The 123,366-nt window shown below is 37.0% G+C and overlaps 6 protein-coding genes across 7 annotated transcripts in view; 1 reads left to right on the top strand and 5 right to left on the bottom strand.

The window, feature by feature from the left end:
- Nucleotides 1–2,012: 2,012 nt before the first annotated feature.
- LOC112049400 (carbonyl reductase [NADPH] 3-like) lies at nt 2,013–2,900 on the bottom strand. The gene has a single exon (XM_024087275.2). It carries the CDS (start codon nt 2,898–2,900, stop codon nt 2,013–2,015), a length of 888 nt encoding a protein of 295 aa, XP_023943043.2.
- A 13,191-nt stretch (nt 2,901–16,091) lies between these two features.
- LOC112049367 (carbonyl reductase [NADPH] 3-like) lies at nt 16,092–16,952 on the bottom strand. Its single transcript, XM_024087228.2, has one exon. It carries the CDS (start codon nt 16,950–16,952, stop codon nt 16,092–16,094), a length of 861 nt encoding a protein of 286 aa, XP_023942996.2.
- A 2,446-nt stretch (nt 16,953–19,398) lies between these two features.
- On the bottom strand, nt 19,399–22,094 carry LOC128198889 (craniofacial development protein 2-like). The gene is made up of 2 exons (XM_052886366.1): nt 21,973–22,094; nt 19,399–20,712 (listed from the first exon to the last, which is right to left on the bottom strand). Exon 2 carries the CDS (start codon nt 20,464–20,466, stop codon nt 19,399–19,401), a length of 1,068 nt encoding a protein of 355 aa, XP_052742326.1. The 5' UTR covers nt 20,467–20,712; nt 21,973–22,094.
- Nucleotides 22,095–23,245: 1,151 nt separating this feature from the next.
- On the bottom strand, nt 23,246–24,130 carry LOC112049359 (carbonyl reductase [NADPH] 1-like). Its single transcript, XM_052886365.1, has one exon. The coding sequence runs from the start codon at nt 24,128–24,130 to the stop codon at nt 23,246–23,248; it is 885 nt and encodes a 294-aa protein (XP_052742325.1).
- Nucleotides 24,131–59,199: 35,069 nt separating this feature from the next.
- On the top strand, nt 59,200–65,510 carry LOC128198902 (uncharacterized). 2 transcript variants are annotated; one of them, XR_008251609.1, is made up of 2 exons: nt 59,200–60,173; nt 64,374–64,585. XR_008251609.1 is itself a non-coding variant. In XM_052886500.1 (2 exons), exons 1-2 carry the CDS (start codon nt 60,029–60,031, stop codon nt 65,189–65,191), a joined length of 738 nt encoding a protein of 245 aa, XP_052742460.1. In that variant the 5' UTR covers nt 59,200–60,028; the 3' UTR covers nt 65,192–65,510. The 2 variants fall into 2 exon arrangements, 1 of the variants encoding a protein (XP_052742460.1); XM_052886500.1 differs by lacking the exon at nt 64,374–64,585 and adding an exon at nt 64,599–65,510.
- A 41,039-nt stretch (nt 65,511–106,549) lies between these two features.
- LOC112048616 (limbic system-associated membrane protein-like) overlaps nt 106,550–123,366 on the bottom strand; it is a 193,835-nt gene continuing 177,018 nt past the window's right edge. The window contains exons 7-8 of the mRNA XM_052886364.1: nt 107,529–107,690; nt 106,550–106,686 (exon numbers count right to left, since the gene is read on the bottom strand). Coding sequence (XP_052742324.1) covers nt 106,550–106,686; nt 107,529–107,690 — 299 coding nt within the window. The remainder of the gene's footprint in view (nt 106,687–107,528; nt 107,691–123,366) is intronic.

Genomic DNA, 123,366 nt, shown 5'->3' with positions numbered 1-123,366 from the left:
TACAGGAGCATCACTAGCTTCTTCTATAGTTAAATAACCAGCTTTCTTTGTCATATCTGTCTTCACGAAACCAGGATTTAATGAATTTACTGATATGTTACGTCCAATTTCCTTTTGTTGAACTCTTGTTAAAGCACTTACAGCGATTTTAGATATTTTGTATGCTAAAAGAGGCATTTCCTTAAAATCATCTTCTTTAAGAGTTCCATTCTTAACAGAGTCCAGAAACCAAATTACGAATGCCTCTATATCTTCTTTTTTAATATTTTCATTTGTAAGTCGATCAATCCAATAATTGTTTTCTAAACACGAAATATGGCCACTATCACTTGACATATTTATAACTCGGGCGTTATCCTTCAAAATTGGAAATATATACTTTTGAATAGTCAAAATACTGTAGTAGTTAGCATCAAGTACACGAACAGAATCTTCATAAGTAGTCTCTGTAAAATTGGCTGTAATAATAGCAGCGTTGTTAATAAGGATATCCAAGCCTCCATGCTTTTGTTTGAGGTGTTCTGCGAATGATTTTACGCTTAACTCATCTGTGACATCGAGTTGGTGAAAAAGAGGCTTATAACCTTCTTTGTTCAATCTTTCAATAGCTTCATTTCCTCTTTTGACATCTCTTGCCGTTAAATAAACATATTTTAAACCACGTTTGCATAATTCTCTGACTATACCAAAACCAATGCCTTTGTTTGAGCCTGTTACGACTGCAACTTTGTCTGTCATGTTGACAACTTAACTGATGTGCGTTTTGACGTTTTGTGAGTTTTATGCTGGCAAAATTAAGATAACGTAAGTAGAAATAAACACAGTAAAAGTTATCTTAAAACTAATTAGATCCTTACGTAATCGTAACAATAATGTGAACGAGAAAAATTATGTAATCAAGAGTCTAGACATAGTTTTTTGTAATACCTTTAATCGTTTCAGTGATCAAACAAAGCGAATGAAATAATGTAATCTTTATATAATACTCGTTTATCAATTTGGTTTAACCTAATTTATATACACAACATAAAAGTTATGTGTTAGTTTGCTCATATCTTAGAAACTGTTAACCTTAGTCTCAAATCTCTATAAACAAAAACCCAATTTTTTTTAATTTCATACAAGTGTAGACAACCTACCCACCTATTCATTTCTTTATAATATTAGTAAAGGACAGGATATTAATGGATATAACTATAGAACTAAAAATATTGTATCGCTGGATCGATTTTTATATAACTTTTTCTGCATATCGGGTAGGTCTGAGAATTGGCCGACGTCCATTTTTCATATATCTAAGTTATAAGGGTGGTGCACCCTAAAAGTTTCTAAGCCCTAAATATAATGTATAAGGCAAAATAAAGTTTGCCGGGTCAGCAATAGCTTTTGCACTGTGCCATTATTCCAAAAATAAAAAGGGAAATAAAATTCCAATTAATGCAATCCCCTTAGCTAATTATACAGTTATAATTAAATCTGCACTGCTTTGTTTCTAGTCTCAGCTAATCTTTCACAAAGCTTATTATAAAGTCAAAACGACAGCGCTGGGTTTAAGTGTTAAAAACTGCAAGGTTCTAATGCAAAATTCAATTTATATAAAATATTTACAAAAAGATGTTTGATTATAATAATATAACAAAGAAAAGACGATATTTTGCCAGGAAGTTGGCTTTAGAATCATTACATTATATTTCATTATGTCATTGTTTCTAGGATTAATTTAACAGAGATTACAAAAAAATAGCCCAATTATTTTTTTAAGATTTTAAAATATTATTTGAATTGATTGAAATATTATAACGACAATTGTTTGAAGTATCGGAAAAACACAATCCGCATGGGAGTTTTCTTTCACGCCAAATTTTTGGCGTTAGCAAAAACATACGGTGACATGCAATGTTATGTACTTATCTATATTTTAAAGAATAACCTACTATACTCATTTTATCTTCTAAAAAATGGTTACGCACGATGAAAATTTACATTGATCCTTTTGATTCTTTGATTCTTTGTTAATTTTCTTTTGATTCTTCTAAATATCTTTCAAGTAGTGCATAAGGGCAATATAGATTTTGCGCATTCGTGTCTGCCCAATCTTTTTCAGTTTTATCAAACCAGAAGTATTTTCCTTTGACAGATTGATCAATATCCAGAGCTAAGTAAACAGGAGCATCACTAGCTTCATCTATAGTTAAGTCACCAACGGTCTTCACCATATCAGTCTTCACGAAACCTGGATGTAAGGAATTTACTGATATGTCACGTTCAACTTCCTTTTGTTGAAGTCTTGTTAAAGCACATACAGCAATTTTAGATATTCTGTATGCCAAAAGAGGCATTTCTTGAAAATCTTCTTCCTTAAGAGTTCCATCTTTAACTGAATTTAAAAACCAAACCACGAATGCATCTATATCTTCTTGATTAATATCATCTTTTGTCAGTCGATTGATCCAGTAGGTATTTTTTAAATTAGTAATATGACCACAATTACTTGATATATTTACAACTCGAGCGTTGTTCTTCAATAACGGAAATATATACTTTTGAATAGTAAGTATACTGTAGTAGTTAGCATTAAGCACTTGTACTGAATCTTCATAAGTTGTTTCTGTGAAATTTGCTGTAGCGATAGCAGCGTTGTTAATAAGGATATCCAAGCCTGCATGATTTTGTTTGAGATGTTCTGCGAATGATTTAACACTTTGCTCATCTGTGACATCGAGTTGGTAAAAAAGTGGCTTATAACCTTCTTTACTTAATATTGCAATAGCTTCTTTTCCCCTTTGTACATTTCTTGCTGTTAAATAAACATTTCCTATGCCACGTTTGCACAATGCTCTCACTATACCAAATCCTATGCCTTTATTTGAGCCTGTCACAACAGCTACTTTATCAGCCATGTTCAAAATTTAACTAACGATATTTTTACCGATTTATGAATTTTATTTGACTGATAAGACAGTGTATTGAACAATAATTTGTTGGGCTGATTTCCTTATCTAAGTAAACAATTAAAAGTTATCTCAAAATAGTATATTGAAATAACATTAGATAGCTACAAGAGTGAGATACTGAATTAAATACCACAGAAACGTGTAAACTTCAATTTTAATAAATTAAATTGCATAGTAGATGTCTTATCACTCTATCATTATAGGTGTAGATGCACAAATCATATATACTAAGAAGAGTGAAGAGTTTGTTTGGTTGAACGCGCTAATCTCAGGAACTAGTAGTCCGATTTAAAAATTTTTTGTGTTAGATAGCCCATTTATCGAGGAAGGTTATATGCTATTTATACGAAAATGAGAATCACGCGGGTGAAACCGCATGGCGTCAGCTAGTAAGGTATATTATGGGCACTGACGCTGGAAGGGAAATTCACATCTTTAAGGGCCCATGTACAAAATATTCATTCAGGGCTACACTGATATGTGATGTTGTATGTTTTTTATGTGATATTCTTTATCTATTCTACAAAAGTCGTTTGTTAATTTAAACTCAGTAGGCTTTGAAAGTACAGGGCCAATTTGAGAAATTCGTTCACCCTTAGAATTCAACATTATCCCTGATGAACCACGGCAACGGCAACTACACGGGTGAAATCGCGGAGCATATGCTAGTATTTTATAAGGTTTGTATATATGCTAGTATTTTATAAGGTTGGTTTGTTTAACAAATAAATAATTTTACAACCTTATAGCTGACATTTGATATTAGTTTGAAATAAAATATTGTATTTCTTAATCATTGTATATTATTTTAATTGTATAATTAATTTATTCGATTGAAAATAATTATAAAAAAATTTAATAGTGCAGAAAGAAGAATAAGCAAGGCAAGCGCGCTCCAACCTAGACCTCATCACTGCTTTCCACCAGGCATGATTGTAGTCAAGCGCAAGTCTATTAATAACAATAAATAATATATGAGAACAATAAATTATTGAAACTTCTGTCTGTTACCGAAATACCTAGCTTTCTAGCAACCGAAATAGACGTAACAAAAGAGCTTGTACCCAATTCTTTATATAAATAATTTTGTTTTTACCACTCCTTACAGATGTATAACGTGGAGAGCAACATTAGCGGTACTAATTGTCGCGTTGACTAGCATTATCACCTGAGTCAGTGAGGCGATAGATGTTGATAAGTTGATAAACATAGCATATTCGGCCGACAAAATTGATAACGCGTACTATGTGTAGGTACTTAATAAAATACTATTTGGTAGGAATATATTTATTACTGTTTCAGTAGAAACACTATTTTATTATTTTTATAAAAACACGGCTGAAACCTATGTGATACAACGTCGGAGTATGCTTTACTAGTTTCAAACCCGTACGGGATCCTTAGTCATGAGCTGGTTATTGCAACGTGGCACGAGTTTTAGCCGTGTTTTATAATAAATTGATATGAATAGCACTCACGATAGTTTAATTTCTAAAGCACTATTTTGTATAACACATTTTATTATTATATAATAAAGAAATTTTTATGTGATGAATTTGCTTACTCAACTACGGCAAAGTGAAGTGAAGGGTTATGATTTTCAATATTCTGAATGAATCTTTATGATCTACGTTCACCATTTATCTAATTTCATGTAATCAGCTAATCATAATTGTTATTTTTGTCCCAGTTATTTATTTAGTTCTTTTTATCAGTTAATAAATTCAAAACAGAAGGACATAACTTTAGATTCCAATCTGCCCAATCTTTTTCGGTTTTATCACACCAGAAAAATTTCCCTTTTACAGATTGATCGATATCTAGAGCTAAGTACACAGGAACATCACTAGCTTGGTCTGTAGTTAAGTTACCAGCAGACTTGGTCATATCAGTCTTGACGAAACCTGGATGTAAGGAATTCACTGAAATATTTCGTCCAACATCCCTTTGTTGCACTCTTGTTAAAGCACACATAGCTATTTTAGATACTTTATACGCTAAAATAGATATTTCCTCAAAATCGTCTTCATTAATAGTACCTTTTTTAACAGATTCCAAAAACCAATCAACAAATGCATCTACGTCTTGTTGCGTAATATCTTCTTTTGTGAGACGATTGATCCAATAAGTATTTTTGAGATTAGAAATATGACCAACAACACTTGATATGTTTATAACTCGCGCGTTGTTCTTCAAAATGGGGAATATATATTTTTGAATATTAAGGATGCTGTAGTAGTTGGCGTCAAGCACACGTACTGAATCTTCATACGTAACGTCTACATAACTTGCTGTTGCAACTGCTGCGTTATTAATTAGAATATCCAAGCCTCCATGTTTTTGTGTTAAATGTTCTGCAAAACTTTTTACACTGAGCTCATCTGTGACATCGAGCTGATGAAATAAGGGCTTTAAACCTTCTTTGTTCAATTTCTCAACAGCTTCTTTTCCTCTTTGTAAGTCTCTTGCTGTTAGATAAACATACCCGATCCCACGTTTGCACAACTCTTGGACTGTAGCAAATCCTATGCCTTTGTTTGAGCCAGTCACGACCGCTACCTTTTCAGCCATGGTTGAAACCTAACTATCGGTTACATTGAATTTTGTGAGTTTTTATTCCAATTAAATGGAGATAAGAAATGTACAAAACAAGCAGAGCTAAGGTTATCATCAATATGTCAAGATTGATTACAATAGATACAAAAAAAGATTACGACTTTACTTATCACGATAACTATTCAATAATGTGAAAACCTTAACAGAAACTCATGACAGAATTTTTTGTTTGTAAGTTATTGTATATACCTACAAATTAAAATTTTTGAAGTATATTTAATTTACTTAGTTATTTTTACCAGTTATTAAATTCTTCACAGTAGGACATAACTTTAGATTCCAATCTGCCCAATCTTTTTCGGTTTTATCAAACCAAAATAATTTTCCTTTTACAGATTGATCTATATCTAGAGCTAAGTACACAGGAGCATCGCTAGCTTGGTCTACAGTCAAGTCACCAGCACCCTTGGTCATTTCAGATTTTACGAAACCTGGATGTAAAGAATTCACTGATATACCACGCCCTATTTCTCTTTGTTGAGCTCTTGTTAAAGCACATATAGCAATTTTAGATACCTTATATGCAATAACAATCATTTCCTCAAAATCGTCTTCACTTACAGTTCCTTTTTTAACAGAATCCAAAAACCAATCCGCGAATGCATTTACGTCTTCTTGCGTAATATCTTCTTTTGTGAGCCGTTTGATCCAGTAGGTATTTTTTAAATTGGAAATATGACCACCATCACTTGTTACGTTTATAACTCGAGCGTTGTCCTTTAGTATTGGAAATATATACTTTTGAATAGTTACGAGGCTATAGTAGTTTGTATTAAGAACGCGAACTGAATCTTCCAAAGTGATGTCTACATAACTTGCTGTCCCGACTGCAGCATTGTTTATTAGAATATCCAATCCATCGTGCTTTTCTTTCAGATGCTCTGCAAACTTTTTTACACTCTGCTCATCTGTTACATCAAGTAGGTGAAACAAGGGCTTATAGCCTTCTTTGTTTAATTTTTCAACAGCATCATTTCCACTCTGTAAATCTCTTGCGGTGAGATACACATTTCCAACACCTCGTTTGCACAATTCTCGGACTGTACTAAACCCTATGCCTCTGTTTGAACCAGTTACGACGGCTACTTTGTCAGCCATGTTTTAAATTTTAATGATAGATGTTTGGCGATTTGTGTTGTTTTATTCTATTGATACGTTTCAGTTGAGATAAACAATGAAGTGAGCTGAAGGTATCTTAACTTATATCAAGATGTTACGATTTTATCAAGATTAAGATATAAGATGAAGATTATGATTTTGCTTATCATCATTACTTTGCAGTGATATAAAAATTGTAATAAACGTTATGATGCTGCAAAATCATAGCTAACATAAAAGTTCATTTGAATATCACCTTAATTAATGTATGCATTAGATATATAGATAGATTTAGCAGAGCCTAGAAACTTTTCTTAAGTATATTACTCAAGACACAGTACAAAATGCAAGTATTATAATAAAACGGCTTGATGAGAGTCGGACTTGAACATTTACGGTTCTTAAAAAGTAAAAATTCTTATATTAGCATTCCACAAAGATGCCGGGTCAATCTCTTACCAAAGAGAGAAACGCCCACAAGATTCCGAGATCTGTGACTAGTAAGGGGTTTCCTGAGGAAAAGCGTCTTTAGAATGACGTACGGAATCCTAAAAAGAACAAAAACCATGTATCTGTTCATGATAATCTCCAGAACTACTAAGGATGTAGTCACGTGGTTTTCACAGATCGATTAAGCTTATCTTGGCAATACTTCTATTCTTATTATCAATGTAACAGATAATAATGAACTTAGGGAAATCACGTATCCGATAAACAATATAGGTACTACACAAACGTTATCATGGAAGTTCGTTTTCGTATTTATTTATTACCTAGAACCATGGATTTTACTGGGATGAAAAGTAGCGTGCGTGCAACTGTCGATTAAGGCTTCACAGTGAGAAGTCTCCTCATAATACGCGCCATCTTAAAAATTACTGCCTTCTGTATCTGACATTCAGAGGATCCTTGGGTACTTCGGTCACATTGCCAGGAGAGAAGAAGATAACTTAGAGTAACTTGTTATCACTGGCAAAGTTGAAGGGAAGAGACCTCGAGGACGTAGCCTGATGCGTTGGTCAGATCAAATCCGCACCACTATCGATACAAAAGCACACGAAGCTCTACAAGTCGCGGGAAAAAGCCAAAAACATCGTGCGGGAAAAAGTCGTGAATGTATGATAGGTCACGATCCTCAGTTACGAGGAACACGACGCGAAGAGAGTATCCGAAATTTGTTCCAACAGATAAGCGAAAGCATCTTAAGGTGTTCGTCGATGCTTTTGCTATAAATTAAATTCAAAATATATTTATTTCAACAAATGCATAACCACGCTTGACACAACAATCCAAATATAATTAACACCTGCCATCCGTCGCGAGTGATATTAAGTTTAGTTAAGAAGCTTTCGCTTAACTGTCGGATCAAGGGTCGGATACAGAAGGCAGTGATTCTTGAGACGACGCGTATTGTGAGGAGGTACGAGTACTGTTCTCTGGAACCTTGACCCGGTCGCTCAAATGTCACGCAACGGGGGTTGAATTATATGTTTATTTTTGTAAATTTTTATTTTGTATTTTATTAACATTATTAAAAATTAAAAAAAGACTAATAAATGAATTGAGATGAGATTGAGAAAGAGAATTAAAAGAAATCGTTCGGTTCTAGTAGAGAAATGTTTTAAGTTTTCAGGTACTGACGCTGACCTATTACCTCAAAATCAATAAGGTCATGAACGTTTTATCGTATTATCATCATCATCATATTATTATCACCCACTGCAGGACATAGGCACATATCAGAACCTCTCAGAATGAGAGAGGTTAGGCTAATAGTCCACCACGATGAATTACATAGAATGCACATAACTGAAAAATTGGAGGTGCAAGCATGGAACGGATTCGAACCTACGCCCTCTGAATCAAAGGCACTCTGGTTACCTGATTATTGTCTCTATGCAATAATTCGCTGATAACAGGATGAAAACAGCCGGGTACAATATGCCTGAGAGCTGATAAAATTGAACAATGGGCTTAAAAAACCAAGACTTATTTTTAAGTACCTTTATTATATTTATACCCTATATTACATTTATATGGGCCGATGACATCAAAGCCGTGGCAGGTGGTACATGGACAAGAACTGCACAGGATAGAGAAAAATGGAGAAAGTTGTAGGAGGCCTTTGCCAACAGTGGCATACAGACAGACAGAGGGATATTGATGCAAAACAAATAATTAAGTGTGTAATAGAGTGTAAGGAATTAAATATAATATGTCGCCGGGGAAGCTTGGCTCACTGAAGGCTCTATGGCCTCAGACCTAATAGTTGTCATGTTTGCTCTGTGGTTATTTCGAATCGACTTGTTATCTAGTGGTCTGATCATTTTGCAGTCGAAATACTATTCCGTTTTGATTTAATTAATAATTAGTCTCTCAAGTAATGATGACAGTTGACAGCAGTAGAAAAGAAACTCTTTAGGTTCTGTGTTGAGATTTTGCTGTCGTAATGATCAGCAAAATCTACGTTAATTAATTTAATAAATTTAGAATCAAGTTTTCATGTAATTAGGTTTTGATTATTTACTCTTGAATTAATTAAGATTGTAAAACGATACCACCATAACGAACGTGGCGGCGATCGACCAATAGGAAATTATCACGTAACTCTCATCCAATGGCATCGTGTCCCAAATGGCGCGTACGCGTGTACCGTCACTGTGTATTCACTCTAGTGAGGCATCCTGCCTCCGTCTGTCTCCGTAGTCTGCTGATTTAGTAATTCAGTTCTAATCGCGTTTTTAAGATGGAATAATCGTCTTCTACTTGTTAAGTATAGTGAAATAGTGAAATGTTAAGTAGTGTTAATAAGAAAAGGAAAGTGATTAGTGACTTGGGCTATTAATTGGTTCAATTCTTTGTTGAGCAGCTTGAGGCGTCATGCTGCTTGTCGCGTTAGTGATTTTGTTCGATAATGTTTCGTGATGAAGTAATTATTGATCTTAAATTGTTTACTGTGGGCATGGAGAGCATGTCGGGCAGGGTTGGTGAGTGTTTACTAGTATTAAAAGGCGCCTTTAAACCACACCCAATGGTCACAAGTCCTGGGACTTGCTCGATGTACTTCCTCTACCACAACTACCAGGGTAAAATAGTAAAATTAAGAGTAGTATTGTGTAAGCGATTAGTGTGGTTAAGCATAGCATACCTATTGTAATTGGCAGAGCCGATGACCAAGGTTAGGTCAGTGGTTCTGTCCATATTTTTATTAATGAATTTACGATTTCTACGACATCAGAAGTGGTATCGCTCCAGCGATCCCTTTCTGCCGGTCAATCTGTACCAAATCCTGACATTGACAATGAAAGTGCAACTTAATTTGTAATTTGTGAAATCCCTGATGAAATTAATTTTATTTGATAACTACCCTCAGTTTTTCTTGTGGTAACTAAGTTGGACTTAAAACCGTAAAATAGTTTTGACAATTTAATATTGATGCGTCATTGAGTTGAATCGGCAATGGTTGCCGTGATGCCCGTGTCGCCATATCGCATCCAAATAAATAATGTAATAACGTAAAAGACAAAGAGAAAAAGAAAAAAGAAAAAGAAAAAGAGAAAAAAAAAAAGAAAATTTGAGAAATGTTCATTACGTTGCAATCTGTATTACTTTTAAGATTTATCGTTTGCAAACGTTATGCGTTTGCGAGTCAAGTACTTTTAGTTAAAAACCGCGACGGTTTGAGCCGAGTGTGCGAATCTTTTACCGATAATTTCAAAATAGATATTGCGTTTACGTGGCGTACGGCATTTTCCTTAGTTAGATTGCGTCTCTTACTTTTCATTTAATTCAGATTGTACCAAGGGTTTACTTTAAGAACTTCTCCGCCTCTTTACATCCCCAAAATAAATTATTGATGATGGAAGACAATTCCTCAGAAGCTTCCAAGACTTATTGTGACAGGCATTGCAACGAACTACACATAGTGACTCCAGGTAACGAAATACTATCTTTGGTTATTTGCAATGCTCTTTTTACTGTAAAGTACATACAATATTTGGTATAGCTTCGTTAACACTTCTTGTATAGTCAAAATTGTGTAGTACCTAAACTTCTTAATCTAGTTAACTTTGACAGTAGGGTCATCGATATAGAAGCCCTGCATGTTTACATCCAAAGTAGAATGGCCGAGGCGGTGGTAAAAAAAAAAAAAAACCACTATTAGTAAGTACACTACTTGGTTTTAATTAAAAACAACCAAACGTCGCTTCACCTTTGTTTAGCAATCCTTATAGTGAAGTACACAGAGTGCTCAAGAGCGGTATCTGGTCGTCATTGGAGGCCTTGCAGGGTAACAGATAACCAATTGAGGCGACCTGCTCGCCCTGGTGATCTTCTGGCGGCCGTACCGCCTCTGGTATCAACGGTGTCAAACGTGTAACGCCACTACAGCCGCGCAGCCCGCTACTACTTCTGCAGTCGTTTCAGCCTGCTGCTATTGCGACCGCTGGAGCTGGCGTGCTGCCTGTGTCGTCTACTACATCGACCACTGCGTGGACTATTTATTCCCGGTGAATATAGTTTCAATTATTTTAACATTTACACAAACATCATCACAAACACTTTAAAAGAAAGAGTAATGAGAATACTTATAATTTTACTTATTGGCGGCGTGGAGTCGTTTATAACTAATAAAAGATGCCATGTGGCACTCAAAGGACACAGCATCGACCTTCCCAAACTCCCCTGTAGCCTTCTACGTGGATCTATCTCACCTGATTCCCTACCTATACTACACACCACGTTATAACTGTATTCATATGAAAATTATGAGCAGTGTCTACGTGTACACTTAAAACACAACATACTTACTTATTTTATAATTATAATATTTACCTGTTGTCGCGTGGAGCGAGCAGTGTCAATATAAATTATTATTATCTGTTGTCGCGTGGAGCGAGCAGTGTACATATGAATCATTATCTGTTGTCGCGTGTAGCAAGCAGTGTCAATATGAACTTATAAATATTCTCTTTCTCAACATTCATAGCAAGTTTGTGTTGTCACACGTCTTATAGTTCAGCCTTGTCACGTTCAGCCAAGATAACTAAACGTTTTAATTTTAGATACTGAAGTTAAGCCTTGTTTAAGGTAACTAACTATTCGAAAAACACAAGTTTCTAGATTCAAACAAAGCCTAGGTTAATTGTGAAAGTACCTAGCTTCAGAATTTTTTTTTTTATTTACAGAAAAGAACTGGAGGCGCTGCAGAGCACGCACCGCACGTCAGTATGGCCGTGTCGCCGGGGAAGCTTGGCTCACTGAAGGCTCTATGGCCTCAGACCTAATAGTTGTCATGTTTGCTCTGTGGTTATTTCGAATCGACTTGTTATCTAGTGGTCTGATCATTTTGCAGTCGAAATACTATTCCGTTTTGATTTAATTAATAATTAGTCTCTCAAGTAATGATGACAGTTGACAGCAGTAGAAAAGAAACTCTTTAGGTTCTGTGTTGAGATTTTGCTGTCGTAATGATCAGCAAAATCTACGTTAATTAATTTAATAAATTTAGAATCAAGTTTTCATGTAATTAGGTTTTGATTATTTACTCTTGAATTAATTAAGATTGTAAAACGATACCACCATAACGAACGTGGCGGCGATCGACCAATAGGAAATTATCACGTAACTCTCATCCAATGGCATCGTGTCCCAAATGGCGCGTACGCGTGTACCGTCACTGTGTATTCACTCTAGTGAGGCATCCTGCCTCCGTCTGTCTCCGTAGTCTGCTGATTTAGTAATTCAGTTCTAATCGCGTTTTTAAGATGGAATAATCGTCTTCTACTTGTTAAGTATAGTGAAATAGTGAAATGTTAAGTAGTGTTAATAAGAAAAGGAAAGTGATTAGTGACTTGGGCTATTAATTGGTTCAATTCTTTGTTGAGCAGCTTGAGGCGTCATGCTGCTTGTCGCGTTAGTGATTTTGTTCGATAATGTTTCGTGATGAAGTAATTATTGATCTTAAATTGTTTACTGTGGGCATGGAGAGCATGTCGGGCAGGGTTGGTGAGTGTTTACTAGTATTAAAAGGCGCCTTTAAACCACACCCAATGGTCACAAGTCCTGGGACTTGCTCGATGTACTTCCTCTACCACAACTACCAGGGTAAAATAGTAAAATTAAGAGTAGTATTGTGTAAGCGATTAGTGTGGTTAAGCATAGCATACCTATTGTAATTGGCAGAGCCGATGACCAAGGTTAGGTCAGTGGTTCTGTCCATATTTTTATTAATGAATCTACGCATTTCTACGACAAATATATAAGTAAAAAAATTACAAAAATAGAATAATTAAGATAGATAATAATACTGTCTGAATAAAAGGCTTTTATTATATTATTATTATATATTATACATATACATTATATATTATACATATTAGTCCTAAAATGCTTATCATAACGGTGATTTGTTTACCGGCTCTGTTTTATATTTGGATATTTTTTGCAATTAATAAATTTTTAATGCAAGGAAATAATTTTTGATTCCAATCAGCCCAATCTTTTTCCGTTTTGTCAAACCAAAAGTATTTTCCTTTTACAGATTGATCAATGTCTAGAGCTAAGTATACAGGAGAATCACTGTCTTCGTCTTTAGGTGAGCCGCCACCAGAATCTGGATGTAAGGAGTTCACTGATATACCCCGCCCAACTACTCGTTGTTGAACTCTTGTAAGAGCACATACAGCAATTTTAGATATTCTGTATGCTAAAATATACATTTCCTCGAAATCATCTTCGTTAAGAGTTCCATTTTTGACAGAATTGAAAAACCAATACACAAATTCATCTATGTCTTCTTGTGTGATATCTTCTTTTGTGAGACGATTTACCCAGTACATATTTTTGAGGTTAGAAATATGACCACATTCGCTTGTTATATTTATGACTCGAGCGTTGTCCTTGAGTATTGGAAATATATACTTTTGAATAGTTAAGAGGCTAAAGTAGTTGATATCAAGTACACGTACTGAATCTTCATATGTGGTGTCTACTAAACTTGCGGTTCTGACTGATGCGTTGTTTATAAGAATATCCAAGCCTCCATGCTTTTCTTTAAGGTGTTCCGCAAACTTTTTTACACTGTACTCATCTGTGACATTGAGTTCGTAAAAAAGGGGATTGAAACCTTCTTTATTTAATTTTTCAACAGCTTCTTTTCCTTTCTCTAATTCTGTTGCTGTGAGATAAACATATCCAATACCACGTTTGCATAATTTTCTGACAGTATCAAATCCTATGCCTTTGTTTGAGTCTGTTACGACCGCTACTTTATCCGCCATGTTCGATATTTTACTGACTATTTTTTGATAAATTGTCCGTTTTTATGCTACTGATACGTTTTCATTGAGATAAGAATAAGTAAGCAAAGTTACGGTTATCGTAAAATGTATCAAAAAACCATATTAAAAGTGATTTTATCTTATTAAGAGGAAGATTACGATTTTACTTATCACCATTACTTTTCAACGATGTACAAACTCATGATGATGTTACAAAATCATCAATAACCTAAATAATTATTTATTAAAGAAGCGCATGACTTTAAGTCAGACTATACGTAAGGCAAAGGTACACCTTTCAATTTTATTCAGTCAGCTTAAACATTACTCTATTCACACGGTTAATTACTCAGGTTTACAGGTATCGAATACCAGTGAACCTGAGTAATTCATCCATCACTAAGCCAGCAGGCTAATTTTTATGACGTGACGTGACGTCACACATCAGAACAGATTCGGTATCATACATTTTGTATGGCAACGTTTACACTTACGTGTTGTGACATGTCGTGATGACTTCTGATGACGCATCAGCATACAAAATGTATGAAACCGATTCTGTTTTGATGCATCACAACACGACACGTTAGACAAATATAAATCCGGCTTTACTTTGACATATACTTGTATATGTTGATATATACGAAATTGACATTCTATGTAACAAATGCTATTCGATGCCTACTGAAACCCTTTGTGGATATCTATATATTTTGTGTTTATTAAACGCAAGCTTTTAGTAAAGTCTTATTATAGTGTCAATGAGTATTTAAATGAAAATGATAAAAAAGCTTGGTGTTAAACTTTATTATACGAATACGCTTAATTTTAAATAAGTTTGTAAAATAGTGATAAATAAAAAAAAATAAACCTTGGCTGAGTTTGTTGTGGGATCTTCTCGGACCAAGGCGCGTTTGGAACCCTCGTAACTTTAATTTTCAGTATTCAAATGATTATTATCACAATTATCTTAAGTTTAATATTATTACCTGACGTTTCGAAAGAGCTTGTAAACTAAGCCTATTCGAAATAAATGAATTTTACTTTTGACTTTTATATCGACAAAGATATAGATGAGTTGATTGACGTTTATTATATATTAGGTAGTTAATAAAGACTAAATAAGCGAATAGGCCAGTAGATTTTCTCCTTTATAGGTGAGGAGATTTGGAGGTTGGATCCACCCGTTGCTCTGATGTTAATTGGTATACTTAGTGTGACCATGTCTTACTCTGTAATGTTCATTATAACATCCTCTGTTATGATAATGGTTAGGACTGATGGCTTATCGTGCTTAAAGGTGAGTTCATAGTCGTTGTCCACTTTCTAACTAGCTACTGAGAATTTATTGGAAGAAAGAAAGGCAGGTGCTCACCATCCAAAGAAGCATAAGCCAACCGCGACTATTAAATGTATAATTTTTGTACTACGGTTTATGTATTTGTATGTATATTACATACAGGGTCACTATAAACGTATTATGATTCTTTTAAGGGGTGATAGTAGGGATCATTAGCTAAATAGAATTGGGTTACATAGGGCAGAAATGTACCGATTACGAAAAAAAGGCTTTTCTCTTTTTTAAGAAATGTAAGTTACTCTCAAAGAAATGTAAGAAACGTAACTCAATTCAATTTGATAGCTAATGACCCTTATGATCACCTTTTAAACGGATCGCTTTACGTTTCCAGTGACCATGTATATCCTACTAATATTATAAACGCGGAAGTTGGTATGGATGTTTACTACATTAAAAAATATATTCTACTTTTTGTTATTTTTCTGATTCGATTATATTCTAATTATAATGTACAAATACAGAGTAATAAACGAAATAAATAAAAAGTATAGACATGAAAAAATATTTATTTGGTAATAATATTGTACAAAGAGTTATTTTCTTCTGCGCAATTAAGATTCAATGTGATTTACCTATAACTTTTGTATTTTATTAACTTATCAACAGCTTAATAGATAGTAACTTTTAAAGAAGCATAATAGAAAACATGAAAGCTATGATGGTCAACCAGACTTCACTTATGTAACTAAAATACCACGTCGGTATTTTAAGGTTAAAATATTATGAACTAATTAACCTATTGTGACTTTTGCGGTACTTTATTTATTTAGCAATAAATTGCTAGCTAGTAAAATCCTTAGCGCGAGGGTGTAACTTTTGATTCGCATCTGCCCAATCTTTTTCAGTTTTATCAAACCAGAATAATTTTCCTTTTACAGATTGATCGATATCTAGAGCTAAGTACACAGGAGCATCACTAGCTTGATCTATAGTTAAGTCACCACCAGATTTGGTCATATCCGTCTTCACGAAACCTGGATGCAAGGAATTTACTGATATACCACGTCCTACTTCTCTTTGTTGAGCTCTTGTTAAAGCGCATACAGCAATTTTAGATATTTTATATGGTATAACAAATGGTTCTTCAAAATCATCCTTGTTAAGAGTTCCATTCTTAACAGAATTCAGAAACCAATCCACAAATGCATCTACATCTTCTTGCTTAATATCTTCTTTAGTGAGACGATTGATCCAGTAGGTATTTCTAAGATTCGAAATATGACCACAATCACTTGATATGTTTATAACTCGAGCGTTGTTCTTCAAAATAGGGAACATATACTTTTGTGTATTAAGGATGCTGTAGTAATTGGCATCAAGCACACGTACTGAATCTTCGTAAGTAACATCTACATAACTTGCCACTCCAACTGCTGCGTTATTTATAAGAATATCCAAGCCTCCATGCTCTTGTTTAAGGTGTTCTGCAAACTTTTTTACACTGAGCTCATCTGTGACATCGAGTTGATGAAAAAAGGGCTTATAACCTTCTTTCTTCAATTTCTCAACAGCTTCTTTCCCTCTTTGTAAATCTCTTGCTGTTAGATAAACATACCCAATACCACGTTTGCACAATTCTCGGACTGTACCAAATCCAATGCCTTTGTTAGAGCCCGTCACGACCGCTACTTTTTCAGCCATGTTTGGAAATTTACTGATTTTCGTTAAGAAATTTGTGAGTTTTTATTACACTTCAATTGAGATAAGAAAAATACTAAACAAGCAAAGCTAAAGTTATCCTAAAACGAATCAATATGTTAAGATTACAATAGATAAAACATAAAGATTACGATTATACTTATCACCATTACTTTTCAGTAATGTGAAAACCCAAATAAATAGAATTTGTTTTAAGTTGCACAGTAGTTGTTGGTTTGATAAAAAAATCTATAATTTAACTAAATCTTCTCTAGAATTAAATCGAATGTGCAGTTCTGTGTCCATAATAAAATATAAGTATAGGAATTGCGTGTATGCTTTTTCTTAACTCTCAATGTACGTATTTTCATGTTTTAGATATTTGTACCTCAAAAGTTAAAAACTAGCCCTAGGATTACTTCAACGACCTTCACCTATATATTTATTACCGAGATATGAAACACTTTTCATCCATAAAAAAGATAGGTGAAGGTTGTTTCTAATTCGGATCTTCTACTTTGATGTCAATCTTACTTTCAATCTTTATCGCGGTAAAGGTATCGCTATCGAGTTAAAATTAAAACCATATACTCAGGTCTACAATCCCTTAAAGCTATGAAAAAATATAACTTCTAAGTTGAAGTAAAGAAAGGATACGGCTATTTATGTCGCAAAAAAGTAATATATTTGTTTTATTCTTTACCAGTTAGCGCTTGATTGCAATCTCACCTATCTAAGTGACGATGCAATCTGAGATGGAAGCGGGCTAACTTGAATCCAGAACGCTAAATCGTTTGTCGGTATGGTGGTAACTAGCCACGGCCGAAGCCTCCCACCAGCCAGACCTGGACAAATTAAGAAAAACTCAATCTGCCCAGCCGGGGATCGAACCCAGGACCTCCGTTTTGTAAATCCACCGCGCATACCACTGCGCCACGGAGGCCGTCGATGGAATGGAATAGAATGGATGAAACGCATGTTATTAACGCATTTAGAGCAGAAGTATCTCATTTTAGAAAGTAAGTATTTTTGCCTAATTTTAACTAATCGTGGATTGTTATCTATATTAATATTATAAAGCTGAAGAGTTTGTTTGACTGAACGCGGTAATCTCAGAAAAAAGAAAGAAGAACGCCCTGCAATATGTGTATCAGCCGTGTCAATGATACGGAGCCGTATTTTGACGGCCGGCCTCCGTGGCGCAGTGGTATGCGCGGTGGATTTACAAAACGGAGGTCCTGGGTTCGATCCCCGGCTGGGCTGATTTTCTTAATTGGTCTAGGTCTGGCTGGTGGGAGTTTTCGGCCGTGGCTAGTTATCACCCTACCGGCAAAAACGTACCGCGAAGCGATTTAGCGTTCCGGTACGATGTCGTGTAAAAACCGAAAGGTGTGTGAATTTTCATCCTCTTCCTAACAAGTTAGCCCGCTTCCATCTTATTCATTCCGCAAGTTGTAGTGAAGTTTTAACTTGTAAAGAATAAAAAAAAGCTTCCAAACTACAAGGGCCCCTTACGTGTAAATGCAAAAAATAGTAAAAAGTAATCCACAATCTCATCTAATTTGGTGCTTCACGTCTGTGGTGTTCACTTCAGAAATGACAAAAGTCGAAAAAAGCAATCTCTCCAAAACTAAATTTTTCTCCCGGGTTAAGGGTGCGCCCGAAAATTGTAAACGTCCTACTTTAGTAGTAGGCTATTTATAATTATTGGGCGCTGAACTACCATATAACTAACTGTAACTATCATATTTATATTGGATAGAAGCAGGCGTTACTTTGCGGAAGTTCATCATGATTATATAATGATTTATTTATTTTGCTATCATCCGCGAAAAGTCGACGAACCCATGTGACAACGTCACCCAGGTCCGGCGAAATACTCTCTACGTACGTTTCACCCCGAAACCGGAGCATCCTCAGGAGATGTTGACTCTACAACGTGCAATTGCACGTTGTAGAGTCAACATCATAGCAAAATAAATAAATCATTATATTATCATATTTATTTTAAGCAAGCGTTTTTATTTTTTTTTTTGTGAGGAATCTTTACCGGTTCAAGTTTATTTCACACACGCAGATAATTGAGAAAAATTTCTGGTATGCAGGTTTCCTCACGAGTAAGTATCTTTCACCGTTTTGAGATACGTCATATTTAATTTCTTAAAATGCACACAACTGAAAAGTTGGAGGTGCATGCCCCTGACTGGATTCGAACCCACCCTTCCGAAATCCGAGGCAGATGTCATATCAATAACAAGAAAAACTACTTATAACTTACTTTACTTACGCCATATACATAGTAAAACTTCATATTTAACTACCTCCTTAAATTCCGAAATATTTTTGGTCTCGTATTACCTACATAATCCTTAAATTTTCCATAAATTACAAAATCCGTATGAAAATTGGACTATTTGAAGTAGAAAATGTATTTGATAAGAAATAACACCTATTGGGTCTTATAGAACTTAGACCCAACGGAATGGACAGTTTCCACGAACCTGTTGTTCAGATCGTCCACAGTTTCGCAATTTGCTAGGCAATCAAAGCGGTTCTGCAGTTCTAGTTGAAAGGACTCGGGGTTTTGAATATGGGCACGAGTAGGTCGGAGCGTAGACTTCACCAGTCGATACCGTTCCAGCTGAATGTTGATATTCAACGTGCCTCTAACCATTCGGTGATCGCTACCGGTTTTCACCCTATGGATCACAGAAACATCGTTGAATATTTGCCGTCTGGTAGACAAGATGAAGTCGATCTCGTTTTTCGTGGAACCATCGGGGCTCATCCAGGTCCATTTCCTGTGTGGTGGCTTCTTGAAGAAGGAGTTCATCATAAAGAGGCCCTCCTTCTCCATGAAGTCAGCCAACATTTGGCCCCTATCGTTCCGTTGCCCATATCCAAATCGTCCCACTTTCAACTCTGAACCGCTACGTTCGCCCAGCTTTGCGTTAAAATCCCCCATCACAACATTGTAATAAGAGTTTGAGGCATGTATGGCTTTAGAAATATCCTCATACAATACCTCTACCTCCTCGTCGGGATGTGTCGAGGTCGGTGCGTAAACCTGTATAACCTTCAACGAATACCGTTTGGTAATTCGGAGGACCAGGAACGCTACCCTGCTCGACACACTCTCGACTTTTACAACATTGTTCACGAGGGACTTGTGAACGATAAATCCGACACCACCCTGGGACTGTTGGTCGCCCTCCCGGTAGTAGAGCATGTTGCCGGATTCAAGGATTATCGAGCCCTCCCCCTCTCTTCGGACTTCAGACAATCCTATGATATCCCAGTGCAACTTGCTCATAACTTCTTCCAGCTCGATGACCTTTTCGTCGGACCTCAAAGTGCGTGCGTTGTATGTTGCCAGGTCTAGTCGTCGGGGTTGGCAGCGGAATCTCTGCCGGAGATTCTTAACACCCCTTGCCCCGCCGTTACCATAACCGCTGCCAGAGCCAGGAATAGCGGGGCTGCCGGGGACTAGGGGCTGTGTTTTGTTTTTGCCGTCCATACAAAGTTTTGCCCAGTACTGACCACGCTGGGCATGCGGGTTGGTCAGCGCAGTGCTAGATTACTCGCGCCGGTGTCGCTGCTGCCCGACACCGGCCTGAGGCATTTCGTAATCTAGCCTGTGGGAATGGATATACCGCCATTCGTCGGTCGCCAGAGCCTCGTCGGTCCATCTGCAGGGTGCACCACGAGCAGGTGAGGTTGGCAGTTGGGGAGACTGACTGGTACTAGCCTCCCCCTTACACCCCTTACACCGTGCGAAAAGAACCAAAAAGTTCTCGGACCAAACACTTAAACTCATGGAAGAGAGGCAAGAAATGAGATTGCAGTCTTCAGCAGATGCGTCAAAATACCGACAAATCAGTAGACAGATCTCTAAGTCGCAAACCAGCGACTTGCGAAACTTCAATACCGGGCGTATTAAAAATGCGATTGAAAACAATCGCGGCTCGAAAGTTTTCGCCAGAGATCTGTCTATTGGACAGAGGCAGCTGACGCGTTTGAAGACCGAACACGGTAATCTAATTTCTTCCAAGCCCGAGTTATTAAGTGAGGTCGAGAAGTTCTATGGACAGCTATACACGACTACTCAGCAGCCTGTTGCCAATTTGGCTAAAGACCCCAGAGCCAAGTTGACCCGACACTATACCGAAGATATCCCGGACGTCAGCCTATACGAGATTAGTGTGGCTCTCAAACACCTGAAGAACAATAAGGCGCCAGGTGAGGACGGAATCACAGCAGAACTCCTGAAAGCGGGTGGAAAACCGATACTTAAAGTCCTTCAGCGATTGTTCAATTCCGTCATTCACGAGGGCACGACGCCTGAGGCGTGGCATAGGAGCGTGGTGGTTCTGTTCTTCAAAAAAGGTGACAACACCTTGCTGAAGAATTACAGACCCATCTCGCTGCTAAGCCATGTTTACAAATTGTTCTCGAGAGTCATTACGAATCGTCTCGCTAATAGGTTTGACGACTTCCAGCCTCCCGAACAAGCCGGTTTCCGAAAAGGCTTTAGTACCATAGACCACATCCATACGCTGCGGCAGGTTATACAGAAGACTCACGAGTATAACCAGCCACTTTGCTTAGCGTTTGTGGACTATGAGAAAGCCTTCGATTCGGTGGAAACCTGGGCTGTGCTAAGGTCATTGCAGAGATGCCGAATTGATTACAGGTATATCCAAGCGTTGAAGTGCTTGTACGAAAACGCCACTATGTCAGTCCGTATTCAGGATCAGACTACGAGGCCAATCCAGTTGCAGCGAGGAGTGCGTCAGGGAGATGTGATCTCTCCGAAGCTATTTACCGCCGCACTGGAAGACGTCTTTAAGCTTCTGGACTGGAGCGGACTTGGCATCAACATCAATGGCGAGTACATCACTCAACTGCGGTTCGCGGATGATGTAGTCATCATGGCACAGACTCTGGATGACCTTAGTACCATGCTCAATGACCTCAGCAGCGTTTCTCAACAGGTGGGCCTGAAAATGAACATGGGCAAAACAAAAATAATGTGTAATGCTCATGTATCGCTCCACCCAGTTATAGTTGAGAACGCTGCACTCGAAATTGTAGACGAATACATATACCTAGGACATATGATCCAGTTAGGTAGGTCCAATTTCGAGAAAGAGGTGAACCGTCGAATCCAACTCGGCTGGGCTGCATTCGGGAAGCTTCGCGACATCTTTTCGTCCGAAATTCCTCAGTGCCTGAAGACAAAAGTCTTCGAACAGTGCGTGTTGCCAGTGATGACCTATGGTTCCGAGACTTGGTCGCTAACTATGGGCCTCATAAGAAGGCTTAGAGTCACACAGAGGGCGATGGAACGAGCTATGTTAGGAGTATCTCTGCGTGATCGAATCAGAAATGAGGAGATCCGCAGAAGAACCAAAGTCACCGACATAGCTCAACGAGTTGCGAAGCTGAAGTGGCAATGGGCGGGGCACATAGTTCGAAGAGCCGATGGACGTTGGGGTCCCAAAGTGCTGGAATGGCGACCCCGCACTAGTAAGCGCAGTGTTGGCCGACCCCCCACCAGGTGGACTGACGACATCAAGCGAGTCGCAGGGATTCGCTGGATGCAGGCGGCTCAGTATCGTGATGTTTGGAAGTCCCTACAAAAGGCCTATGTCCTGCAGTGGACGTCCATCGGCTGATATGATGATGATGATGATGAACACCTATTGTAAATTTAAATTACCGGATTAAACATTTTGATAACAAATATTTATAAGTGCGGCACCAAGTTGGTATGACAAAAATACTTTTTAATTCTATAATCATTAATTAATTATGATAATAATATGAATTCTTCAATATATTTATATAGTTAAGGACTATTATTAAAGGCATCATTAGAATTGTTTTGAATGGGTTTCTCTCTGAAATATTCAATGTAGGTACTAATTAATTAATTAAAGTAATATGTGTATTGACTATTGTTAATTTCAATTTAAAGTATTTTGATAATAAGCAAGCTGTAGGGTAGAATTTGGGGTTTATTTTAATAGGATCTTATTGTAATCGCAATAAATATATTTAGATTTGATTTAATACACATATGACATTCTGTCATAATTTCGTGGAAGTTAATTTTCCACGAATGCTTAATGAACATGGAAAATTGAAAGCTTATCCATAAAAAATGCTAGTATATTTGGACAAAATTTATTTGTTTGCAGATACATGTTGCGTAGGTACGAGTACACACAAATAAAAATAAGTAGCCTATTTGGCACACAAATTACTATTAAATTAATGACTATGATTAAATATTAAGCTGCATTTGATTCTCTTACACACTTTTCAACTACTGCATAAACGCAATATAACTTTTTATTCGCATCAGCCCAATCTTTTTCGGTTTTATCAAACCAGAAGTATCTGCCTTTCACAGATTGATCAACGTCTAGAGCTAAGTAAACGGGAGCTTGGCTAGCGTCTTCTATTGTTATAAAACCAGCTGTCTTTGTCATATCAGTCTTTACGAAACCTGGATGTAAGGAATTTACTGATATACCACGTCCTGCTTCCTTTTGTTGAACTCTTGTTAGAGCACATAAAGAAATTTTTGAAATTCTGTACGACAAAAGTGGCATTTCTTGAAAATCAGCTTCATTAAGTGTACCATTCCTGACAGAATCTACAAACCAATCAACGAACGCATCTATATCTTCCTGTTTAATATCTTCTTTCGTTAGTCGTTCAATCCAATAAGTATTTTTTAGATTAGATATATGACCACAATCACTGGATATATGTATAACACGAGCGTTGTCTTTCAAAATTGGAAACATGTACGTTTGTATTGTAAGTATGCTGTAGTAGTTAGCATTGAGCACACGTATGGTATCTTCATAAGTGGTTTCAGTAAAATTGGCATTAATGACTCCGGCGTTGTTGATAAGGATATCCAAGCCTCCATGTTTCCGTTTCAAGTATTTTGTGAAAGCTTTAACACTTTGTTCATCTGTTACATCGAGTTGATGAAAAAATGGATCATAGCCTTCCTTATTCAATTTTGCAATAGCTTCCTGCCCTCTTTGTGCATCCCTCGCTGTCAGATAAACATACCTCAAGCCACGTTTGCACAGTTCTCTCACTATACCGAATCCTATGCCTTTGTTCGAGCCAGTGACGACAGCTACTTTGTCAGCCATGTTTAAACGTTTGCACAAATCTTTGACTGCACCCGAGCAATGCCCTACGGGCTTATTAGGGCGTGTCTCGACACCAATATTATTGGCCATATTTAATTTTTTACTAACGTTAATTTGGCGATATGTGAGTTTTTATTCTTTAGATAAGTTTACAGATAAGAATACAAACGGAGTGAAATTTATCTATACTAAATGCATGATTACATAATCAATGATAAACATAATAATGCATAAAATGTAGATTAGAGAATTATCATAAGCAGCACAAAAAATTTAATTTTTGTAGATATTTTAATCTATTGATTTAATTAATTAGAAAATAACAAAACAACGTAATCTCCCCCTAGTGATATAAAAATATCAAATGCTTAAAGACTAGTGCTTACTTTTGAAATATTTTGCCCTTGTTGGATGTCATGTGATTCATTGTTGTCAATAAGATATTTGAAAAAAGATAAATTGAGGTAGGACAAGTGGATAAATAACATTATTATATCGGCTAGATAGATAGATAAAATAAGCACTTTAAGTGTTAAGTTGAATGTTAATGTTAAATAACATTTAGGCAACAGCTAAGCTAAGCAGGGAAGGGAATATTATATTTGTTGGTAGAGTTGTGGTTGGTAACGAAAAGTTTTATTCGAATTATTCAGGGGCATGCACCTCCAACTTTTCAGTTGTGTGCATTTTAAGAAATTAAATATCAAACGGTGAAGGAAAACATCGTGAGAGAATTTTCTTAATTCTCTGCGTGTGTAAAGTCTGCCAATCCGCATTGGGCCAGCTTGGTGGACTATTGGCCTAACCCCTCTCATTCTTAAAGGAGACTAAGGCTCAGCAGTGAGCCAAATATAGGTTGATAACGAAGTGAAAGATATACAATTCTGACTCTACTATTTGGCTATTGCAGGCCAATTACTAATACTTGTTTTTATGCCAGTCTTATGACCCCAATTACACACAAGAATGGCTGAAAGCTAGTTAAAACAATAAATAATATAATTATATTTTATCTATAAAGTATCAAAAGTTTACCATTAGCTAACAGGTAAGTTTCTAATTTGTGATATCTTATGTTTGCTTTCATACCGTACTGTAGTTTGAGCTCGATAAGTAAACATAAACACGCGAACAAGCAATTTATTTCAGGTTTTGTAATAAATATTAGGCTTTGAGTAATAAAATACAGATATGGAGCTGAAATGCGAGAACTTACATCTTAGGAAAAACATTATATTTTAATCCTAGCGGATGCCCGCGACTTCGTCCGCCCTTAGACGTCTTTGATCCAGCCCTTACAGTAGTACCGCTATAAAAATGGAGTAATTTCTCCCGTTTTCCCAACATTTCCTTTCACTGCTCTGCTCCTATTAATCGTAGCATGATGAAAAGTACTTTAACCTGCCCAGGAGTATGAAGAATAATTGTACCAAACTTCGTTAAAATCCGTTGAGCATATTAGTTTCTAGTTTCTTTAACGAACATACATACAGACAGACAGACAAAAAAATTTACTGATTGCATATTTAGCATCAGTATCGATCACTAATCACCTATTAAATTTGATATATATTTCATGTACAGAATTGACCTCTCTACAGATTTATTATAAGGATGGATCCTATTTTTTTAGTAGGTAATGATTGTCGGATCCAAAAATGGGCACACCTGATGGTAAGTGGGAAACAATCGACAGTAAACAAAGCAATACTTATTTTAATGCAAGCCTCAATAGCTCAACGACAAAGAGGTCAGACTCATCACCGAGGGCTGGTGGTTCGATCCTCGCCCGTTGGACTATTGTACATACATACTGCCTTCCTCCACTAGTTGGAATGGAATGGGAATATAGGAGCAACAAGTAACCTACATTGGTTCCTCAGCGACACTCCAGAGGCTATTGGCGACCTGGGCGGCCTGTTGAGCTTCTGGAGCGAGCTCGGCTGGATGGAGTGAGCCCAACGGGCATCTACACTGAAGGAACCAAGCACAACAGCCAATCTCATGGCCAAGTGCGGAAACCGAAGGAAGAATAAGGACCACGTGGTGGGCTTAAGCACAGAAAACATGTTTTTTTTTATTATTCTTTACAAATTAGCCCTTGATGACAATCTCACCTGATGGTAAGTGATGATGCAATCTAAGATGGAAAAGGGGTTACTTTTAAGGAGGAGGATGAAAATCCACACTCCTTTCGGTTTCTACACGACATCGTACCGGAACTCTAAATCGCTTGGCGGTACGTCTTTATCGGTAGGGTGGTAACTAGCCACGGCCAAAGCCTCCCACCAGCCAGACCTGGAACAATTACGCAAACCTCAATCGGCCCAGCTGGGGATCGAACCCAGGACCTCTATCTTGTAATTCCGCCGCGCACACCACTGCGCCACGGAGGCCGTCAAAAATTAAGTAATGTAAAAATTAAGTTCCAAATCCCCTCTCCTATTAGAAGGTAGACCTGGCTCTGTAAAGGGCTTAAATTGCTCTATATAATGTACGATATTCCGTGTAACAAACATCGTATTATACCTACCTGTAATTAAAAAATAATTATAAATTGTAACCATAAAGCATCCCGGATTAAAAGATTATCAGGGGCTCAAAACTGGGAACACGCACGCGGTTTACCGCTTTGAGTACTTTCCACGCGTAAGCGGTGAGAGAGGAATGTGCATTTACACCATACGATTACATTAAATTTCTTGATTTCTATGAATTAAGTTGCATCGAAAATAATTTTTGGAGTTCAATCCTTAAGAATCGATTTTTCATTTATAGCCCACGGTATGGAAAAAATAAGGGCAGTAAAAATAGATGAACGAATGACAGTGTACGTTTTTTGTGCGCAATCTATTATGAGCACCTTTCATTTTTCAGGCGTGATTATTGAGACGTACATAGTATATGACTTTCCCAAATCTGTAAGGGAATGGCCTTTTAATACGGACATATTAAATGAAATATCTTTGGAGCAATGATGGCAATGAGGAAAACTCCGAGCAGATTTCGGGACTTATAATATCTGTGTGTAGTTACACTTATCTTCATTGCTCGTGTTTGACTCTCTACCCAAATAAGGGAGGATCCCATTAGAGCAGCTTTGGATATCCGCTGGAATATAAAACTTGCTGCATTCTCGCCTGGTCTATAAGCAGGTTATAGCATCGTGCTAGAGCCGTGATAGCCCAGTGGATATGACCTCTGCCTCCGATTCCGAAGGCTGTGGGTTCGAATCCAATCCGGGGCATGCACCTCCAACTTGTCAGTTGTGTGCATTTTAAGAAATTAAATATCACGTGTCTCAAACGGTGAAGGAAAACATCGTGAGGAAATCTGCACACCAGAGTATTTCTTAATTCTGTGCGTGTGCGAAGTCTGCCAATCTGCATTGGGCCAGCGTGGTGGACTATTGGCCTAACCCCTCTCATTCTGAGAGGAGACTCGAGCTCAGCAGTGAGCCGTATAAGGGTTGATAACGACGAGTATGCCCCTACCATATACTCTTGTTAACACAGAACACAGATAAAACACGTACCTCTTACATCTGTGTTTGCGATCAATCCGATCCGATATCCGATCGGATTGTATAAATATCTTCTGGAATTCGCACCAATTAATGCTTAAAACGGAGTGCATGCGGAAACTAGTGGGAATAACGTGCGAAAGTTTCCTGGCTTTTTGACTATATAAAAAGGCCTGCTTTATTTCAACCGCTCTTTATTTTTTGTGAAGCCGCGTGTGATATATTTTTCTCTTTCAGCTATATTGTAAAGGATTTACATTTACGATATATTTCTTTAATGTTTACATTTGCATATGCTTGGCAATGTTTTTTCAGAGCAAAGATCAATAGATTGATTTTTAGCAATGCCAATAGTCTATATGGATTATACTCTATGCCCATAATGTTGTTCTGTACTAATATAATAAAGCTGAAGAGTTTGGTAGTTTGTTTGCTAGAACGCGCTAATCTCAGGAACTACTGGTCCGATTTGAAAAATTCTTATAGTGTTAGATAGCCCATTTATCCAGGAAGGCTATATTTATTATCCACGTATTTCTACATTTCTACGCGAACGGGAACCACGCGGGGGAAACCGCGCAGCGTCAGCTAGTATCCTTATATTTATGGTAAGTCCCAGTTTAGCATATCTTTTCTACTAAGCTGTGTCAGGTTATTTGTTCTACCTATTCCTAAACAAAAACATCATGGTTTCTCATTTCTGATTCGCAGTACGAATGTATGGAATGCCCATCCGTCCTCGTTATTCCCTACTATCTACTAGAAGGGTATCTTGAAGTCAAAAGTATAATTATTTTCTATGAAAACACACTTTAGGCTGTATCTTCGCTTATCATCAGGTGTAAACACAGATGAGCATGTAGGGCTGTTTTAGCTATTTTTAGGGATTCTTAACTCAAAATAAAAAAATACGGAACTCTATAAGGATCATTTTGATATCTGTATCTGTCTGTGTACACACTCTAGATCAAGATATTCGGTTATTCTTCTCCAATCACATCCCACAAGTTTTAAACGGCTCAAACAATATTCATCAAAGATATCTAAGAACACTCGCAAATAAGTCACTTTTAATACGAAAAAAACGAAATTCAAATCGCTTCATCCGTTCGGGAGCTATGGTGCTACAGAAAGACTGACAGGCAGACACACAGATATATCTAACTTATAACACCCCTCTTTTTTCATCGGGGGTTAAAAACATTTGTACGAAACTCTTATATAAATCATATTCGCATTTGTCCAGTTTTCAAGTTATCAGTGATTCACCTTTATTGAAAGCGTCTCTCTGACACGGTAACATGGACGTATTACTATAATTACGAATATATAGGTAATTAAAATATTAAGAAATTGTCACTAGAAGATTATAATTATGGATTTACATAATTAATTATGTTTTAATTAATCAAATCAGTAAATTTAAAAATAAATTAACATATTTTTCTGCTAGTAATGATAATTACCAGATCGTTAGTAAACGCACAGTAGGTATACTAATCAAAATAAAAATTTTGTTTTGATAAATAAGAATTTATTTGTATATACCTTATCTAGTAACTTATCAGTAGAATAAAAACTAACATAACGTCAAATTAAGGTCAGTACGATTCAAAATCTTGTTAATGAAGTAACTCATATTGAGTTACACTCAAACAAATAAGTGTGATTTGGTACAATAAGAAAATTTTGCAATCGTTGAAACATGAGTGATAAAGTAGCTATCGTCACTGGCTCCAACAAAGGCATAGGATTCGGTATAGTGAGAGAACTGTGCAAACGTGGCTTGAAGTATGTTTATCTAACATCGAGGAACGTACAGAGAGGAAGACAAGCTATTGAAACATTGAACAACGAAGGTTATAACCCCCTTTTTCATCAACTTGATGTAACAGATGAGCTTAGTGTTGAAATATTCGCACATCACCTGAAACAAACACATGGAGGCTTGGATATCCTTATAAACAACGCTGCAATTGCTACGGAAAAATTTACAGAGACCACATATGAAGATTCAGTACGTGTGATTGATACTAACTATAACAGCATTCTAATTATTGAAAAACATATTTTTCCGATTTTGAAATGCAATGCTCGAGTAATAAACGTATCTAAGAACACTCGCAAATAAGTCACTAGTAGCTGTGGTCACATTTCTAATCTAAGAAATAAATATTGGATCGATCGACTATCGATGGAAAATATTGAGAAAGAAGATATAGATGCGTTCGTGAATTGGTTTTTGGATTCTGTTAAAAATGGAACTCTTAATGAAAACGATTTTGAAGAAATGCCTCTTTTAGCTTATAGGATATCTAAAATAGCTGTATGCGCCTTAACACGACTTCAACAAAGAGAAATTGGACGTGGTATATCATTAAATTCCTTACATCCAGGGAATGTAAAGACTGATATGTCTAAAACGACTGGTCACCTAACTATAGAAGAAGCTAGCGATGCTCCTGTGTACTTAGCTCTAGACATCGATCAATCTGTGAAAGGAAAATACTTTTGGTTTGATAAAACCGAAAAAGAATGGGCAGATGCTAATGAAAAGTGGTACTGCAAGTATGAGGAGATTGACAAATGCTTAAGAGAATTAAATATAGTTAATTAGGATCGAAGGCTTTCTCATAGTCCACAAACGCTAAGCAAAGTGGCTGGTTATACTCGTGAGTCTTCTGTATAACCTGCCGCAGCGTATGGATGTGGTCTATGGTACTAAAGCCTTTTCGGAAACCGGCTTGTTCGGGAGGATAGTGTCACATATACTTTTGTATCATAACTTTGTTCACGAGATAAAGAGTTTTCTTTTTAGATTTTTTTTATTATAATTTTTTAATCCATAAATGTTCATTTTGGTTAACAATTAAATAAATTTTGTGCGCCTTCCAAATGTGGCTTACGACTGCCTCGCATTGGATCACAGTCATATTATATATTAAGAGCCATTTAATGTTGGACATTGATATAGTGGAAGTTGGTCGACTACTCTCTATGAAGTTCGGAGTTCGAGTCCCGAGTTTTGTAATAGAATCGTCGAATCCCGATCGCCGAATGATTTGACAGCTAAAACTGTTCTACTTTCTTTGGTTATAATAGGGCTAGTAATTCTAATGACTGTTTATTTTTAAAATAAAAAAAGTAATGAGATTTATTCAGTTTGGTTTCAAACATCTTGCGAGAACCATGAATTTTTTTCCAGGATAAAAAGTAGCCTAATCCAGTAAAACTTTCATTAAAATCGGTTGAGTCGTTCCAGAGTTAGCCTGTTTAGAGATTAGTTAGCCTGGACAAACAGACATAGACTACTTAAAAATATACACGAATTTTAAAAAGTTCGTTTACCTATATTGTTTGTAGGTGAAAGGATCTTCGTTTCGACCGCGGATCTTTAGACTACCCACGCTTTTTTTTAAACCACTAATCTGTGACTGATGAGCTAAATGTAATGACACATAAACTAACTAAACCCACAACTCCACCCCACTCAGGGAAAGTGGTCGAGAGCATCGCGCGAACGCTGTTGAAGAAAACTGCCCCCGACACTTAGGAAAATTGTAGTGTCGCGTTAAGCTGAGTGTGCATTGTTGAATTTGTCGCAGCGTCCCATTCCCCTGATCCGACGTTTTTATTTTATATACTATCTATTCCAGTCTGCAATATCTGTGGTTTTTTCCGGAGAATGATCTATTTTCATATCAAATTTGAGTCAAAATAGTCAATAAAGCTATGACATGTGAAGTAACAATCAATCAATCAGTCAAAATATCGTTAATTTCAACCAGGCTTTAAAAACGTCATGTTTGATTATTTGCAAAGATTCTACTACCTTTTCTGGACGTAGCTTTTGCTGGTTTTGCTGAGAAGAACAAAAATATACACACACTCAAAATTTTGTCATTTAATAATATTATATTCAACATTATCAACCCATATTCGGATCACTGCTGAGCTCGAGTCTCCTCTCAGATTGAGAGGGGTTAGGCCAATAGTCCTCCACGCTGACCCAATGCGGATTGACGCTTCACACACACAGAGAATTAAGTATTCTCTGGTGTGCAGGTTTCCTCACGATGTTTTTTCTTCACCGTTTGAGACACGTGATATTAAGTTTCTTAAAATGCACACAACTGAAAAGTTGGAGGTGCATGCCCTGGACCGGATTCGTACCCACACCCTCCGGAATCAAAGGCAGAGGTCATATCCACAGGGCTATCACGGCTCAATTAATATTATTGTGATTATGCAATTGTTTCTAGTTTTTAACATTGTCTCTTAAATACTTGTACGAGTATACCCACTTCACTCACATAGGCTATACAAAATGGTCGTACATACCCACTTATTATGTTAATATTCCTGTGTTTATTTGTATGAATACATGATTAAAGTTCATTAAATACTTTGCTATTGTACATTACCATACCGCATTAAAATCTCTGTGTAAACCCGCCGTTATAAAATGTAGTGCCCTCCACTAACGTTTGCCCTGACGTTAACGTTATAGCAAAGCTTTGGTAAGGCATTTTTAACCTTATTATCAAAGCAATAAATATGCTAGGAAATGCACGTAGGGATTGTTATGCGTCCGGTCGTCACATCATTGACCCATGAGCTAACACTTTGGGACGTAAAAATATTGTCTTAGTAGATTGTGAAAGGGTTACATTTTTGTCAACAAAGGGAGTGGGAAGGGATTGGCTTTTTATGAGTTGCATGACATTAAATAACTATATCTACCCGGTACATAGTACCATTAGTCCAGGATCTGAGGAGCATTTTTCAATTGATTACTATCAAGTTAATTTTCCGTGAGTAACTTCATGAGACGCTCAACTTTTTTTTTTTTTTTTTTTTATTTATTTGGTTAACCAACAACCTTACATTTCTTACAAGCTATATAATATTTTAATAACATAGGTAACAAGGCAAAATGTTTGGCCACTTATAGGTTAACGCTACATGCTCTAAATAAAAAGATTATCTTTATAATTATAATACTAATTAAAGTTAAACAGTTTTACAGCTATACATAGGTAAAAAATATAGATACAAATTTAAAAGAAAAAAAATCGCATGCATTGAAATACGAGTATATTTAAATGAACAAAACAAAATTTTAAAATATAAACATATAATGTAATAGGACTAAAATAGATTAATAGCTACACGCATTTCCTTTTTGAAGTTGGCTACGGACCCATTATAAATGTCTAACATATAAAACTTATTGTATAATTTTGATATTCTTGAGATTGGCGAGTTTGCACCCATAACTGTTGATCGGCGGGGACCAAGAAGTAGAAAGTATTTTATATTTATTTTTATTTTTATTTTATATTTATGAAAATTCTTGGTTCTGGTAGCTAACAGAGTTACTAGGTAATAACATTTTTGAGCGTAGGAACGAGATAACGTACCACACAATTTATAAGACAATGTAGGGTAGGAGTTAGGGTGTAGGGTTAAGGAGTGCCTTTATGACATGTTAACTCACATTAGGGATGCTATTCTGTAACGATATATATCACTTCGACAGTGTGAGGTTCGAACTCGTATCCATGGCTTTCTGTCTATAGTATAGTGTTAGACAAAGAGAGATAGAGCTGAATTCGAAACTCTCACTTGTGCGTTATACAAAACATCGTTACTTAATAGCCCTCCTGCTGTTGTTCTACCAGCGAAATTGGAAGAAGACAAACACTTTCAGGTTTGTCTGTATTAATAATATACAGAGGAAAGATGTGTATCTTTGTATGTAACGGAATAACTCAAAAACTACTGGACCGATTTCAAAAACTCTTTCACTAATAGAAAGCTACATTATCCAGGAATAACATAGGCTATATTTTATCCCCGTAGTCTTACGTAAACTGAAATTACGCGAGTTAAACCGTGAGGCGTCTGCTAGTATCGAATTGTATTTTATCAACAAGGTACGCGAACATCGCCGCGCGATAAATCTAGTTTTAAGTATTTTTTATTTGAATACAATCCTAACGTTGTTTGAGTATATGTAATAAAGATAACAACTGTAGGTAAATAAAACGGCTTGCTAATAATTTTGTTCAAACTAAATTGCGCCGTATTTTGTCGTAGCGAGAGTCGCTATTTATTTTAATGACGTTGCGGAGTGAATCTTCTGTACTTGTACATATGTTTTCTAATAGTACTTAAGTTTGACAAAAGTATTATCATCTGGTGTGAGTAAACTATTAATAATAAATACATTTTGCGCAGCTGTGTGCAACCTTTGGCCCCATGCCACTAACTTGTTACTTAGTTAAGACTGTGCCTGTTCTGTAAAGTATTGCACTGTGAGACTGCAGCTATAAACTCGTTGGATACATGAATGATCTTCTAAAGAACACGAAATGTTTACTGTAAACGGTAAGATACCCTAAAATCTATAATAATGCTTGTGACTTTAACAATTTTAGCAGGATTTTCAAAGATAGGGGAATTTTCATTTTGTTAACATTTTCAACATAGACAGATGGTACCTAGACTTTGTGGGCATACACTAAATTATATCCGGTAAACACCCGATAGAAAAGTGACGTTGCTTTTCCCGTCGGTCATTTCTATCAAGACTATAAAAGAGAGGAGACCAGCAGGCTAAAGGTACTATTACACATGCTCTAAAATAGCATGCTAAAAACGTGCTATTAAGTATGCTCCATACGAGCATGCTTATCATCAGTTTACATTTGCTATCAATAAGCATGCTATTTTTAAGTATGTTCCTGAATAAGCAAGCTCAAAGTAAACATTCCAATTACACATGCTAATTTGTATCTATCGCTCTCTGTCTATAGTATCCTGTTAGACAGGGAGAGATAAAGAATACAGAATAGCAATGCTGATCTACTAGCATACTCAATAAGCAAATCTGTTCAGACGTGCTAAAAGCAGGTCCCCTTTCACCCGCGCAGATTCTCGAGCAAGCTCGAAATAAGCATGCTCATAATTAGCAATGTTGCGATACACATGCTAATAATTGAAATGAGTGGATATCATACAGTAGGTAGATGACATTGTCCAGTTAACATTTTTATTTTTGTTAGCAAACGGCTTTACGGAATACGAATAATGAGGTGGTTATTTGATTTGGTGTTTATTTTAATAGGTTGCTAATAAACACCAAATAAGTGAATAGGCCAGCTGGTGTATTCACTATTTATTTATTGCTAACTGATCAAAATTACTAACTAATGTCTAAATAGAAATTGTCAATGTCTACAGAGCAAAATGTATAATTTCAAAGTGAATAGCGTTCCCAGAAGTGTGAATTTCAGAATTTCATTTTCGCGCGGTTCCCGCTCCCATAGGAATGTGGGGATAATATATAGCCTATAGCCTTTCTCGATAAATGGGCCATCTAACACTGAAAGAGTTTTTCAAATCAGACCAGTAGTTCCTCAGATTAGCGCGTTCAAACTAACAAACAAACTCTTCAGCTTTATAATATTAAGTATGGATGGGCTACAAAGAATACGTAATTGTTATCGATTTGACGTTACTTATATGTAAGTGGCTATTATACAATAAAGTTAGTAAATAGGCCGGCTAGAGATACAGGCTGTGGGCCATTAAAAATTTATAGTATTGATTAATTAAAAACTTTAATGTTATTACAATTAATTGTATTTCAACGTTGTTTAACGGTTGCATTCGTAGGAACCTTCACTCCATTACTAACGTCGAATTGATGTCGGCGTATAATTGGATTCCCACTAAAAACAATGGACGTTGATTCGATAAATTTGCACTGCACACTGCTGCTGTGGTATCCGCGAATAGAATAATAATATCGAATAGTATCAATCCTTTCGTGAATATAATAATTTGAATAGTATCAATATTTTATAATCGGATAGAAAATTGAAACCGAATTTCATGTTGTGAATATAGGTTTTGTGCAATGGTTGTGTTTAATTTATTGTTCGACAGGTTTTTCGTTTCGTATCAATTTTTGTTTTTAAGCTAGTGGACGACCTTCGTCAATACATATAAATATAACTGAAATATCTGCCCAATGACGCCGGCCCAATGCAGACTTCAGGCACGCAGAGAATTTAGAAAATCCTCTGGTATGCAGGTTTCCTCACGATGTTTTTTCTTCAATCGTTTGAGACACGTGAGAGAATAGCATATTAAAATAAATTACAAGCTTTTGAAAAAAGAAAATGTTTTACTTTTTTACTTTATCCCGGAAAAATCCATGGTTGCCTCGGGATTTGTAAAACCAAATTTCAAGCGTACTTAGTCGTAAATACTCGTATTTATCACTTCATCGTGATCTTGGGTTATTCATGTTTAGTGCAACTCACCTTGTACAAGTTCTTCCTATAAATGTCGCTCTAAGTCTTTTAACCTTAAAGGCGCAGGTTCTAAGCCTTCATAATCATTCATCATTATCAGCCAATGGACGTTCACTGCTAGACATAGGAATCTTGCATATACCTCCAAGCACAACGGTTTCGAGCCGCCAGCATCCAACAACTCCCTGCTACCCGCTTAATATTCTCGGTCCACCTAGTGGAGGGTCGACCAACACTGCCCTTACCGGCGCGGAGTCGCCATTCCAGCATCTTGGAACCCCAACATCCGCTCTTCGAACTATGTGGCTTCAGCTTCGCGACTCTCTGAGCTATGTCAGTGACTTTGGTTCGTCTGAGGATCTCGTCATTTCTGATACGCTCACGCAGAGAAACCCCAAGCATAGCTCGCTCCATCGCCCGCTGAGTGACTTTGAGCCTTTCAATAAAGTCCATAGTTAGCGACCAAGTCTCGGATCCTTAGGTCATCACACGCACTATTCGAAGACTTTCGTCTTCAGGCACTGAGGAATTTCGGACAAAAAGATATCGCGGAGTTTCCCGAACGCTGCCCAGCCGAGCTGGATTCGGCGATTCACCTCTTTCTCGAAATCGGACCTACTTAACTGGACTGTGCGTCCTAGGTATATATTCGTCTACAATTTCTAAGCCTTAAGTGTCAGTAATTACACTAAATATGCCCTTCAGATCGGAACACGGATTTTCTTTATTAATGTGAAATTCTGACATAAAAATCTTTATTTCAGCTACTCGTCATGAATGTCGGAGATTAAAATTTTACTTAAATAAAAATTTCAAGTTTCTAGATGCAAACGGAACCACCTCAGCTAGTATACGCAAAGATGTTAACAGTGTAATATTTATGTCAAATAGCTAGAACGTAGCGTACCGTAACGCAATCTCAGACATTCCTGACAGGCATAATCTGTAGCAGCCCGCTTGGCGCACGAGCTATGAGCTACAGTGGAAAATCACGTGCACATTTTAACACCATTTAGTTACACGGCAAAGCCTTTTCGTTAGACGGGAAATATTTCATTTTATCCTTTGAGGGTGCGTTGTTATGAAAACAGGTCTTTCGCCGAATTTCCGAGATCCATTCAGAGAGAGGAAACATCCGAAAGATTTATTAAATTCAACCAAAAATCCCCCAGGCCCCTGTCGCTATTCGCTGGGAATATTGTTAAAAAGAGACCCGTATGTGGAAAATGAGAGAAATTATTTGGGATATTCCTTATGAAATTTGATGTTGGATTTGTGAACGCTTTCCGGGCGTTTGGGTCTTGTCAATTGTTCTCGAGGGTTTTATATAAGTAACGCTTCACGGTGATGGGTTTCCTTATTTAAACGGATGATGGACAAAATTACTGTGTTGTATTATTTTTAATATTTATGAAAAAGTAAGTACAAAATAGAGCCGAGAGTCGTAAGAGCCGTGATAGCCCAGTGGATATGACCTCTGCCTCTGATTCCGGAGGGTGTGGATTCGAATCCGATCCGGGGCATGCACCTCCAACTTTCGAGTAGTGTGCATTTTAAGAAATTAAATATCACGTGTCTCAAATGGTGAAGCGAAACATCGTGAGGAAACCTGTATACCAGAGAATTTTCTTAATTCTCTGCGTGTGTCAAGTCTGCCAAGTCGCCTTAGGCCAGCGTGGTCGATTATTGGCCTAACCCCTCTCATTCTGAGAGGAGATTCGAGCTCAGCAGTGAGCCGAAAATGGGTTGATAAAGCAGTACAAAATGTAACTGTGCATGTCAAAAGCCTATGCGTGACCTATAACACTGATGATAATAATTTATATCAATTTGAAATAGTTTCATAATAGGGTAAATTTTTGAATAGTCCATTTATAGAGGAAGAATATATTTTTATAAAATAGGAAGGTTTTTTTTTAAATAAAGAATACTTGCCATATCTTTTAAATATGACCAATATTCCCATTCCCCTCCAACTATTCGGGAAAGACTGTGCTAGGAGAGGGTACGACAATAGACCAACGGGGCGGCGATCGAACCACCACCCATCGGTGATAAGTCCGACCGCTCTTACCGTTGAGCTATTGAGGCTCTGAAATTGAGGTTATATATTTACATAACAGTACGATTAGTAGGAAATATTTTGAGACCTTCTGTTGCGTGCTTTTTAGCAGACTCAAAAGTGACTATAAAAATAATATAAAATTTTGTATGGGTATGTTTATTAATTATGTCTATAAATGGAAAAAAAAAGTTTGAAATAAAAAGAAATATTTCTGGGTTCCTTCCTTACATGCAAAGTGAGGATGACCCCATGGTGTGGGTATTGCTATCGGTATTTTTGTGCATTACGTAGAGGATTAAAGTGCTAACTTACTCTACGGAACCCTACTCTGCGCGTGGCCCGACACGCACTTGGCCGGTTATTTCTTTTACATCATTGGTGAAAACGGTTAAAGCAACGCAAATTCTTGTTTGAAGGAATTTATAAAAAAAGTTACAAACGAAGTCGTAGGCGTCTGCTAGTCACACTAATATAATAAAGGCGAAAGTTTGTGTGTAAGTGTGAAAGTGTGTAAGTATGTTTGTTCCTCTTTTACGCTACGGCTACTAAAGCGATTTAGCTGAAATTTGGAATGGAAATAGATTTTACTCTGGATTAACACATAGGCTACTTTTTATGCCGGAAAATTCAATGGTTCCCACGGGATTTGTGAAAAACTGAATTCCACGCGGACGAAGTCGCGGGCGTCCGCTAGTTTATAATAAGAGTAGCAATGTATTACTAATTTAACTCAATTTAATAATCTCTTTATTGTCATAACACTGGATTTCCATTTGAAGAATCCACCGAGACTTACGACGTTTCAATTTAAAGTTGGTAATGCCAGAAAGTTTTCCGTGCTTAATATGAATGCAACCATTAAAACACTGTGAACAGCTATTTATGACACTCCCACCACCAAAGTGACTAAGGTTTTGTGCATTAATATGTCATTAACACAATTTAATGGGCCCCGACATTCCAGGCGGCGATGCCGAGTGGAACTCTGTGTTTTACTGCTAATCAAAATTCGACTATGCTAATTTTAGAACTGAAATAATACACTAAAGCTGTGAGCGGCAGGATTTACGCTGTGTTTGGAATATTAAATTAGCTCCACACTGCAATAGTCGAACGTTATGTGGGGAAACTGCGTGGAATGTTAAATGCTGAATTTTTTCCCCACCTCCCCAAAATGGGCAAAATCGATACGTGTATTTACGTATGAAAGATTGACGCCCTCTGGTTTAGGTGTTGCTTTGTAACCGAGAGCTTTTGGGTTCGATTTCTAGTTAAGGTCAATGAAAAGTTTGTGATATTGTAGAAGGTGATCTCTGGATCTATGAGTATGTTCTTTTCCTGTTAAAATAACAAATTAAGACCATAGTTTTGCAGAATAGATTATCACCAATGGACGTCCACGTAAACATTTTGTAGGGACTTCCAAACATCACGATCCTGAGCCGCCTGCATCCAGCGAATCCCTGCGAGTCGCTTGAAGTTGTCAGTCCACCTGCTGAGGGGTCGACCAACTGCGCTTTCTATTGCTTGGTCACCATCCCAGCACCTCAATGTTCACTGGCTTAACCACTTGAGATTCGCCACTCGTTGAGCAATGTCGGTGACTTTGGTTCTTCTACGGACCTCCTTTTTTCTGATTCGATGACGTAGACATACTGCGAACATAACCTGTTCCATCGCCCGCTGTGTGACTCTGAGACCTAACTATGAGACACATAGAAAGCGACGAAATCTCGGAACCATGATATTATTATAGTCACGTAATGAATATGTATATAGAAAGTTTTAAATATCTTTCTTTATACAAATTCTTCAAGTGTTGGATAATTTACGAGGGATATACTTTTTGTTATCGGACCCACCAAAGTTTGGAATTAAAATCACCTAACCTAACCCCCTCCCCACCATAGTTCGTTACGTTTATATTTTTGTCTAACTACCTATACTATCAAATAGACAAAGTTTGAAAAGTATAGTCATTGATAAATATTTTGTTCACGGGTCCAAAGACTATTTTATTACAGAAGCGATACACGATACCATAACATCTTCAACCCTTATTTCTTAACCCTAGAATGTTTGTTTATGACCAGCAATAATAATATCTGTACAGCTGAGCAGGACCTTTGGCTTCATGCCACTGTCTTGTAGTTGAGGCAATGTTTTGTTAGGCATCGCCACTTACTTACTTGTACCTTTGGAACGCTTTGTCACAGAATATTTAATGGAACAAGATGTTCCAACAACTTTTTTCGTTAATAACTGACAAACAATCAAAATCTATACTCGTACAATTTTGGCATGAAAATACTTCATATTTTATTACATTTTGCTATTATATTTTTTGGTATTATTATCTAATCCTAAAAATTTCCTTATCAATAAAGAATTTATCTGAACTTAAAATTAATAATATGGGTTTAACAATTTTTATTATTTCGCAAAGAATTCACTTATGTAAAACTTACAGGCTAATACAATACATTTTAGTTTGAGCGTATAAGAATAGTAAAAATAATAATAATAGTGCTAACAAATATATACACACTAATATATACAATAGGTACACAATATTTCAATATTTTAATAACTATTTGCGGGTAGTTATTGAAAAATACCAACAGCGACCGACCGGTCGAATATACCTACACTGACATATATTTTTTTTCTCATCATCATCATCTTCATCATCATCATCATCATCATCATCATCATCATCACCATCATTATCATAAAAAACCCCCTCTTTAGCTCCCTTCTTATTAAAGATTGTTAATTTTTTAATGATTCGAACCCTGCGCTTCGTGGACCGTCACTAAACAAGATAACCAATGGACCAAAAAGGCAATTATAACTCTCGAGTGAACTTAAGATTTATCAAAGCGATTAAGAAGGACAGGCTGAGCACGTCAAATTAATTACACCCATTCGAGATAATCACTTAGAAACTCTAGGAGGATGCTTTTTTGCTCTTCCCGTCCTGGCGTCGCTAAACTTTGTCGCATAAATTATTACTGGGTAATTAATGTCTTTAAATTTAAGTAGCTGTGTTACTACGGAATTTCTAGTACTTGATTTTTACATGGGCTATACATATATGGGCTACACACCTGCAGTTTTTAGTGTGCAGTTTTCACAGTGCAGTTTTTAGTGTGCAGTTTTTACTGTACAGTCAAACTGTTCAGTCCAAACGTCCGTGTGTAGGGAAACTGAAAACTGTACAGTTGTTTCTAATTATATTGTTTTACCTGTTTCTAATGATTTTTATTATTTTTTTTAAATTAGATAAAACTGTACACTTAAGACTGAAGAGTTAAAACGCATAATGATCAAAGTGGTCAAAGATGGCGATATTATGACCTATAGAACGGGTTTTGCTAGCTTTACTTGTTTTGGCTTTGGGTCAAATTACCTCTGATAATAAAATTAAATTACACAAATATAATAAATAAAATGAAATTAATTAATCAAATAAAATAAAATAAAATTGAAAGTATACGATAATGTAAATTAAGACCGATATTTCGTTACTTTAATTGTAATGACAATACAATTTAATGTACTCAGTCTAATTTAATTTGACATGTCATAACATTTATTTTTCACAATTTAAGCCTTAATAGCTCAACAATAAAGGTGCGAACTCATCACTGAGGGGTTGTGGTTCGATCCCCAATATCCGAATATTTTCGGGGTAAATAATATTTCTTTTGTAAATAGATCTTAAAATATGTCCTTATACGCATCTTTATAATTAAGACGTAGCCAAGTTTTACGTATTTTAAAATGCATAAAACTTGGCTACGTCTAATAAAGACGTGTGTTACATGAATAGTCCGAATTATTTGAATTACTTTGTATGAAAACATTAAAAGTTTTTATTTTTTAGTGGACTCGTCAACACCTTGAAGTTATGGGAAATACTCCCTAGCACCCTGTATAATAGATATACGCCTCAGCGGCAAAGTTTTCTATTTTGACTGCGACATCTGTCTACAGTTTCTTAAAATTAAAAAAAGAATAATAATAATAATATTATTATCCGGGAGATTCGTAAGTAACCTCGTATGTACAATCTATAACACTTTGTATATTTTGTATATACAAAGTGTTATAGATTGTACAGAAAGCTCACAAATACTAAATATTTTATTTATGACGGATGAGTTCATTCTTTCCCTGAGTGAATGTCTATACGATTTGTAAGGTGTAAATATATTTAAGTTGAGAACACAATGAGTCCGTTTAACCATTTCGTAATATAGACGATTTTAATTTAATACAGTGTCAGTGATTTATTTCCTCACGTTTTTACTATAGCATCGCAGTAATAAACAGTCGTCATCTCTTGGACGCGGACAAAAACCTTCTGTTTTATATTTCTTTACTGATTTTGCCGACCGACTATCGCACAAAACCTACTATAATTTAAATTTTTACCTTTATTTCTAGATTGTCTTTGGTTTTTTTTACTTTTTCTATACCTTATTTTACTCTACCAAATAATAAAACACTCATAATGTACCTACAAAGATTTAAAAAAATATATGATTTTGAATTATCAGCCTATTTTAACGAAGAGGTTATATACGCTGCTTCAATGGGGGGTAAGCGGCCTGTAGTTTACATGTATGTAATAGGAATAATAAAAAAATGTTTTCGCACATTCTCTTATGTATTCCCGGTGTGTTGCAGGCTTTATTCCAGCGTTAAGCGCAATGTGTGGATTTAAAATTCCATTTCCGCGTACGTGATCGCGTAAGTTCCGATCCGGATTCCGGCGCCCGCGAGCAAGCCTTTCTGTTTTCTTTCCGCTTCCGGCCGTGTATACCTGCCCTTGCAATCATTTTCATACACGAGCCGTGAAAGGAATTTCTTTTGCGATGTTATAGATGTTTATTATGTTGATAGAAGGGGTTTCTTGCTACACATTTGATACACATCAAATAAAGGAGTTAAAAATATAGAATTTTTATTTTTAAAATTGCAGTTGATGACAGATGTATTTTTTTTTTATTTTATTATTATTAAGTACTGAATAAAATATATTAATTAAAACTAAGAATTACACAGTATATTAAATTTAAATTTATAATAAATAAAATAATTATAACAAATACACACCATCTAATTGTTCACCCAGAGGCAAGGTACCCAATACACTAGCGCTATTACCCAGGCTTAACCTTTGGGCCAAATAAGCGCCAGCTCTTGGGTCACCTGAAGCATGGACCAATTTGTCAGACATAGCATTAAAAATTTTTTTAGTATCTGTTGACCATGGGCCTAAAGTCTCAAAGGCAAGCGCAGCAAATACATAGTCATTCGATATGACCGAGTATTTATGACGCTTACAAAATTGATGAAATTGATTGATAAAATAAATTGAAAATATTATTAGATATTGTTATGATGAGATGATAAAACTAGAATTAAAAGAAGTTACTAGAATACAAGCCCATGAACAATAATTACCTGTGAAATAACCCAACGTAAACAACGCTTAGAAGGCTGTTAGTATATCAGAATATAACTCTGAACACTATGCCGTCATTTCTGAGCGGTACAGTGGTGAATACGCGAGTGAATGAAATTTCTCAGTTACAAATGATGAATTACGACTAATTATAATTGTACGGCTTTGTTATAGTGTTAAAGATGATTAAAAATAAATGTCGAAAATCCTAGTAAGTGATTTTGATACCATGATTTTGTATACAAATCTTAAATACTTATTTTTGGGTGAAGTTAAATGAAAAGATATTGGTACTTAATAATTAAACAAGTGTGGTAAGAATGTATTTATGTTGAACAGATTAAGAGGTATATTAAAATCAATAATTCTTGTACTCGTAACTATATCCTTAGGTTAAAGCGCATTTTTTTTAAATTACAATGTACGCGTAGTAAAAAAATCTTTAGTCGAATCATGATGTTACAATTTTGTTAAAATATATATAATAATGTAAAAAATAGCGAATGTTATGACTCTACAAAAGCATTGGCCGGACTGAATCAGTAATCCATGGGCGCGAAGCTATTGTCATATATTATGACTACGTCATCGCGGGCCATTTGAATCAAGTCATACTTATAAAATCAACTTTTATCAATTGGTATTTTATCAACAATCTATTATAAAAATACTAGCGGATGCCCGCGACTTCGTCCGCGTGAAACTCGATGTAAACTTTCAACTACCGCTACCCTACCCCTACCCTACCCCTACCCTACCCCTACCCTACCCCTACCCTACCCCTACCCTACCCCTACCCTACCCCTACCCTACCCCTACCCTACCCCTACCCTACCCCTACCCTACCCCTACCCTACCCCTACCCTACCCCTACCCTACCCCTACCCTACCCCTACCCTACCCCTACCCTACCCCTACCCTACCCCTACCCCTACCCTACCCCTACCCTACCCCTACCCTACCCCTACCCTACCCCTATCCTACCCCTACCCTACCCCTACCCTACCCCTACCCTACCCCTACCCTACCCCTACCCTACCCCTACCCTACCCCTACCCTACTTCTACCAACCCCTACCCTACCCCTACCCTACCCCTACCCTACCCCTACCCTACCCCTACCCTACCCCTACCCTACCCCTACCCTACCCCTACCCTACCCCTACCCTACCCCTACCCCTACCCTACCCCTACCCTACCCCTACCCTACCCCTACCCTACCCCTACTCCGTTTTCTAATTATTATTAATATGAACTTTATACAATAACAATAAAGCTTAAATTGACTACGTTTTAGTTACAAATCATTTGTATGTATAGTTTTTAATTAACAAATAAAATATAAGGGTTGATCGTAGAGGGGTGAAAATTTAGGATTGTATGTATTTATGTATGCTGTGTCATAAAAAAATAAAAACAAAAAATTTTGCCTAAAAAATAAAAAAAAAATTAGGGGTGGACTACCCTTAACATGTAGGGGTTTGAAAAATAGATGTTGGCCGATTCTCAGACCTACTAAATATGCACAAAAAATTTCATCAAAATCAGTCGAGCCGAGCCGAAGCCGAGGAGTTCAATGTCGAACACCGCGACACGAGAATTTTATATATTAGATAGGACACCTAGATATAAAAATATAGGACAACTAGATAGTATTTGCGACTTTGTCTACATAAACTCAGATGTTTTACAAGGCCGCAGATACTCTTCAGTTCATACATTTTAACAGATGTTTTTCAATTCTCCGAGTTAAATTATAATAAAAAATTATTGTCAGATATACAACATACATGTTGGAATACCACAGTACCAATATCCATAAAAGCTTTCAATAAATATTTACCCACCTTATTAACGTTTTAAAACACTTTTTGTGGTACTAGTAACGAAAAGATGTATTTTTATATAGGTAGATCAACCAACAAACTACTCGTATTTGTTTATTATATTAGTATAAATTTCATTGAAGCATTAATCAAGTAATTCCAATTTGAATATTAAATTGTTTATTTGTATCAGAGATTCAAGTAAACAACGCATTGATGTAAAATTTCCTCGTGCTCTCGACAACAATAGTCCAAACGAATCACCTCCGAAGTACAGACAATTACATTTTCGCGTCGTCCATTTTGCGACGTAAATGTAAAGTTTTCTGGTGTAAGTGATAAGCGGAAAGCGATTTTATGATACTACTAGCTGTACTCTGTTTTCACTCGCTTAGAATAGTTTATTAAGAAAAATTATTTTCTCGGCAACTCTCGTTTCCAGTCAAGCAGAAAGCCACGGTACGTGTTAAAAGTTATTATAATATTTTAGGTTTAAAACGAACGTTTGACGTTTGAAATAGATTTTGGGCGTTCGAAATCTATACTAATTTTATAAAGCTGAAGAGTTTGTTTGATTGAACGCGCTAATCTCGGGAACTACTGATCCGATTAGAAAAATTATTTCAGTGTTAGATAGCCCATTTATTGAGGAAGGCTATATGCTATGTATTATCCCCTTATTCTTACGGGAACGGGAACCACGCGGGTGAAACCGCGCGGCGTCAGTTAGTATAACATGAATTTAAGAATCTTAAAACCTCATTCAAACGAAAGTTTCTTTAACGGACGTTAAGAATACTCTCGTGCAAATGAGGGCTTACGGACGCTTGACTTGAAGCTCAAACTGCCGAATGCGGCAAAAAGATGGTCTTTTTTAGCAAAAATCGCTCGCGAAACTCCTGTGTTTTCCACCAAACACTATCAATGCTCAGGCGTGATGGATATTGGGGTCGTTTCGGATTAAGCTGTGTTTGGGCAGTCGATGAAGGCTCTGATTATAACTGTTGTAATTTCATAGCTCGCAATATTGTTGGCTCTTGCACCTGATACCGTCTGAAGTGTCAATAATTATTGTAACTGTAGTAGTGCGCTTTGAAATAAAACTACATAGTTCAGGGATGTACTACCGAATTTATAACTGCAAGAAGCATCGGTTGATTCTATAGTTATCGTTCGTTATCAACCCACGGCTCACTGCTGAGCTCGAGTCTCATCTCAGAATTAGAGGGGTTAGGCCAATAGTCCACCACGCTGGCCCAATGCAGATTGGCAGACTTCACACACACAGAGAATTAAGAAAATTCTCTGGTATACAGGGTTCCTCACGATGTTTTCCTTCACCGTTTGAGACACGTGATACCTAATTTCTTAAAATGTACACAAGTTGGAGGTGCATGCCCAAGGCCGGATTCGAACCCACACCCTCCGGAATAGCTGAAGCAGGGATCATATCCACTGGGCTATCACGGCTCTACGTGGTTCTGTAGTGTTGTGGGCAAACTTCTAGGTTAACCTTTTGAGGTTTCATTAAATAAGGCACATTTTGAGTGCCTAACTCTTCATTGAAATACGATAATAATCAATACGTCATCGATGCTTATAGTTATTTAGGTACTAAAACTCAATCGAGCTTTTTTTTAGTTCAGGTTAATTCTTAGAACTGCTGGTCCGATTTTAATATGATTATCAGTGGAAGATAGGAGGGTATTGAGCAATATATACGAGTAGGCTACTTTTTATTCCGAAAAAGCCATAGTTTCCGTGGGATTTGTGAAAAAGACAATCTGACAAATCAGACAAAGTCGCGAGCATCCACTAGTTTTACAATAAGAAACACTGAGCTAAGCTAACCCATAATTGTGTTAAAATACACGAATAATACTCGTAATTACTTAGAATTCAATATTAAATTGAGGTTGAACTTTCGAACACAATGGTCTTTTATGAATTGAAATTGATTATGTTTTACATTAATCAGTATAATTGGTTGGAACGAATTTTTTGTATTGAATTTGGTGTAGAAAATCGGTAATTACAACAATTTTAGAATTTAATCGGGATCATGGATGGTTGCTGCCCACAGCGTGGAAACCGCTATTTCTTTCATTGTCACATACAACAAAGTTGGAACAAGATAGCGTTAGTTCGGTTTGCTTACAAGAAGACGAGTCTAATGAAGATGACATTAATGAACCGTCGGATACCGGAACCTTCACACCCCACCACTCAACCCCTCTTCCAGCGCGCAATGCGAGCAGCGGCGCTTCGCAGTTTGGATCGTGCCGCGATGCAAGAACCAGCTCATGACTAATGACCCCGTATGGGTTCGAAACTCGTCGGGCATACTCCGACCTAATATCACGTGAGTTTTAGCCGTGTTTCATAATCAATTAATAATTACAACAATATTCGTTTTTATTTGCATACGGTAACTAGGTACAATATTTGCGATATGGACTCATTTACAACTTCGTTATTTGTAAAATACATTATATTATTGCCTCATTGGTTCCGTGGTTAGCTAGTTCAGCTACGGACAATGAAGTCCAGGGTTTGAACCCCGGTTCAGGCCAACAAAAAAAAAATACGTTATTGGCATTTTGCCGAAAAAAAATCTTAATAGCAGCCTGAAGTTTGGAAGTAAATTTGTATTGGTACACCCCCGTGCCTCGGAGAGCACGTAAAGCCTGGTCTTTCACCGGTCGTGCGGGTTTGCCGTCCCATCGATATATGTATACTCTTACTCTTAAAATAATCTATACTCTTACTACTGACTACACTACTGAACTGAACTCAATTTTTTTTATTTATATTAGAAGGCCAAGTAATTTGTTTTATAGGCTCTATTTTATCCTTGTTTTGCTACGGTAAGTCCTCGGGTGAAACTCTGCTAGCAATTTGTAAAGTAAGAATAATAAAAAAATTTCAATAAAAAATATTCAACCGACTTCTAAAACATACTGACTAAAAAGCGAAAAATAATATCATACTAAGTTCTATATATCATACTGTGTACTAACTGATGATCAATTTGAAGGCGGTGCTAGCCCGATGATGTATTAATTCAAGCCATGTAAGAATATCATATAGATTTAGGATTTTCGGACAGTGTTCTTTCATGTAGTTCTTTCAGAAACGGCTTAAGTTAACACAACATCGGCTTAGCACCGATCGACTCCAGACCTTCATTAAGTTGTACTGCTTTAATAAGGTTGGAATAATATATATATAATGGAAAAATATAAAACGCTACAGTTGTCCTTACAATTTCTGAAAGTTTCCCTCGATTTCTCCAGGATTTCATCATCAGATCCTAATATGGTGACAATGGGACCACCTCAGGAGTATACACTTTCAAACAAAAATAAAAATCAAAATTGGTTAAGAAATGACGAAGTTCTGAGGTAATAAACATTAAAAAAACATACGCGTCGAATTGAGAACCTCCTCCTTTTTTTTATGTCGGTTAAAAATTTAACTCTTTATAATAATTTTGAGTTTGCTTAAAAGATACTCGTTGATGCTCGTTAAGTAGTCGCCCTAATTTCCCTGCCATACCTTATTTATTTCTGTAGTAGGAAAATGTGGGAAAACACGTCCCGATTTGGAGAGAGCCGTAGGACGGTAAGAGGATTAAACACGGTAATAAGGTTTGCTCGGCTCTTGGCCTAGGTCAAGTAGGGTTTGCAAGAGTTCAGTAACTTTGTTGAAAGAGATTTGGTTCATCAATACTAATATTATGAAGAGGTCTGCGAGGTTGTAGGAGGTAATCTATTGAACCATTTTATAACATTTTTTTACCAATAGAAAGATTATTTGTGAGTTTCAGCTAGAGATTACATCACGCTACAACCAATAAGAGCGGAGCACCATGAAAAGTGTGGCAAAAACGGATAATAAACTTACTTTTGAGAGCTTTTTGACAATTGAAAATAACAAATCATCCAACTTCTAACTAATTAGCCCGCTCCTATCTTAGACTGTATCATCAGTGTGGCAAAAACGGGAAAATAAATTTGCTTTTGAGAGCTTTTTGACAATTGAAAATAACAATTCATCCAACTCCTTACTAATTAGCCCGCTTTCATCTTAGAATGCATCATCACATACCAGGTGAGATTGTAGTCAAGGGCTAACTTGTACAGAATAATAAAAAAACTTTAAACGTCAAAGTTACGCAGAAATTGACGAATGGTTTTACTTTTAAAAGTCTTTAAAAAAGTCCATGACAGTATAATTATGTCTTTTTATTGGTACCCTACAACCTAATATACACACAAACTTTGCCTCTTTATAATATTAGTATAGATTTTGCAAACGGGGCTTTCGAATGCAACATGCATTATAATATTCAAATTAATCATACACTTAAAATCATATTCATCATCTCGAGCCGTTTCGTATTCGAAGACGGGCATCGAACGCGTGCAGATTGAGATCAATCTGAGACGCATTAGGCGACATCAATCATACGAACTTAATTCTTGAAGACAGGTAGATACTGTAGTTTCATTTAGAATGTGCATTGTAGGTTGCGCTGAGAATTTGTATATGAAATATTCTGTTATATAAAGGAGAATGGCGAAAGTGGGAGTCATATCCTGAAGTGTCGTATATTACGTTCATACGACCGAAACGCCTTGTCGTATTTATCAAGCAATTACGCAGTTATATGTCAGCGGCGGTGTTTTTCACATTTTTGTTTAGATAGGGTATCTACTATTTTTAAGGTATATCTTTTTTCTCTCTGCTTTTCAAGACTGCTTACCATTTGTTTTTTTCTTAGTTTAATCACGATAAAAACAATTAATAGGTTTCCATTATGTACGCTACTTCTATCTGCTAGTCCCAAAATACATGCGATCTCGCCATTCTCCTTTTGTCAACCGTTAGATCTCTTTAATTCGGCTCTTTCGCAAAATCCGTTCTGAGCAGACTTTTATATAAGACAGAAAGAGTCGTGATAGCCCTGAGTATATGACCTCTGCCTCCGATTCCGGAGGGTGTGGGTTCGAATCTGGTCCGGGGCATGCACCTCCAACTTTTCAGTTGTGTGCATTTTAAGAAATTAAATATCACGTGTCTCAAACGGTGAAGGAAAAACATCGTGAGGAAACCTGCATACCTGAGAATTTTGTTAATTCTCTGCGTGTGTGAAATCTGCCAATTCGCATTGGACGTTGTGGATTAATTGGCTTAACCACTCTCATTCTGAGAGGAGAACCGTGCTCAGCAGTGGTTCCCGAGGGATTTGTGAAAAACTAAATTCCACGCGAACGGAGCCGCGGGCGTCCGCTTGTATAATAATAAAAGAATCAGCCAGCAATTCTAATGAACATTTTTCTCATTTCCTCTCGTCAGTCATTCAGGCTGTGACTGATGTCGCTAATCCTTGCTAAATTAAACCGGCCTTCGGATCACTCTTAAATTGAAGACGAAGCCAAGGAATATTATTTAAAAAATGATTAGAAAAATAATTTCTTTAGTGAATAATATTACTAGCGGAAACACCACGTTTCACCCGCGTAGATTCCGTTCTCATGGTATACGGGGATGAAATATAGCTTATGTTACTTACTGATAATGTAGTTAAAAGCACAAAAGTACGATTGATATTTATAAATTCAAAATTTGGTGTAATTGCATTCATTAAATTTTGATAAGAAATATAAAAAATATTGTGACGTAAATCCTACTAATATTATAAATGTAAAAGTTTGTATGGATGTTTGTTACTCTTTAACACCGCTACTACTAAAGCGATTTGGCTGAAATTTGTATTGGAAATAGATTATACCCTGGTTTAACACATACGCTACTTTTCAGCCCGGAAAATCCATGGTTCCCACGAGATTTGTGGAAAACTGAATTCCACGCGGATGAATTCGCGGGTGCCCTTTAGTTATTATATAAATAACGATGTTCATAAACAAGGTCGAAGGTCTAAGATGTGTAAATTTCATTATAATTTGAAACTGTACTGTACGAACATAGCGTCAGATATTCAGATATTCCCCGACGTCGCGCTGCGGTTCGGCTGGCGGTCACCTCATTATGCAGTGCGATATGACTAACTTAGTATATTATAATGGATTATGTGACTGGTCTGTTGTCTTATAGCATAACTGGGTGCTTTTCTTCCATCTTAGAAATTCTTAGAGTTGATGCCCGGATACTCTAATAAACATGGGATGTCTGATCTCATGTCTAGTTGACACCAAATCGCAGTGTATTGTTTATCTCCACACACCCAGGACCCTTTAAGTGGCATTGTGATAATGTTGAGATAAATGCATTTTTCTTTCTTCCTTTTTTTTCTTTAGCCCATCAAACGAAGCTCCATACACCCCTTCCAATAAAAAAGCCTGTAATCATCACTTCAGGAAATAGGCATTTTGAATGCATTTCCAAACAACACGATTATGAGCCGCCTGCGTCAACTGTTTTTTTATACCGTCAGGCCAACTAGTCGACCATTCGATGCTTTTCAGTGCATGGTTGGGACCCCAACGTCCATCGGCACTACGAACTATGTGCTCAGCTTATTGCCTCTTGAGCTTCTTCTAGACTTTTTATGTGCCCTTAGCCGTTAAGATACTCTGACACGAGTAAGATTCGTAGTAGTTTTCAAGAATATTTGCCATATTTTTTAAATAATCGGGAAAACTGTATTAGGAGTGGGTACGACTGTAGATCAAGGGGGCGGGGAAAAAACCACCACCCCTCGGTGATAAGTCCGACCGCTCCATTGTAATGAGCTATTGAGGCTAAAATTGTCAAGACTTTTGGACCTTAAAAACTTTATGTAATGTTAAAGTTCATCAACAGTTGGCTCATATATGGGTATTTTTTTAAATTCCATTTACCCGTTAATGAAGCAATAAACATTTCCAAAACCGCCACAATCACGACCGCGGACCGCAATAGAGTAAACCGGATATAAAATAAAGGTTTTATTTACCTTCGCTGTGACTCCAAGCGCAGATTATCTCAGCCGAACAATGAACAGCTGGGAAGTCATTTTCGTGTCGTTTATTTAGACGAGGGTCTTTTTAGGTGAAGTTGTGAAGGCCGACGTTGATTTACAAAACCCAAGATGCACAGAAAATTTAAAGTTCGGTATACCAAAAGGGTATAAACGGAATCCTTTTAGGATCACTTCCCTGTACGTTTGTCTGTCTGTGAGGACTTTTTTCTTTTTTGGACGCGTGGAGTGAGTTACTTGGAAATACAAAAAATACCAAATAATGAAATATGTAGTCCCCAAAAGCTGAGAAAATATATCTCGCCCCAGAATTAATACCAAAATACTGAGATCTGTACCAAGAAGCTGTGAAAAAATCAAACGCCGCAATCAAAATATGCCTATACCGAAAATGCAGTACAAATGCTGCATTTACTGCACAGGAAACAATACTTTTAAGTTAATTTTCGTTTATGGTAGAACTGTTATATTGGACAAAAAGTAATAACTTATTAGGAAAAGAAAAAATACCCGAAAACTGCAAATGCCTTATATACATTTTTTTATTTGACGTAAAAAAATTGCTAGTTTATAGTAAGTATTATTCAAATATTTAGTTTATAAAAAAATTTCGAAATCTAATCTAAAATCATAGCTTTGGTTTTGTCGTGGTAAACTAATCGCGACCTGTGTCTACACAAATACAATAATTTTCCACACCTACTATTTTGGATACCTGGCCTGTGAGGTGTTAGTTTGTGTGCAAACTCTAAATTTATCGAGTAGAAATACTACAAAGCCCTAGGAATCAAACCTAGGACTATTCTTTTCCAAGCAGAGGTCACCAATAATTTGTGTGAGTAAAATGTTTTTGACAGTTGACGAAAGCTCAGTGAATATAAAATATTCACTGAGCTTCACGGATGAATATATCTAGATTAGTAGATATCAGTGGTGTACATGAATAGAGGTTGCTGTGCTTTGTAATTAAGGGGTTAAATCTAAAGGTCCACCGTGAATTGAAAAGCGGTGTTTAGGTTCAAGATTTTGAGAACGGTTAAGTTGTTTTACTTTCTCCTAAAGTTTGTAAAGATAAATCAAGAAGTTAATAATATTATGTAGATAATAGCATAAGGTTATATATACTGCCTTTGATTTGCAGACTTCACACACGCAGATGATTAAGAAAATTCTCTGGTATGCAGGTTTCTTTACGATATTTTCCTGCACCGTTTGAGACACGTGATATTTAACTCCTTAAAATGCACACAAATAAATAAATAAATAATAATATTTACTACATTTTATATTCTACTTCCTTGGTGAAAACTAAAGTATCTTTACGAGTCTGAACATATTCCGCGGAAGCATCATGTTCGCAATTTATTATGTATATCTTAAAAAGTACATAGTAATTTTTGAGGTACTTTCCATATTATTTACTTATTTACGCTTTTGGTTATTATTGTTCGTAATACCGTCCGGTAGCAAGGTAAACTGAGTTTTGAAGTCAAAAGTAAATTTGCAAAGGGTCACTTTGTTTGCGTTTTCATAAGCCTTCAGTACAGTCTAAATTATAATGAGGAGATTACTGGAGTAACAGGGTTCGTGCCAGCTCAAGTAATACTTGAGAATGCCTAAGGCTTGTAATTTAAATAAGGAAACGTGTAAGGGAAAACTTTGGTTAAAAAACGAAATTCGCTCAGGGATGAGAAAGGTTTTTTTTTAAATTAAAATCATGTACCTAATCCCTAAAGATAATTGAATTTTATTTTTTGTGTAAAAAATAATTATACCGCTTTTATATTAGGTACATAGACTTTCCTTGAAAAAATATGCATTTATATACATCGCCGTGGAAGCTTGGCTCACTGAAAAATCTATAACCTCAAACCTAATAATTATCATGTTTACTCTTTAGTTATTTCGAATCGACTTATTATCTAGTAATCTAATGATTTTGCAATCAAAATAGCGTTCCGTTTTGATTCAATTAATAATTAGTCTCTCAAGTAATGATGACAGGTGACAGCAGTAGAAAAGAAACTCTTTAAGTTCTATGTTGAGATTTTGCTGTCATAAAATACGTTAATTAATTTAATTAATTTAGAATCAAGTTTTCATGTAATTAGGTTTTGATTACTCTTTAAGTAATTAAGATTGTAAAACGTTACCACCATAACGGACGTGGCGGCGATCGACCAATAGGAAATGATCACGTAACTCTCATCCAATGGCATCGCGTCCCAAATGGCGCGTGGCCGGTACACTTGACGAGAGTGAGGCATCTTGCCTCCGCTCTAGTCTGCTGATTTAGTAATTCAGTTCTAATCGCGTTTTTAAGATGGAATAATCGTCTTCTATTTGTTAAGAATAGTGAAATAGTGAAGTGTTAAGTAGTGTTATTAAGAAAAGGAAAGTGATTAGTGACTTGGGCTATTAATTGGTTCAATTCTTTGTTGAGCAGCTTGAGGCGTCATGCTGCTTGTCGCGTTAGTGATTTTGTTCGATAATGTTTCGTGATGAAGTAATTATTGATCTTAAATTGTTTACTGTGGGCATGGAGAGCATGTCGGGCAGGGTTGGTGAGTGTTTACTAGTATTAAAAGGCGCCTTTAAACCACAACCTTGGTCACAAGTCCAGGGACTTGCTCGATGTACTTCCTCTACCACAACTACCAGGGTACAATAGTAAAATTAAGAGTAGTTTATTGTGTAAGCGATTAGTGAGGTTAAGCATAGCATACCTATTGTAATTGGCAGAGCCGATGACCAAGGTTAGGTCAGCGGTTCTGTCCATATTTTTATTAATGACTCTACGTTTTCTACGACATATAGATTCACTGAAAAGTTAACGTCACTCCACATAAAATACAAACTCTAAAGTTCAAAATGACACTATTATATTCAAATTAATCACACTCAACTTAAAATCGTATTCATCATCGTGTTATATTCAACATCGTTTCGTATTTAAAGACGTATCCCGAACGGTGGGGAGATCAATCTTACGGGCATTAGGCAGCGCGCTGAGCCGACATCAATCACACGCGATCCGACTGTAGGGAAGAGGTGAAGAAAATATATTCAAATGTATACGGCTCCCAGTGTTTCAGCGATGGGAAGTTGATCTGATAAAATGCTTTGATGTTAAAGAGCTTTTAGATTATTTTTGCAAAGACAAGTAAATATTGAATAAAAAAAAAAATATCAACCCATATTCGGCTCACTGCTGAGCTCGAGTCTCCTCTCAGAATGAGAGGAGTTAGGCCATTAGTCCACCACGCTGGCCCAATGCGGATTTGCAGACTTCACACACGTAGAGAATTAAGAAAATTCTCTGATATGCAGGTTTCCTCACGATGTTTTTCCTTCACCGTTTGAGACATGTGATATTCAATTTCTTAAAATGCATACTACACACATCCTCCGGAGTCGGAGGCAGAGGTCATATCCACTGGGCTATCCCGGCTCAAATAATAAAATATTGAACATTGCATGGTAATTGATGATAGCGGACTATGACTCCGTTCACGTGGAAATCAAATCCTGTTTTTTCAAAATCCTGCAAGAATAATGGATTATAGCATAGCGGGATATAAAGTAGCCTATATTCTTCTCCAAATCATCTCTATACCAATGATATAATGTTATCCAAATAGGTTTATTTGTTCAGTGGTTTAGCCGTTAAAAGACAGACAGTCAGACAGTCTGTACTATTATTATAATGGTAGGTTCGGTACCTAAGAAACAGGCACCCTAAACACAGTACCGGAATGCCAAATAGCTTGGTGGGACATCGTTGCTGGTAGGGTAATAACTAGCCACGGCATGTGCCTACCACCAATCTTACATCGGTTTTGTATGTTTTACCCTATGGTTTAAGAGGCTTTCGAGGTACACATAGTACACCCGAGGCCTGTCACCATTTCATCCATTCCACATTCTGTCTACTTTTAACGTCTCAGTCCACACACCAAATTTCGCTAATACAAAACATATAAAGTTAAAAGCTATAGCATAAACTAAAGCCAAGTTGAACCAAATGCTAATATGGTGATAGTAAAAACGCCACTACCAAAGTATTTTTCTTTTTTTAATTCTCTACAAGTTAGCCCTTGACTACAATCTCACCTGATGGTAAGTGATGATGATAAGATGCAAGCGGACTAACTTGTTAGGAGTAGGATGATATCCACACTACTTTCGGATTCTACACGACTTCTTACCGGAACGCTAAATCGCTTGGCGGTACGTCTTTGTCGATAGGGTTGTAACTAGCCTCGGCCCACCAGCCAGACTAATTAAGAAACCTCCATCGGCCCAGCCGGGAATCGAACACTTGAGCTCCGTCTTATATATCCACTGCGCTACGAAAGCCGTCGAAAAATGATTAAATCCAACTATCCTGTAGGAGCGAGGTCATTGAACCCCCAGTGAGTGTAAGTAGGTATATCTGTTTTATTAGTTCGCGTTGCCTCGCTCTACATTCGTATTTCGAGGGTCGGCTACTAATTATCCAACTTAAACAATAAAAGGGCGCCAACTAGTTTTCGACTCCAATTTGAAGCAAATTGTTTGAGCCAACATCGGGGTGAAATTTTTTCTGTCTTAATTGCCCCTTTGTGTCTGTAATTATACCTACTTTTATTGTTTTCCGTTCGCTTTTTCATGTAAAATAGTTTTTATGTTAAAGTTTTGCGTTAACATTTTATTATGGATACATTTACAAATGGCTACCAGGTCTTTTGATCAGTTAGTCATCATTAGCAGCCTGGGTTTAATAGCCCAGTGCAGAGTGAGTTCATAATGGCATTGGGTGACTGGAATGAATGCACACGTCTACGTAAATCTGTACTAATATAAAGCCGAAGAGTTTGTTTGTTTGAACGCGCTAATCTCTGGAACTACTGTTTCGATTTAAAAAAATATTTCAGTGTTAGATAGCCCATTTACCAAGGAAGGCTATATATTATCTACGGGAACAGGTGTCAGCTAGTATTGTACAAAAAGGAATTTTTTTACGTAAATAGAGTAGTTTAATACAAGCTACTCAGGTCCGTGGTGATTGAAAATCCCTGCAAAAGTCTATGTCCTGCAGTGGACTTTCGTCGTGATTTGATGATTGAAGGGTAAAACCTCTGCAGGAATTGAGATTAGGTGTTTAGGGCTAAGGGTGATATTTGGCTTTTTAATACTTCTTACTTCTTTTCTTCTTACTTACTTTCAGGTTTTGATAATACCATGTACTCATATATGCGAAAATGCACTACCTACTCTGATGACTCATTACAATTATGTGATGAGAATAATTTTTAAAATTACAAATGAAATGTTAATCGGTTTTAAATGTGTCTAGTTTCATTAGAAATAAATTTAATTTAAAATTAAAATAATTTTATAATTTAACAAGATAAATTATAAAATATTTAAATTTAAATTTTTGGAAGTTGTAGATACGTTTAATGTTCTGTTCTGTAGTGTTCTGTGTTGACCGGGACTGACAATAAGTTCTCCTAGGTAACTAAACCAACTTCTCAATCATCATTCATCATTATCAACCCATATTCTCACTGCTGAGCTCGAATCTCCTCTCAGAATGAGAGGGGTTAGACCAATAGTCCAACACGCTGACCCAAAGCAGATTGGCACACTTCACACACGCAGGGAATCAAGAAAATTCTCCGGTATGTAGGTTTCCTCACGAAGTTTTTCCTTCTCCGTTTGAGACACGTGATATTTGATTTCTTAAAATGCACACAACTGAAAAATTGGAGGTGCAAGCCCCGGACCGTATTCGAACCCACACCCTCCGGAATCGGAGGCAGAGGTCATATCGACTGGGCTATCACGGCTCGCTAAACTTCTCAATAAAGAAAAGTTACTGACTACTAAGAACAAAGAAAAAATTTGAATATTAGATCGCTCGGACCCACCTCACAATTCGCACTTAATCTGGAAAAACAAAGCAACCGCGAGGATTAAACAACTAATAATTCGATGTAAATTCAGGTATAAGCCAGGTCGCAAAATATTAAATACTTAGCCGAAGTAATTTAAAGTTAATGGAGTAAGTTTAAAGCAAACATTTTGGAAACTCCCATTAGAACGTGACCTCTAAACAAAAGCTGACTTGTTGGCAACTTAAAGAAGCTTCCACTACAACGCACTCAAGGTTTTCAAATTAGATTCATGACCCCAAGGGATTTAAAAGCTTCGTGGATTTAGTGCTTTGCTTAGGTGGTGATGAAACGGGTTTAATTTTAACTTATTTAAACATGCGATGACAGTGTAAAACTACAACAACAGTCTCGTCAGACGTCAGTCAGAACTCGTTTAATACGATTTCACAGGGACCCAACTAAAACGCGTCTTAGACGGGATATGGGTGGGGGATAGTGAAAAATATAACGACAAATTTACACATACACAGTTATAAAAAATAGTGTATTTGGTGTAAAGACTACCTAATTATGCTACTTAAAGTAATCACATATACTGGTATGACAAAAAGATTTTGATGCATTAGTAATTACGAAATTTTCAATTTTAGTTTTGCTGTGTGTGTTACCTGTAGGCGTTTTAAACGGGATGACGAATCGTATTAAGCGTTAGGAAATGTATGAAAACATGTCTCAAGTTATAGGGACTGGCGTAAAATGACGTATTATGCGAGAAATCGTTTTAAGCGTGATCATGTTAAACAGGTTCTACTGTAGTAGTTTCAGAGAAAAGTGAAAGTACAGACAAAACAAAACTTTAATTTTTTTTTGTTTTTTCTCCTTTACTCTTAGTTGTTAATTACAGGGACAGATGCTTAAATCTGATCTCCTAGCCACGAGGGTGTATCGCTCATCCCAAGTTCAGGCCTCTATCTACTGTTGTGAAACAACAAATAAATTTCAGAGGATAAATACTCGACCACAATAACCTCATTATTATCATTTTATCCTCTGAGTAAAAGTACAATGACGTAAAACGTCATTTCATAACATGTCAAAATAAATAGACAAGAAAACAAAGTGACAGACGTCAATTCATAAAAACGTCACACTCACATTAGGAACAGACCTCATCAACGACGGACTCATAAACCTACATATCAAATTCTGCAACATCATTCATATATTCAAAAATAGAATCAAGAAGAAGCAAGAAAACCGAAGATAGAAACCTGCACCTATAAAATATTATAGTCAGTATTCAACAAGTGGTCCTTCGAGTAAAGAAAAATCTTCGATTTTCAAGCAAATTCAAGATTCGAAAATTGGAAAACCAACGGTCTTCTATGCCGGCCTTTCTTCAGAACAGTGAGTCCGTTCCGATTTTATCTTATCCTGTCCTACTATCCTCCTAATCTTCTATTTAAGATTGCCTTATTTGCGATAGATAGGTCGCTTATTTCGGCGTAATACAAAATACTCGAACAAAATTTAAAAAAAAACGGTCATATTTTTGAATATTCATCACTTCGTTCATTTATTCATAGTCGTACTTCAATACACGTAGTAAACTTATTTTCAATAATAATTAAGTTTCTTAGGTCGTAAATTGACCTTAAGGGACAACAGTGTGTTTTTGCCCTTAGTCGCCCGCGGTCACGGTCAAGGTCATCGCCACCGGTGTCACGTCTTTATTTACTAAGATTTATACATTTAAAATCAGTGAATTGACTACTATTAGTGCATATTTAACGTTATAAATCCATATAAATAAAAATGTGTGATGCAAAAATCAAAGATTTAGTCAAAAAGCGTGGTTCGATTAAGTCAAGACTTACACAATTTTCAACATTTTTATCATTATTAAATAGTGGTGAACACCTAAGTGATATACAAATAAAGGAGTTAGAGTGTCGTTTTCGTAAGATCGAACAGTTATATGGTGATTTCGAAAGCCTGCAGTCAGAAATCGAAGCACTAACAGACCCTCCAGAGACGGCCTACCAAGATCGTGAAGCCTTCGATGGAATATACTTCAGGCTTGTATCCGAAGCTCAAGTGATGCTTAATTCACACCTGAGCACTCAGCGTCGCCGCTCTTCTTATGGTAGCGATCTGAGTGTTCAAAAGAGCGACAGATGCGAGCATGATTTTGTGAGGCTGCCCAAAATAGACCTGCCTCACTTTGATGGGGATTATCAGCACTGGCTCGAGTTCCGGGACACGTATTTATCCTTAATACATAACAATAAATCAATCAGTGATATAAATAAATTTCATTACCTACGTGCGGCTCTAAAAGGTACAGCTGCCTTAACAATCCAAGCGTTAGACTTTTCAGCGGGCAACTACCAGCTGGGATGGCAGTTGCTCACTGAAAGGTATGACAATGAACGACTCTTAGTGAACAATCACATACAAAATCTATTTAATATTGAACCTATACAAAAGGAATCAAGCCATATGCTACGGAACATGGTTGATATTACAAACAAAAACCTACGAGCCCTTGCAACATTAGGGCAACCTACTGATCACTGGGATACTTTGATTATATTCATTATGACTAAGAAGTTAGATTCTATTACTAATAGAGAGTGGGAAGAATATCGCAATGGACTTGGGGGCAGCCCAGTCTTACAACAATTTATAAAATTCATTACTAGTAGGGCTGATTTACTTGAAACATTACAAGACAAATACAAGCATAAAGGTATCATTTCAACATTTTCTGACACAAACAAAAATAAGGCACAAGTTTCTTACACAGATAACAACCAAAAAGCTTACAAGTGTCCTATGTGTTCTCAACCTCATTTCATTTTTAGTTGTGAAAATTTCAAAAAACTAGATGTAGCTTCTCGAATAAGAAAGGTATCTGAACTTAATTTGTGCCGAAATTGTTTGAAGCCCGGCCATGGGTTTCAGTTCTGTAAGCTTACCCACTGCAAATACTGTCGAATGAAACACAATACATTATTACATGACAGTACTAAAGAACCTACTGGAACCACAATAGCGTTGTCCACAGGTGTAACCCCAACATCACATATTCAAACATTTACATTATTATGTACAGCTGTGGTGCGAGTCCGAGATGTCAATAATAAACTACATACAGCACGGCTTCTACTTGATAATGGGAGCACAGCAAACTTTGTGACACATAGTCTTAGCAAAAAACTTAATCTATTAGTAAAGCCTGTTAGCTCCATAGTCAACGGTATCAATAGTCAGTCTTCATTAATATCAGAGTCTTGTGAGTTAGTGATTGAATCTTATTATGGTGGATACAAAGAAACTATTAGTTGTTACATGGTTGCAGAAATAACAAAATATTTACCTTCTTCTTACATTGATGTGTCGCACATCCCTATTCCTAAAAATATTCAATTAGCTGATCCGTCTTTCAATGTACCATCAGAAATTGATATTTTAGTTGGAGCCGAGGTCTTCTGGAATGTTCTTGGTCTAAGCGTCATAGACTTAGGCAAACACCAGCCAAAGCTCCGTGATTCAAAATTAGGATGGCTATTATCAGGCTGTCTTAGCAATAACAATGTACATCATAAAGAGGTATCAAACAATTTTTGTCACTTTGTTGGACAAAATGATGAAGCCTCTCTTACTCGCTTTTGGCAATTAGATTCAGTGTCATCTCAACATAGTATGTCTCTAGAAGAAAGGGCTTGTGAAAAAATTTTCAAAGACACCACTCGACGTGACAAAGATGGTAGATTCATAGTTACAATACCCTTAAAAGAAACACCAGAAGTGCTTGGAGATTCTTATAATCTTGCTAAGGTTCGTTTTCTTTCTTTGGAGAGACGATTAGACAGGGACTTGAATCTAAAAAACTTATACATGCAATTCATCAAAGAATACATTGATTTAGGTCACATGACTCTTACAAAAAACATAAAACATACTTCTAACACACCAAACATATACTTTCCTCATCATGGGGTACTTCGAGATTCTACTACTACAAAGCTCAGAGTAGTATTTGATGCTTCAGCGGCCACTTCTAACAAAAAATCATTCAATTCAATTCAAATGGTTGGGCCCACTATACAAGATGACATTTTTTCAATTTTAATTAGATTCAGGTCACATAAACTAGTTGTATCTGCAGATATTGAAAAAATGTACCGTACTATATACATAGAACCAAATCAAAGGTCACTTCAGCAAATAATCTATAGATTTCATTCACATGAACCGTTACAAACCTACACACTCAATACAGTAACATATGGCACGGCATCAGCCCCTTATTTAGCTACAAAATGTTTAGTTTCTCTTGCGGATGAGTGTAAAAATGTGAAAGTTCAGCATGCAATCAAACATGATTTTTATGTTGATGATTTTTTGACTGGAAGTGACTCCATAGAATCTCTCATTACTGTATGCAAGGGTGTAAAAGACACTTTATCCTCTGCAAAAATGAATTTGCGGAAATGGCAATCTAATAGTCTTGATGTCTTACATGCAATCACTGACATAGAGAGTGATTCAGAGAAATGCCTTGATTTGAATATGAGTGACAACTCACCTTCAAAAACATTAGGTCTATATTGGGATTCAACATCAGACAACTTAAACTTCCTAATTGAAATCAATACAATCAAAAAATTAACAAAACGCAATATTATTTCTATTATCAGCCAAATTTTTGATCCCCTAGGACTTGTAGGTCCTTGTGTAGTAATGGCCAAACTTATTATACAAGCATTATGGATTAGCAAGTGTGATTGGGATAGTGAAGCTCCTGATGTCATTAAGAAAGACTTTTTAGATATTGCAAATTCCTTACATTTCTTAAATTCAATTAAAATTCCAAGATTTGTGTCATGTAGTAGCCCAACTCTTGTTGAGTTACACACATTTTCAGATGCATCAGAACGAGCCTATGGTGGATGCATCTATGTTAGAACCATAGATCATGAAGGATTAGTGAATGTTAGGCTCTTAACTTCAAAAAATAAGGTTGCTCCAATTAAACCTAAATGTACAATACCACGTTTAGAATTATCTGCCGCTTTACTTGCTACCAGACTCTGGAAAAAGGTAGTCAATGCTCTTACAATTAATATTCATCAGCACTGGTTTTGGTCAGATTCGACAATAGTATTAGGATGGTTATCTAGTTCCTCTTCACAAACAGTTCAGTTTGTCAGAAACAGGGTTGGTGAAATTCAAGAGACTACTAACGGTCACAAGTGGAATTATGTACCTTCAAAGTCTAATCCAGCAGATCTTGTCTCTCGTGGGGTGAAGGCTGATTCCATCAGCACAGCCGCTCTATGGTGGACGGGGCCAGAGTATTTACATGAGGCTATCATTAGAATTCCGGAAATACATAAAGCCCTGGACATTTCTACTTCTGACACATCACTGCATACATTCATACCAAAAAAGGCAGAAGACCATACTAATAATAGGATTCTTCATATTATACATAAACATAGCAGTTTCAATAAAATAATTAGAATCTTAGCTTATGTAAAAAGATTCATACATAATTGTAGAACTAAAACTCAACACAATCATCTTACACTCAATGAAATCAATTCATCTCGCAAAATCGTATTACATCATGCTCAAAGGGAAATGTTCCTTGAAGAGTACAATTTATTAAAAAACAATAAACAATTGCCGAAACGTAGTAAACTAAATTCATTGTCACCTTTCTTAGATTCTGACGATCTCATTAGAGTAGGTGGGCGCTTAAGGAACTCATATTATTCATATGACGTCAAACATCCAATTGTGCTTTGCGCTAAACATCACATCACAAAAACTTTATTTCTATTACATCACAAAGTTCTTATGCATGCAGGACCTCAGCTTCTTTTAAGTAATATTAGACAAAATTACTGGACTATTGACGGTAGGAATCTAGCAAGAAAAACTGTACACGCTTGTGTTCGTTGCTTTCGCTTCAACGCCACTTCAGTCCAACCAATCATGGGTGACTTACCCAATGAGCGTACACATTTAGTATCGCCCTTTCTAACCACAGGTGTCGACTATGCCGGGCCAGTGCTGATACTAAACAGAAAGGGCAAAGGAAGCAGGCTCACAAAATCATATATCTGCGTATTTATTTGCTTCGCAGTAAAGGCAGTACACCTCGAGCTGGTAACCGATCTTACAAAAGAGGCCTATCTAGCTTGTCTGAATCGATTTACATCGAGGCGTGGAAAGCCGGAAACCATTTACTCTGACAACGCGTCCACGTTCATAGGTGCCTCAAATGAGCTCGCGCAGTTCCTCAAAAGCAGCGTAGACTACGTGCAAGCACAACTAGTTCAACAAGGTATTAACTTTAAATATATTCCAGCGTATAGTCCTCATTTTGGCGGTATCTGGGAAGCCGCTGTTAAGTCAGTTAAACACCATTTGCGCAGAGTGCTTTCTTTGACTCACTTTGATTATGAAGAAATGGCGACCTGCTTGGCGCAGATAGAGGCAGTTTTAAATTCGCGTCCCCTCACACCTTTATCCACAGACCCTTCCGACCTTTCCTATTTATCTCCATCTCACTTCCTCATCGGACGACCACTGTTAGCAACAGCACGGGCAAACCTCTTAGACAAAGAAGTCAATCGTCTCCAGCGATATCAACGAGTGGAGAAACTTCGTCAACACTTTTGGCAGAGATATTCGTTGGAATACGTTTCGTTGCTTCAAACTAAAGGCAAATGGAGGCAATCAATGGACAAACTAAAGATCGGAGCCCTCGTCTTAGTAAAGGATCGCACACAGCCACCTCTTCTTTGGCTTATGGGTCGAGTCACAAACATCATTTACGGCGGCGACTCCATCGGCAGGGTGGCTCAACTGAACACGAAGAAAGGCATTATCACGCGAGCCTTCAACAACATATGCCCACTTCCCTTGGACGACATCAGCCCGGGGGGGAGCATGTTGTGAAACAACAAATAAATTTCAGAGGATAAATACTCGACCACAATAACCTCATTATTATCATTTTATCCTCTGAGTAAAAGTACAATGACGTAAAACGTCATTTCATAACATGTCAAAATAAATAGACAAGAAAACAAAGTGACAGACGTCAATTCATAAAAACGTCACACTCACATTAGGAACAGACCTCATCAACGACGGACTCATAAACCTACATATCAAATTCTGCAACATCATTCATATATTCAAAAATAGAATCAAGAAGAAGCAAGAAAACCGAAGATAGAAACCTGCACCTATAAAATATTATAGTCAGTATTCAACAATCTACCAGTGGCTTTGACAAACTTTGACAAAGAAAAGGAACCGATTTCTCGTACATCCATACATGTTTATTAATTACAATAACGAATATGTATTGTAGATTCTTAAATTTTTAATTTTTTTTTTGGGAGCAACTGTTGAGTTTCTTGCCGGTTTCTTCTCTGAACCTGCCTTCCGAACCGGTGGTAGAATCTTTACAAATAGTCAACTGACGTGTCAAAAGTGCTTGTAAACTGAGCCTACTTGAAATAAACGAATTTTGAATTTTGAAAGGTAACCCAGAGGGAATCGGCCTGTACAGAATTTGGAGCGCAGGACCTCACGAACTATGAACGGAAAGCTTAAATAATAGACAGACAATGTTTCATTTTAATTTTATTTATTTTATTTTAAGTACATTATTGGATCTAAAAAATTACTTATATTAAAAAAAAGACAAAACTATATAAAACGCAAAACGCAACCTTATTACTTATTAGAACGATCACTTCCAGGCTACCCTATTGATAGGAACCTACAGAATTTGTGAGTCCTTTTCATATATCTCGTATAAAAATCGAATTAGAAAACCTTAGTAGCTATATAAAAATGTTATTATCCGTTTGTCCTGATTTTATGAGATCAGGAACATAAAAGCGGAGGGGCTGTTTAAAGGTAAACGGTTATAAATCTTACAGAACATAACACAAATCCTGAAGTAGTAAAGCTACGTATACTTTATATCTACTGACTTTAACGGAAATGTAGAAAATAATTACTAGATGTGGCTAATTTATATATTATATGTAGGCTATAATAATTGTATAAGTCAAAAGTCGTAGTCAAAATTAATTTATTTAAAGTAAGCTAAGTTTGGAAGCATCAAAATGTTAAGCCTTATTTTATGAGATAACGGTGATAATTTAAGTAGAAAACTTTAAATTATACCAGTTAAAGTATAACCAGTAGTTGGACTTCATACTAAAGGTCGAAACGCGAGCTATACCTACGCACCTCGTACGTGGGGTGATCGTGGGGTGAAGACCGTTGCGACTGTGCCGCGGTGACGAACGCAGTGTATTGGATTTTTTAATTATGACGACTAGGAAAAAAGTTATTATTTTTATAAAGTTTGATTAATATTTTGTATTCTAAAGGCATAATTTAAAAAATATATATAGAAATAAATGCTTAAATGATAAAATTGTGTAAATAGGTAAATGACGTAAACGGTAATAAATATTAAATAATTATTTATTAACTTCTTCATTTAGGTTGTTTTCTTTGATTATTATGTAATACATAGATTTAAATCTTATGACATGTATGTTTTGTATACCTGTATTTTAATGTAATAAAGAAGTTAAGTAAAGAAGTTGTTTGAATTTAACAACATTATTGTGTTGCTCATACTTTAATGTATTTGAATAAAAAGAGTAAAGAGCCAGCTGATATTAATATACCTATCCAGATTTTTTTATTAAACTACTAGCGATCTCAATTTGTTTTTTGTAGTTCTTTCCGTACATGCCAAGTCAGGATCAATTTTTTATCATCTATTCTATAGTGTGGGGGTATTTTTGTGCATTACATAAGGGATTAAAGTGCTAACATAATCTACGGAACCCTACACTGTGCGTGGCCCGACACGCACTTGACCGATTTTTTTATTATTTGGTCACCTAGTGTGGTGGTAATACCTAGATGGCATCACCAAAATATATGAAGGTCCTTCAAAATCATTGATTAGTATCATCCTTATTTAAATCTACCAATCAAAAAACAACACGCATTTTATTGATCACTTCCTATTTTACTACAATTTACAAAGTATTTTATTTGTTTATTTAAAAAAAAGTATATTTAAAATCACATAACTAAATGGAAACACAAAGTTGGCAAATGTAATTAAAATGCTGAAGGCGGGCAGCCCTATCACATGTTTACGGAGCGCGCGGCTGTAGGTTCTTCTTCTTTCTTCTTTTCTTCCTGGGCCTTATCCGCACTTGGCCACTAAGGTTTGGCCGTTGTACGTAGGTCCCTTCGGTGCTGGTCCCCGCCGGATTTACTCCAGCCAATCGAGCTCGCTCCAGAAGCTTAGCAGGCCGCCCAGGTCGCCCAGGTCGCCGTACGCCTCATGGAGTGTTGCTGGGGATCCAATGTGTGCTGCGCGTTGTTCAGATACACCTCTGCATCTAAGCATAACATGTATCGGGGTTTCCTCTTCCTCCATGCATGCTCTGCAAAGAGGGCTGTCGGTTATACCTAGAACCGAAAGGTGTTTGTTTAGTGAACAGTGTCCTGTCATTAGTTCGGTAACAGTTTTAAGTTTGCTACGGTTTAGTTTAAGTAGTTTTGTGGTCAAACGTGAGTCGAGTCTTGGAAGAACCTGTTTTGTGTGTTTGCATTCATTAGTGTCTGCCCATGACTGATCGTGTGACATTCGTGTCTCCTTGCGGAGCCATGTTTTGTACTCGCTGTAGGGTATTGGTACCATTGGAAGTGGTCCAGCGACCTTCAGTGTTGTGCCTTTGCGTGCCAGTTCGTCTGCCCTGTCATTACCTGTGTTGCCGTTGTGACCCTTCACCCATTTTAGTGTAACGTTGTTTGTTTTTGTTAAATTGGTTAGTGCTAAATGACAGTCTGAGATGAGTTTTGAAGAGGTCGTGTGCTTTTTTAGAGCTTTTAGTACTGCCTGACTGTCACTGCAAATGTTAATGTTAAAGTTTGTTACCTTTCTTGCGTTCATTGCTATGGCCGCAATTGTGATTCCAACGCACTCCGCCTGGAAAACGGAGTTGTTCTTACCCAATGCTTGTGTGATGTTTATGTTGAACTCTGGGCAGTAGACTCCAGTGCCTGTTCCTAAATTTGTTTTTGATCCATCTGTGTACACTTCTACTGTGTTCACATTCGGTCTTGTTTCCGCGTCATCTATGATGATTTTGTATTTTTTGCGGCTGTAGGTATTTATTTCAAAAATACGGCCGAGTTATTATACTGCTTGTTATATCTACTGTGATTATACTTACAAGTCTCCCAAACGTATACGTATTAAAAATAGGTATGCTAATAGTCGATCAATTTTGTAGAAATAACAGTGTATCTAATAATGTAATAATTGCTTTCGAAGATACAGGGACATCTTTCATCGCTGAAAAACGTCCTTTACTGAATACGGCACAATTATGACGTAACAACGCAGTAAAACCAATAAATTTGCATGTGCTATCAGACAAAATTACAAATATGCCATCTATAAAGTAAGTAATGTCACTAAACGTGCCTCAGATAGGACATTAAGCCAAGTACAAATTTCTTCTACCCATATTTTGATGGTTCATACCGGAACCTTATGTCGATTGGCGGTACGTTTTTAACGGTAGGAAGGGAACTACCGATGCCTAATGCCAGACTAAACTCTAGCTAATTACGAAAATATAAAATCCTAAATTGAGCAAAGGACATCTTTGTCGAAAAGCACAACTTTACCAAATATCGTCAAAAGATCTGGATGATTTATTTGATTATTTTAATGCCACATCCAGTGTATTGGCATCCGCGCACCAATCGCGTAGGACCCTCTATTTGCCGACCTGGAGGAAATGAAACGGGCGGTATTCGACAAAATGAGAAGCATTCAGTCTTGTTTCATTTTTGGTTATTTTACAAGCAGCCCAGCACAATATTAACAGCGGGCAAAGCACAATGTTTACGACTACGAAACTTTGAGTCTGGTTCCTAATTATTATTTAGTCTTGGAACATTTTAATTGTGATGTTATATTGTAATACTTGATGTTATATTATAATGATGTCAGATTGATGTTCTTTTTGTATAATAGTGATTTATTGTAGAAAGTGCTTGCTTAATTAGTTTTTACCACCTATGTAATAAGCGAAAGCTGACAAATTTCAGCTTAAAGCAGAAAGGTGTGTGGATTTTATTCCTACTCCTAAGAAGTTCCATCTTTTTCAAGATTGTATCATCATTTATCATCAGGTGACATTGTGGTTAAGGGCTAACTTGTAAAGAATAAAAAAAATTATATAAAAAATTCAACCGACTTCAAAAACATAAAACGTATTATGTTCTACCTACTGTTCAGTTTGAAGGCGATGCTAACCCGCTGATGATGATTTCTCCAGGATCCCATCATCAGAGCCTGAAATGATGAAAATGGGACCATCTCAGGAGTATACCCTTTCGAACAAAAAAATATATTCAAATCGGTCCAGGCGTCTTCGAGTAATCGGGTAACTTACATACAAAAAAAACATACACTCGAATTGAGAACCTCCTCCTTTTTTTGAAATCGGTTTAAAATCCCTCTGGCTAGTTTATAGCAATAATTTCACCCAAGTTCGCAGCTAAATCGATGAGGCAGTTGTTACATAATACGCTCATAATATTAACATTGCAAAGTAAACATTTGACTGAAGCAAATCAATTTCCCAATATGTAATTTAACTTCGGTCCGGGACCACTGTACCAATTGCTGATTGGGCAAACGATAACTCGCCTCGAGTGTTTAACTTTAATCAATTGCTTGAAACATATTCCTTTACTTGCCCTATGTCTGGGTTTACTTTGAAAGTGTTGTTATTTTTGCTTTATATTGAGATTATTTTTTTAAACCCCGACGCAAAAAGTTATAAGTTGTAAGTTTGACGTGTCCGTCTGTTGGACCATAGCGCTCAAACGAATGAAGTGATTTCAATTTATTTTATTTTGTATTAAAGGTGACTTACGAGCGAGTATTTTTAGACATGTTTGATGAAAATCGGTTGATCCGTTTAAAAGTTGTAGGGGGTGGAAGTGAGGAAGAGCAACCGAATGTCTGCAAATATACTCGAGTGTGGTTTCAAATGAAAACGAAAAGAAAGAGAATATTGATGACTTGATCGAGAGCGTTATTAATAATTTCATGACATTCGGAGTTTTTTCAAAATTTTCAATTTTATTTACTGTAATTATATAATTATAATTAGATGAACCAGCTACAATTTATCACCTTATCAAATTTTAGAAAATAACCTTAGAACACCTTAAACCGTCTATGTCGGAAGTTGGATTGTTAGCGGACGTCTACTAACTATAAACTACCTCCCTGCCTAATTTTATTTTTCTACGTCAACCTGTTTTTGAGTTTTCCTGATTAGTGTTTCAAATCAAATCGAAATAAAAATGTAATTATTTCGACAAAATAATAGTTTTGTGGACGTTGGGATCCTTTGAGAAAGCGCAGTGTTGGTCGACCCCCCACAGTTAACTTTAGTAGACAAAAGCAAGAAAAACAATTTTGTAAAATAAATAAATATATTTTGTGTGGTTATGTGTATGTGTTAAGTTTTATATGTTGTGAAGATTAGTAATAATTTGGGCAAGTGTCTATTTCAAACTTTAATTATGTTGGATTATTAAAAAAAACCTACAGAACTTGAGTTTTATAAATCCCTATTATACAACCTTTTCATAATCTAACTATAATATAACGAGCTGAGAATAAAATTTCAAATTCACGCGGACGAAGGTGGAAGCTTGAAAAACATGAAATAACAGGTATTTTAATAAGTTTCACGTTTCGTTATACGCAAATGTGATACGACGTAGCTCGTGGTCCGCTACGGTGAATTTTTCGGAATCTCGCATTCCGTGAATAGGAACGCCCGTGATTTTGCCATTCCTTTTTATTCTTATCCACTCTCGCAATAAGCTTCAATTCTATTGAGGGAGAAGCGTTATTCGCGGTGTCATGGTTTGCATAAATACTAGACCAGTTGGCCAAATAATGGTATAAAAGAAATATTAAAATTTATTTATGTAAAGAAAAGAACTTACTACACTACAACTAAAATATTAAATAAAAACTCGACTGCATGAAATATAAAAACTGAAAAGAAAAAAAAACATGTTGTAAGCAATTCAAAAACAGTCGGGGGGAATATTGGATAGAATGATATTAGTCTACTTAAACTGTTTAATGGGTCCCGACTGGTTTTCTAATTGCTTTTTACATTACAACTTGTTAATATTTTTAATGTTATTTTATTTTTGATGTGTGTATCAGGCAGTAAAATAGGCTAGTTTATTACCTGGTATTGTGATATTTTATCTCCGTACTCCCACGGAAATGGGAACAACGCGGGGTTCTGCTATTTAATAACATTACCTGCTAGATAAATAATATGTCTTCTTTTCCATTCTACGCGTTGCTCAAAGCAGACGAGTTTCCCCGACCCGCTGCAGGGCTCAGTGTTTTAAACTGACCTAGATTTGACATGTTTTTAGTTTTCACACTGAGCGTTATCTGACCTCAGGAATGAAAATCTGCGATTCAAAGTGTTATATATTTTCTTTTTGCTGATTTTTTTTTTCGTGTGAAAAATTGTTATCTAGAAACCACACCTTGGATGTGGTATATTTCGTTGTCTATTTTTCTATATTGGTGATATTTCTTGCGCGTTGCTTATTGGAAAATCCAGGGTTCAAGCCCTAATTTGAGTTTGATATATTTATAATTGGACAGATTCCTAGTTCGAAAGAATTACCTACTCTTTTACGAAAAATAATTGAAATGCATTACTGTTTTACGACCTCCGTGGCGCAGTGGAATGCGCGGTGGATTTACAAGACGGAGGTCCTGGGTTCGATCCCCGGCTATGTCGATTAAAATTTTCTTAATTGGTCCAGGTCTGGCTGGTGGGAGGCTTCGGTTGTGGCTACCGGCAAAGACATACCGCCAAGCGATTTTGCGTTCCGGTACGATGTAGTGTAGAAAACAAAAAGGGGTGTGGATTTTCAGCCTCCTAATAACAAGTTAGCTCGCATCCATCTTAGACTGCATCATCACTTAACATCAGGTGAGATCGTAGTCAAGGGCTAACTTGTAAAGAATAAAAATAAAAACTGTAATAGCTGTTAGTTTCCCTAATAAAATAAAACAAAGTTATTGACGATCTCAGACAAAGTGTTCGCGATACAATCAAGGCCCAGACACTATTATTATCGACTCCGATGCCACAGCCCGCTACCACCAACAGCTAATCAGTAGCCGTCAATAGCACAACTTCCCAGTTAACCACGGCAGTAAATTGAACATTATAATTTGACGCGCCAAACATGCTACTTGCCTATGGCAGTAACATAAACATTGGGTATTTGTTAACGATTGCCTCGTAGGTACAGATAGTTAAACGCAACCTTTAAAGAAAAATCTTATTATTGTGTTAAGGATTATTTAGACCATTAATTCCCAAAGGGGTCTACGGAAGACTCGGCGGGGATCTACGTTGACGTAACATAAAAATGGGGGTTCACGATTCGTCAGCGGGGGTCCACGAAAATTTATCTAGTTTCATATTGAATGGGGAGTTTTCTAATTTTAATAGTGTTTGGAATAGTAGTCTGGGACGGATATGACGTCGCTCGATCACGTGTTGGCTCGTGCCGACGCTAGTTGGCGAGATTTGTTTCGTAAAGAGTAGGGATTTAGAGAGGGGTAGCGATGTGAGGATACTCTGCGTATGTGAAGTCTGCCAATCCGCATTGGGCCAGCGTGGTGGACTATTGGCCTATCTCATTCTGAGAGGAGACTCCCAAGACGATATCCCGTAGAAAATATTTATTACTTGGATAATTGGGGATCTGGACCTTTGGAACCTGCTTCCTTCCAAAGCCATCACGGTTCAAACTTAAATTCACTTAAGCTTAATTTCAGCCTCCATATGAGATATGCCATCCAATAAGCCTGTCAGTTTTATCGGACGTCAAGCCGTTAGCGTTGCAGGCCTGTGAACTTATCGGATGGTGGGTTTCTAGCAGTATGTCTGTCTATGGAAGGAACTTGTCTAAACTTTGCCTGAGGTAAAAAAAAGTATACCTATTTAAAAAAGGTTTGCAACCCTAACCTGCTGGCCCGTTTTGGTCTTTATTATCAACCTACTAAAACAAACATCTAATCAATTGACTAAATTTCATCTACCTACCTGATGATATCCACCAGTAAGCATCGGATGACATTAATTTTGTTACATAGAATCTCAATTTCGTATATGTCAACGTACGTCAAAAATAGTGAATTAGCCTGCTGCACGTCAAACTTCAAACAAACAAAAGCGTAAATGATGAAATGGCGTGCAAATGAAATATTCGCGTTGACAATGGACAAGCGCTATAAAACAAGCGGTGACAGTCGTCGGGCGGCACCTGTCGCCTCGTCATGCACCATGCTAATTGTTGCTACCGAATTACTGGCAGGGTCACAGTGTCATGTCATTATCAGCCTATTTTAGGCCATTACAGGGCCATGCCTCCCCCCTTTTTAGGAGAGGGAATGTGGAGCTTAGACCCACATGCTTCATAGCGGGTTGGCGGGTGTAAGGATCCTCGTCCTTACTGATGATGATGATGCCTCAAAGCCGATTTCGGCTACAGCGACGCTTCTGATTCCTCAAATCTGATCGGTCCGGGGCATGCACCTTTAACTATTATGTGTATTTTAAGAAATTAAATATCACGTGTCTCGAACGGTGAAGAAAAAACATCGTGAGGACACCTTCATACCGGAAAATTTTCTCTATTAGTCTAATAAACTTGTGTTATAGTTGAAATGTATAGTGCTGCCGACATTTTCTCATTAATGGCAGTACATTATATTTAATTTTTTTTTAAATAAGGACAATTGATATTAACCTTAACTTATTTATATAAAAATATTCGTTCTTTAAGTTTTCGTCGTAGTTATTACGAAGTTAAACTTTTAACCGAGTAGCAAAGTATTTTATTGATGCATTTCATGTAATGTTGCAAAAGTAAAATCAATTTTTCATTATAATTATTTTAATTATATTATATATTCATCTTGAACCGCAAAGCAACGCCTACTTCTATCACACTTCACACTTATATTATAAAGGCGAAAGTTTGTGTGTAAGTATGTTTGTTCCTCTTTTACACTGCGGCTACTGAAGCGATTTGGCTAAAATTTGGAATAGAAATAGATTTTATTCTGGATTAACACATATGCTACATTGATCCCGGAAAAATCCATGATTCCCGCGGGATTTGTGAAAAACTGAATTCCACGCGGACGAAGTCGCGGGCGTCCGCTAGTTCAATATAAATAATGGTAACAAGCAAGCAATTGAAATTCTGCGTCACTTAAATAGAATCTTCTTTTCACTTGATTAATGTTTGCCTTGAACTTTGTGTCCTCGTAATAAATCTTGAAGGATAACGCATTTTATCGTCCGTGAGGGTTCCGCTGGTAACAGACTTGAGGATTAGGTTTTTCAAAAAACTTCTTAGGTTAGAAGATATTTAAAATTATAGCCAGCTACGACGGCCTCCGTGGCGCAGTGGTATGCGCAGTGGATTTACAAATCGGAGGTCCTGGGTTCGATCCCCGGCTGGACAGACTGAGATTTTCTTAATTAGTCCAAGTCTGGCTGGTGGGAGGCTTCGGCCGTGGTTAGTTACCACCCTACCGGCAAAGACGTACCGCCAAGCGATTTAGCGTTCCGGGACGATGTCGTGTAGAAACCGAAAGGATTGTGGATTTTCATCCTCCTCTTAACAAGTTAGCCCGCTTCCATCTTAGACTGCATCACACTTACCATCAGGTGAGATTGTAGTCAAGGGCTAACTTGTGAATATTAAAAAAGCTACGAGTACAAGAAAAGTCTTCGTTTTTCTTCATGAAATATTCGCCATCCTACTAATATTATAAACGCGAAAGTTTGTATGGATGTTTGGATGTTTGTTACTCTTTAACGCCGCTACTACTAAAGCAATTTGGCTGAAATTTGGAATGGAAATAGATTTCACATAGGCTAGTTTTTATCTACAAAAAATCCATGGTTTCCTGAGATTTGCGAAAACTGATGAATTTGATGATATGAATGTTTGTTACTCTTTCACGCTTCGACTACCGAACCGAATTAGCTGAAATTTGGTATTGAGATAAACTATAGCCTGGATTAGTACATAGGCTACTTTTTATCCTGGAAAAATCCATGGTTCCCGAGGGATTTGTGAAGACGAAGTCGCGGGTGTCTGCTAGTAACATCATATTTTCAACATGATTCCAATATTTACTCCATAATTTAAACAGAAAAACCGTCATTTTTTTATTAGTTAGCCCTTGACTACAATCTCACCTTATGGCAAGTGATGATGCAATCTAAGATGGAAGCGGGCTAACTTGTTAGGAGTAGGATGAAATCCACTCTCGGTTTCGGTACCGGAACGCTAAAGCGATTGGCGGTACGTCTTTGTTGCCGGTAGGGTGGTAACTAACCACGGCCGAATCCTACCAGCCAGACCTGGACAAATTAAAAAAACCTCAATCGGTCCAACTGGGGATCGAAGCCAGGACCTCTGTCTTGTTTTATCCGTGCATACCACTGCGTCACGGAGGCCATAATTATTTAGGTATTCTTGCCCAAAATATGAATCGTATTAACTAACACACAGCACATGTGCTGCGCGTAATCGAACCTAGGACAAAGTCATCACTCTGATAAGAAGTTCTTACTGCTGTTGAATGCATGTCGTATCTATTCAATGAAGTCTCTATCGCGAGTAAATCTTAAGTGCCACAAAAGGCAGCCTAAGTTATTGTAACAGCATATCTGCAATGCAAATATCGTACGAAATAGGGCATGCGATGTGACCTGCCTTCGAGCGATCGATATCTGTAGATAGAAAGTTAAACGTTGCATTCTTCTTTAAAAATTCAGGGACTGAAGTGTTAACTAAAGAAAATAGTTATATTAATAACATAACGGTGCTGAGAAAACGTAGCCAAGACGTACCGCCAAGTGATTTAGCGTTCCGGTACGGTGCCTTGTAGGATTATATATTCATAAAGATAAAGATGCTTGGAGGCCGTTGGATCAGCTTCCACCTTCACACAAGAAGTAAAACTATAAGAAATTGTAATGTTGTCATCAATTGTAAATTACAATGTTGTATGATTTTTTAAAAAGAGCAACTGTTGAGTTTCTTGCCGGTTTCTTCTTAGCAGAACCTGCCTTCCGAACCGGTGGTAGAATCTTTACAAATAGTCAACTGACGTGTCAAAAGTCCTTGTAAACTAAGCCTACTTGAAATAAATGATTTTTTGATTTGATTTGAACCGAAAGGTGGATTTTCATCCTTCTCCAAACTGAAGTTGAAGTGACGCGAAGCTGAAGTGGCAATGGGCGGGGCACATAGTTTGAAGAGCCGATGGACGTTGGATTCCCAATTTGCTGGAATGGCAACCCCGCACTAGAAAGCGCAGTGTTGGTCAACCGCCTACTAGGTGGACTGACGACATCAAGCGAGTCGCAGGGATTCGCTGAATGCAGGTGGCTCAGTATCGTGATGTTTTGAAGTCATTGATGGCGTCCGATGTTCTATCTTGATGATGATGATTCTTGATAAATACAGTCGTATGCGATGTTCTATATGTAACTTTTAATGGATATAATTGTATGCTACTACCACTTCCCTATTCGAGTGTGGTCGTGCGGCGCTACCCCTCTCGCGGCGATGGAATTTCGAGCACTCCGTGGTCATCCGCCCATGGACGCGGACTGGCGAGGAGGATAGCAGTGGATAGTGTTGTCGAATGACGCTGTTCTTCTTCCAGGTTCGGTTTCTATACTGTGTGATGATTCGTCAGCCTGACGTAGTCTGCGCCGGCAGCTGGCTTCGATAATGTTGTTGGCAAAAGGCCTATGTCCTGCAGTGGACGTCCATCGGCTGATATGATGATGAGTCATATAGCAAATTGTGTTGAGAATAGCAACTTTTTAATATAAATTGTACCTTATTTTAGTTCTTTATTATACCAGATTTCTACTGAAATTTGAACTCTAGCAAATGTATATTCAAAGTTGGAAAGAAACTTTTATCTTATAGTAACAGTAAATGGCGGCTCCCTTCTGACTGTAAACAGACAAAGTTTTAACAATCAAACAGTTGTGCCGACTGTAGAACTTTGTCGTTCCAAACGTCTACGTCTGTAATGGCAGGCTTTGCTGATATTTGACAAACTTTAATTTTATTTGTCAATATATATGTTCCATAGCTTAAATAATTATAATGGAAAAAAAAATATACTTAAGTCTTTTGAAATACTTGACTGAACTTATTTTTCGTTATTGAAATTTAAGCCAACTTATCCTAATAAATATACAAAAAAGGTGGCAAGCCAGGCTGATCCTTTGCGCGTATGAGCCTGACCTTCTGTCACCAGTCGAGACAACTAGCCGCGGTGAAATAATTCGGAGATTTTTATGTTTGTTACCTCATACCTTTGTCATTTGCAAAACATTTTTTTTTATCTGAAAGAGTATACTTTCAGATTGGTCTCATTTAATTTTCACGAAAATCTGTGTAGGTAATTTATTACTGAAATAAGCGAACGAAATTGCCCAATACTGTAGTGTGGTGTGTTTACGGTTTCTATGCTAGGTCACACTAAAATCTGAAAAAATAATAAAACTTCAAAGATGCATTACTTTATAAAGCGAAATGTAACATCTTACCTATGTCATTTTTATTAATCAGTTTGAAGGCGGTGCTAAGCCAAAAGGGTCTTAAATTTTGTTTTTGACACCACCTTCAAACTGAAGTCGAAATTTTTACTGTAGTCTTTGAAGTCAGATAAATTTCTTGCTATAGAGATTTTATTTAGTTTTCGTGAGCGTTTTCTCGTAGAAAGTCAACATGGCTAGAGTCTCAGATGGCCCTAGGTGAGATAGCAAACAAGAGCTAACTTCTTATTTTAATAATTTCTTTTCTTATATGCACTGCAAAGATGTGGAAGCTCTTCTAGCTTCCGTTTTCCCCACCACCTACAACATGGGTATCTTCAAGTCAAGAGTGAATAGGAATCTTCTAGGCTAGCGCGTTCCATCGTGACTGCAGCTAAGCATTTGCATAAACAAATTAATAAAATAAAAGAAAAACAATAGGCAGCGACGAGGACTAAGACAATTGGATCGATGAGACAGTAAAGAGTATTGGAGAAAAATAACTGACGTAAAGAATGAATGTGACAAAGTCCAACAATGCCCGCGCAAGAGTTTGATTGTTAAAACTTTGTCCGTTAAGAGTTACAGTAGAACACAGTTCACTGTTAACATAAGACAAAGTTTGGAAGTCGCTAACTTTGGATGCACATAGGTACGAGTGCACCTTAGGTAAGATTGACTTACGCTGGTTTAGAATGTTGAAGATTTTCTTGAACATTTCATTTTATTTACACAACAAGTTAGCCTTTGAATGCCATCAAGCCTGATGGTAAGTGACGATGCAGTCTTAAATAGAAGGCATCTTACTGGAACGCTAAATCGGTACGTGTTTGCCGGTAATATGGTCCTAATTAGCTACAGTCAATGCCTATTCTATCCATAACCTATGCCATCATACCGAATTTTGAGTCAATTTACTTGATAACCGAAAACGACATCCTTACAAATTGTACCATCGTCAAATTCTTAGTTTCAACACGGAGTTTCGAACTCGGTGTTACTTACCTATGCCTTTGTGGACATAGTCAATATTATCGAGTTCGAGCCGTAATATAACGTTCACCAACTCGCGTTTGTAGCAGGTGGGTCAAAACTCCAAATCCACTTCTATCTAACTATCTAGAATCTATCTATATGGGTCTTATTAGAAGGCTCAAAGTCACTCAGCGGGCGATGGAGCGAGTTATGCTTGGAGTTTCTCTGCGTGATCGAATCAGAAATGAGGAGATTCGCAGACGAACCAAAGTCACTGACTTAGCTTAGCGAGTCGCAAAGCTAAAGTGGCGGTGGGCAGGCCACATAGTTCGAAGAGCCGATGGACGTTGGGGTCCCAAGGTGCTGGAATGGCGACCCCTCACCGGAAAGCGCAGCGTTGGACGACCCCCCCACTAGGTGGACAGAAGACATCAAGCGGGATGCAGGGAGCCGCTGGATGCTGGCGGCTCAAGACCGTATTGTTTGGAAGTCCATGCAAGAGGCCTATGTACATCAGAGGACGTCTATCGGCTGATAATGATGATTATGATGATATTTTATACCCCCACGGGAATGAAAACGGGTGAAACCAAATAGGCGAAACCGCGAGCCACAGACAGTATCGTTAATATAAACCAAATAATCTCTCTAAATAAGTAAAGTTGTCACTCTTGAGGGACGCTCATAGATTTACCCGAAACTTTTCGCGCAAATATGCAAATTTGCACGATCCGCACACATTAAGCACATATTCAAGGGAATGACTTGAAAAGTGAGAGTGACAAACTTTGTCCAACTGACAGTACGGCGCCAGTCGAGAGGGTACGATTCTGAAAACTTCGTCGTTTAGAATGGACCGTGGTGGATTTACAGTCACTGATATTATTAAATTGCACGTTAATATGCTACCTTTGCATCTATAATTTATATCTAAATTGTAGGAAATTGTAGTCCGAGACGTATATGACGTCAGGTGGTGTGACTAGCTTCCTTAAAGAGTGGGGAGTTAGAGAGGGGTACCGATCGGTTGGCGGGAACGACTTGCGATATAAGGTGCTCGTCGTGTGGTCGGCTTCAGTATACTCGTGGCGTACAAGCCGTCTACATTTCTTGTTGTGTAATTCTTAGGTGTAATTCTTGAGTGGAAAAGGGGAAAGGGCACACAACGTTCACAAGTGTTATGTTTTAATTAAAGCCGTTTCTGAAAGAACCACAGAAATTTTGTAATTTATACGGCTTGAATTAAAACATCACTGGCTTGGCACCGCCTTCAAACTGATCAGAAGGTAGCACATAGGTAAGATGTTATTTTTTGCTTTTTAGTTTAGGTTAATTTTAGAGCTGGAAGTCGGTTGAATTTTTTTTATTAAAATTTTTTATATACTATAATTTTGATAGTTTTTTCAAAAATAGAAAACTAAGTTATTTGTGATCGTCAGAGGCTATATTTTCCAAAAAGAGGTTATATTTATTTTTTTGTATGTACGACTTGAATAGAGATTCTCCTGCTTTTTGAAGTCAGTTAAAAACGCTAATACGCTTTTGATTAAGGTAAGATATTGTTACGAGGGCCTACGAGTTCCATCTAACAAACTATAAATATACTAAACTATCTATATGTTATTATAAACATTGTCTGTTATTTGCTGATAATAATTCTTCAATGTCATGATTACAGTTTTTCGTTTATGAGATACTGATTTGACTAAACCTAAAGATTCTATCTTTAGCTTTATTATTTAAACTCAGATTAAAGTAAACTATTTACATTTTATAATTAATTTAAATATTATAATGATATTAATTTCATAATGTTAGACTAAGCCGTAAAACTGTTTAATTAAAAAGTAGTTGTAAGATACAGAAACCATTTTGAATTGTAAAACTGTTTGAGTCATAGTCGGTAATTATTTTGTCGTCTGGTGGTCAGTCGAGCGCGATCTTTGTTGGTGATAATACACTTTGTTGGAACTATACGAAGAGTTTCATTGCTGAATACACATTCCTGACGTCACGCTGCCCGTCTCAGTAATAATATGTAGTTATCGACTCAATATATTTTTGATCACTTATGGCAAAAAATATTTATTTCACGTAGTCTTAGTTGGAAAGAATCTTCTATTGCACAATCATTTTAGTATTAGTAAATAATGTAAGTTCCATATGAGGCTCACCCAACAGCAAGGGACCAAAGTGTAATTAGTACAAGGTGAATTGTTTTTATAACCAAATCCCAAAAAGGGCAACAAGGAAAAATTATATACAAACATAATAAGCTTTGAATTACAAATGTAACAAACATCAATCCGCTTACGATAGGGTTGCCCCTAAAAACGATTTCGTTTTTCGTATAAACGTCTAATGAACAGTCTATTTATTAAACAATTTAACATTCAAAATCTTCAACATCAATGTTGACATCTTTAGCATCGGAATGAACGTACGTAAATATTTTTTTGGGTCTAAGTGGGGTAGGCTTTTGAAACTATCAATGTTTTATGAAGAATAATCAAATTAATTATTCATTGTTCATATTGTTCATTAATGATTGTGTTAAATAAGTTTTACGTTAATAAATTTGCATCAATAACATTTTTATAGCGTAGTTGATAATACAATGTATTAAACATTTAGAACATCAAAAATTACCTAGTTCGTATTCATTTATGATTGAATACTATTTAAACTGTCTTACATATTATATTATCTGGTAAACCTCGGCCGTGTTATTAAAGACGTAAATAATAAAACCAAACCTATAATATTCTCTTATGATCATCATCATTATCAGTCCATGAACGTATGTAATAGAGATTTAGTAAATACTTCGAAACACCATGGTTTTTAGCAATCTTCAAAGTCGTCATAATATCGCTAATATCCATAAGATAACAGTCAATAGCAAAAAGATCTAGGAATGAATGTAAATCAACAAAATAAAGCATTTTAATTTAAATTAAATATAATGTTAAATTTGTGACAGCCCTATAACATACTAACCACACACTACAACGAGCCACTGAAAGTTTTAAACGTTTGGACGCGGCACTCTGCCCTCGGCCTGTAATTACGCGTCGAATGACGTTTACCGCGACTACGCTGTTTTGTGTACCTCTTCTTGCTATTCTGTCTTTTTTTGCAGCTGAGAAAGATTGCTTAGACGCTGCCGGCTTTGTAGGAAAATATGATTTTTTGCGATAATTTATTTTCGAAATATAGTGAGTCAGTGAAATATAATATCTCTCTCTATAGTCGTTGCTTCATTACTGAAGATCGTGGTCCTGGTAAGATCCCAGCCTCCTGCGGGTCCACGCCTTCCATCGGCTTCTGTTGGTGGCCATCGCTGCTATATTATAATATAATAATATAATATAATATTTTTGTATATCTCAGAAGCAACACTTTTTTGAAAAAGCTAATTTATATGATGAAGTAGATATCGTTTATTAGCATTCGCTTTATTAGATTACGTGTTTCAGTAGAATTGTTATGACTATCTGGTGTCAGTAAAGACAAAATCAATCAAAATAAAAACATAAACTTGTCTTTAAGCTTGGTGATGTAAGATTAATAATAGAATGTACCTATTATTACTAATCGTATATTATTTTATATAACTTTATTATTTAATAATTATTGTCAGAGACGCTGCAAAAGTATTTCCGATCGGTCCGTGAGCTCACCCTGGGGTCATGCCTGAAAATCAGCACTACAGCTCTCAACTGTAGTATCGAGCTGAGGCAGCGCCCCATTCAGCTGAATTTCTTTATTATATTATTATACTAAGTACAGACAGAGGAACTTTGTAATTTAAGTAGGTATCTTTAAGTAGCTTGTAGGCTCTGTTAGTATTAGTTTGTAATTTCTTCTTGAATTTGTTTTTTTAGCTGAATAAAGGATTTTATTTATTATTATTATTATTATTAAATTCTAGGCAAAAATATTGCCTTGTCCATTCAGTAGAGATGAGGCGATGGTGCAAAACTTTTCTAATTAAAGGGCACGCGTTAATCTCAATTGCGTCGGTACTTTGTGCTTACTTTATAATGCGTGACGTCATTAACGATGGATGGGAAACCCAGTGGATTATTTAAGAACTTCATCTCAGTTTTGGTTAAAGAAAACTTCGTACTTTTCTGTACGAATTGGAAATGTACTCGTATTATAATATATGCAAAACTTTTAGTGCGACTTCCCTCTGCGTATAATGTATTATATTCACCACGTAAGGTCCCTGCAACTCAATGTTTTGAGGTAGAAAGTAGAGGGAGGAACAAGATGTTAGAGTTGGATGGATAATGGATCATTTATCCAAATTTATCATTCAAAATCCATCCAAACTTAGTTGTAAATAGGTCAAATAAACAGACTTTTCGATTATGATCGGATTGGAATGTGAACTAGTAGAAATTAAGCAATATTTTTTTATTCTTTACAAGTCAGCCCTTAACCTCTCATCTGATTGTAAGTGATGATGCAATCTTAGATGGAAGCGGGCTAACTTGATAGTAGGACGACGAAACACCCCTTTCGGTATCTACGCGACATCGTACCGGAACTCTAAATCGCTTGAATTAGAGTTCCGGTACGATGGCACGGCCGGTCGAAGCCTCCCACCAGCCAGACTCAGACCAATCAAGAAAACCTCAATTGACACAGCCGGGGATCGATCCTAAGACCTCCGTCTTGTAAATCCACCGCGCACACCACTGCGCCACAAATGCCGTCTAGTTCGTCATTTTTCATTTAATATTTGGTATAATCGTCTAATACTAGGTTAAATAGATTTAAATAATATAGTCTTGGTGGCACTTAGATAACTGGTTCAGTAGAAAATTTTCCTGCTTTTTAAATAGTTGAAAATAAGTTGCTATAATGCTCTTGCATATAATCTACACTATTTATTATGCTGTGCTGGGACCATTTATAAGTTAAGCTACACATAGTAAGATTATGCTGCAACTTATACTATTTAAGCATTTTGCTGTGCTAAAAGAAGCTGAAGTTAAGGATAATAATAGTATTGTGATATTTTTTCAGTAATCTCAGTCACAATCTATAATCTATACTAATATATAAAGTTGAGGAGTTTGTTTGTTTGATTGAACGCGCTAATCTCAGTAATTTATGGTCCGATTTGAAAAATTTTTTCAGTGTTAGATTACCCATTTATCGAAGAAGGCTATAGGCTATAAATTAAATAATCCCCGTTTTTTACGGGAACGGGAACCACGCGGGTGAAACCGCGCTGCGTCAGCTAGTGTCTAGATAAAACTAGAAAACAAACATTGGTCTTCGAGTGTAAATAAAAAACAGCCAAAAAATAAAAGCGATAACGTTATGAAGTACTAATAATGATGAATTAATGAATATCTAAACATATAAATGCGAAAGGTCATTCATCACGAAATCTCCAAAACCGCTTGACGTATAAAGATGAAATTTGGCAGAGAGGTAGCTTATAGTTAGTAGGTGTACCGTGTACCTACGCTAAGAACGAACTTTACAAAGGGCCGGATTCAGGAGGTCAAAGGGCGGACTAAGTCGCAGACTTCCGCTAGTTAATTAATAAAGGTAGAATTACTATTTCATTTCATTTCATACGAGTTTTCAGTAAAGTTCTTCAACCATGTCGATAATCAATTAATTAATTTACCAAAACCAAAATTTCTGAGTAATTGGTAAACTATCAAAAATGGCTAAGTAGTTTGTCTGTACGCCGTAGAAATAGGTGCGAGAGGATTACCAGCAAAATCTCTTTTTAACTTGGTTAAAGACCTTGGCCTCTCTAGAGTTGCAGCAAATTCTATATTAGAACGGGTATCCAAAGCTGCCTTAAAAGGATCTTAAATTTGGATAGGCAGGGAGAACAACACGAGCGGAGGAGGGCAGTGTTGATCGATCGCCAAGGAATTCCTTAACCCTACATCCAGTTTACAAGTCCTGGGGAATACTTTTCACGTCTCACATTGCCATCGTTTTGAAAAACCGACCCGAGGTATCAAAAATCGGAGCAAGCTGGTAGGAATACACCATTTAAGACAATTTGAGAAGACTGAGATGTGCCGCCAAAGTCCAAAAATAAATATTCAGTTTTCGTTTGCTTGATTCGTAGGCCAACACTTTCCAATTTCTCCTGCCATTTTTCCAGTTCTCTCTGTACCCCAGATGAGTTTTCTCCGACAAGAACAATATCATCAGCGAACAGCATGCACCAAGGTACCTCTTACTGTATGTCTGATGTCAGAGAGAGAGAGAGAGATGATCCATTACTAGGAGAAACAAATAGGGGCTTTAAGCCGATCCTTGGTGCAAGCCCACCTCCAATTGAAACTTGTCAGTAATACCAGCTTCTGACTAGTGCTCGTGCTTGCCGCTCTATACATTTCTTTCACTATTCTAACATACTTCCCAGGTATTTTCTTCACTTTTGTATTATATTCAATATGCTTTACTACAGGTAAATACTTCATTATTTCGACGTTTAATGCTAATGTGCACAGGAAATTCCCTTTGATTCGGAGAACGTTTGGGGTGTAATATTAAGCCTTTCGGTGATATACCTACATTAGCACTTTACTTGTTAGCATGTATTCGTAATGGTAAAGCGACGGATACGTTGATGGTTTGAATACCGAAACGGAATGATTACGTTACGGGCAAAGTAAAGCTGCTGTGGGCATGGCAACATATATGTAAAATTTTATTGAATTGATTTCCGAAAACGCAAGAAAAACCCGTTACTTAAAAATCGTAATGAAATTCTGTGATCTGATGGGTGCTTTTTTTATTTGGATAACCATAGAAGGACCGTGGGCAGGTTATATCATGTTTACATGTTTCTAGTTTTTTTTGTAATATTTGCCATACCTACTTTTAAATTTAACCCATATTCCTATTCCTCATCAAAGAGACGGAAATAATTCGTATGGAGTAGATACGACATTAATCGAGGGAACGGAGTCGACCCCATGACTTCCGTGTTGAGTCCACCACCTTCACCACGGAGTGTTGAGGGATTTATGAATGCTATAATAGTCTAGTAATTTTAGATTTTATCTGGAAAGAACTCCTAGTGAGTTATTATAAAGATTTGAAAAAATTACATTGATATCGTGCCGGCTAAAAAAGTTACAAAGGTCAAAAGGTCACGAAAATTGCAAATATTTCGCGACCGGAGGTCAGTTGCTCCTCATTCTGTAAAAATAACGGTTTTCGGGTTACAGCGCTGACACTATATTCTATAATTATTCTGTACTTTTATATATTCTAATCTTACCCCTAGAATAAACAAAATCACATGGAAATGTCAAAGCGACTATTTATTTAAAAGCAACTTTGAAACGAACACATTCAGTCTAAAACAGTATTTTCTTAGAGTTTTCTTTTGAAATTTTCAAAAAGGCTGTGCTCGTTCAAAACACTGCGCCTATACAGAAATAAAAAGAGATAAAAAGAACATTGAGGAAGCTCTTTCTTTCAAATAAAACACGTAAATTAAAAGTAGCACTGTGAATGTGGCTTTATGTGTTTTATTCACGTTGTCATAGAGTATCGTAGTTTATTTTTGAGAGATTTCTAATAGTCCGCTCTCACAAAGTAATAGACCACATGGTCCTAAAATTCATGTTCATATTTATTTATTGGATAATAATTTTAGTCACTCTATATTACAAAATATTGTCTGATAAATTCTTATGAGACATGATAATTCTTTCAAATAAAGGCATCATTTATTCAGTGGTTAATCTATGTAGCTTGAAATCATGAAATACTGAGTTCCCTTTCTTCTAAGAAAGTATCAGTACTTAGCAGCAGAATGTTGTTTTATTATATCCTTGTGACTCGGATATCATACTAAGCTTTCAGTTCTGGTCCTGTCGTGATAAGTAACAACTGAAATTTATTATTAGTGTTAGAACAACATGGTGTGTCCAAGCACCAAATCCGATCTCCTATAAAGAGAAAGTCCCGGATGGCTGAACTTAGGATCTGCCTGATTTTAATAAAGGCTCTATAGCGACTGTTATATGGAAACTATGGTAATGTCTCTACACTGTGATGCTCAACGCACATTGGCCTTCATACAAATTGCTCATGAAAAGTTCACCCGTGACGCGAACGCGTTTTCGTGTATTAAATTAATTAGGTGCGTATGATGAGCGCTCTGGTCCCTCTCAATTAACGAGTGAATTAGATTGAAAACAGCAATTATGGTTCCGTACGGTAAGTGAAATGACGCAGCGTGATTTTAATTTCTTACACCGAATTTTGCAACAGGCTTATACTTGAATTTAATAATGAAAATTGGGAAAATTTGTCAAACCTTGTTTAGTGGGGTTATGATAGAAAACAACCATCGAAACTCGAGATTGATAAGGTAAGGATTTATCATCGTCATCATCATTTCAGCCAATGGACGTCCACTGCAGGACATTTTGTACTGTAGCGATATCCCTGCGACTAGCTTGATGTCGTCAGTCTACCTGGTGGGGTCGACAACCACTGCGTTATCTAGTGCAGGGTTGCCATTCCAGCACTTTGGGACCCTAATGTCCATCGACTCTTCGAACTACTGCTACTTCAGCTTCGCGACTCGTTGTGCTACGTAGGTGACTTTGAATTTTCTCTTTTCTGATTCAGTCACGCAGGGATACTCCGAACATAGCTCGTTCCATAGCACGCTGTGTGCTCTGAGCCTTCAAGGCTTTGTATGATCTTAAAAAAATATCCTGATCATATAAAAGTGTGGTGAAGGATCATACCCTGTGGTATATAGGGCTCAAACATTTATTTTCCAGCCGTATCTTTTTTGGACTGCCTTGATCGTCATCCAGGATCGAAATACCGCCTTCAACTCTCCTTCGATAAACCACTTTTATGTTGCCTCTGGCTAACCGTTCCTTTGTTTGTCCCTAGTTTTGTTAAAATCGCTCGAGATTGCTCCAGATTTATCTTAAGTAGTAATAGTAACAATACATTTGCCAGCGGCCATTAAGCGGTCTATTTGATTGTCACGTCAACTTATTTGTCCAAAAATGACTTACGGCAATTAAATATTTCTTAGGGAGAGATTTTTATAAGGCTGAGTCAATCGGGTAAAATTAACCTCACAGAAAATTAGAAACAGCATAAAATCAAAGTTTCTTAAGCAGTGTCAATAAAAACTGTATACTCGTAATCGAGTACGAAATAAAAATAGCAGCAAAAAATTGGATTCTTACTCCCGTTCTCGAATTGATTCGATATTCGGAAGCACTACATTAAAATAACCCTTCACGTACGCATTTATTGTGGGGTAAAACTTGCAAATGCGACGCGAATATAAAATGACACAGGGTTACATTTGCGTATCCTTCGAATACTGAACGAGAATCTGGAATGCGAAATTGAAACGCATTCTAAAAAGGTGTGTAAAGTTCAAATATTGTAAGCAATGCTGGAATTTGAAATTCAAATGTAGTTTAACAATTTGCGTAATTAATAAACAATAATTATTATAAATATATTACAATTCTCGTAGAGCTGTATTATTTACATTTCACAATAGCGAAAGGTCGAAACTGCATGACGACAAAAATGAAATTTAGAAGCGAGGTAGTTTATAGTTAGTAGACGTCCGCTAATTAAATTTACATTCAAGTATGTATTAAAACATTTTCGAAGTCTCATAGAACTCTCTCGCAGCGTAGATTGTATGTGTATTGTGCATAACAAGCTAATAATCATGTTATCGTAAAATGTTTACGTTTCAAGATAACATATATTATGCCTAATTTTCCATATCTCGTATAAAATTTATCAGCGGAATAAAAACACACAAAATTGCTGAATGATTGTCAGTAAAATTTAAAACATGGTCGATAAAGTAGCTGTCGTAACAGGCGCCAACAAAGGCATAGGATTTGGCATTGTTAGAGAATTGTGCAAACGTGGCTTGAGATATGTATATTTAACAGCAAGAGATACAAAGAGAGGAGAAGAAGCAATTGAAAAGTTAAACAAAGAAGGATTAAGGCCCACGTTTCATCAACTGGATGTCACAGATGAGCTCAGTGTAAAAACATTCGCAAAGCACCTAAATGAAAAGCATGGAGGTTTAGATATCCTTATTAATAACGCTGCAATAATTACGGCCAATTTTACGGAGACAACTTATGAAGACTCAGTACGTGTGCTTAATACTAACTACAACAGCATCCTAACTATTCAGAAATATATATTTCCAATTCTAAAAGACAATGCTCGAGTTATAAACATGTCAAGTGATTGTGGTCATATTTCTAATCTAAAAAATATCTATTGGATCGATCGACTTACAAAAGAAGATATTAAGAAAGAAGATATAGATGCATTTGTTGTTTGGTTTTTAGACTCCGTTAAGGATGGAACTCTTAAAGAAGAAGATTTTCAGGAATTGCCTCTTTTAGCGTATAAAATATCTAAAATAGCTGTATCTGCTTTAACGAGAATTCAACAGAAGGAAGTTGGACGGGGCATATCAATAAACTCCTTACATCCAGGTTTCGTAAAGACTGATATGGTAAAGTCAGTTGGTCACTTAACTGTAGAAGAAGCTAGTGATGCTCCTGTGTACTTAGCTCTAGACATTGATCAAAGTATGAAAGGAAAATACTTCTGGTTTGATAAAACTGAAAAAGATTGGGCAGATGCGAATCAAAAGATACATAGCAACTATGTAATTCTTGAAAATTGTTTAAATGAAATATAATATAAATTATAAAGATTTTGCATTTTTACAAATTGCCAGAAAGATCCTCAAAACCAACCAACTTTTGGCTTAAAGTTGGTTGATTTTGAGGATCTTTTTGGTCCTTAGGTTTTATTTTCTATTTTGTTTTGTAATTCTAATAAAAAAATTCAATTCATCAAACTTTTATTATATACCTACGTAAAACCGATGCTTCCTGCATTAATTATTTTTTTACAAAGATACAAATGTATGTTTCATAATAAATAGTTACAATAGTTTCTCACTCCAAAAATTAAGTTTATCCTCTAAATCTTTTGTTACATTTTGAATTACATTTGAATTTATGTTTTTCTAGGTGTACCCTACGGTTTTATCCGCGTAGATCTGTTATCGTGGAAATATATGCATAAAAGTAGATCAAAATGTTACTCCACAAACAAGATTGATTATAGTAATCTATCTTTGTGCTTGTCTTTGTTTTACTTGTTCTTGGTATTGACTTTTGTACTGCTATTGTTCAAATGTTGGGTGTTTTCGGTTAAAATACTGATAAATATTACTATTCATGGCTAATCAACGTACTTATTGCTGTTTTTATGTTACTTTTACTCGTACTATCTTATCAGACTAATTATTAATTTTTTACGTATGCAATGAAAGATTGTTTAATGTTAGTTTATCACAATGTAACATTGTATGGAATTTAAGCTATTTATAGGTTATTATCTGTGCCCCATGTTTTACCATTTTCCGTGGGAAATATGGAATAAGAAGGCGCCTGTGTACCAACAGCTAATTGTTAGACTGTTAAAATTTCCGGTTTCATCCAAATCTGCTTTTCAAAGTGTTGAATCCAGAGGTTTAGCTATACCATCCGAGATCCGTGGTGAAAAGAAAATTCGTCACATTGTATATATTTTTCGGTTCCGTACTTCAAAAGGACAAAAACAGAACCCTTATAGGACTTTGTTGTACGTCCATCTTTCTGACTGGTTGTACTGTTATGGTAATATTACTATCCCATTTTTTAATTTTTTATTTACGTATAAAACATATGAAAACGGCTTAACATATTTATTAATAACCTTTAATTGTTTCAATACATTGGTTTCAAAATAAAACAATTTGGGATTTTAGCGGAAAATTTTATTAAATCGATACTACAGGCCTTGAAAAGGTTATGAATATAGATTGACAAGAAGTTCAGACATGCTCAATGAAAAAGAAAAATACAACCATTCTTCCCAAATTGATTCGATGATTTCAATTGATTGATGCGATAGAAAAAATTATTTGGTATTAAAACAGCCAAAAATTTTAAACAGTCGTTACTACATTACCAACCTATTGGAAAGGTTATGAAAATCGATTGTCAAGAAGTTCAGAATGCAAAATGAAAAAGAAAAATACAACCATTCTTTCCAAATTGATTCGATGTAACATAACAAAAGCATTAGAATACACAGTCACGTACAATTTTATTGTGGCGCAAAGGTTTACTATGGCTGGGCTGGTTGTAAAAGGCGGAGAGAATGCTCCGTGATTCTCGACTATCGAACGAATCGAATACGCATTTCTCGAATATCAATGCCCAATCATGCTTAGCCGTGCGTATTTCCCACTGTTTTGAATGTTTGCTTCAGTGAGGAGTCCTTTTGTTTTGGCTTGTTGTCAATATATGCATACATGAGTACAATATTCCCTTAGGGTTAGGCAGAGACCACGTCCTCCTCCACGTCGTCAAGGGAAGAATCCCTTCCATTCTCTTGCTTCCATTATTATCAATTCTTTCACACAAGTTCGTCGACTTAGGGTACTCTTGATATGTGTCCTGGATTCGGTCCAGGTCGCTGTGGTTTTGGGTCGTCCAGGCCCCTTCCAATATGTCCATTTAGTTTTGCATTTTGTTAGTCTCCTTTTATTCATATCTACGTGATAAGCCATGGAAAATCTATTTCTCGATTTTAGTCACTACATCCAACCAAATCATTGTCCTCGTCAGATGATGGACGTTTGGACATAGATTTTCTGTAATTACTTGCCTCAATCCAGATAATCTCTGCAATAAGTGACATCGCTGGTACTTGTTCGGTGACTGACCATCCTGTTAATGAAACCTTTCTACTACATAACAGCAAGACACTTAAACGATGGCATCCCGTACATGATAGATATCCAGACAACTCCTACGCATCCACGTTTCTGTTTCTGCCAGTAAAAACTTTGGAATGCCCGTCGGCGTGTATTTCCTGCCACCTATTATTTAAACATCTGCAAGGCAAAAGTCAATTGGCAACTTCTAGGCAAGCGTTTTATTAATTATTTATATTTCTATTGGTCGTGTCTTAGCTGCAGGATTTATTTAAACGAGAAGGGGAACCGTTTGAGGTTTGTTGGTTTGAGTTTTTTACTGAACATAAATACAGTTTTATACAATACAATTACTGTTTTCCACGCTTACCCGGTACCATTGGTAAATACCTAAAAAAGGCCAACTAGTTGCGCACGCTCTATAAATCCAGTAATGCAGGCCCAAAATAATAAATCCTAATAAAAGTCATATCGGCCTTAATATCCCAACTAATAACGCGAGGCCTTGTAATGTAACGTAAATATTATCTAATATAAAGTATCACCACTTTGGGGGCGCGTAATATTTTTTATGGCTCATATACCCTCAATATTCCGGGGAATTATTATTATCACCCGGCAACACTCGGGGATATTAAGCTCGTTGCTCAAGTCAGGGTTAATTGTACTCATTTGTGCGTCCCTCCTTAGGCTTTGGCATTAAAAATAATAATTATGATGTCACTGTTAGAATTAGGATACAGGGGAAACCTGGATTAGTAATTTTATTTAAGCTTTCAGTAGGCCAGTGCTTAAGTATTTATATAATCACCCTTTTAAATTAAAAGAGCGGATTTTTATACAACGTTCTGTTATGTGGCGCTTTGGAAATTAAAAAAATGTATAATGTTTAATTTCTTAAAATGCTCTCTGAAAAGTTGGCATGTTGCATGGCCCGGACTGGATTTGAACCAATACCATCAGAATTAAACCTATTAGGCTATAATAGCAGAGGTTAAACCTATTAGGCTATCACGGTTCCAATATAATACTAAGACGTAAACGTTTAATTTTTTAAAACAGAAAAATTAAAATATCACGAAAACCGGGGAGGGAGACAATTTATAGAGGGGCAATGAAGGGCAACAGGGGCTCAGGGAGCGGAGATATCTATTCGAACTGGATAATTTGTTCTAGAGAAGTAACTTAGCAAGATTTACGCGCCTTGTAGGCAGATAATATTATAATGAGGATCCCTCCAATGAAAATACAGTATTTCTTTTACGCCTGTACTAAATTAGATGTATTATTAGTTTATATATCTTAGAGGAACCTTATCTTTGCTTCTCCTAAAACTAGTTTGTCCAGTAATTCTAGGTTCGGGCTCCTTGCTATTCTTTTTTATTTAGTAAAACAAATCTTAGTTGCGACCTTTGGAACTAGGGGATCCCTTATCTGTATTCATGTAATGATGTTTTTTTTCATTTAAGTTTTGAGTTCGTATCTTACTTTCTCTATAATATTACGAGACATGGTATGAGACTGACAGAGATAGACATGAATTCGAAATTCAAACTGTCTAGTTATAAAAATAAATTACAAAATAATGCTGCTGTAAACTAAACTCTGAAATTTATAGTTTCGCTTGCCAGAAGCATTGGTGTTGCACAGTAGCGTAGCGTGCCTTGTAGTAGCCCTGTATCAACATTAGTTGGGGGCCCAAATGAAGGGTAAAGATTTATCACAAAAGAAACAAAAATGCTCGCTTAAAATAAATATGACAGTGACTTAACTTAAGTAGGATGTTTTCAACTTTTAGGCGCACGCTTAACCAGGGAAAAAAGAGATTAATTTATTTGACTTTTAACATTTCTGAAATGAAAACTCAATTTAAACTGTCGTGAGTGTTATTTATATTAATTGATTATCTCCCATCGCGCGATGCGAGCAGCTGCGCGCGGCGCCGCCGCGCCGCTACGCAGTTTGGTTCGTACCACGTTGTATGAACCAGCTCATGACTAAGGGCCCCGTATGGGTTCGAAACTTGTCGGTCATACTCCGAACATATATCACGTGAGTTTTAGTCGTGTTTCATAATCAATTAATATGAAGTGAAATTGTGGATTATATTTTACTAATTTTTGGTTTCATACGTAAATAAGGAAGGAGTATATAAGAGGAAGTCAAGAAAAAATGAGGAGTAGAAGGTTAGCTTGGTACGGACATGTAATACGTAGGGAGGAAAGCCATATTACTAGAAAAATATTGATTGTGCAAGTGGACGGACATAAGAGAGGAAGGCGAAAGAAGAGATGGTTGGATTGTGTGAGGAGTGGATGATGAGTTGACGAGTAATAGAGACGAATGGAAAAGATTGACATATTTTTCCGACCCCGCTTAAGTGCGACAAGGGGTGATGATGATGATGACGTAAGGGGTCCATGTAGTCCGGCGGGCTCGTATTATTGATACAGCTGATACACTGGTAGCTACGCCCCTGGTCTTGCACCAAAACTTCTTGCAAGTTGAATCACGAAGTAAAAATTAATAGCGCATTATCTAACAACAGATCGACATACATCAACAGAAGAAAATGATAAATTAATTTATCTTTATAATCCGCGAGATCTTTGTACACATAAACGTGCCAGTCATCATAACGGCCCGAAATATCAGACCCATTTAATTTAGGCCCCGACCTGACTAAGAGTGTGTGCGGATCCAACGAAAACGTAACGATGAATGAAAAACCCACGACTGATGCACCCACTTCCCCGCACGCACGATTTCAGACCCGCGCAGTCATATCATGGGAGTATCATCAACGAACTTGCCACACTATAGTAGCAGATAAAGAATTACAATCGTTTATTTATGCGCACGTGTACTTTGTAATAAAAAATTATACAAAATCAAAAATCAAAGAACTCTAAGTCATTAATAATTTTAAATGAATATCACAACACTATCTCAAAAACAAATTAATAACAAAACAGGCAGATTGACTTCCCAAACGGGGTTCACCTAATACTTGTTGAACTTACTAAATTTTGATATAAAACTCTTTTAATCCATTAAACATGGATGGGTGAAGGTCGATTATAATAAAGATCATTGACTTTAACGTAGTTGAGTCCTCAACCTCAAGGTAACAGACGCATCTGCAGCCTTTTACTGTAGGGTGAAATTACAGATAAGAGACTAACGAAGCTAAGTTTTATTAAGTATCTTTTTCTGCTTAAAAAAAGCGTCATTTAATAGGTGTTATGTAGTAATAAAATAGTGTTGGATGTGTATGAGGAACTCTAGACATAATTATAATAACGGATAACGGTATAAATGTGTAGTGATAATTAAATCTCATGCCGGAATTTAATGATTAAGAAAAAAAAAAAACGCACGTCAAAACCGCTAGTGTGATCAAAGCCTTCAACAAAAAAGCGGAAACAAAATATGGCACCAATTATACGGGAGGGAAAAAAGGTAGAATTAAATTATAAAGAGGTCAGTTTTAACATTTAATACTGGGCGAAATAAATTCTCGGCCGTTTCAGAGTTTTGTGTTTGCGAAATTGTAATGTTTGTGGTTTGGGCTTAAACTTTTCGGCAAAGGTTTTTTGAGCCACAATAAAACGGAACTCATAAAATAGGACAATTATGATGAGGTTTGTAGAGGTTTGTTTTATTGCTTTAGGTTAATCTATAAACATTAATCGAAGCTAAGATTACGGTTATATCATTAGCCTATTTTTACAGTTCACTACATGGCCAAGGTCTCCTGGTAAAAGATAATAATATATTGACATCTGCAAGGAACAACATCTTCACTTTTTACTGATTTTGAGTTACAATCATAATCTTAGCAAACAAAATATGTTTTATTTTTTGAGCTCACTCCTGTATCTAAATTCCGCATAACGATTTAAGACAGTGGAAAACCTTGTAAATCATCAACTACTGAATATAATAAAAAGGTGTATTTAGATACATGTAGATACTTGCCTAAGGCTGCTATTAATAATATAACATAACTTTGATATTTGTAAAGTAAAGCGCTTTTATACTCGGGAATTTTATTTCAAATTACGTTTCTTAGTACCGTTGACGTTCAAGTTAGTTTACTTACAATGTTTTCATTCGTAACAATTGATGAAATTTTCTGTGTAACCGTCAGTCAGGGATTCCTAGAACATTTTGTACACCTGATAACTAACTAGCTAATTTTTCTCGAGTAACTTCATCTCAATGAGACGATAAATTTTTTTATTTACGAAAATTCTTGATTCTGGTAGCTAAAGAGTTACCAGGAAATGAAAATTTCAGAGCGTCGGAACAAGATAATATACCACGCAATTTGTAGGACATTGAGGCTGTTAAATTGTATAACTATTAGATATAGCTGGTTAGTAACAACTTTTAATAACCTCGTTATTGGTACAAGTTGGGAGAAAAGTAGAGTAACAAAAGTTGTTACTAACCAGATGATTTTTTAACGTCGATTAATTAATAGTTTTATATTATTAATAGATATTTAACACTTAAAAATAATCAACACCTTCAGTTATAAGTTAAACGATTTACTCTTACGATACGTTGCGTTAACAAAAACAAGACTGAGTAAGCGTTATTGAAATCGTCCAGCGAACAGATCCGGATAAGTGTAATTAGTCCCTAAATGCTCCATTGTATACAACACAATGTATAAACTACACTTTAAGTAAATGGAGCTCTTCGCCGAGCTACAAGACGTTCTCAAGGAGTAATGCGAATTCTGACATTCATGAATTTAATTTCAATGTTTATGTTCTAAGGACTTAAAGGTAACTAAATGGTCACGGATATGACAAAATTATATAAGGTGATCAATATATAGTGGGTTTTGTGAACAACTAAAGCCCGAAAATGCAGTTTTGGTTGACCCCCTACTAGGTGAACTGAGGACATCAAGCGAGTTGCAAGGAGCCGCTGGATGCTGGCAGCTTCAGACCGTGTTGTAAGGAAGTCCATGCAAGAGGCCTATGTCCAGCAGTGGACGTCCATCGGCTGATAAAGATAATGAGGATGATGATGTGAACAGCTATTTGTGTTTATGGAACAGATTTGCACACATCCAAACATTTACATTTTGAAAATTAAAAAATGAGCTTGATGTAAATCGAGATTGAATTGTTGGTAAAACGACTGACTTTGAAAATTTGAAATAAGCCCTCTTATTCTAGGAGGAGACTAGAGCTCAGCAGTGAGACGAATATGGGTTGATAATGATGATGATGAGCTAGCTACCAAAATTAGTATCATTAACTTAAACACTAAATTAGTTTTAGTTTTTTGGTAATTTTGGTCAATTTCGATCAATTAAGTATCTTTTTAAGTTACTTATTTAATACGAGACATTGTTGGTCTTTCTCATGCGTTCTCTCATACGCAAGTTAACCAAATTTTAGTAAGATTAATAACGTTAGAAAGTTGTTTAAGTAAAAAAAATTTGAAAAAATGATAACAAAATAGATTAAGATTTTGACTTTCCCTTTTAATATCCGATTACCAAAGTTTGAATAATAAAAACTCCGTAATGAATTATGTACTGAAGGCAATAAATTCACAAAGAGGAAAAGCTACTTTCCCCCGCGAAAATTAATGATACTTGTAATTAATTTGTGTTGAGGACCCTTGCTTACTTGCTATTAATATTCTCTTGTTGATACAATAAATTTTGGCATTATTGCTTCGGATATTTAACGATAACTGGTCATCAGAATATTATGTTTATTGCTTATTTTATTTTATGTAAGTTCACTGTAAATAATTTATTACAAAGTATAACAATTAAAACTTCTTAGAGATTACCGCTATGTGGAATGATGAGTCATCTATTATTGTTCTGACAGTTGTTTCAGTCAATGGTCTTATAGCAAAAAGCTTGGACCAACGCCTTAAGGCGCTTTCGCTTAACTGTTGGATCAAGAGTTGCATACAGAAGGCAGTGATTCTTGAGACGGCGCGTATTGTGAGGAGGTTCCTCACTCTGGAGGACTGATCACCGGCTACTTGGGCATTCAAATATCCCGTAGCGGAGAGTTATTTTTTTATAAATATTTTGTATGTATAACATTGTTAAAAATTAAAAAAAAGAAAAAATAAATAAATGTGACAAATTATATATTAATATATAATCTGAAATTATATGTGAATATTAATCTATAATATAATTTTAGATGACAGAGTGGAATAAATTTAGATAATATTGACTTAAAGTTATCATTAGAACTGTTGTCGAATGGTTTCTTCTATTTATATACTTAATGTGCCAATCAATTAATTACACTACTACTAACATGAGTTTATTTGTTATTTTTTATACAAAAGAATTAATTTTAATAATGATATTGCAAGTTTTAATTGAAATTCTCAGAAAGGTGTTGTAATCGTAAGCTATATAGATTAAGCAATTAACTACATAATATTATAAAAAAGGCAAATATAATAAATTTAAATTTTACCTAAAAACTTAGGCGTCGTAGAATTCATCCGAATCGTTCATTAGTAAGGTGCCCAGAAGGCTGGAGTATTGCCACGTTGTATGGCAATACTGGTTGTAAGTTAGTTTGATTTAAAATATATGAAAATCAAAAGCAAACTACGTCTTGCGAAGCAACTAATCGTAACAATAAAGCATTATGAAGATCTCAGCACCTGCGTTTCAGTCGCGTAAGCTTATTACGGAAAAGGAAACGACTCTACCTGGAAAACGTTCCAAAGTACTTACTAAGAACAAAACTTAATATAAGTGAAAGTCTCTGGAGAAAAAGGAATTTTTCTTCAAAAAATAAATCACCTCGGAAAAGTTGACATTTCCCCGCGTTATTGAAGCCGGTCGGAACTTGGTCCCGCAAACTTCTAGGTTTTGCTTTAACTTTTTTCACATTCGTACACTTTATAACAGAGCAAAGGAGAATGGTGTAAGCATACTTGAGCCACCTTATAAAAAATATCGAAATATTTTCAAAACACGCAAAAAATAGCAAAAATTAAATGGCAAAAGGCTTGGAACATTTGTGTGATTCTTTGGCGTCAGAATAAAAGTTGTATTCTTGGTATTTAGTTTTTTAGAATGACTGGTTCGATCGACAACTTGATCACGTGACCTGTCGATGCAAATGTCATTCCCATACATTTTTTAATTTTCGAAGCGTTTGCGATCGTAGAAAAAGAATATACGTGTCACTTGGCTACAGACCCAGAAAATGCAAATTTGTCAAAGGATTTTGCTCCCGTGCGCACTCGAACAGGGGATGCACGACCAAGAATGCAGAAAATATTGAAAATTTTTTAGAAATTTTTTGAGAATATTTCCGATTTTTTTTGTGATTAGGGCGACGCAGGAGGCCTAAAAACGAAACCCGAGCTCTAAAAAGCCGAGTACAATTTCTGAAAGATTTTGACAGAATCTATCCTATTTGGACAATTGGAGCTCGACCCTTGAAACCTGCTCGGTCCCAAAACCACTAAGGTCGAAACTCCGTACTTACTTATTAACTGAGCTGACAAATTTTCAACATTTTTTGGTTGAAAACTCAGACTTTAGAGCTGTAGAATGCAATCATAGACTAATGAGTAAACAAAGAGTCTATGGATGCAGTACATACCAAAGACAAAATACGTAGCTATGTTGACATCTGTCAGATAGTTGAATACCCCCACACTACGCACAGTACAAAGGTATAAAAGACGAACGCCAAGCAGAGCCGAGTTTAGTCTGAGTGAACAAGCGGGTGAAACACTACATTGGCGACGAGGTGAAACCAAAAAAAAAGAAAAGAAAAAAAACTGTAAGTAGTTTTCGTATTCCGTAAAATTGTTGTGTTCTGTTATTTGGTAATTAGCAAAATCGCTGCTCCAGACTACGGACCTGGTTTTTGCCCGCCGGTCTGGTTTGCAGCGACGAAGCTAAACTTTTCTTCATCGAAAATAGTTAAATCGCTAACCAGACTACGGACCCGGTTTTTGCCTGCCGGTCTGGTTTACAGCAATTTAGCTTAAACTAAGTCACTGTCTATCTAGACTACGGACCCGGTTTCTGCCTGCCGGTCTAGTTTTCAGCGACTAAGCTAAAAAACAGAGATGAAGAAGAGAATACTTAAAAGCAGTAAAAAAAACAACAATGCGGGTACTCACTTTTGATAAAAGGCAGATGGTCGAATGTTATATTATTTTTAGTACTTTTTCATAATTAATGTCGTTTATGGTTAGTAGAATCGTCGAATGAAGTAAATTATGTGTGATGACAAATATTTAATAAAAATATTCTTAAAAATGTATAAAAGAGACATGTTGAGTGGCAGGGCAATCTGAGTGAGCGAGTGATAAGTCAATAGCTTGTATAGTTACTTTCGCTGGGTAAAGCAACCCTTAAGCCGGGATAGCATCCCGCCGGTGCTCAGTGAATGGTAATTAGCTCGCTGGAACTGACTGTCGCTGCGCGAGTGATAAGTCAATAGCTAGTATAGTTACCTTCGCTGGGTAAACCAATCCGTAAGCCGGGACAGTATCCCGCCGGAGCTCAGTGACTGGTGATTAGTTGGCTGGAACTGACTATCGTTACACCTGCTGCTGGTGATACAGCCAGTATGGTGGTTGTAAGTCGGTATATTCCGCAGTAAATGAGTACCCACGTAACTTGCCTGCTGCAGTGACTGTCTTACAGCTTGTACTTAATGGAGAAACACTACATTTGGAGCTAATACAGCAATAATCAGAGAGAATCATCCTCTTCCTACAATGAATCAGCTACTTCCAAAAGTTAGAAAAGCAACGAAATTCTCTCGACTCGATGTGAAAAATGCTTTTCATCAGATTGAACTTCACCAGGATACTAGATACATCACAACTTTTATTACAAATAAAGGTTTGTTCAGGTATAAGCGACTAATGTTTGGTATATCTTGCGCCCCGGAATTATTCCAGAAGATAATGGAACGAATTCTTACAAAATGCGAGGGAACTATAAATTTTATAGATGATATTATAATTTTCGGACAAAATGAAAAGGAACATGATTTGAGACTGCGTAAAACACTAGAAACCTTAAAGGAAAACAATGTTTTACTGAATAATGACAAATGTATCTACAATGTAAATAAAATCGAATTCTTAGGACACGAGCTCTCAGCTGACGGGATAAGACCTCTTGACAAATATATAAATAATATCCGAACTTTCAGGGCTCCAAATACGATAGAAGAATTGCAAAGCTTTTTGGGATTAGTAAATTTCGTAGGTAAATGGATATCAAATTTAGCAACTCTTACAGAACCACTCCGGAAGTTATTAAGGCTTAAATTGAACAAAAATGCAAATATCAAAAAGTTTTGGATAAATGAAACTGATAATGCTTTTGCAGAACTTAAAAAAAAACTAACTACTATAAAAACTTTAGGCTATTACGACCCTGAAGATGCAACTCAAGTTTTAGCTGATGCGAGTCCAGTTGGTTTAGGGGCCGTACTTGTGCAAATTAACTCTCATGGCCCACGGATTATAGCATATGGAAACAAGAGCTTAAATGAAGTTGAGAGGAGATATTGTCAGACTGAAAAAGAAGCATTGGCTCTTGTATGGGCAGTCGAGCATTTTCATATTTATTTATATGGGAAGAAAGAGTTTCAATTGATCAGTGATCATAAACCATTGGAAATAATATTTGGGAAAAGCTCTAAACCGTGTGCTCGTATAGAAAGATGGGTTCTTCGGTTGCAGTCGTACAATTACAAAATAGTTTATCGACCGGGTAAGACTAACCATAGCAGACCCTCTTTCCAGACTTTGTGCCAGTGATTACAACTACCCAAATTCAGTGTTGGGAGAGAAGGATGAATATATTAATCAACTTATTGAAAATATAAGACCTATAGCAATACCACTACAGGACATTGAAAAATTTTCTAGCGAAGATCCGGAAATCGCTAAAATTAAACGAGGTCTATATGAGAATACATGGGATCCTGCTATAATGTATTATAAAATATTTGAAACGGAATTATGTTTTCAAAATAATATTTTACTAAGAGGAAATAGAATTGTAATTCCAGTTGCTTTGAGAGAAAAAGTGTTGAGAGCTGCCCACGAAGGACACCCTGGAATCGTGTGCATGAAACAACGGTTGCGTACCAAGGTTTGGTGGCAAAAAATCGATAAAGATGCAGAATCAATAGTAAAGAATTGTAAAGGTTGCACATTAGTATCGGCTCCAAACCCACCGATTCCAATGAAGCGCCGCGAATTGCCTCTGGAGCCATGGATTGATGTCGCAATGGACCTATTGGGACCGCTACCTTCGGGAGAACACTTGTTAGTGATAATCGATTATTACAGCCGTTACAAAGAAATAAAAGCAACTAAAGATATCAGTTCAACACAGATAATAAAGATAATAATGGAAATATTCTCAAGACTAGGGTACCCAGTTTCAATTAATGTAGATAATGGAAAACAATTTATCAGTCAAGAGTTTAAAAACTACCTTAAAGAATGTGGTATATTACTTCACAACAGCATTCCTTATTGGCCTCAGCAGAATGGAGAAGTAGAGAGACAAAATCGAAGTATACTTAAACGCCTTAAGATAAGCCAGGTAGAAAAAAATAACTGGAAAGAAGATTTGTATAATTACCTAATGATGTACAATAGTACTCCACATACTGTTACAGGCAGAACACCAGCCGAATTATTTTTCAAAAGAGTTTTCAGAGACAAAATCCCTTCATTTCTGGACATTGAAAATAATAATAGTCAGATGGAAATAGCAGACGCAGACAAGGTTAGAAAGGAAAAAGGTAAAGCTTATAGTGATCGCAAAAGAAGAGCTAGAAATCAATCTATAAGGGAAGGAGATAAAGTGTATATAAGAAATTTTCACAAGGAAAACAAATTGGCTACGGAGTTTTCACCAATTCCTCACACTGTCACAAAAAGTAACGCAGGAGCAGGAGAAGTAGAAGTAAAAAATAGTGAAAATGGCAAATGTTATCGTAGAAACGTTATACATTTAAAAAAAGTTGAAGGAGGATGGAGAATCCAAAATAAAAACCAGGAAGAAGAAATCTTGACTGATGATGAAGATAACGAAAATTCAATTGAAAACGACCAGTAGTATATATAAAAATAATAACTATTGATTAACAGTGAAATAATTGTAAACTATCTGCGAGAATAAATGATTGGACAAATTAACGTGTTAATATGAATGAAAATGAAAAAATAAAAAATATAAATAAATAAATAAATAAAAAATATAAATAAATAAATAAATAAAAAATATAAATAAATAAATAAATAAAAAATATAAATAAATAAATAAATAAAAAATATAAATAAATAAATAAATAAAAAATATAAATAAATAAATAAATAAAAAATAAATAAAGAAAAAAGGGAAATAGATGTAGAATGCAATCATAGACTAATGAGTAAACAAAGAGTCTATGGATGCAGTACATACCAAAGACAAAATACGTAGCTATGTTGACATCTGTCAGATAGTTGAATACCCCCACACTACGCACAGTACAAAGGTATAAAAGACGAACGCCAAGCAGAGCCGAGTTTAGTCTGAGTGAACAAGCGGGTGAAACACTACAAGAGCGATATCTTTTAGCGATGTCTGTTATGTGGTTGGAAACAATAAAAATGTAAATAGCTTTGAATTATAAAAACTATAAGCATTTAGTCATGTCCATACAGAACAATTTCACCTATCTAAGAACGCTTGGACTATCAAGACGAATCTAACGATATCTTAATTATGTAAAACCGTTCAGTGGTTTAAAAGCTATGAGGTAATAAAGAATACTACATACAACATACAATATATATATAATATGTAAAAAACATAACCCTTCTAGCAGTTGGGTAAAACTGGTATATATCACTAGAAACAGAAGCACGCGGAAGAAATGACGATTGCTATTATTCAATAAATACCGCATCCAGGTACATAACTCACACAAAACAAACTACCCTCTGTATGAAATAATAGATAACTTATCTCCTGCGTGCAATGAATGTTCGAGTAGATAGCGGGAGATTTGTGAATCGTGCGTTATAATATTTTATTATGGAACTAGATCTGGAGTTATTGGATTGGATTATTAACTGCCGCGTTAATCCAGTTGTTTATTGATCTCAAGTTTGAGTCTCGAGTGCTCTTAACATCGGGGGTACCTGGAATGTTTTGTGGGAGTTATAAAAGTTGGTGTTTAAGAATTGTGAAAATAATTAATTTGCTAAAAATCTGTTAAATCACTTATTTTAACTCTCGCAAAAAAAAAACCAGGTACACAAAGGAAAAACAGGACGGCCCCCGTGGCGCAGTGGATTTACAAGACGGAGGTGCTGGGTTCGATCTCCGGCTGGACCGATTGAGGTTTTCTAAATTTGTCCAGGTCTAGCTGGTGGGAGGCTTCGGCCGTGGCTAGTTAGGTACCATCCTACCGGCAAAGACCGCCGAGAAATTAACCGTTCCGGTACGATGCCGTGTAGAAACCAAAAGGAGTGTGGATTTCCAACCTCCTTCTAACAAGTTAGCCCGCTACCATCTTAGATTGCATCATCACTTACCATCAGGTGAGATTGTAGTCAATGGCTAACAAAATATCTCTATTTGATATTCAATATCCCGAAATCAAAATCAAACCATGTAAGGTTAAGACAACCAGAAAAGGCAAATGAATCATATAAATGCAACTTGCTAGAATCTAGAGAGCTACCTTAATGCCACGATCTAGTAGCAATGCTTGAAGAGGCGAAGAATTAAACCAAAATACCTACGCTACGCTTACGCACGTATATTCTTGCGATACGTATTGTGGTAAATTAACTCTTCTAAGAAAAGTCTAAAGCATCAATCATGAAGGCAATTAGGTAACACTCAAGGATTGTAGATGCGATGCATTATTATCTAGTCGATTTTCACCGCAATAGGTATCGCGAATGATCGCGATGAGAATTATATGCACGTTATAATTCTCAGGATACGTATTGCGGTAATTTGCTCTTCTAGTAAACGTCTTAAGCATCACTCACGCAGGTTATTAGCTAATTTTAATGTTTGTAAATTCGATGCATTATCGGAGTATCTCTACGTGCGGTACAGTATAATGCGTTGAATTTGCTCTTCTGGGAAAATTCTTCGTCGCTTATTTACCTGATTCTCAATGAAAATAGATGCGAAACATTACGCCTCTGCAGTACTTCGTTTCACAGTGCCTCAGTTCTTGGAAGCCTTTCTTTGAAGCTTTAGCGCAATGTACGTACAATACACTACATTCTCGAAATTAGTAATTAAATATTAAGAGTAAGAGCTAGTAGTTATAACCAAGCTGATTATCATAAGCAACCCATGTCCGGCTCGCTGTTGAGCACGACTCTCCTCTCAGAATATCAGTGGCTTAGGCCAATATATCGTTGGCGTTTCCATGTTGGCCCAGACCGGATTGGCAGACATAGTTGATAATTGAGAAAAGTCTCATGTATGCAGGTGTGCTCGGAATGATTTTCCTTCAACGTTTGAAACAAGTGATATTTAATTTCTTAAAAGGCAAATAACTGAAAAGCTTTAGATGTAGCCCGGTTAAAAATTACGCCCCTCAGAATTGAAGGCAGAAGTCATATCCACTGGGCTATCACGGCTATCAAGCCAAATAAACATTAATAAATCCGAAATTCACAATTGATCGGTAACTTTGAATAGAGCACCGATACGAATGATGGATGGAGTATGACAAAAGCGCCGATTGTTAGTGTTTATCTGAGTGTTCGTTCCGATCTACTGAACACTGAATCACGTGGCATATATTTGAGAGATAAGCTTATTGTATTGTTTATTATCATCATCATCATCATCATCATAATCATAATAATTGACATAGACATAGTCCTCTTGCATGGACTTCCAAGCACAACTGTCTCGAGCCGCGAGCTTCCAGCAGCTCTCTGCAACCCTCTTGATGTCACCTAGTGGGAGGTCGACCAACACTGCGCTTTCCGGAGCGGAGACGCCATTGCTGCACATTGGGACCCCAACGTCCATTGCCACTTGAGTCTTCGCACACATAAATAATTAAGAAAAACCTTTTTTTTTTTTGTTTTTATTCTTTACAAGTTAGCCCTTGACTACAATCTCACCCGATGGTAAGTGATGATGCAATCTACGATGGAAGCGGGCTAATTTGTTAGGAGAAGAATGAAAATCCACACTCCTTTCGGTTTCTACACGACATCGTACCGGAACGCTATATCGCTTGGCGGTACGTCTTTGTCGGTAGGGTGGTAACTAGCCACGGCCGAAGCCTCCCACCAGCCAGACCTGGACCAATTAAGAAAACCTCTGTCGGCCCAGCCGGGGATCGAACCCAGGACCTCCGTCTTGTAAATCCACCGCGCTTACCACTGCGCCACGGAGGCCGTGCAAAACCTACCTCAGATGTTTTTCCTACACGTGATATTATATTCTTTAACTGCACATAACTGAAAAGTGCATGCCCCGGATCGGATTTGAACCTACGCCCTCCGAATCTCAATCAGAGGTCATCACGTCATCATAGTCCACTGGGCTATCACGGCTCAATAAATAGACAAATTTCTGTTACTATTTACGATACTGTTGTATATTTATTATATAAGAGGATTTACTGATAAATGCCCAGCCAGGGTTTCTGAAAAGACGTCTGTACGCTCAGACTGAGCCGCAAGAATAATTTCAGCGGTAAAACCAAATTAATGAGCGCTGTCAGAATTTGTTGAAACGCTCTTCCAGATATCCTCCAGTACAGAGAGGCGGCCATCTTTCTCTCCGCCGTACAATGGAGCAATAAATGTTCCGTACATTGAACAAACAGCAGTGATAAATAACTCTAGATAGTTCATACGTACAAATGAAATGAAATATTGGTTACTATTGGATACGCGCGACTTCGTTTGTTTAAAAAGCAATGCCCAATGGCCCAGGCCTACCCTAACCACCCCGAAATTTACGTATATCTAAAAACTAGCGGACGCCCGCGACTTCGTCCGCGTGGAATTTAGTTTTTCACAAATCCCTCGGGAACCATGGATTTTTCCGGGATAAAAAGTAGTCTATGTGTTAATCCAGGCTATAATATATCTTAATACCAAATTTCAGCTAATTCGGTTTAGTAGTTGAGGTGTGAAAGAGTCACAAACATTCATATCATCAAAATCATCAGTTTTCGCAAATCTCGGGACACCATGGATTTTTTCGTGATAAAAATAGCCTATGTGTTAATCCAGAGTAAAATCTATTACCATTCCAAATTTCAGCTAAATCGCTTCAGTAGTAGCGGCGTTATAGAGTAACAAACATCCAAACATCTATACAAACTTTCGCGTTTATAATATTAGTAGGATAGGATAGGATAACTTGATAATTCTACTTTAATAATGAAATCATTACTTTATAAAAAAAAAGTTTGCTACAACGTTTTACGATATTTTTAATTCATCTTCAATTTTCCCACAACGAGGACAAGCTAAGATCGTTGACCATACAGTCTGAGTTTTACGATATTTTTTGAAGACTTATGATTGGTTTCTTTGTTCGTTTTCTTGTTTGATAAGCTGGTTGGTAACAGAAAAAAATAATACTTTAAACGTTACTTGCCGCTTTAGTACACCGGTGAATATTTTGCCTTAAAAGACTGATAACAAACACGTATTTTTTCTTAAACAAACGTACTTTTCCCTGCGTATCTCTTCTCTCGGACCCACATGGGTCCGGGGAGAAGCACGTCCGAGGCATACGCCTCCTGCGTGCGGTTTCTTTCGCTCTCTATTAATGTAATGGTTTTTAATTCTTCACTTCTGTGATTACTGTCTTCTGGTTTATGCCCAGATAGAGCTGGACAGGAGTCTCAAGATGGAGTCACTTGGTTTCCTCTTTCTAAGAGAATGTCCCGTGGGAGAGTCCCACGGTCGGGAGGGCGTGCGTGCCACGGCGCTATTTCCCGGATATGTGGGTGTTGCGCCGTTTCAGTTTTTGCGTAGACTCGGATCGACTGGTTGATGATGACCGAGTCTAGGTCCTCGATACGGAGGCCCCTGGCGATAGTCAGGTTCCTCACGTATCGAGGGGCGTTCAGAACGTACTTTTATTAAACCAGATCCTTATTTGTACGTCATATTATTATCTCTATATACTTTTATAGGGGAGTGTACCTGGGTTCCCTGGGCCGACGTTGTATGGGCTGGTGGGCATTCACCTTCAGATGTTTTAAAAATCGGAAGAATTCTTTGGTTGCTGGTATGAAAAGCCCTAAATTCTTCTTTAGGATGCTATTTATTATCTGCTATATATGCTATATATTATCTCTTACGATTAGGTCTGTTAAGCATAAATTAATCATTGTTACTCAGGCTCAATTAACTCAAAAGTCACGTTATTTGTGAGCGCCATATGCTATATTATATAATAAATCATTATATAATCATGATGAACTTCCGCAAAGTAACGCCTGCTTCTATCCAATATATGCTATATTTTTCCTCATATTCTCATGGGAACGGAAACTACGCGGGTGAAACCGCGGGGCGAAAACTAGTCAAACATAAAAGCGCGCGATACCAACAGGGCGTGCAGATAACACTCAAGGCTCAAAGAAAGGCTCGCCGTGAAAAGTCGCGCCGATTTTTATCTCTCTGCAGGTGGCGTGATGTAGAAGGGTTATTTTGTACCGACGGAGTGCGAAATAGGTTTATAAAGTGAATTTAAGCGCACTTTTCTCTGTTAACATAGTTTATAGTTCGAAGTTTTTACTAGTAGTAGGGGGATTGTCATTACCTTACCTTACCTTATCAATAATAAAAACATTAATAATAAAAACATTTATTCAGTCAAAACAACATAACATAAATAAGAAAAAAACATGAGAATTAATACTAACTTAATACTAAGGCTTCGGCTAAATGGGGCGCTGCCTCAGCTCTATGCTACAGCTAAGTAACTGTAGCGCTGATTTTCAGGCATGACCCCAGGAAGAGCTCACGGACTGATCGGGAGATCAGCCGATAGACGTCCACTGCTGGACATAGGCCTCTTGCATGGACCTCCAAACACAACGGTCTCGAGCCGCCAGCGTCCAGCGGCTCCCTCACTGCCATTATACACTTAACCCTAAAGCCTAGTTCGGACTACTTTAGTAGTTTAGTCGAGTAGCATACTAAACTATTTGCTACTGCCTTCACACTTCACAAGTGTGTGGTGGTATGCGAGACTAACAACCTACAATGCAGTAAATATTAATTTTAGTTTCCAAATCGAAGTAGGCAGATTGTTCAATTTGTTTGTTACGGTATTTTTTTACTTTTTACAAATTAGCCTTTGACTACTATCTCACCTGATAAGTGATGATGCAATCAATGATAGATACGGTCTAACTTGTTACGAGGGGGATGAAAATCCCCACCCCATTCGGTTTCTGCACGACATCGTACCGGTACGCTAAATCGCTTGACGGCACGTCGTTGGCGGTAACTAGCCACAGCCGAAGCCTAAAGACCTGGACCAATTAAGAAAACCTTAATTGGCCCAGCCGGTGATCGAACCCGTCTTGTAAATCCACCGCGTACTCCACCGCGCCACGGAGGTCGTCAAAAATTTTCGATTTTGAATTAAAAGAAAACTCAATTCCAAAACGGAATCCTAGTCGAGATTAGCTCTCAAATTCTCAGTAGGTCTGGTAAGCTGGAGCAGGCGCGCTCTTGTACTGATAAGTGGGATTGATCCCACATACTGAGTCCGGGATTTGGTCTGGCGAGTATTCGATGAACCGGGGAATTCCCTGATTTATTTCCCCTGGAATTGAAGTCGGCGCTGTTTCCACTTATTACAATGCATTTACTGGTAATTCTAGTAGATTTGTGAAGTCCTGGGATTGAATCCTGAGTTGGGCAATGGAGCAGGTTTTTTTTTTTAATAATCTCTCAGTAGTAGCCCAAAGTCAAGAAGTTCGAGATGTTCATCATCGTCATTAACCCATATTCGGCTCACTGCTGAGCTCGAGTCTCCTCTCAGAATGAGAGGGGTTAGGCCAATAGTCCACCACGCTGGCCCAATGCGGATTGGCAGACTACACACACGCAGATAATGAAGATAATTCTCTGGTATGCAGGTTTCCTCACGATTGAGACACGTGATATTTAATTTCTTAAAATGCACACAACTGAAAAGTTGGAGGTGCATGCCCCGGAACGGATTCGAACCCACACCCTCCGGAATCGGAGGCAGAGGTCATATCCACTGGGCTATCACTGCTCTTGTACAAACATATATTAAGACCCTCCTCTTCGCGTAATTACCCAAGTAGGTACGTTAAAGGATTAAGTTTGTTTAACCTGAAAAATACCGTGATACTTAACTCGTAGGTACAAATAACCGCATTAATTAATCACAGTTACAGCAATAGTGTAGCTCGTATCAACTGTAGTTTGTATACTTTTGGAACGTACGTATGTATTTATTTAAAAAAAAATATATATTTAAAAAAGAACTTCAAAAAAAGGAGGAGGAGAGAGGTCTATGTTCTGTTTGTATTTTTTATGTATGTAATAAGATATTTCCGTCATTTGTGGACCGATTTTGAATTATTTTTTTTTTGTTTAGTTAAGAAAGCTGAAACTAGGTATTTACTGTCTTTGATCAGAGTTATTTCCACTACTAGCCATTGAATTTACTTAGATACGGCTGGTTGTATCCTTAGCTGTTTTTGTGCGTGATTATTTAAGGAGAAACTGGCACCAGTGACTTAAAAGTTGGGGAGTAAAATGTTAGCTTAGTTTAAACCCGTAATGATGTCAAAGTGCAAGCTATAGCTTGGCAGCAGGGGGCGTGTAGCGATGAATGAAAACCCCACATGCATCCCACTTCCCAGTCTCATCTCAGTCACCCAGTCCTTGACGGGGAGAACCCCGTCACCCGCATATCATAGGAGTGTCATCAACGAACTTGCCAAACTATAGATACTGTACATTTTTTGATATCGCATTTTACATAAAACAAAACAAACATGTGTTAAGCCCTCCTCCTCGTAATTACTCAAACAGAACGTTAAAGGATTAAGTTTGTCTAACCTGAAAAGTACCGTGTTGTTTCTTACTTACTTAGTTCGTAAGTACAAATAACCGCATTAAATCACAGTTAAAGCGCAAAGTGTAGATTTATTCCTCAGAGCCGGCGCTCGCGTGGAGTCACGCGCCATTGTTTGTCAAGTTTGCGCTGCGGTTTCAATACGAGGACTTGTTAGGTCATATACGCACTGTGCGGTTATTTTTTTTTTGAAGTGAAACTTCTTTAGGCGCATGAGGGTAAAATTTTTACAGATGTAACGTCACGCCGGTATGCAACGGAAGTGTCGAAAGAGAGAGAGAGAGCGATCGAGACCGATTGAGACAGATTAAGACAGGGCGAACGTAGCATGAAGCAACTAGCCGTGGAGTGAGAGTAGAGAGCAAGCGAGAAAGATTGAGAGAAAAAGTGAGACAGAGCGAACGTCGTATCACGCACAGTGCTATGGAGTGAGAGGTGGGAGAGAGCTATAGTGAGAAAGATTAAACGAGAGAGAGAATACGAGATGTCGAGAAATAATACACGCCATATTGGTTGTGTATTCGTTACTAGTTATTTATTAGAACTTTAGGTGGCATTTCTGTTGCATAGCGTCATTTGCAGTAAACGCAGATTTTTCATCTATTTACAATATTATTCAACACTTTTTATATTTTAATGACAATTAAATTCCTAACCTATCTTCCTTTTTAATCTCACCTGATGGTAAGATGTCGTGTAGAAACCGATAGGGGTGTGGATTTTCATCCTCTTCCTTGCAACATTACTTACCATCAGGTGAGATTGTAATCAAGGGCTAACTTGTAAAGAATAAAAAAAAACTTTGTAGGTATAGTCATATAGTACACTTTATTTCCAAGCTTTTTTATCGTTTATGTAGTCATAAATACGCATAAGCTTGCATTTAATAAAAACTTTAGCCTATAATCGATAGCTGGTAGTAATACATTTAAATAATAGAACAACACTTTACACTAGCTACTGATATTAATATACCCGAAATGAGGTTTTATTAAAGAGCCTACAGCAAACATATAACCAGAAAACAACTCGTATTTGCAGTCAAACAGTTTATTTATTTAAAAAAACTGTCTCGCATTTGCATATTGCCGGATGTTTCGATTGCAACCGCAGAAATTCGGCCAAACGCAAGTTCGACCGCAACCGACGCACTACCAAACGACTATGCCGCGGTTACCCGCACAGTGAGTGCGCGCCCTTATATTTACTTTATTTCAGTACTAAACTTGTAATACATTGTGTTTACTCGCGAAAGACTGAATTTTACACGAAGGCTAACGTGGATTATTGTTCAGTTTCTTCGTTTCAAGGTTTTGATTTATTTCTCCTAAAGCTATGGAATTGAAAGGATTTCTGACAACTTCTCTGGTGCAGCAGATCCTGTATTCTTGCTTAGGACAATAATTTAGAGTTTTAAATTACCATTAAAATTAAACCACTGATTTTAATTAATGTTAATAATAAGTGGAACAGATTGCTTAAAAATGCTCTCTCAGTCACAACGCTTCACACCAATCGATTACAACTTTGAGCTATTACTACAAATGTCTCAGACTAAATAAAATTTCAATATTTCGACTCGAGACTCTAGATCTCAAGATCCAAAGCTATAAGACCACCGAGGAAGTTTTAGACAATCTTTTAATTCTTATCAATACATCGATCGGTATCAACCCATATTAGCCTCAGCTCTACCTAGCTCGAGTCTCCTCTCATTCTGAGAGGAGACTCGAGCTCAGCAGAGCCAATAGTCCACCACGCTGGCCCAATGTCGATTGGCAGACTTAACTCACGCAAAGAATTAAGATAATTCTCTGGTATGCAGGTTTCCGCACAATGTTTTCTTTCACCGTTTGACACACGCGATATTTGATTTCCTAAAATGCACACAACTGAAAAGTTTTAGGTGCATGCCCAGACCCGGATTCGAAACACCCTCCACACCCTCAGGAATCAGAGGCAGAGGTGATATCTACTGGGCTATCTCTCTCTCCGCGTCGTGTTCCTCATTACTGAGTGTCGTGACCCCTATCACACACTCATGACTTTTTCCCGCACGATGTCACGCCATGCGGCTCGGCTTTTCGTGACTTGTAGAGCTTCGTGTACTTTTGTATCGAGAGTGGTGCGGATTTGATCTGACCAACGCATCGGGCTACGTCCTCGAGGTCTCTTTCCTTCCACTTTGCCAGTGATAACAAGTTTCTCTAGGTTATCTCCTTCACTCCTGGCAATGTGACCGAAGTACTCGAGGATCCTCCGAAGACAGCTGGTGGAAAGTCTTTTCGAGATGTTGAGTTGTTTCAACACCAAACAGATGCATTGGTCCTATGCTATCACGGGTCTAGGCTCTATTAATTGTTATCAATACATCTAAACTCCCTAAACAAGGTATTAATATTGGTTGCATGTACGCGTATGAGATTGGACACAAAGCAAATATACGGTTGCATCTCCAAATGCGGATGCAGTTGTTACACAATCAGGGCACGAACTGCGTTTACTGATTTAAATTCGCTCAGCGAACTATGAAAGAGATGTACACAGAATAACTTAGGAGCACAAATGAGGCTTGCTGAGTCGGAAACATGCCATTGTTTAATGCTTGTCCGTTCTGTGTTCCAACTTCCATATATGTGTATATGTTTCTTATAAATAGTTATGTACTGATTTTTTCTTCTTCCAATAACTTAGGAGCACAAATGAGGCTTGCTGAGTCGGAAACAAGCCATTGTTTAATGCTTGTCCGTTCTGTGTTTCAAGTATCATGTGTGTGTTTGTATTTCATATAAATAGTTTTGTACTGATTGTTTTCTTCTTCCAATAACTTAGGAGCACAAATAAGGCTTGCTGAGTCGGAAACATGCCATTGTTTAATGCTGTCCGTTCTGTGTTCCAATTTCCATATGTGTGTATGTGTTACATATAAATAGTTTTCTACTGATTGTTTTCTTCTTCCAATAACTTAGGAGCACAAATGAGGCTTGCTGAGTCGGAAACATGCCATTGTTTAATGCCTGTCCGTTCTGTGTTCCAACTTCCATATGTGTGTGTGTTTCATATAAATAAATTTGTACTGATTGTTTTCTTCTTCAAATAACTTAGGACTACAATAAGGCTTGCTGAATTGGAAAAATACCATCCATTCTGTGTTCCAAGTATCATGTGTGTGTATGTATTTCATATAAATAGTTTTGTACTGATTGTTTTCTTCTTCAATTAACTTAGGACCAGAAATGAGGCTGAATCGGAAACATGCCATTTTTAGTGCCTGCCCGGTCTGTGTTCCAACTACCTTAATACTTCTTCAAATAACTTATGAGCACAAATAAGGCTTGCTGAGTCGGAAACATGCCATTGTTTAATGCTTGTCCGTTCTGTGTTCCAACTTCCATATGTGTGTATGTGTTTCATACAAATAGTTTTGTACTGATTGATTTCTTCTTCAATTAACTTAGGACCAGAAATGAGGCTGAATCGGAAACATGCCATTTTTAGTGCCTGTCCGTTCTGTGTTCCAATTACAATGTGTGTGTATGTGTGTAGTTCTGTGCTGATTGATTTCTTCTTCCTATAATATAAGAACACAGAAACGAGGCTAGTGGATTCGGAAATATGTGTTACCCATATCCTATTACTCTCTGACTGTTCTGTATTCCAAATTCCATAAAACAGTTCCGTAATCATTTGTGCTCGTATTCTGTGTTCTTACTTCCATATGTGTATGTGTTCCATACGAATAATTTTGTACTTACTGATTGATTTCTTCTTCCAATAACTTAAGAGTACAAATGAGGCTTGTTGAGTCAGAAACGTGCCATTGTTTTCTGCCTATCCATTCTGTGTTTCAACTTCCATATGTGTGTATGTGCTTCATATAAATAGATTTGTACTGATTGTTTTCTTCTTCCCATTATTTAGGAGCACACATGAGGCTTGCTTAGTCTGAACACACCATTGTTTAATGTCTGCCTATTCTGTGTTCCAACTGCTATATGTGTATGAGTTCCATACGAATACTTTTGTATCTCCTGATTGATTTTTTTCTTTAAATAAATAGCATAAATGAGGCATAACATAAGAGCATAAATGCTGAGTCAGAAACACTCTAGTGTTTAATGTCTGCTTATTCTGTGTTCTTCCTGTGTGTATGTGTTCCCTATGATAGTGCTATACTAATTATTTATTCTTTACAGGATATTGGAATAAGATAACTATTATAAAAACCAACATTATATTGTGATTTTTAATTCTAACTGACCTCGGAAGGAGGAGGATCGGATGAAAGTACGTTTTTTTCATTCATTTCAGTATGCACGTAAATCAGTATGACATTTTCGTCTTCATATTTGAATCAATATAAATAAGTGTAGATAATCTTAAAAATATAAAATATAATTAAAGATAATTAAAAATAGACATCGTTATTAGTCCACGATCCGTATTAAAACGTCCTTTACCCGTCTGTTTATTGGATGAAAAATATTTATTATCAAAATTAGTAAGTTAAAAAATATAATTGCGTGTAGGTTGCCTCAAAAACTCTAGACAAAACTTTTACTTAATAATGATTAATTATAATTAGGCCAGGAAATTAGGCAACCTGCTCGCAAAGTATTTTTTAAAGTACTAAATTTAATATAGAACCTCCTCCTTTAAACTTTCCTCCATTAAACAGATAGGTGAAGGTCGTTTCTAATAATTCGGATGTTCTTCTATGTACGTTACGCGTTACTCAAACACTCAACTCACGCATGTACGTAATACTAATAACGTCAGCAAACTTAATCTAACCACTTTGAAGGCCTCGTATAAGTAAGTCTAGTTTTATTACGTACCGTCTGGGCGGGCCCCTAACCTAATATGGGCCACTCGATTTGTTTACAAAGGAAAAATTTATTCATGAAAATTGTACGCCGGGGTCCGGCCACGATAAAATACACTATTCCCGCATAAATTCCTTTGCTTGAAACATTTATTTCGACCGACAAATATCGTTCATATTTATACATTTCTATTGTAAATAGTCGTAGCTTGAGAAGTTGGAAGCAAGTCCAGCTGTATTATGCTTAAATAAAATCCAATAAAACCTTGATGGATACTCGGATAATAGAATACATTCAAATCTGTGAGTTCTAGGGTTCACCGCCTTCATACTGATCAGCAGGTAGAACATATTATGATGTTATTTTTCGCTTTTTAGTTTAGTGGGTACATTTTAGGTTTTGAAGTCGGTTGTATTTTTTTATTAAAATTTTTATTATTTTTCCATTTTTAGTGTAAAATTTCATCTCATACGAATACATCAGACCCCTAATGACAGTCACAACCCATCTTGGTACAAAATTCTTAGCAATACAAATTAATCAAGCCCAAGCACAAGGTAGCTACCGTAAACCGTTAAGAGGTTCCCTTAATTGACCTTGGTCTTCATCATCAGACCCCGAAATGACAGTCGTCGTATTGTCGTAGGTACTTACTACTTTTTAAGTATTCTCTATTTTTTTTCTGATTGTGTAAGTGCCTTATCCTGTCATAGGGGGTTTTGGGTGAACGTAGAAGTATCGCCTGATGGGCCCGAAGTTAGAAGCAGATACGGGGTCTTTAAGTGCGTTTTCTATATATTTTTGAAAGCCTCCTTGGTGCAGTGGTATGATTGGTGGATTTACAAGACAGAGGTCCTAGGGTCGATCCTCGGCTGGGCTGTTAAGGGTTTTCTAAATTGGTCCAGGTCTGGCTGGTGGGAGACTTCAGCTGTGGCTAATTACTACCCGGCAAAGGAGTACCGCCAAGCGATTTAGCGTTCCGGTACGCTGTCGTGTAGAAACCGAAAGGGGTGTGGATTTTCATCCTCCTAATGAGTTAGGCCGCTTCCCTCTGAGATTGCATCATCACCTTCCATCAAGTGATTCAAGACTCATTCAGACACATTCGTACTTGTAAAGAATAAAAAAAAAAAACTTTCTGATAAAACACCCCATGCTTCAAAGAAGACATGACATGCTCCTTGCACCAAGGCATGGGGGTATTAACTCAACGACTTCCGGGCTGCTACTTCAGTATTATTGAAAATACCCCAACCCACTCCACGACTCCCGGACTTCAAAGCCTAAAAAGAAAATGATCATTAGATCGCCAAGGTAGCTTATACATCGTCGTCGTGGTTATCAACCCGTATTCGGCTCACTACTCGAATCTCCTTTCATTCTGAGAGGAGTTAGGCCAATAGTCCACCACGCTGGCCTAATCTGGCAGATGGCTGGCAGATTTCACACACGCAGAGAATTAAGAAAACTCTCATTTATGCAGGTTTTCTTACAATGTTTTCCTTCACCGTTTGAGACGTCATGTGATATTTAATTTCTTAGAATGCACACATCTGAAAAGTTGGAGGTGAATGCCGCGGACCGAATTCGAACCCAAACCCTATGGAATCGAAGGCAGAGGTCATATCCACTAGGCTATCACGGCTCGTATACATTAGAAGCTTTGAAATCGCCGCCAGACCGAGACAAAGTGACCGAACTCACGGTTGGCAAATTTACTTAAAATCTCGCCAAATTAATGGGACGGACCAAAATTCAATTTGCAAATTGGTTAAGGCTGCTTGTTTGACCTAACACTACACTGTTGGCGCCAAGCGATTACCTATACACAACACAACACGGCTCGTATACGTTACCTAAATAAAATGTTAAATATTTTAGGATCAGCAATGTTTGAAGTTAATGGTTTATTTATACGCTTTTTAGCAGACTCAAAAGTGATTACAAAAATAAGAAAACTGATGTCGAACAAAGGTTTGTCACAACATTTGTCAGGACAACTTAATTAACAAATCAAACTGTAATCAAAATAAGACCCTAGAAAGGCAGAGAATGACCTTGAGTGAAGTCACGCACTTGTGAACGATGTGTGTAGGGTTAAAGGATCCTTTGAATGTTAACAAACACTCTCTCCCCGCCTATCCCAAGGAAGCCATAAAGAATTACACAACAAGAGATTTGGACGGCTCGAACGCCACGAGCACACTGAAGCCGTGCGTACCGCAAGTCGTTGCAACGCGGCGATAACTCGCTTTATGTTAGCTTCACTTGTAACTTATATGTATGTAAGAAAATCTTGGAATCTCAATTTCACCCACTTTCTGGTCTTCGATTAGGATGAAATTTTGCGCACGCTCTGAGTTCTGATGACAATACATGACTAGCTAAGAAACGTCATTACAAATCCAATATGGCGGGCTCCCTATGATGACGGGCTGGCTGTGAAATTCACCCCCATGATTATCATGGGGTCAATTAAATGAATACTAAGATTTAAACGAGTAGGAGGAGGATGAAAATCCACACCCCTTTCGGTTTCTACACGAATTTCGGTTTCTACACATTGTACCGGAACACTGAATCGCTTAGCGGTACGTTTTTACCGATAGGATGGTAACTAGCCATGGTCGAAGCCTCCCTTACCAGCCAGACCTTGACCAATTAAGAAAACCTCAACAATCCGCCCCACCGAGGATCGAACCCAGGAGCTTCGTCTTGTAAATTCACCGCGCCTAAAGCAGATCGACAGTAACAAGTGGCACTGCTTATTTGTAAGAGCCACATACCACCTACTTGGTCCAAATAATAAATCCTGTGAAATAGCTGCATTATGGGCAAAGGGTTCAGAACGCCAGATATAAAATAAAATTCACATGAATTACATCCTCGTGAGTTAAAAAGGTCTACGGGTAACGAGCCGATAGACATAGTCTGAGAGACAGGCGTTATTTCATCCACCGATGAGTTTGTCTCCGAGACAAGGGTGCGTTCGTGGCTTTGTATTTTAATTTGACGTTATTGTTCTATGAAATGACAATAGAAAAACTGAATAACAGAAGAATAATAGGGATGTTTGTTAGTGAGTTTGCCTACGAAATACTAACGTAATGCATGTTTGAAAAAGAAAAAATAATCTCAGCATAATGCTACATGACATTTTTAGATAGTTCGTGTAGCGCAAATTTTCAACTGGAACCAAAAATCGGGTGTCGCTACGAACACAACCCACACAACTTCATCATCATCATCATTAGCAACCCATTTTGTAGCTCACTGTTGAGCATGAGTCTCCTCTCAGATTGAGAGGAATTAGGTTAATAGTCCACCACGCTGGCCCAATGCTGATTAGCAAACTTCATATACGTAGAGTATTGAGAAAGTTGTTAGGTATGCAGGTTTCCTCACGATGTTTTCCTTCATCGAGACACGTGATTTCATTTGAGACACGTGATATTTAATTTCTTAAAATGCACACAACTGAAAAGTTGGAGGTGCATGCCCGGACCGGATTAGAAACTACACCCTCCAGATCGAAGGCAGAGGTTATATCCATTGGGCTATCACGACTTTTATACTAACACCTACACTGACATATACTAAAAAGTTAGTAATTAAAACTAGACCAACAACTAAAATATCATCAAAAACAACACTTGTAAAATATGCCAATTTTTGCAACTCAGTTGTTCTGCCGTAAAAAGTTGCGAGATCCATGTAAAACCAAGTCGGTTACTTTATTCAGTCCGTTATTAATGGATCTTCTGTCTCAAATTATTACGGCATCGATAAAGCGAGTCCTTTGTTAATCATTGCCATCTTCTGTTCCGAACATGGTTTGAGAAGGATACCGCCTTTTCAGCTTGCCAGCGCACCACTTTCTTCCCAAATCATGAAAATGATAAATTTTCTACTTTTTGCCTGTTATTTAGCCGTCTTAGCTCGGCTTAATAGCACGATGCTTAAGCTCATTTTCTGGGCCGATGTTATTGGTACTGATGACACTGGAACTTGCGTCTTCACACCATTGAGTACTTGTTGTACATTTGCGCTAACGTTATGGGATAGTTTGGTACTTTTGGCAACAACAAATGGTAATTTTAGGGTCAATTCGTTGTTTTTATTTAGCTCCTGCTAATTGTCATACCTGGATAATACCTGGATGGAGGTGCAAGGGAAACGACCACGCGGCCGATCACCTATCCGCTGGTCTGACCAGGTTAAGTCACTCACTGGACTTCCTGTAACAACAGCCATTAGAAAAGCTGAGGACCGGACTGTGTGGAGGGGAATCGTTAACAACGCATCGAAGGGACTGCAGTGCGGACACGACCTTCAGCAATGAAGAATGCGACCAAGAAGAGAATTGTCATACAGTCAAATTCAAATATATTATATTTTATTTAAATATATTTTGCCTGAGCTTGGTGTTCATCTTATGTACTCTGACGATCAATCGACCGAGTCCTTTTAATCATTGCCATCCATTATTTTTTTCTTCAAACTTTTCTAATCTTCTGTCAAATTATTATGAATTTAGTTACCATAACAACATCTTGTAGTGACTAAATCAATATCAAAGATTTTATATATATTTTGAATAAAACAATTATGTTCATTAAATATATTGTTTTTTTTTTAAGCATTTTAGTTTATCTATCTTTTTTTTTGTAGAACCACCAATTTCTTAGAAACAAAGAAATCAAAGTAACATGAGCAATTGATCTTTAGTCTTAAAAACTACTGTGTGATAACTTACGGTAGTCTCTTTGACTACGTAGATCGAAGGAGTCATTTTATCTGACCCAGTTTCCAGCTAAGAAATTTGCCTCGCTTACTATCATTTGCAGAATGGTTTTATTTCTATGAGGGAAGCAACCTTCTATTTATTTACTCTACATTTCAATAACTCTTTCCTTACTTTCTCCTTACTAAAATATTTTGTGTGCCTTTTGAAATACATTTTATATTTTTAACTTTACTTGGTTTTTACCGTAAATCTTAGAACGTATATCTTGGGAATGTATCTCATTTATTTAAGATGTATTAATTTTCATAAAAAAATACTTAATCGCTAACATGAGAACACTATTTTTTTTAGCTTAAATTACTTCGCCATCACATTCTCGCTGTTACTCATTCAATGCATTAGTTCAGTCATTATTTAAACTGTTGTGGATAACTTATAGTTTAGTTAGAAATAATCTGATAGTTTTATTTTGAATGCATTGAGTGAGTTTACATTTTTAATTGGTGTCGGTACTTCATTATAAAATTTGGCTCGTTCATAGGGGTCTTCTTAACCCTCGATGTAAAAAGAGGGTGTTGTAAGTTTGATATTGTCTGTCTGTCTGTCAGTCTGTCTGAGGCACCATAGCTCTAGAACTAATGAACCAATTGCAATTTAGTTTTTTTTTATTGAAGGTAACTTATGTATGTTCTTAAATATGTTTGATGACCATCGGTTAAACCGTTTAAAAGGGTTGAAAGTGGGAAAGACTAACCGAATGTTTTTTTTGTTGCGAGTATCACTGCGAAGTTACGGAATGCCCTTCCAGCTTCCGTTTTCCCTACCACCTACAACATGGGTATATTCATGTGAATAGTGAATAAGCATCTTCTACCATAAGCTGCATCATCGCTTACTGTCAAGCATGATTGGAGCCAAGCGCTCGCATATATAATGTAAATGTTTGACGGCCTCCGTGGCGCAGTGGTTTGTGCGTTGGATTTACATGACGGAGGTCCTGGGTTCGAGCCCCGGCTGGGCCGATTGAGGTTTTCTTAATTGGTCCAGGACTGGCTGGAGGCTTCGGCCGTGGCTAGTTACCACCGTACCGATAAAGACGTACCGCCAAGCGGTTTAGCGTTTCGGTACGATGTCATGTAGAAACCAAAAGGAGTGTGGATTTTCATACTCCTAACAATTCAGCCCGCTTCCATCTTAGATTGCATCATCAATTATTATCAGGTGAGATTGTAGAGCCCAGTGGATATGACCTTTGCTTCCGATTCCGGAGGGTGTGAGTTCGAATCCGGTCCGGTGCATGCACCTCCAACTTTTCAGTTGTGTGAATTTTAAGAAATTAAATATCACGTGTTTCAAACGGTGAAGGAAAACATCGTGAGGAAACCTGCATACCAGTGAATTTTCTCAATTCTCTGCGTGTGTGAAGTCTGCCAATCCGCATTGGGCCAGCGTGGTGGACTCTTGGCCTAACCCCTCTCATTCTGAGAGGAGACTCGAGCTCAGCAGTGAGCCGAATTTGGGTTTGATGATGATGATGAGATTGTAGTCAAGGGCTAACTTGTAAACAATAATAAAAAAAAACCTGCTATTTCGTTTTCTTCATCGATTCATTGCCTTTTTTACAGGCTTCCTAAATACCGATACTTTGTAAAACCTTAAGGTTCTACCTATAGATACAACACTACCTGCGCACTGTGAAAAATGAGTTCACTTTGGAAAATCACGTTTGTTTTGTCGGCTTCGTGTTCGTGAGCTTGGCTTGCGAAATACGACGGAACATAATCGCCTCGAATACCTTAAACAGCAGATAAGAAAAATGATTCTTTTGTTTCCTTGTTCCTTTTATTTTGGGTGGTGAATGTTTATTGTAAGTAAGTTTGAATTCGAAGAGAGTCGTCCTAGCCCAGTGGATATGACCTCTGCCTCCGATTCTGGAGGGTGTGGGTTCGAATCCGGTACGGGGCATGCACCTCCAACTTTTCAGTTGTGTGCATTTTAAGAAATTAAATATCACGTGTCTCAAACGGTGAAGGAAAACATCGTGAGGAAACCTGCATACCAGAGAATTCCTTAATTCGTGCGTGTGTAAAGTGCGTAAGAACATTTAACGAGTTGCGAAGTGAAGTGGCAATGGGCGCGGCATATAGTTCGAAGAGCCGATGGACGTTGGGGTCCCAAAGTGCTGGAATGTTAACCCCGCACTAGTAAGCGCAGTATTGGTCGACCCCCCACCAGGAGGACTGACGACGTCAAGCGAGTCGCAGGGATTCGCTGGATGCATGCAGGTGGCTCAGTATCTCGATGTTTGGAAGTCCCTACAAAAGGTCTATGTCCTGCAGTGGACGTTCATCGGCTGATATGATGATGATGATGATGATAAGCACATTTGTTGGCTGGTGGGAGGCTTCGACCGTGGCTAGTTCCAACCCTACCGGCAATGACGTACCGCCAAGCGATTTAGCGTTCCGGTACGATGGTTTGTAGAAACCGAAAGGGGTGTGGATTTTCATCCTACTCCTAACAAGTTAGCCCGCTTTCATCTTAGACTGCATAATCACTTACCAGATCAGAGAGATTATAGTCAAGGACTAACTAACTTGTAAATAATAAAAAAAATCTGATAGTAAGCGTTGAACTTTACAGTGACAAAGCTTCTAACAAGATAAGACGTTGAGATTTAATTGAAACTTTTCATCTTGTTAGAAGCGAAATTTATTACAAGTCACATGTCGCTTAAACATTCAACTTAAGTTCAAAGTGAGAGAGATGCTCTAGTACACACTATACAAAAGGATGCTACAAAGACACTTTAAATTCTCTTTTCCTGTCGTTCGTTTGACAAAAGTCGCCCGGGACCGTT

This window comes from Bicyclus anynana, chromosome 17 (assembly GCF_947172395.1).
Source record: "Bicyclus anynana chromosome 17, ilBicAnyn1.1, whole genome shotgun sequence".
NCBI lineage: Eukaryota > Metazoa > Arthropoda > Insecta > Lepidoptera > Nymphalidae > Bicyclus > Bicyclus anynana.
This window is presented reverse-complemented; position numbering and strand designations above follow the sequence as displayed.

Bases quoted from the DNA above. Each gene is read 5' to 3' on its own strand.
- LOC128198889 (XM_052886366.1), bottom strand. From the start codon at position 20,466: ATGGACGGCAAAAACAAAACACAGCCCCTAGTCCCCGGCAGCCCCGCT.
- LOC112049367 (XM_024087228.2), bottom strand. From the start codon at position 16,952: ATGGCTGAAAAAGTAGCGGTCGTGACGGGCTCTAACAAAGGCATTGGA.
- LOC128198902 (XM_052886500.1), top strand. From the start codon at position 60,029: ATGTGTGATGCAAAAATCAAAGATTTAGTCAAAAAGCGTGGTTCGATT. The intron at 60,174-64,598 runs GTAAGATCGAAC...AATATATTCCAG, and splicing joins GGAGTTAGAGTGTCGTTTTC to CGTATAGTCCTCATTTTGGC.
- LOC112049400 (XM_024087275.2), bottom strand. From the start codon at position 2,900: ATGGCTGATAAAGTAGCTGTTGTGACAGGCTCAAATAAAGGCATAGGA.
- LOC112049359 (XM_052886365.1), bottom strand. From the start codon at position 24,130: ATGGCTGACAAAGTAGCTGTCGTCACTGGCTCGAACAAAGGCATAGGA.